General features: G+C 40.4%; 3 protein-coding genes and 1 long non-coding RNA gene across 14 annotated transcripts; all 4 read right to left on the bottom strand.

Annotated features, from left to right (window-relative positions):
• Positions 1–4,842: 4,842 nt before the first annotated feature.
• LOC127006535 (aftiphilin-like) lies at positions 4,843–42,859 on the bottom strand. Of its 6 annotated transcripts, XM_050876497.1 has the most exons (10): positions 42,811–42,859; positions 38,417–38,577; positions 34,060–34,149; positions 27,934–29,687; positions 27,471–27,713; positions 26,174–26,419; positions 21,484–21,550; positions 18,291–18,374; positions 10,525–10,685; positions 4,843–5,481 (listed from the first exon to the last, which is right to left on the bottom strand). In XM_050876497.1, the coding sequence occupies exons 2-10, from the start codon at positions 38,556–38,558 to the stop codon at positions 5,455–5,457; spliced, it is 2,814 nt and encodes a 937-aa protein (XP_050732454.1). In that variant the 5' UTR covers positions 38,559–38,577; positions 42,811–42,859; the 3' UTR covers positions 4,843–5,454. The 6 variants fall into 6 exon arrangements, with proteins under 6 accessions (XP_050732454.1, XP_050732450.1, XP_050732453.1 ...); XM_050876493.1 differs by lacking the exon at positions 4,843–5,481 and having other exon boundaries at positions 10,266–10,685; XM_050876496.1 differs by lacking the exon at positions 4,843–5,481 and having other exon boundaries at positions 10,266–10,685; positions 27,495–27,713.
• A 1,743-nt stretch (positions 42,860–44,602) lies between these two features.
• Positions 44,603–72,491, bottom strand: LOC127006532 (nascent polypeptide-associated complex subunit alpha, muscle-specific form-like). 3 transcript variants are annotated; one of them, XM_050876484.1, is made up of 11 exons: positions 71,890–72,491; positions 70,336–70,599; positions 69,271–69,414; positions 68,292–68,425; positions 67,168–67,395; positions 66,460–66,559; positions 65,892–66,219; positions 61,615–61,778; positions 61,037–61,284; positions 53,447–53,652; positions 44,603–53,202 (listed from the first exon to the last, which is right to left on the bottom strand). In XM_050876484.1, exons 2-11 carry the CDS (start codon positions 70,581–70,583, stop codon positions 49,618–49,620), a joined length of 5,385 nt encoding a protein of 1,794 aa, XP_050732441.1. In that variant the 5' UTR covers positions 70,584–70,599; positions 71,890–72,491; the 3' UTR covers positions 44,603–49,617. The 3 variants fall into 3 exon arrangements, with proteins under 3 accessions (XP_050732441.1, XP_050732444.1, XP_050732443.1); XM_050876487.1 differs by lacking the exon at positions 71,890–72,491 and adding an exon at positions 71,566–71,863; XM_050876486.1 differs by lacking the exon at positions 71,890–72,491 and adding an exon at positions 71,288–71,559.
• Positions 72,492–73,335: 844 nt separating this feature from the next.
• On the bottom strand, positions 73,336–84,903 carry LOC127006533 (motile sperm domain-containing protein 1-like). 4 transcript variants are annotated; one of them, XM_050876490.1, is made up of 5 exons: positions 84,747–84,903; positions 82,587–82,736; positions 81,857–82,020; positions 80,514–80,844; positions 73,336–74,488 (listed from the first exon to the last, which is right to left on the bottom strand). In XM_050876490.1, exons 2-5 carry the CDS (start codon positions 82,723–82,725, stop codon positions 74,454–74,456), a joined length of 669 nt encoding a protein of 222 aa, XP_050732447.1. In that variant the 5' UTR covers positions 82,726–82,736; positions 84,747–84,903; the 3' UTR covers positions 73,336–74,453. The 4 variants fall into 4 exon arrangements, with proteins under 4 accessions (XP_050732447.1, XP_050732446.1, XP_050732449.1 ...); XM_050876489.1 differs by lacking the exon at positions 84,747–84,903 and adding an exon at positions 84,293–84,716; XM_050876492.1 differs by lacking the exon at positions 84,747–84,903 and adding an exon at positions 84,366–84,716.
• Positions 84,904–86,909: 2,006 nt separating this feature from the next.
• LOC127006534 (uncharacterized) lies at positions 86,910–90,345 on the bottom strand. The gene is made up of 2 exons (XR_007759624.1): positions 89,147–90,345; positions 86,910–88,719 (listed from the first exon to the last, which is right to left on the bottom strand). It is a non-coding gene; the product is annotated as an uncharacterized LOC127006534 (long non-coding RNA).
• Positions 90,346–102,414: the final 12,069 nt, after the last annotated feature.

Genomic DNA, 102,414 nt, shown 5'->3' with positions numbered 1-102,414 from the left:
CTGGAGGGGCATGAGCTGGATACAAGGGTGTGTGATTCCATCTGCCCAAAATTGCAATTTTGCGAGAAATAAATACACACACACACACACACATAAAGGAGTAACACTGTGTTTGAATCATCCTCACGTGATACATCTATCTTCCTGAGATTTGACGAAAATTAGTTGCTTCTAAAATATGATTGTGATGATGGTAATAGTCTCTCAAATTTTCGTAGTAAAACCTGGTTTCTAAAGTGATTTTTATTAGCAAATTAGATAAAAATATTGCGACCGTAGGCATCCCTAATACATGACTTTAAATGGCGCACTCAGCTACACCTCAAACTTTAGATGCCCTATATCTCAAAACTTTTTTTTGCCAATTAGAAGGACATAACTCTGTTATGCCTCAACCGATTTGAGTGATCTTTTTTTTTTGTCACAAAAAGGAAACCTTTCTCTATTTTTTATGTGGAGTGAAATAAATATATTTAGTTTCACACATTTTTCATTGTTACTTTCCCCTCAAATTCACATTTTTTTTTTTTTTTTTTTTTTTTTAGTACTTGCAAGTAAAATATTATATAGAGAGATGCAGACTAGTAAGTGAAAAGGAATCCACAATAAATGTTCTACAATAGTTACTCCTTCAAAGAGACAATGAGCAAACCCTTCTCAAAGAACGGCTCAGTGGTATCCGCACGTAAAATGATGTTACAATTTTTGCGTACTTTTGTGCTATTATTTACGTGTTTACGTGTTTTACTCAGGCAGCAGGAATGATATTTCATTACAAAAGGATTGTTGCATAAATAACTAAAGTATGGATTGAATTTTGATGTTCTCAAACAAGGGTAAATTGGGCGACACTCCCTTAACTATGTGTTATATACGTGTGTGTATATATATATATATATATATATATATATATATATATATATATATATATATATATATATATATATATATATATATATATATATATATATATATATAAACAAGGTTGGGGGGGAGCATAAGGATTTCTTAGAAGTCAGAAAGGGGCATCATGTAAAAAAGTTTGAGAACCACTGTGTTTCACAGAATTTAGTCGTGGCATATCACTAACACTGCCCCCAACAACAGTTTACCAAAAACCAACATGGCCAACTAACTTCTGAATTTGAAAATGGGTCTAAAAAAGCCAACATGGCCACATTACTGTTAATAGAAGTCAATATAACATTTGAAAAATTGGGCGAATGTCTTGAAAGATGTCATGTTCTGGCCACCAGATGCTGACATATTGAAGTTGTAGGTAAATGAGTGGCCTCGTCACCTTAGATGGGCTGACAGGGCCGATGTTAGGCGTGGACCTTCTATGCTTCCCTGAATCTTTTAAGAAATGAATTTGCAGTTGTTTATACTTTGGTTCCTTTTAATTGCCCTCAGGTGGCAAAAAAATCAGGGACAGTCTAAATAATAAAAATTCTGGGGAAGCATACCCTCACACCCACCAAGAACTTACACGCTCGTCGATTGTGATTCTACAGAACTGGGCTGTCTCCTATGTCCTGAATGCCTAGCAATGACCCTGCACTTAGCATTGCTGTTTCTCTTCAGAAGCATGTAAATATTTTCAATGAAGCTCATTTAACTGCATAGTAAATAATTTGTTACTTAACACATATCCCTCTCATCAGACAAGGAAAAAATTCCAAAGAATATATTAATGAACTCCAAAATTGTTGATATCCTAATTCAGTACAGACATAGACATTTTTTTTGTTCAGATAAAATCACATTTGCTTGTAATGTGTGAATGAATCTTAATATTTAAGAAACTTAGACATCTACATTCTGTTTTCCATGCAAACACATTCTGGAATGTTCCATAAACTCAAACTACACCAAATCTCATCTGTATATCTTAATGATAAAGACACAACCATTAGCAAGCCCCCTCTAGAGCCACAGCATATGATAAAACAGTGTAACAAACATGGAGAACCATAGTTTGTGCAAGAGTCAATCATTCCACCACTTACTGAATACTAATTACCGTAGTACATCCTCCCTTCACTCCCCTCCGTTGGCAGCAAACATCTAAGACGAATCTTATAATATTCAGAATATGGTGAGGAGCAAATGCTATCTTATAATAAATACAATTCCAACTATTTATGTAATAATAATAAACTGGCATATTCTAAAAGCATTTATATAAAATTGGTATCAAGATGGAAATTTTGCTTTACTTGCTGAAAAGCTGAACTCATCCAATCCCCATTCATAGGCTATGCATTCAGCAACTACTGTGGCCCAAGCCATTAGAGGAAGGTGGCTAAATTGTCAGAACATACATGACTATCATATCCTGATCACAACTTAACTGGACTCAGCTTATCTAATTCTTTTTCCCTCTACTTTCCTATGATATCTTTTAAATTAGAATACACATTTTTTTTTAAACATGAATTTGTATGGTCTCTTCCCTATCCAGTACATTAAAATGTATTAGGAAATTGAAACTAGTAACACATCCCAGCTTATCAAACCAATATTCTCTTTTTGATATACAAAATCTCTCTGCTATTCAACAAGGTTGTGTTCTATAGAAAGGGGTTGAACAATGAAACTATTTTTTTCCATAGGATTATTGAGAAATAGGGACTTGGGTTTCTCATAACCTTGGTTAATGTATTCCATAAAAAGGGAAAAATATAAATTTTCTTAAATGCCTTTAGGAGGTTTGGTAGCTGCTTTGTCAGGGCTGGCCGCTTCTAAAAGGCACGTTCACTCGAACAATATTCATTGAGAGAGAGAGAGAGAGAGAGGGGGGGGGGGAGGGGGGTTCACCATCTGCATTCTCCCCTTCCTTTTCCCTTTTGAGTCAATATGCATGCATGTGTGTGTGTGTGTGTGTGTGTGTTTTAGTCTATATTTGCTTTGGTAATGCCTTAGGTAGAGTGAAGTTCATAAAACATTGTTAACACTTTCGCGGACACCCTCCCATCTGATTTTCTCATCCAAAAAGCACACCTAACTGGCTATTGGGAGGCCTGATTTTGGTACCTTGAGCGCGCGTTATAATTTTTTTCAATACTCACTTATCGAATCTTTTGCTTGGTTCGCTTTTATGAAACTACATACATTCCACTGTAAACTGTAAGCTCTTTCAAATGAAAAGAAAAAAAAATAATGTTTGTTTTATATTTTACCGAGATATCGTGAGTTGAAGTGATGCGATTGTGTTATATATTATGGTGAGCCATCTTCCACTGCTCCTCACTCGTCAGTCACTGCCATTGTCTGTTTGTTTACATACAGCCACGTGGTACCCACAACCGTTTTCCATTCGTAAGGACAACCGACAACTCGCTCCTGGTTGGGTATACGGGGAACCACGGTTGCCCATAGCCCCAATGGTTGGATGAAAACGGCCAGTGACACAGCCTTTTAAGGCGAGTGTCCGGGTAGCAGGCTATTATGAGTATGTTTTCAAAGGCTTAAGGTAAAATTCCTTATGGATCCTTAGTTATAAGTGGTTTCCCCCCCACCCACCCACTCAACAGATGTTTTGTTATTTGTAAAAAGTCATACTAAAACGTTAATATAAGAAAAACCAGCAAAGTTAGCATGCCTATCGATTTCTAGGAAAGTCTGGCAACCCTGGGTGAGTGTGAGAGCACGGGCTGATGGCTGGGAACAGTACACAATGAAATAAGTGCCTGTGTAGCTCTGAAAGGGAACTGATGCTGCCCGCCTTTCACTTGCCGATATTCGATACCGCTACACCGCACGGTATTTACCCACTGTATCCTGCTTTTTGCCTGCTGTCAGCCATGGGACGGGTGTCTAAAAAGATCAAGCAGAGCAGGGCTGTCTGGAAGAAGAGTATGGACGCAAAAAGACAGCGTGTTGAACCTGACACCACCATCGCCTCAGATGCTCCCGCAACTCTGATACCCCTCGCTTGACGAGATAATACCTTACCTTTAGGAAGGGCAGGGGGGGACTAGGAGCCTGACATGTTTAGAAATATATCTGATTGTATTATCAGATTGTAGATAATCATAAAAACACATTGTATACCTGAAAACACTTCCTAGTGTGTTATAATAACAGGCGCGAGATCGATCGATAAACTTTATTGGCCCATATCTCAAAATATAAGTTATTCCCCTTTTAAAATCTATTTTGGAGCCAATTTTAGCTTGATTTCAATGAAACAAAAACTAAAAGGCAGAGGAATGTTTTTTCATCCGATGTCCGTTGCTGTTTTTTTATATATGTGAGCTATCATTTTGTATTAATATTTTCTTGGTCAAAAAAAAAAAAGTGAAAAAAAAAGGTAACAAAAAATCGAACAACGGAGAAACAAATCACATCATAACGTGTCTTAGCTATAAAAAATGATGGTTGTGGGGCCAATAATAACGCCAGAATAACACTCATAAGTTTCGGAAGGAGCTGTTGGGGGCTAGAATGGGGCTGAATGTCTAAAATTGCTGTACATGTTGTCAATACTTCATAACATAAAAATCAGAGTGATTCATGCATATTTACCAGATATGGCAACACCATTCCTACCCGGACGCTGGCCTTAAGGCAGCGCGCATGACGCCGATGGTAGGTCAACGTGACCCGTACATGTCAAAGCAGCGCGGAAGTCGGGATGGTGAGAATTTAGGACTAAGAGCGAAACTCGGATAGTATATATATATATATATATATATATATATATATATATATATATATATATATATATATATATATATATATATATATATATATATATATATATATATATATATATATATATATATATATATATATATATATATATATATATATATATATATATATATATATATATATATATATATATATATATATATATGGTCATACCTCGGTTTACAAGTTTAATTTGTTCTGGAATTTCGCTTGCAAATCAAAACACTCACAAACCAAAACAAATTTCTCCATTGAAATTAATGGGAATCCCATTAATGCACCCCATATCCCAAAAAAATATTAACATAATAATCATTTTACATGTTATTTTATAGAAAATGAAAGTAATTTTACAAACAACAAACAATGATAGATACTTAATATTTATATAATATAGTATAATAATATAGCATAATATATAAATAATATAGTGCTGAAAACACAAAGATCGCACACTAGAGCACAACCGTATGCGGTCACGAGCGTTCGGTGCTACCTCTGCGAGTGTGGAAAGTGGACAAAGGCGGTGTCACACTGGGCATTTTCCTCCAACCGTTGGAGCAAGGAGCAACCACGGTTGCCTGTACGGCCAACTGGGAGCGAGTTGTTGGTTTGGGTAAACACTCCTGTCCTCCCATCTTTGAAGCCAGGATCGTATGCACAACGGCTTCCTCCTTCCAATTAACTGTAGCAGCAAATCCATAATTTGAGTGACAGTAGCACAAGGCAGAACAGCCCTTACTTTTGCAAACAGCGTCATGAAGAAAGGACCAAGAGGAGGACCTAAGAAGCGATACAAAGTGTTACAGGTCAAAAGAAGATGTGAATACAGGGTAACTAGTTTGTGTACGTTGTGGATATTGGCAACCGATCATGGTGGTGTGTGACGCATGTCATCTGGTGGTCAAGAATTACCCCCCTTTTTTGAGACTGTTTTCCATCTCCCTCCCATGATCCGACAGAGCCCTCTTTCTTGTCCATATGATTAAATGAACAAACACAATTTGTCATTTTGTCACTCATCAAGGACAACATGCGTTAATTTTCTGTATTTTGTGGCATATAACGTGCACCTTTTTCACTTAAAAAATGTCAAAGTTACCCCTGCACGGTATATGCCGAAGGTACAAATTTTGAATGTTTTTTTCTTCAGTCTGCCTTTTTCCGCTGTAATTTTGAAGTTTGCATGGGGTTTTATGGGTCAGCGTGACTCCTAGGCTGCCACACAAGTCCTCTGTGCCATTCTCAGAGTTTCCATGACCGTAACAATGGTAGGAGAGTTTTTCATATCTTTCTCTTCTGATTCTGTGCCCGAGTGTCCACAGCCACTTTGACTCCTCATAAGCCCCCCCTTGCTCCCAAAAGAGCTCTCAGTGTGTGTAATCGGTGGAGAGCTGAAACTGACTTTTTCAAACTTCAAAAGTGGTGTTACTGGTGAAGACAGTGACAACAGCATTGAACTCCAATCCCTCGTCTTATCAGGAAGGCTGAGCCCTGTTATTGTTGAACCTCAATGTGGTGGCCATCCTGTCGATCAATCTCATTACGGTGATGGTGGAAGTGATACTCAGGTCCCTGAGGATGCATCCCACCACCCTTCAGGGTTATCAAGTTAAGGATAATGAAGGGGGTTTGTAACGGGGTCAAGTGCATGGACAGCAAGCCATCATGAAGTCTTTTCAGATATACATCCTGGCAAACAACCAAAAAATTTCATCATTCTCATTTAACATTATTTCCTGCATATGAATGAGTGTGAGAAAATACCTACTTTCACCCACTTCAAAATTTACTTAAAGTTAATTGAAAAAGAAAAGTACAAACAGAGAGGTTGTGAACTATTTGGGTGAATGACTTATGTCAAATGAGACACGATGTTTCTGAGAATCTACTGTTCATTTCAGCGAAAAGGTTCACGACATGATTTTCCTGCTACATGATGTGCAACATATCCACTGAGCAGAATGGATCTGTAACTATAGTAGAATTGCACTTGCAATACATTACCCTTTCCCACTTTGATCATGATTAGTCAACTGCAGAATTCCCACACTTTAAACCCCTTCCTGGCAGCAGAGACGAAGCAAATAAAAAATCATCTGTATATAGATTCTGCAGCAAATAGTCCACACGTTTATATATAGTTTCCTCGCATATGACGCATTCCAGACTGATGGTCATATATAAACTCTGCTGCAAAATGAAAGATACATATGAATCTATAAACAAGTGTCTTTGTATAATTTTTGTCATAAATGAGTCATCATATGCATGATGCATATGTATATGTATGTGAAGGAGTCAATCACTCACACCCATTGCTACAGCAATGTCCAGGACTTGTAACCCGGTTGTGGTCTCCCTTCCTTCCTCCAGCTTTCTTCTGTTTGTTTTTTTACCACTTTCTGTGTGTAGCTAAGTATTCATTTCCTTTAGTCAAAGCTGTGTCCTCAGCCAGTAATGTACAGAAGATAACTTACAAATTCAGGAGATTCCTGGTTAACCCTTTCCATCCGTGACGCAGACGTCGGCGTCACAGCATGGAAAGGGTCAAGAGGAAATGGAAGAAGATTAATCCTCTTCTAAACCTCTCAATCCTCCTCTAAATTCCTCTTAATGCTCTTCCATTTCCTCTTAAGAGGTTTAGAAGAGGAGATTCCCAGACCAGGGGAAAGAAGTCTCTCCCAACGTAAAGAACGCTCTACATCATAAGATGAATTAAAAAGAAGGTGAGGGTAGACTGACAAGAAAGACATAATGGGAACTGGGTGACTCAGCAATTATATTTGATCCACTTGTGGCCAATAAAATGCAAGCTGCTGCTTCGGTCACAGCAACTTCTAGGCAAGAGGTAAAAACCTCTCATGGTTACATGGCCTTGGCTGCCCACCACTGAGATTATTCTTTTTTCTTCACTAGTCATAAAATTTAGATATTTCAAATCCTGTCCTATATCCAATAAATTTCACTGAAATGACATCTACTAGACCAGTATATATATATATATATATATATATATATATATATATATATATATATATATATATATATATATATATATATATATATATATATATATATATATATATATATACATACATACATACATACATACATACATACATACATACATACATACATATATATATATATATATATATATATATATATATATATATATATATATATATATATATATATATATATATATATATATATATATATATATACAGTAAACCCTTGGTACAATGGACCCGCTTTTAACACGTTTGGATATAATGGACAAGGTCAGAGGGTCAGAAATCCATGGGGACCAAATGAGAATAGTTTTTGAACCAACCGTACCCGCTAACTGCAATAGGATCTGCTAACCATCTCACACTCCTCCCTTTATCTAACCTCCCGTCCCTCGTTTACGCTTACTCTAGTCTTTTTCAGCCCACGTAATAAAATATTTTCCTCCTTGAGGTTCCCATTCAAATGAAAAACGTAATTACGCCACAAGAAAGTCTTATGCTTCAATTCAGGACATAAATGTAATGGAAAATAGCCAAGTGCTTGTGATTGTCAATATTGACACACACACACACACACACAAAAAAAAAAAATAAATAAATAAATAAATAAATAAATAAATAAAATAAAAAAAAATAAAAAAAAAAATAAATAAATAAATAAATAAATAAATAAATAAATAAAATAAATAAATAAATAAATAAATGAAAAATGAAGCACTGGTATCATACAAGTACTGTATTTCGCGGCATATAACGCGCACCCCGAACTTTAAGACAACAATTTTGGAAAAAAAAAGTTCTTAAAATGCTCAGAAATGTGTACGGATTAAGAACATTGACGATGTACAGTTTCCCGAAATTTATATATTTTTGGTGTAACCTGTACTGCTTGAATTGTCAAGTGTCCTTGAGTAAAGCAATGAAAATGGCAGCTGGGCTGATGTTGTGAGAAATACATCTCCATACATACTGATGATGCACAGCTTCTGATATCATACTAAGTATATTATTCCCACCATCACTCGTAGGTTATGACAGACAACTAGGTAAGACACAATTCACGTGGTTCTGGTGACACGCAGCATGCAGCTGTTTGTTGTATGGGTGTGGTTGTGTGGTTTGTAAATGATGCAAATGGCGGCCGGGCTGGTACTGCGCAAAATAACTCCTCGTACAAGACTCGTGATGTACAGTTTCTGATATCATATTTACCCCATTATTCTCACTAATATTAATAATTAATAATGAACACATGGATATTTTTTCCAATATGATTTTTGATGTAGCTTGTACTGCTCCTTAGTCAAACAATCTTATGCCACCTGTGACATCAAGATCAAGATCATACAAACGGTGCCCAACCGAAAAACGGGATAACAGCAAGGCATGGGCGATCCTCCACCGATTTCATTTTTGTATAGTAGTTATTTGATCGCCCTGTATTCTATGGTAACATATTACAAGACAACTATGGACTATGAAGGATCATAAACAATAATAAAGGTAAGTTTGCTGTTGTTATTGGATAAGACGAAGAACAGACCATTAAAATCACCCCAAAGAAGAAAAAAAAACATAAAAAATTTGTACATTCGGCGTATAACACGCTGGGCTAAGCTTTCAGGCATTTTTCATGTGAAAAAGGTGCGCGCTATACGCCGCGAAATACGGTACATACGTTACCAATTTATTAGTAAAATGATTCTTTCCAAATTTAGCACGTTTAAATGATTCAAAGTTGTTCAGATATTCTCTTCTATTATTTTGAGTCCTGGATTTTGAAACGGATGAATTTTGGGAACGCACAGGAACACATCTCAATATCTGGAATGGAATTAAATGGAAAAATTCACTTGGATTAACAAATTTCTCCTTTAATATGAGCAAATTTGGGGGAACGGACATCGCTCCTAAATTGGGGACTTGGTGTAGTACAAGTCTCATACTCAAGTCATTCCCATAACAATACCCCCCCCCCCCCACCCCACCCACAGGGCCCCACCAGCAACCTGCCAGCCTCAGTGCCTCGCAGTTCGTCGCCAAGTGTGCTGGGCAGCCATACAGATAACATGCAAACAACAGACACAATAAAAAACCTATTTACTTATGTTTATAAGGTTCGTCGGTATTATTATACGTATTTTTGAATTTTCGCCACTTCTAATGGACTTTCGGCATTAACGGACAAAGTTCTCTCCTATTAGTATATATATATATATATATATATATATATATATATATATATATATATATATATATATATATATATATATATATATATATATATATATATATATATATATATATATATATATATATATATATATATATATATATATATATATATATATATATATATATATATATATATATATATATATATATATATATATATATATATATATATATATATATATATATATATATATATATATATATATATATATATATATATATATATATATATATATATATATATATATATATATATATATATATATATATATATATATATATATATATATATATATATATATATGTGTAATGTGCTCTCTGAATATATTTGATTAAAAATAATAATGCTAAAAACAAAGCAGATTTTAGAATATTTTAAGGGAAAATTTGTAAACATGAAAACTTTCCACAAAATATTCCCACCGCCATTGAGCCTAGCATACCAAGGCTACACTGTAGATTCCTTCAACATCCTCAAACTGTCCCTCTGTCACTGCTCTCCTCGAATGGGAAACATGAGGACTCTGCTGCGCATGAAGGACAAGTCAGGGAGTTGAGTAACCACCTGCCTCACCTCAGGGGCCAGGGACTGCAGGGGCGTGGCAGGCGTGGGTACTTTACTCATCCCTCCACCCAGGATCTGCTGCACAAGGGGTGAGGGGGTTGGTGGACTCTTGACTACTCGCCCATTTGACGCTTTCTCTCCACCTTCACTGAGGAACTCCTGCTCAAGGCCTGGTGAAAGAGAGAACTCATCAATCAAAAGAAAGAATGAAAGCTTTTTAAAGTATGTATTATGTTTATATTATCAGCTGAAACTTACCAATAAATGGCTGATATAATTTTGAAATTTTAGAGTACCAAGAACACTCACATGCTATTATGTTTTGTACCAAGCCTCACAAGGTGTTGAATGTAGTACTACACATATCAAAACTAAAAAATAAGTTTATAAAATACAGACTAAAAATAAAAAGGAAATATTAGACAGACAAAACATATATAAAAGCTCAAACTATGAGTCGGTTTTAAAAAATTCCAGAGAAACATGATGGTACATATCGTCCTATGGCATGGTATGCTATATACAGTAAAACCACCTTAACTTAGCAAAGGTTATGTTGGGATTAGAGATAAGTTGGAACAGATTAAAAAAGTTATTTATTCTTTATTTTCATTTTTTTACAACTGCTGGACAAAAGTCAGTAAAATGACTCAAGTCAGCAAATGTACCATGTTTCATCCACTGGAGACTCAAACTCAACATGGTGGCATGCCACTGAGACACGAGAAAAATCAGAAAAAATAGTCTTTTGTTGGAGACCCACAGTCCCCTTTCAGACGATTCAACTTTTCGCCATCTGCCATGAACGGCAGGGTGCTATTGTGCATGTGACTTTTACCATGAGTGACATGATGTGATCTGAAGCCATTCGTTGCCCTCAGTTGACTCTGGGTGGTATAAATGAAGTGTAAGTGTACTGTCATGAGTTCGCTTTACGTTCCAGGAAATACCACACTACATGACCTGGACGCTACACTGTGTGTAGATGACGTGTGTCTGCTGATTTTTATTTCCTTATGTTAGTTGTGATAAAGAAATAGATTTGTGGAGGGAAATGGAAGAGAGGGAAGGGAAAGACACAGATATTTGGAAAAAGTGGAATGAGAGTAGAGGGACATTATAAGTTGGGTAAGGATAAGTTAGACAAGAAGAAAAAAGAAAAAGACCTTGGAGTGATGATCACAGAAAACTTGTCTCCAGAAAGACATGTGAATAAAATATCAGCTGAGACATACAACCTGCTGAGGAACACATACCTTGATGAAGACATGGTAAGGAAATTAATTGTGACCTTGATACGCCCTAGACTAGAATATGCATCAGTGGCTTGGTCGCCATCACTTAAGAAACACGTTAGAAAACTGGAAAGGATACAGAGAGCGGCAAGAAAAATGGCACCTAGTCTGAGCGACCTGCCTTATGAAGAAAGACTGCTGAGGCTGAACCTCCCTACATTTGAAATTAGAAGAGAAAGAGGAGATTTAATAGCGGTGTATAGGGTGATGAATGGTCTAGAGAAATTGGATAGAGATGACCTTTTGATAAGAGAAGAGAGAAACTTAAAGAGGAAATGGAAAACTGTTGAGAAAAGGAATTTGTAGAAGAGACATCAAAAAAACAACTTCCCACCAAGATGTATGGGGGTCTGGAATGGGCTGGAGAGGGAAGTGGTACAGGCTAAGTCAATAAGTGCATTTAAGGCCAAATTAGACGGAAGTAGTTGGAAAGATGGGACAGCATGAGCAAAGCTCCGTTCCTGTAAATCACAACTAGGTAAACACACACACACACACACACACACAAAAGCAGCATTTACATATCTAGACGAAGAAATGATAAAGAAACTAATAACATCGATGATACGTCCAAGACTGGAATAAGCAGCATTAGTGTGGTCACCAAGATTGAAGAAAGATATTAGAAAGTTGGAAAGAATACAGAGAGCAGTGACCAAACTACCAGAAACTCTGAGAGAACATACTTATGAAGAAAGACTGGAGAAATTGGGACTAACAACACTGGAAAGAAGAAGAGAGAGAAGGGACCCAATAGCATTATACAGGATACAAGAGGGATTGGAGAAATTGGACAGGGAAGATTTAGTGGTACGTGACAGGAGTGTGACAAGAGGGAATAGTAAAAAATTGAAGAAGAGCGACTGTAGGAATGTCAAGAAATACAGTTTTCCATACAGAAGCACAACAACATGGAACGGACTTGACGAGGAGACTGTGATTCATGAATTTAAAGCCAAACTGGATAATAAGCATTATGGAGACGGGACAGCATGAGCCTAGTACGGCTCTTTTCCTGTATTTCACAATTATAACTGGTGCAGCCAGAATATGGTGGTAGCGTGTGGCAGCCTTCATGTCAGCTGAGGCCTATGACTGTCACTTGTTTCTATAGATCAAATCTCACTTCAGGTATCTTTACTGCTTTGACCATCTAAGATTTATGAGCAGCAGTTATATTTTATGCCAGAGAGTGACTGACTGAGTCCAAGACTGAGCCACAATGTATTTACGATTAGTTTTGTAGCTGCAACAGCAGTCTCTTCTTCCAGCTCTTCCTGGGTCTGAATGCTAACTCACTGAGGCACATGGTTGTCTTATTCATGCCTCACAGTGCCTTGAGTTGTGTGCTAGAGAGAAAGGCAAGACTGGACATAGGGAGGGCAGCCTGTGATAGTCATGACCCAAGTATGCAGACAAAGTGATAAGTCCATGGGCAATCACCAGCTGCTGGGTTATCCTGCACCACATGCCACTCTCCACTTATATAAATTTCATACATCACCCATACATTATGCTGATTTTGTATTAGTTTTTAACATCTCAGTCTTCATGTAGATAATTTCCCTGACTTAACCGAGCCTTCAGCATACAGTGATAGGTTTGCAGATCCAAGTCCCCATGCAGATAATGTTAAGGTGGGAGTAATGCAAATGTGAACAACTGAACTTTTACTGGCACAAAGGTGATCACGAGTACCCTAACAGCTCTATATACTTGGATTACAACCCAATCCTGTATATATGTACAGTAGAGCCCCACTTAGCGCGAGATCAATAAGCGCGAACCGCAATTAGTGCGAGCCACCATCTACCAAGAAAAAAATTAATTAGCGTGAAAGCCTCAGTTAGCGCGAGCAGCCACCACGACTGAATTTTGAAAATTGCGCCAAGCCGCCATGATGCGCGGCACAAGCCGATATGACGTGCAGCACAAGCCGCCATGATGCGCAGCACAAGCCGCCATGATGCACGGCACAAGCTGCCATGATGCACGGCACAAGCCACCATGATGCGCAGCACTAGCTGCCATGATGCGCGGCACAAGTCGCCATGATGCGCGGCACAAGCCGCGAGAGCTCTTACTTTAGCAGATGACACCATGTTAATACAGGGCAAGTGCTTTGTTTACGTTGTGGATGTGGATACGGGCAACTAACCTTGGCCGTGTGTGACGCACACCTGGAAAATTTGGATTTGCCGGTTGTCCACGTGTGGTACTGCCTTAAGGCAGCGAGGCCGCTGACCGGGTGAGCGCTGGCGATGACGTCATCAGACTCCCAGCGAATCACAAGCGTGTTTTCAGAGCTCAGCCAATCGTAGTTTTTTTTTTTTTTTTTTAATGTGAGTGATTATTTTGAGTAATTATCAAACCCAAAAGTCAGACCCACGTGTGCACCAAATAATTTTTTTCATATTGGTTACTTTATTCAATTAGTGTGAATTCAGTTAGTGCGACCGCGTTCATCCACCTAATTCTCGCACTAAATGGGGCTCTACTGTACAGGGTAGGTGCTTTAAATTTTGGGTGGGAGGGAGGGGGAGGAGGCCAGTTCCATAAGTCAGCAAGGACTTTCGGGCATAGTATTAATCTCCCCCATTCCCGTTTTCTTCCCTTCCCTTTCCCTTGGCTGTGAACCGCAGTTTTAAGCATCCCCATGAGGTTGGGATTGATTAACACTACCTCGAGAGAGAGCGGATAGGGTTGAAAAAGTGCTGACTTCGCGGGGTGAGAGGCAGGACATCTTCGGCTTCCCCTTCCTATATTTCATGAATAAATAGTGTTCTATTTGTTATTATGGAAGGAAATATATTGAAAAGTATCAGAATATTTTTATGACTGATATTACATTGCAAAGTTAATATATTCTTTTTAGTTTGTAAAGACTGGTGTTTCCATTTGATTGTAAACATACAGTTATTCCTGAAGATTCCTTTATAACTGTCCCCAAAAATGGCAAAAGACGGCAGATTGATGACTAAATATGGCATTATTAAGGCAATACTTAACATATACCATAAAAAAGGGCATTTCTTGGTGACCACCTTGATTTAAGACGAAAATGCCATAAATGACATGACCTGGCAACCCCTCTGTGGCTGCCCCAGGTGTGTGACCAGTCATGGATACCAACCTGTCTCATAAATTAACTTGCCCACGTTACTTGTTATTTACCTGTAGATCAACTACGCTATTGTTTTGTTTTATAATATATAATGCATATGAATACAATGGTGTGTGAAAAATGCATTATTTACCGTATTTTGCGGCGTATAACGCGCTCCGGCGTATACCGCGCATCCTAAACTTTAAGACAACAATTTTGGAAAAAAATATTCAGTGCTTAACATGCTCAGAAATATTTACGGATAACAGCGCTAGGCTTTTCTCTGGTGCTCTCCTACATAATTCCTTTCTTTCTTCTCCCTCTCCGTCCCTATATTTTTCTTCTCATTTCTCTCTTCTTTTCCTTTCCCCTCCCTCCCAGTTTTTCTCTTAATCCCTTTTCCTCCCACTCACACCTTTTCTCTCTCCCTTTTACCTCACCTTTACCTGACCCTCCCTCTCTCTTCTTTTCCCGCCCCATTTCCTCCACTCATTTACCGTTTCCTCCTTTCACACACACCCTTATTTATAGCTTTATCTCTCACTATCATTCTCTTCCTCCCTTTCTCCTTTCCCATTAGATTATATGAACACACACACACACACACACACACACACACACACACACACACACACACACACAGAAAGGGGAAATGAGAAGGGTGTGGAGAGGGAGGGGCATAAGGGAGAGTCAGGTCATGTCCTGACCTAAGCCCTGACCTGACTCTCCCTTCTGCTCCCCACACCTTTCTCCTTTCTCCTTGTTTTCATACTCTCTATCTCTCCCTGTTTCCTCCACTCCTTTTCCTTGTTCTCCCTCCTTACATCCTCTCTCTCTCCTCCTCCCTTTCCCCTTCCTTGTATTTACCTAGTTGTGATATAAAGTAAGTGAGCTATGCTCATATGAGAATGGCACAAAGTTGTGTGGTAGTCAAGGAGTCACGCTGACCCATAAATCCCTACGCAAACTTCAAAATTATGGTGGAAAAAGAGACAAAAAAATCAAAATTTGTACCTTCGGCATATACCGCGCAGGGGTAACTTTCTGCCATTTTTAAATGAAAAAGGTGCACATTATATGCCGCAAAATACGGTATTTCGTTTTCTGTAATTATTGGTTTGAAAGTGCTGGCAACATTATTATGATGTGCAGATTGGTCTTGTCTAGCCTGCATATTTGTAGCGGGGACGGGAAGGAGACGGGGCGGCTTAAACATACCCCAGACCAGTGTATGGAGATGGGGACGGGAAGGGAAAGGGGAAGACTAATACTACGGTTGTTTGCCCCTATTGTGCCAACTCCAAGAGGTTTTACTGTATATATTCATATTACATGAGCACTAAGGCATTTGGTCATAGCCAAATATAACATAGTCCTGTCCCCACTTATTCGCGGGGGTCAAGGGACATGAACTCCAGCAAACAGAGGATTTCAGTGAATGTTTGGCGCGTCCCCAACAAAGGTTCTAAACCCACAAAAAATCCCTCAGTGCAATTTTATACACAAATTGTGCCTAATAAAGTATTTTTTGCACCTGAAAGCAGCATAGAATAGCAAAAATAGCATCACTCATCAGCTATATGCACATAATTATCAACTTACAACCAAATCAACTTACGACCGGCCTGCCAGTCCTGAACCCCGTCGTAACTCAAGGACTACCTGTACATGACTGATCACTTTTATATGATCATTAATTTTCCATAACAAAAATCTAAATATGAACCTCTAAAATCAGTTATATGATCTGTCTTTCTTTTGTCTCGTGATGATATTTACCTTACTAAAATCTTGCAGAGTACTTTACTTCTCTCTTTTTCCTGGCAAGTTATCTTTATCTTGTCTAGTAGTAATGGTATCTAATACTTTACACTACCTGAGTATTGCTTTAGGCACAGCAACTGTCATGACACTCAATGTCTTGGTGTTTGAGACTTTTGAAGAGCAATGAGCCTGCCAACAAATGGCTGCTGCTGTAGCAGTGATATGTAACAAATTTAGCAGCAAATTATAGAGCATTAGTTAAACTAAAGCGGTTAAGTAACCTAATAAAATTTACTCTTAAAACATAGGAAAGAGATATGTAGTAATTACACAGTTATCTTACAATCATCACCTTTGAGGCTGTCAACAAGTACACAAACTATATATATGTACAACAATACATGTATAACAACCCTTTAGATATTTTGGTGATGAAATGATTAGATTGAAGCTTTCTGATAATCATAATTGAGAGGCTATAAACATATCCCCTTTAAACCCATGCTGTAATGCTAATGGTATACTATATATTACCTTAAAAGAGAATTTTGAGGAACATAACCTAATCATATTGCGAGGGATGACTGTACTACATGCAGAAATCAATACACCAAACAAATAAGCAAACATTTTGTGGTTAGAGGCCTCATGTGACATGCAAATTAGATAAAGGCAACAGTATGTCCAAATCTTAAACATGTCCATGCTATTGAAAAAAAATTCAATAATCATACAGCAAGACCCCTCTGAGCAGATCTATAAGAGAATCAAGGGTGTCCTACTTATCCAATTTTATATTATCAGGCATTTCAGTGGAAAGTTTCCATGGAAAGTCTGGTGGCATATTTGTTTAATGGTAATGGTACTAAAGTATAGCATAGTACCTTCTGAGGTATGAGCTTTCAAATAGTTCTTGATACCTATTTTAGAGAAGGTGTATATTACACTAAAAGCAGAACCTATGTTGATATGAGCAAAAGCTCAATTTATAATGGTACAGATCTTGTAGGAAAACCTTGCAACCAACTATACTTCAATAGCTTGGTGCTCTTTGATGCATCAAAGGTAGTAAGCATAATGGAAAGAGGCATATGGGAAGCTACACAACCCCAATTATTATTTTCATTTCCTTGGGCTTGAACCCTTTGATGGTAAACATATTATGAAGTTAATTTTTCCAAAGTTGTCTGCGTGTACATTTAATAACTATCTTGAGTGGATGAATTCTTAAATAGGTCTGCTTGTCTTTTCAGCAGTCATAAGAAATGTGTTAACTTCTAATTGGTTAAGAAGTCTCCAGAGCAAAGAGAATGCTTAGAGGGATCTTTATATCACAATCATCCATTTTCTTCCCTTTCTGTGCTCATTTTTTTTTTTTTTTACTTTTGAAAGAATGACTGAAAATACACTTTTTAAGGAGGAAAAGCATGTACATTCAGCATATTTCAAGCAGGTGAATCTTATAAAAAGAAAAACAAATCAGGTAAACAGCAAAACAGGAAATAAATAAAAAAAACAATATATACCAAGAACCAGTTATCCTAAAGGAGCACACTGACATTTACATCATGCATCACCACCACCTGTGAAGCTTCAGCCACCTTACTCACTTGCGAGTAGAGCATTAGTCGCCCCTTTACCAATTTTAGTGTTCGCTAAGAGGAGATCCAAGCCAAATAAGGATGAGCTATAGGCTGAAAAGTCCAGAAAAAGATATGATTAAGAATCATGAGTGTGTGTGATCCACAGTGATCCTGAGTTTACCAGAGAACCCAGCCAGATGAGGGCTATTACACAGCGAAAAGGTCAGAGGGCACAACTACACTTACACTTTGAAACTACAGTGTTTACCCAGTGATGCAGAACTCCAGCATACTGCACAATACTGTGATTTCTAGATGTGCCAATGTGATTTATGCAGGAACTAGGCATTGATAACATTTTTACATCTACTGTATTGGTAAATGAAATTTACAAATATAATTAACCCTTTCCTTCTGTGTTGCAGATGTCGGCATCACAGTATGGAAAGGGTCAAGAGGAAATGGAAGAGGATTAATCCTCTTTTAAACCTCTCAATCCTCCTCTAAATTTCTCTTAATCCTCTTAAGAGGTTTAAAAGAGGATTAAGAGGTTTAGAAGAGGACTAACGGTGACGCCGTCGGACGCCCATCGGACGCCGACGTCGGCGTCGCCGGAGTGAAGGGGTTATCATATATATATATATATATATATATATATATATATATATATATATATATATATATATATATATATATATATATATATATATTGCATGTATTCTTTCTAATTACCATTGAAAATTGATTATTTTCCATGTATTGTGATTTATGCATGGTTATTAGATCTTAGATGGATTTTACTAATAGATCAATGGGGCATATGCAAGGAGGTGCATTGCCACACTATGACACCATCCATGAGGATCCCTCTGAGCAAGTCTCCAGGCAAGCTACCTTCCCATACCATGTAACTCATGTCATAATCCATGGATGTGCTCTACCCATGAGCTTTGTGGGCATCCTTTAGGAACTGAGACAACCCAGTTAGTAAAATTAACTCCTGAGTAGTATGTCACATTCCCACACAGCTAGTGTCGGCAATCACAGACTATTCAAGTAATAGGCATTGACTAAGTCAGCCTCATGAAGTACAGTCATACCTTGTTTTACGAGTTTAATTCGTTCCAGAATTTTGCTTGCACACCAAAACACTCGTAAACCAAAACGAATTTCCCCACTGAAATTAATGTAAATCCCATTAATGCGTCCCATATCCCCCCCAAAATTTATGTATAAATCATTTTACATGTTATTTTATACAGAATAAAGGTAATTTTATTAACAATTAACAATGTTTTTTATATTCATGGATTGTTCAGGCAAAAAGGAGGCGGTGGATGAGTTGTTAGTGTGTGGGCGCGGCGTCCTGGAAGACGTGAGTTTGCATTTCGCCCACTGTCACAAGCTGAGATTTTTCAGTCACAAACGAGTGGCCTGAGACTACCCACATGCTGTCCTCAAGACCACTATCAACCTGGACTCTGGATTCTCTCTCTAAAGAGAGGATCAAAGATGAGTTCCGGGGAGGCAGCATGAGCCAAGCAAGATGGCACCTCTTAAAACACTTGCCTGTGCCTTAACAGGCTGGGGTCAACCATCATGTCCCACCAAGAAAGCCTACTGGCACCATAGGCAGAAATGTAAAAAAAAAAAAATAAATAAATAATAATAATAATAATAATAATAATAATAATAATAATAATAATAATAATAATAATAATAATAATAAATAATAATTATAATAAAAAAAAAAAAAACACACACAAAAAAGATCCATATAATTAATTTTAAAAAGTGCAAAAATATAGTGAGAACCTGTGGCAGAATTTTTGAGTTACACAGGTGAAAGTACAGGTGGCCATCATTAACAGTTTTCACCCCTATGCAAAAGATATGTAGCGAGCAGGAAGCCTTGAGAGCGTATCTCCCATCCAGCAGCAATTGCACACAAGTTTGTGTATCTTTGGATCTCTAAGCATTTTAAGATGTGCCATATGTTCCTCCTTGTTCTATAAAAGGGTAAAGTTGGGGGTATATGCTATAGCTGCACTTGGCATTGTTGCTCATCTCTGTCTCGTTGGTCCTTGAGCCTGTGGTGGGTAAGAACCCATTACTCCATGACACACGGCCACTGTGATGTCTGGGCTAACACAATTTACCTTCCCCAGATTTCCCCAGGTATTTATTGACCAGCCCAAGAGGGAGGATAAACAGCTGGTTGAACTGCATGCCGGTTGCAGAAGATGAACAGGCTGAAGACTATTATAGAGTGAACAGGGCCTCAGGAAGGAGGCAGCACCTCTTTTGCAGTATATACTTTCACAATGATTTCAGGAACGTAACCCCATGAAAACTGAGGGATCACTCTAACACCTTCTGTGACTGAACTAAAGAAGGGAAGATGAGTAAAGAGTGCACAGCAACAGGGCAAGTGGCCATTAAACCAGTAGCAGTGACGGGTCAAATTTGTGGTACCGCGTACCAGCGACAGGCCAAATTTTTGGCTTGACATTAACCCCCCAAAATAGAGAATGCACCAACTGATTACAAATGCATTGTTATAATGATTTGTGTGAGTGATGATTTTTTCTCATTAATTCACTTAGAAGAGCCTTTAAGAAACATGATCACCGCAGCTACCAGGTTAAGAACAAAGGCTAGTAATACACTGGAGTTAGAGATAAATTAAGCCAATGTGCCTATTTTTGTTACGTGATGTTATATTTAGGGAGTGTGAGGAGGTCTTCACACAAACAATGGAGAGGAAAATGTGTTACTGTGAATGCCTCTTAAAATCCTTCAACATATAAGATTACATAAACAGAAAAGTCAGCCCTTTCTGTTGCTCCATATACTCTCAATCTCAAGCCTTGCCCAAAAACTAAGCCAGATAAATATTAGCAATACCTGTATGTGAAAACTTTTTCAACCCAAAACAATGAGTATTGTCAAAGCAGAAAATGGCCTATAAAAAAAAGAGAGAGAGAGAGAGAGAGAGAGAGAGAGAGAGAGAGAGAGAGAGAGAGAGAGAGAGAGAGAGAGAGAGAAAATAGTTTCAAAGCAGAGCCACACACCCACACTAAAAGAACAACCAAAACCTTCCTTTAAATGATCACTAAGCCCACAAGACAACCAACGACTTGACGGCAAAACACCCTTACGCTATAGTCCTGTCCCCCATTGCCTGCCTCCTGCTACCTCACCCAGCTTAGCCACTTACCCGGGCCCTCCAGTGGGTTGGTCAGGCCGCTAGATGTCCAATCAAATTTCGCTGGAGGAATCTGCTCCTGAAATTATAAAATCATGATTTAGCTAAAAATATTGCAATTTCTTTTACATGAATAAGATTAGTTAACAGTTTTGACATACATGCAGAAGCAGAATGTAGTTTCACTTAATATAAAAATGCAACATATGATTGCTTCCAATTATATCTTTTACAGAAATACACCTGTGGTAAGTAATAAAGCAAAAAAGTTTGAATAATCTTTAAATCCTTGACTTGGCTTTCCTAATAAATAAATTCCAGAGCATATATATAGTAAAATACTTTTTTTCAGAATTATGGATATGTTGATACATAAAAATATTAATAAAATAATCAGTTTCAATCAAGAAAATTACTCAAGTCAGCTATGGGATGTTTATTGGAGATTCAAACTCAGCCAGGGTGCAAGCAATTGTGGAAAAAAAAAAAAATAAAAAAAAAAAATAAAAAAAAAAAGCCTTTAACCCGTAAACTACGCCAGACATCTCAAGATGCTATGAGTTAGACTGCGCCAGACATCTTAAGATGACACATGTTCCAAGGTGAATATTTATATTTCCTGCGATGCCAAAGTATATTCAAATGAACCTCGTATGGCAACATCATCCCTCTTTCGCACCATGTAGTCACCATCATCATATTAGTTGCTTTTTAGCAGCCATGGAGAGTAGAATTATGTCATCTACTGATGCCAACCAGTCTCATATAGCTCCTGCGGTCGTGACCGAGGGGGGAGTATGGGAGGGGGTAAAAAGAAAGTATTGGTAAAGAGAAAGATTGTAGTAGACAAATTTGAAAGAGACAGTGATTCAGATTGCATTCAACCATCAGATTCAGCTGGTCTGAGGAAGCGTGGCAAGCGTGAGCATGCTTCTGGCGCTCAAGGTCACAGACACGCTGCCTCTCCAACAGTGTGGAAAGTTACTAGCTAGCCTAGTCACTCACTGATACCATTATCACTGTCCGATGATTCAGAGTGGCAGAAAGATGAGAAAAACGACAGTGGGGGTATAAGAGAAGACTCAGCTAATGAACTGAGTGAGGGAGGGGTGTCAGCTGGTGTGGGAGAGGAGGGGGAGGCAGAGGGAGAACAGAAGCCTCAGAGACGCGAGACAACGCATACTCCATTCATCTGGTCTGATGGATCAGATTTTGTGCCAGACATTCATAACTTTGACAAGAATATTGCTGGTGTGACTAATGACTGGCCTCTTGATAATGATGCACAAGAGGTTGCTTATCGAAATTGACAAAGTGATCTTTCCTGTGATATATTTTGTTTGTTGTAACTGGAATGAATAATTAGTGGCAAGAATGTTCAGACGTGACTGTGCCGTGTGTCATCTTCCCTCTGCCACCGTCCTATCTACCCCATCACTACCAGCGCTCCCAAGGTCGCCTCATATCTGCAACCTTTATCCCGCCATCATTGCCACATTAAGTTAATTATTATTATTTTTTTTTTTTTGCACTATTTGGTGCCCAACATGTCTCTCTTGGGTGTTGTAATACTAAAAATTGTTTTCCACCTGGTTATTGTTTTGCCATTTATTGCCCACCCAGGAGCTATTCCCGAATCTTAATTGTGCAGTTTATGGGTTAATAAGCGATGAGATGCATAATGAAAACCTAAAGGCCCCTTTCAGGAGCATAAATTTTTTGGTGTCTGCTGTGGATGTTTTGATGTGCACTCCAGGGAGTGCACCATTTTGCACCAGACATTTGCCGTGAATGGCAAGACACAACCTGAAACAGTCTCTTGTCATGTAAACCTATTTGATAAAGCCTAAAAAAGTCAGTTTCTCTATCTGTCCACTCGCAAACGTAAATGTGTCACCTGCAAATTGTTAGTTCATGATTGCGTGAAGATCAATCTTTTATTTTCAGTGATATTTTTTAGTGTTTGTGTATACAAAGACACCTTAAGCCCTTTTACATAAACCGCAACCATGCCAATTTGCATCGATAATATACCATACAAGCTCACGAAAGACAAGCTTGTATCAAAGTGTAGTCAGATCATATTCAAACAATTTATAGCCTTTCAAATACCTGTAATTCATCTCATTGCAGGTACATAAAATGACATATGGCTCTGCAAGTGTCTATTCATAAGGAATTTTGATAATCTGTTGCATGTAAATAACATGGGTAATATTCAAAATAGCCTAGTATCACATTAATCAGTTATTAAATACTATTTCATGTTATTTTCAATATCAATCATTATTTACAAGCAGTAAATGATGAAGATACCCTTTATTTGCACTGTCAGAGCCAGATGCCTTTTAATGTACCTGAAATGAGATGAATTATAGGCATTTGAAAAAACATGCTAAATCATTCAAGTATATGATATGACTATACTGTTTGATACAGGCTTGTATTTTTGTATGCTTGTATGGTATATTATCAATGCAAATTGGCAAGTTTGGGATTTATAAGGACTGAGGGTTTCATTGTAAACATAAACATTCAAATATATTGTTGAAAAATTAGCTTGAATATCTATCACAACAGTTGATTTTCATGTATTCACGAACTAGAAATGAGCAGGTGTCACATTTATCAAATTCCCACTTTGTTGAAGGACAGATAATATGAAACCAACAATACACACGAAAAAAAAAAAGAGAGAGATATATATATATATATATATATATATATATATATATATATATATATATATATATATATATATATATATATATATATATATATATATCCATATCACTGAGATATCCACTCAAGCACTCAGTCTCACTCGTGTGAGGAAGAAATGAGACACCATGAGCGACTGGCTAGTATTGGTACCGGTACCGGGCAGTCTGGTACCGGTGTGGTGTCATGAGATGTCCGGCTATAATAAGACATCCCAACCTGATCTGCGGATGCGCGGAACCCAATGTTTACAAACACAGTATTGATATTGTCGTTTGTCCCAGGCAAGATGGCGGCAAGACACCATGGCAGCTTTTTTGACATGCAAGGGGTGTAGGTTACCTCATTTATCACACTTACTGACATACAAGGGGTGTAGGTTACATCATTTATCACACTTACTGACATACAAGGGGTGTAGGTTACATCATTTATCACATTTACTGACATACAAGGGGTGTAGGTTACCTCATTTATCACATTTACTGACATACAAGGGTGTAGGTTACCTCATTTATCACATTTACTGACATACAAGGGTGTAGGTTACATCATTTATCACATTTACTGACATACAATGGGTGTAGGTTGTCTCATTTATCACATTTACTGACATACAAGGGGTGTAGGTTGTCTCATTTATTACATTTACTGACATATAAAGGGTGTAGGTCATCTAATTTATCACTTTAAAAAAGATAAAGAATAAACTTAGGTGGGACGTTTCATGATACGCAGTCAACAAAAGACACTGTACCGTGTCATAGCTCATCCACCCTATGTTTGTAAACAAAGTCCGCGCATGCGCAGATCAGGATGGGATGTCTTATTATAGCGGCTGTCTCATGACACCACACCGGTACCGTACCATATAGCTGGTACTGGTACCTGCCCACCCCTATTGTTGAGTAGCGTGGCAGCGTGGGTACTGTATTGTTTTTCAAGTGTTGCGTGGGAAGAACTGAGCTCAGCTGTGTGGCCGCGGCGCTGTGTGAGTCCAGTTGCATGAGACATCTGGTGGCCACTCCATAAAATACCGCGTATAAGTGAAAAAAATGTGTAAATTAAACATTTACTTGGATTTTGGAACCCGCATTATTTAAAAAACGCGTAAACCAAACTCGCGTAATTCGAGAGTTACCTGTACTATTCAAAAATCTGTATAAAATTAGTGCCCCCCCTAGAAACACTCCTGCCCAACAATTTCTTGTTTAAGGTAAGAAAATGCCTATTTATGTCTTTATAATAGGTTCATTTATGAATAAACAGAAAAGGATGGCCTTCATCTCCACTTTTGCAGCACTCTTGGAGCAGTGGCAGTTACTGCAGCAAGAATTTCTTTTTCACTACGCTTGATACAGCGAACACAGCTCTCATTCATGTGGTAGGCTCTCCCTACCACAACGTAACTCATCCCAAAACTTAACTTCTCCTAAATCTGAATTCTTCTGCAAGGTGAACACCTTTCTCGAATGCTTTGGGGTGCTTTCAGCAGGTGTTTTGGCTTGTCTCTTGGGGCCCATGCTCATGTTATGTGGTAATGGAGAAGCGTAGCTGAAGGTGTGCACACACACAGACTGAGGAAAAGCGCACAGGTGTCAATCTAGCAGAACAGTGTTCCTGAAGTTGTGCACACACACGGACTGAGGGGATGCGCATGGGTGGCAGTCTGGTAGAACAGTGTTGCTACTTGGTGCGACGTGCGGGAAATTTAAAAATCCTAAAAATTCTTCCATGAAAATCCGTATAAAACCGAAACCATACTATTGGAAACCGTACTACTTGAGGGATGACTGTATATATATATATATATATATATATATATATAAATATATATATATATATATATATATATATATATATATATATATATATATATATATATATATATATATATATATATATATATATATATATATATATATATATATATATATATATATATATATATAAATATATATATATAAACCTGAGAACTCACCTCTGAGCCTTTGTCTGCCCTATGAGTAGAGGAGGGATCATGTACAAACTTTTTCTTGTGCTGTCCATGTTTGATTGTCGCAGTAGCTGAAGTATCTGGAGGAAGCTCTTTGGTGGCTGCTGAAAGGGCCACTCCTGCAGACCCTCCTGTTCCCCCACCCTCAGTGGACTTGGCTGGGGTAAGTGGGGAGAAGCTGAGGGTCTGAGCAAAAAGTGGGACTGAGGAGCTCCACTTCTGCCCAAACAGCTGCAGAAATGACACAAAAATGGTGTTTATGCAAGTCTTTCATGAAAACAACAAGTTTCTTTTAACTGAACTTTTACATAGTGATCTGTACTTACTAATCAAGGTGAAACAAAAGTGAAGATAATCTTAATTTTCATTATGTCATTCTATGAAAACAATTTATGAAATCAAAAGATTCAAATTAACATATGAGACTTTAGTGTAATTAGTGTAATGTGTAATGTGAGATGGTATTTTAAAATTCTACAGTTCAAATAAAAGAATGTGGTTATGTCATGTATCAGTCAGAAAGAAATATAAATTGAAATTATAATTTCGTAAAACACTACCACTGAAAAATTAAAAATAATCTTGTACAAAATGCGTTTCTGAAAACAAAGTTCATACTATTAGCAGTAACAAAATAATTCAACAAGCATATGATGCTAAAGATACTGGGAAAATAGTATATGCACTATAAGCATCTCCAGGCACTTATCTCAGGCTTTCAATTTGTAGCAGGATACAACAGTCAGTCTGGCCTTAAGATGTGGGGGGAAGATGGTTAGGCTTTAGAGTATTCCGTAACTCACAAAAGCAAAAGACTAACTCACCACACCAATGGGTGATATTCCCTGATCCCAACAATGTTCAAATTGATAAAATATTAATAAAGAAGAAAACCAATATCACTAATTTGGAAGATGAATAGCATGTTTCAAATTTCCCAATTTTACATTACTTATATGATGTAGGGTACACAAGGGTTTACTGTATGCAATAACATACACCTGAGGAGTATGAATGAGCCGTCCTTCAGAGTCAACACCTAAGACGTTTTAGTTATTCTTTTTCTAGCTCTCAAAGATGTATCGAAGTTTCACCAACTTCCACTACATTCAGACTTGGTGTTAGTGACAAAAAGCAGGCAAAAAATTAAGAAAGTATAGTCAAAGATTTAGGAAGCCTTGCTCTTGTCACCATGAAAGCAGTGAATGCATGATAAGAGAGGAGAGGAAGAAAGCTGCATGTACAACCAAATAGAACAGTGGGTGTGGAGATGTGTGTTTACCGTGATCATGGCTGCCTTACTCACAATGTTGCGAGCGTCTACATTCACTGAGGAAAGGAAGTAGGTGTGAGCCTGTGTGCTGCTCCAGGAGAGTCTCAGGGCAGCACTAGACTCTAGGTTCTCCAGTTGTCGCCACACAAAGGCATCGCTCTCGATGGCCTGGTGCAGCAGAGGCACAGGGCAACTCTCCTCCTGAGGTGGCATGGGTGCACTAGGTATCCATTTAGCAACAAGACTCTCCAGCTGTTGAAGAACCAAAATAAAATTAAATAAGTAACAAATAGATGTTCCCAAACTTGTCCATGTATTTTTATATGCAGTTGCATTACCTTGGAATGAAATAAGCAAGAAAGATATATTAATTCAGTTAATTAGAGAAAACAAAAGGTGAGTTCATACAGATGAGTATTAACTCTTCCAGAAACTTTAAAAATACCTGTACAGGGCAACTAAATTTTCTGACCTTCTGAAGGACAAGACTTTTCTTCTCAACTCCATCATCTGAAGGAGGGAACTGTGCCTCCTCAACTACACCTCCAGTGGTGGACCCTTGGAGTTCCTCACTGCTCTTTGGGGCACTGAAGTCACCAAAGTCATCTTCAAAATCTTGTGGAACATTATCATCCACTTCCCTTTCCTTTGTGTGTCCCTCAAAGTCACCAAAATCACCAAACTCAGCTTTATCCTCAGTGTCTGCAGAGGCTGTGAAGTCACCAAAATCACCAAACTCAGCCTTCTCCTCAGTGTCTGCAGAGGCCGTAAAGTCACCAAAATCACCAAATTCAGCCTTGTCCTCAGTGTCTGCAGAGGCTGTGAAGTCACCAAAGTCATCAAACTCAGCTTTGTTCTCAGTGTTTTTGTCATTACCACTTCTTTCAGCACTGCCAACACCACCATCATTATTTTCTGCAAACCCAGAGCTGAAGTCACCAAAGTCTTCAAAACTACTGCTCTCGACCTGTTTTCTCAAATCAGCAAAGTCTAAGTCATCCTCATCACCACTGGCTTGGTTAAAGTCCCCAAAATTGGATTCCTCATCACTCCCACACACAACACCAAAATGCTCTGTGGCATCAGCATCATTGGAGGGTTCTACTTCCTGTTCACTTCCTTCCCCCATTCTGTCACTTCCCTCTACTGGCCATTCACTTTCCAACACTGCACTCTCAATACCACTGGGTGAGGGACTGATGTTCTCTAGTCTTGCAGTGTCTTCTGTTCTTGCTTCACCAATACCCCTATCTGACACACGAGTTGTTGATTCCCCAGAGCTTTCCCCAACATCCCTTGAAGAGGTAGCCATCCCATCTGCTGCCCCCCGCTCAGTCCTCTCATCAGACAGAGGAGATAGAGTTTCTTTGGGTGGGGAGGCAAAATTCTCTCCCAGATGCTCACAATCACTGACACCTTTTACCCCACTTCTTGCATCCCTGTCTGGTTTGCATACTAAATCCTCCTCCTCTGGACTAGTATCTTGCAATCTTTCAGCGTAACTAACTTGTTGAGCATCTGAAGATGCTATCTCTCCATTATCACTTTCCAGCACAGTGGCTTTGGCACCTGGCTGCAGATCATGAGAGTGAAGACTTGTGTCATTGAGGTGATGAGTGTCACTGCTTGGGTCAAAAGTGGCTTCATGTGAGGCAAAATCCCCAAAGTCAGCAGCATCATTTGGAGGGACGAAACTAGAAGGAAAGCCATCTTCCACTACTGTGCTCTCTGCTACACACTCTAAGGGTGGAGGAGAGCAATTTGTCCTATGTCTGACTGGATTACTCTCCTCACACTTGGAGTTTTCAGACTCCTGGGAAAGCAGTTGACTAGATATTTGACCATCAATCTTGTCCTGACTGATGGTGCCTGAAAAGCCATCCAAGCACTCCTTGGCACCTGATGTCTCAACACCAGCAACACCCCCTCCTTGGAAGTCTCCAAAGTCATCCACACCATTTTGTTCATTATCTGAATACTCCCTGTCTGCTCGCACATCACCACTGATTAGGTCCTCCCGGGAGCAAGGGTGCTCATCCCCCTGAGGCTGTGGGGAAAACTCATGGGGATGGTTTGAGCTATCCACTCCTGAGTCCTGGCTGATGCTGTCCTCCAGGGTTCCCTCCAGTCCCTCTGACAAGCCTTTGTCTATGGCAGATCCTAGACGTAGTCCCGGAAACTTGGATGGGCTGGACTCAGGTGTGGGTGGAAGCTTGTCCGATAGACCTACAATGTGGATAGAACATTGTAATGAGATTTTTTAGTTGAATAACTTGGGTTGTTACTTTAGTAATGAAATTTTTAGTTATATAACATGGGCTGTTACTTTAGTAATGAGATTTTTTGGTTGTTGTTTGGCTTCGATAGTGCTTTCATAAGTAACTCAAGAGTACCATATGTACAGCAGACCCTTTATTCCCTCGACTCAGATTTCCAGGATTTCAGATATCATGAATGAAATTTGGAGTAAAGTAAAATCCACTATAATAAAACCCCTTTAAGTCAGCTTTCCTGAGGTTGAATTTATGGATAAGTCAGCAATACAACATATATTTTTTTAACTGCAGAAAAAGTCAGGAAAATTACTCAACTTGGCAATGTGCCAACTGGAGATTTACTCACCATGGCAGCATGCCATTATGACACATACATGTCATAAAAAGTAGTCTTTAGTTGGCAATATGCCATCAATTGGACTCAAGTCACCTTCAGACAATGACTATAATCATTCATAACGTTGTGCATAACAGGGGCAGTATACATGTGTCCTAGTATTTATGACAACTCATTGATATCCTCCTAGACTTGCCTGCATCACTCACTATTGGAAGGAAGTCATAGGAGCTATTCACCAAAATGCTGAGGGAAACTCAAAAGGAGTGGGAATGTAGTTGTGAGAAGTTTGTGAGTGAGAGAAGCTGCTGTATTTAGCAGCAATAGCAAAATCATTAACGTTTGCACACAGGATGCACATGTGCATTAAAATGTCTTTATATGAAACATCACTTGACGAACATATATGTAAAAAAAAAAAAATAAATAAATAAATAAAAGTATATATATATATATATATATATATATATATATATATATATATATATAAATATATATATATATATATATATATATATATATATATATATATGTATAGTGTAAGTGCACCAATTTATGCTCAAAGAAGAGCATAAGTTTCAAACGAAAAATTAATTGGAAGCATACAATAAACTGACCAGGAGATAAAAGTGTCAGGATTTGCCCATAAGGCAGGCTACTTGCAAGCTGTCTCCTGTTGCCATACACATTGCACACATTTTCTGTGCAAGTTGTATTTGTGTAAAGTAAATTAGTGGTGTTGTGACACAGAATCTTGTTCCCATTTTCAGGGAATTTTTTTACAGATAAGAAACAAGACATGTCAAAAAGAAAGACGCAGTGAAATCAAGGCTGATAGTGAAAGTGATGTTGAATATACAGACAAGAGACAGTGAAAGAGAGGAACACTGGGACACAGGAGACAGTGATAGTGAGGAACCACGGAATACAGGCATACCGGTGCCACATCACCACAACCACCAATGCCACCTCCATGGCTACACTAATGCACAGGGTGACTCAGTCATTGAAGACAGCATGTTGATTTCAGTTTTCATTTATTTTCTTGTGATCTAACTGCCGTATCAGACTTGCAATACGGACTATCTATCATTATAAAGCTTATAAAAAGACAATTCAAATGAAGTGTAGCATGTTAAATCTTCATGGGAGAAGTTTTGAGCTATGATGCTGGGAACAAATTTTCTTTTACTTTAGGTTTATATTCAAAGCAAAAAATGCATGAAATTATTTTCATTAAGGAGTTTGTATGTAATTACTTTATAGATGATTTTTTTGTGTGAATCTAATGATGGTCGTGTCTACTTGTTAGTTTCTAAAGGAAAAAAATCTGCCTACTAAGCAAAGTTTTGCAAGGTAAAAGGTCTAATGGACAAAGTACTGGAAAAAAGTAAGGAAACTTACTTCTTATACAATATTAGTAAAATAAATAAATAAATAAATAAATAAATAAAATAAATAAAATGGAAATGTTTTTTATATATAATCATCTATCACAAGAGTTTATACAAGAGCATGTGGCCACATCTGCAATGTGATTGCTGCCGTGTATGGCTTGGCAGCCATCACACTTTGTCCCCATGATTCACAACAAACGACTTTACAAACTTCACTCTCAACCAACTTCCTGACACTGCAACTTGATATTATGAAAAACTGAGGCCATCATTCTCTCAGAGGCATTCTGCATTGCAATGGCATAGATTTCTAACATTATGGGATACATTCAAAGTTGCCAACCAGCAGATGTCACCGTCGACTACACCTTTGTGCTCGTGAAGCTTGAACTATTCTTTCAATTATCATAAATTACCTGTTTCTCTAGAACTTTTAACAATTACACTTCAATGCAGTAAGTGATACTATTGTTCATAAAAATGTAGTTGATCACTCTCATTATTTTATTTATTGGTAAATGAGACATAATTAATGATAATAGGAAACATCCACATTAAAAATCTTTCTTGCATGAAAGCACTGCAAAATTAAGCAGGTGGACTTTTTTAAAAGTTCAATTTATATTACAATACTTGCTGAATACCTGCTTTGGGTGTATCAGTCTCGCCTTTGACAAAATTTGAATTGAAGCGTAAATTAAGTACGTGGCATCTCAAAGACCGTCCTGTATCCAAGATTCACCAAGGCTCTGTTTTTAACTGTGACGCTTTGCTCAGACAATTGTTTTTTGAGACTTAAAGAAGATCCATTATCTTAAACATACCTAAGGTGTGAAGTAGCTTATTATATACGATCCATTGCCCCCTCCAGGCTGAGCAAAGCATCACAGTTTGTCATAGTGAGTCTTCGATACAGGACGGTCGTTGAGATGCCAGGTACTTAATTCACACTTCGATTAAAATTTTGTCAAAGGCAAGACTGATACACCCAAAGCAGATATTCAGGAAATATTATAATATAAATGGAATTTTTGAAAAAGTCCACTTCTGCTTGATTTTGCAGTGCTTCCATGCAAGAAAGATTTTAACCCCTTGACTGCAGATTTCCTAAAGACATCACCAAGCTGCAGGAGTGGAGCAAAGAGTGGCTGCTACAATTCAATGAAGAAAATTGTAAAGTCATGCACCTTGGGAGGGGAAATCCAACATAACAATACCACATGGAGGAAAACACTCCACTATCCACCACACCACCACAGAGACAGAGAGAGACCTGAGAGTATATGTTACCAGGCTACAGTGAAGGCGAAATCCATGCCAATCGCAGCGGACGGGTTAAGAAGGATGTTTCCAACTATCATTTAATTTGTCTCATATACCAACAAATAAATAAAATAGGAAAAATGATCAACTACATTCTTATTAACCCGTGTGCGTCGGGTGACGGGAATTCCCGCTCGGGCGGAAAGCGTCGGGTGGCGGGAGTTCCCGCCATCCGACGCCTGCAACAACCAAAAATAGCACCTCTTCCCAACATCATATCTATGCCGTGCTGCGACGTAGACACTTCAAATTTATTTAATCGTGGAGAGGAAGGATTGGCGATAAAAAACAATATAAATTATTATGTTTTCGTTTGAAATTGCCACACGGGGCATTGATGAAAGACACCTATTTTACAAAATCTATCAGCACCGCCCGCGCGGTGCGAGGACGACAATAGTCCTCTAGCCCGACGCTTATGGGTTAATAATAGTGTCACTTACTGTATTGAAGTGTAATTGTTAAAAGTCCCTGAGAAACACAGGTAATTTACAATAACTGAAAAAATACGTAGTTCAAGCTTCAGGGGAACAAAGACGTAGTCGGTGGTGACAGCTGGTAAGGATAAATATACCCCATTATAAACACATATACAAACATGAGAGTCAAGTAACATAATCCATCTATACTTTCTATCCTTTTTTAGTTTCAATTCCTCCTTCCTCAGTTACTTTTAAACATCAATCTTTAAGCCCAGTTACTGAATCTATCCACCTTTCTGATTATATTGGTATATTCACTTTACAATAATGAAGTCAATATAAGTGAGAAGAGTGGTAACAAATTGAGATTTGGGGTGAGTAAATCTATCTGAAGGAATGGAAGCCCAGCTAAGTACAGGAGAGGAAAACTCACTGCATTTTCTAAACTCACTGTAAAAAATATGTGCTTTCTATATTACTGTATAAGAGGAAATAGACAATCTCCTTTTCCATTTTTAATACTATCAAGTTTCTTTCTTCTTATGAAATAAGAAGCAATATCAAGCAAATGTGTTCATCTGCTGTGCATAGACGCAGAACTAACTAACACTCTAATAGCTCAAGCAATTCAACATGTCAAATTCACCAACACACTGCATAAGGTTACAGTTTAGCATACTGAAAAATCACTCATGTCCTGATGCAGTCTAGGTGTATATTTTTTGGCAAAAAAATTAATGAACTGATATTAGTAAGTACTACATCAAGGGCTGTTTACTACCATTTATGGACATGGCTTCCAAACCAAGGTATCAAAACTACCACACACTTGATAACAATTACCCAATGCCCTCTGCTGTGAACCTGTGGAAGGCAAGCGTAGAGAAGAGGCTTTGTCCGCAGTACAAGGAGCCCGCAGTCTGGCTTGAGCAACTTAAAGGAGAGTCAAATAAAATATAAGAATCACCTAACAACCAGCTACACATCTTTTTAAATGTGCACAGATTTATATGTACATAAACTACACTTACACAGTTCCATAAGTACATAACGTCATAAATCACGTACGTATATCTGGTAGTATACTGACCAATATTTAGAGAAACACATCCCAGTGGTGCTCCTTTCAGAACATCAATAGTACACTGCAATGGTGGCAAATCTTGCAATGAGGCATGATGAATAATGATAAATTATGAGTGAAGTGTGAGAAGGATTAACCATGTTTGAGTAGTCAGGGGGAAAAAAATTCTACTCTGACTCAACCTTAATAGATTTCTAAAACATCTTGGTCCTGTTTACCATTTGAGGTGTTGTAGGGATAATTTCTAGTTCTTTGCAGCAAATGTTCACACAAGACAAATCTGCTGGTTGGCCCCAGCACCTTCAATGTTTTTTTTGTTTTTTTTACAGTAAAGGAAGCAGCTCAAGGGCAAAATAGAAAAAAAGATCTGAAAGAAAAGAAGCCAGCTAATCACTGCCCCTATATAAAGAGTGTACATGAGTTGCCAAAAGAGAGGTCAATATCATGTGGAGAGCTGTCTTGATACTCCTTCTTGAAAGAGGTCAAGTCATGCAGGAAGAAATACAGACGAATGAAGATTGTTCCAGAGTTTACCAGTATAAGGGATGAAAGAATGAAGATGCTGGTTAACTCTTGCATAAGGGATTTGGACAGTATAGGGATGACCTTGAGTAGAAAGTTGAGTGCAGCCGGGCTACGGGAGGGGGGGGGAGGAATGCAGTTAGTAAGTTCAGAAGAGCAGTCAGCATGAAAATAGATAGAAGACAGAAAGAGATGCAACACTGCAGCAGAATTCAAGAGATAGATAGACGGATTTACCAAAATAAATAAATAAATAAATAAATAAATAAATAAATAAATAAATAAAAATTAAAAAAAATACAGTACCCTCTCGAGTTTCGCGCTTGCTTCATTCCGAAGGTATGTTGCAATTTGGTAATTTACAAGACAAAAATTCAAGTACATCATTAAGAGGAATTTTAGTAAAAAGGGAATTTACATCAAACATCACCATTTAACCTGAGAAAAGATTCAACTGATTAATCAGTTGATGGATCCTAGCATGAAGTACTTAGGATGGGGAAGGGGCCTGCATGAAGACTTGCAGAGGCCCTTGGGGAAGGCATAATAAGGTGAGTAAGGGGATGCCACCAACATCATGCCTCTATTGACTGATTTTGATTCTTCCTCAAAACACCTGACTCCTCAACTCCTGACTTCACAACCCAGGGAATGATGCATTTTTGGAACATCATCTCTCCTCCTCTAAACCTCACCTTCTCTTCCTTACCGAAACACAGGTTTCTGAGGCTACTGACAGCAATCTCTACTCTGTTCCCTCCTACTATCTATCCTATATTTCAATCCAAAGCTGGATGTTGCGCCTAAGACATCACTTGCTCTCGTGCCCACGACCTTGACTCTTCTGAATTTTCCACCATCTGGTTAAGACTTCACTGTCATTCTATTACTAAATACATCTGTGCTGTTTATCTCTCACCTAACTTTACCAACTATGTAAAATTCTTTGACTATTTGAATTCTAAAGTGGAGCACATCTTGACCCACTCTCCCTTCGCTGAAATCTCCATCCTAGGAGATTTCAATGTTCACCACCAGCTTTGGCTTTCATCCTCTTTCACTGACCATCCTGGTGAACAAGCCTACAACTTTGCTATCCTCAACGACCTAGAGCAGTTGGTCCAGCACCCTTCACGTATTCCCGACCGTCTTGGAGATCGGCCCAACATTCTAGACCTCTTCCTTGCCTCAAACCCTTCTGCTTATTCTGTCAAACTGATCTCTCCGTTGGGCTCCTCCGATCACAATCTTATTTCTGCATCCTGTCCTATCGCTCCTGTACACCCTCTTGCATTTTGCTTCAGCTCGGTGGGACGACCTGAGGATGTACTTTTCCGATTTCCCGTGGAATGATTATTGCTTCCAGGATAGAGACCCCTCTGTGTGTGCTCAGCGCATCACAGAGGTGATTGTCTCTGGAATGGAGGCATACATTCCTCGTTCTTTCTCTACTCCTCACGCAAAAAAGCCTTGGTTTAATCACGCTTGTTCTCGTGCTGTCAATGATAGAGAGGTAGCTCACAAAAGGTACCAGAGCCTTCAAACTAATGCTAATTATGAACACTTCTGCCCGAAATCGTGCCAAATCTATTCTCCGACTAACCAAAATTCTTTCATTAATAGAAAATGCCAAAACCTTGCTTTCTCTAACTCTTCCCGTGACCTCTGTCATCTAGCCAAAAATATCTCCTCCAACTTCACTTCTTCATCTTTCCCTCCACTCCTCACTCCTGACGGCAACACTGCCGTCTCATCTATCTCTAAGGCTGAACTCTTCTCTCAAACTTTTCTAAAATCTCCACTCTGGACGATTCTGGGCATATTCCTCCTACTCATCCCCCCTCTGACTCCTTTATGCCTGTTATACAGATTCTTCAAAATGATGTTTTCTATGCCCTCTCTGGCCTCAATCCTCAGAAGGCTTATGGACCTGATGGAGTGCCTCCTATTGTCCTTAAAAACTGTGCCTCTGTGCTGTCACCCTGCCTGGTCAAACTCTTTCGCCTCTGCCTGTCAACATCTACCTTTCCTTCTTGCTGGAAGTATGCCTTCATACAGCCTGTACCTAAGAAGGGTGACCGCTCCAATCCCTCAAACTACCGTCCTATTGCTTTACTTTCTTGTCTATCTAAAGCTTTTGAATCAATCCTTAACCGGAAGATTCAAAAGCACCTTTCCACTTCTGACCTTCTATCTGATCGCCAGTATGGGTTCCGCAAGGGGCGTTCTACTGGTGATCTCCTAGCCTTCTTAACTGACTCTTGGTCATCCTCTCTTAGCCGTTTCGGTGAAACTTTTGCTATTGCGCTGGACATATCAAAAGCTTTTGATAGGGTATGGCACAAATCTTTGCTTTCAAAACTACCCTCCTACGGTTTCTATCCTTCTCTCTGTACCTTTATCTCCAGTTTCCTTTCTGACCGTTCTATTTCTGCTGTGGTAGACGGTCACTGTTCTTCTCCTAAATCTATTAATAGTGGTGTCCCACAGGGTTCTGTCCTATCTCCCACTCTTTTTCTGTTGTTCATTGATGATCTTCTTTCCAAAACGAACTGTCCTATCCATTCCTACGCCGATGATTCCACTCTGCATTATTCAACTTCTTTTAATAGAAGACCCACCCTCAGGAACTTAACGACTCAAGGCTGGAGACTGCAGAACGCTTAACCTCAGACCTTACTATTATTTCCGATTGGGGCAAGAAGAACCTGGTGTCCTTCAACGCCTCAAAAACAGTTTCTCCACCTATCCACTCGACACAATCTTCCAAACAACTATCCCCTATTCTTTGACAACACCCAGCTATCACCTTCCTCAACACTAAACATTCTCGGTCTATCCTTAACTCAAAATCTCAACTGGAAACTTCATATCTCATCTCTTACTAAATCAGCTTCCTCGAGGCTGGGCGTTCTGTACCGTCTCCGCCAGTTCTTCTCCCCTGCACAGTTGCTGTCCATATACAGGGGCCTTGTCCGCCCTCGTATGGAGTATGCATCTCATGTGTGGGGGGGCTCCACTCACACAGCTCTTCTGGACAGAGTGGAGGCTAAGGCTCTTCGTCTCATCAGCTCTCCTCCTCATACTGTTAGTCTTCTACATCATAAATTCTGTCGCAATGTTGCATCTTTTTCTATCTTCTACTGATATTTTCATGACGACTGCTCTTCTGAACTTGCTAAATGCTTGCCTCCCCCACTCCCGCGGCCCCGCTACACTAGACTTTCTACTCTTGCTCACACCTGTAATGTCCAAATCCCTTAGGCAAGAGTTAGCCAGCATCTTCATTATTTTATCCCTTCTGCTGTTAAACTCTGGAACAGCCTTCCTTCATCTGTATTTCCTCCTGCCTACGACTTAAACTCTTTCAAGAGGAGGGTATCAGGACACCTCTCCTCCCGAAACTGACCTATCTTTTGGCCACCTCTTTGGATTCTTTTTAGGAGCAGTGAGTAGCGGGCTTTTTTTTTTTATTAATGTTTGCTTTTTGTGTGCCCTTGAACTGTCTCCTTTGCTGTAAAAAAATAAATAAAAAATAAAAATAATAAAAAAAAATCCCCCAGAGGCATACATAATTTGTTTGGCATCTCTTACCTGTGATGTCAAAGGAGGCATTGTGAGAGGAAAAATGGTCGAACTCATCATCCTCATCCACTCCTGGACAGGCCACAGATGGGAGAGAGTCCAGGGGTGGGGGGGAGGATGACAGTCTTGGGGGAATCATCTGAAAGGCCATGTCATTCTTCCAAGATCTGCTGTGAAAAAAAATATATATATATAATAATAAAATAATAATAATGATATACATAATAATAATAATTATAATAGTAACAATAATTAATAATAATAATAATAAAATGCAAATCAATCTGCAAAAATAATGTAAAAAATTATTTCATATTAGCATAAGCTTCTTTGTTTGTATTTTTATTCAAGTCCTTGTAAGGAAAGATGTCATTCTATACTGACAGTAAGAAATTCATGAGCTGAGATTCATCATTCAATTATTGTTCAAGCAATTAGGTACCTACAGAATATAATAGCAAATTTCACTCCCAGCCTCCCCAACCCTTTACAGCTGATTTGGTTTGATTGAGAAATCATGCAGGAAGTACAGTACTGTCTCTAAGTTTGCGATAAATAGGTCGATGTTGTGGGTCGCAAACGTTGAAATCACAAACTTTGAACCATTATTCTTATGGGGAAAATTGAAAACTGCCGACATCTCATCTGAAATGCCGGGCCGAAAGCCAGCGATAGAGAGAGCCGGAGCCCCCGCAGCCTAGCGCGTTCCACGGAAGGGCCAGAGACACGTCGGTATGAGCTCTTGGTACGAGTGGCGAGAGGGCTCGGCCGCCACCGCGAAATGCGAGCCGCAGCACACCGGGCCGTTGGCCCCACATTGCATGAGCGTGTCCCTACGGTGGATCCCCGCCACTGCCCCGCCGCGCCGGCTTTAGCGCGGACGACAGAGGGAGACAGGGAGCGAATGGAGAGCGCCACGCCGGGGCTTTGAGGGCCCAAACGACGTGGGGATAGAAGTATGGGTGGGACCCACAATGCACCGCGGATGACGTCACACATGTACACAAATGGTGCTGGGCGGGAAACTGGTTCACTTCACTGTGTTCTCACCGCAGCGGTGGCTGAGTCGACAGAGTGACGGCGCCGCGTTCAGGAGGACGCGAGTTCAATCCCCACCCAGTGCAACCAAGCTGTGATTTTTCAGCCGCCGCCGAGTGGCTTAAAACTACCCACATGCTGTCCAGAAGACCACCTATCAACCCGGACTCTAGATTCTAGGATTAAAGATGAGCTCCGGGAGGGCAGCATGAGCCAATGCAAGATGGCGCCACTATAAACACTAGCCTGCACCAGAACGGGCTGAGCCGACCATCAGGCCCCATCAGGAAGAAGCCTTGGGCCGACCATCAGGCCCCATCAGGAAGAAGCCTTGGGCCGACCATCAGGCCCCACTGGGAAGAAGCCTACTGGCGCAATAGGCCGCGACGTAAAAAAAAAAATAAATAAATAAATAAATAAATAAAAAGCGCGCTCAATGAAAATGGTGATTTGTGCTGTATATGGGTGTTACAGTGGCTCAACCTATATAATAAGGATAGCTTACTAAGCATTTGTTTTACCCACAATGCAACGAGTATACAATCTCACTCTCTCCATATAAAATATATAAGAAAACTATTACTTATTAATCTTGTCACTCATTCATAGTCAGATTTTGCACTTTTTTGATTGCTAAGGATATGTAATTAAATTAGACAGCTGTTGAGTTGGCAAATAGTATACAGTAATATAAATATCTGAGAAATATGTTATTAAAAAGGTACTAAGAAATATTGCTGTCTACCATATATCAATGCTTACGTTTTCTCAAGTTTCATTAACATTCATTTTCTACAACTTTGCAGGGGTAACTAATCCTGTCATCAAAAAAGCTAACATAGATATATATTAATTGAAGTATTACTGTTGGATCATAAAAATTATATCCAATGGTTAATATAAGTCATATACCAATTTACTGCGTAAACAGCTTCATTATGTGGGGGTGTTGTTGTTTGGCATGAGGGCATCCTGGCCAGACTGAGCCTCACTGCTGCCTCACACTAGTGACAATACACCACAGAAGCTAGTTCCTAAGTCAGTAATATCAAGAACACGCATGGATCATTACGATTTCGGACATAAAACAGTCCTACGTTAGTTTCTTCTCTATATTAAAGCAAATAATGGAGCAAGTATTTGTATTTTATAATTTTAAACGATTACATTCACGATGTATTACTACGCGAGGTGTATCGCGCAGCCAGTGCCACGTACGCAAGCTGTCTGCCAGTCTTCCTCGGGCCGCCCGCCATCATGGATGGACCGACACTCTCGATCACTCTCACTTAAAATATCATTCTACTTCACCTCGGTATGTGTTAACTGAGTATTTAACCTCTTTATTGGTGTGCAAGTAGTTTGACAAAAGGACTGATTACTATCCCAAAACCAAGTCGAATAGTGACACGGGCGTGTGACATCTGCGCTTTGTGAATAGCGGTCGCATGAAGCTTGTCACGTGTCAGAAACCAACCGGATAGTGTTCAACGCGCGCTACTCAGTTAAGTAAAATGGAGGCCAGGGTGATACGTAGCAATCGGTAGGTCACTCCCGGGTCAGTTGACAGCAGGAGCTGGATGCTGGATGACAGCTGTCACAAATCTGTTATTTTTGTACCCCAAAGTACTCGGTAAAAATGATCTAGCATCAACTTACCAGAAGTGGATGGGTTAACCGTCAGTATTGTACCATATGTAATTATAAAACATGACATTTACCGAATTACTCAACTACGGATTGGGGCGGCGGCGGTGGGCGGGTGGGGGATCTACTACGCTGACCATCCAATTACACGCCCAACACTCATTAACAGACCCACTGCAGCGACGGTTAGGTTATATTGGAATCGATTACATGAGTATACGTTAGGGACTTTCCTTGCTTTAGAGACTAGGGAATTTTCCCTATTTTGGGATTTTTGTGGGGACATTTTGAAAGCCCATTTTTCAGTGATTTGGCTTTCCACCACCAAAACCATGGTTCCCTACAGGGATCAATCGAGAGCATCATACATGTGAGTGGGGTCAAGGGAGCGAAGCCCCCCAGTTAGCTGCCAGGTCACAAAGTTCAGTTGGGGTACTTTAAGAGGGGGGGGTGCCCCCCCTGGTCAGCAGGGGGGGTCGAGGTTAGGTTATGTAAAGTTTGGTTAGAGTAGTTTAAATATGCTCACCCATCGTAAAGAACTGATTTCAAGTGCATCATACATGTGGGGGGTTAGCGACGGTACGCTTGGTTAGCGATGGTACGCTTGGTTAGCGACGGTACGCTTGGTTAGTGATGGTATGCTTGGTTAGTGATGGTACGCTTGGTTAGCGATGATACGCTTGGTTAGCGACGGTACGCTTGGTTAGCGATGGTACGCTTGGTTAGCGATTAGCCCACGCATGTGAGACCAGGTCCACCATGCGTAGTTATTTTTTTATAGCACACGCAGTCCAACGGCTGCCGTGCTGAGGGCTGGGTATAGCCCGGGCCTGTTCAGCCTGAGCCCTGGATGACCTTGAGTCATGGCTCGGGGCTGTTTTGGGGTGGTTAGCGATGGTACGCTTGGTTAGCAACAGTATGCTTGGTTAGCGATGGTACGCTTGGTTAGCGATTAGCCCACGCATATGAGAGTATACGTTAGGGATTTTCCTTACTTTCGAGAACAGGGAATTTTCCCTAATTGGGGATTTTTCTAGGGATATTTTGGAAGCCCATTTTTCAGTGATTTTGCCTTTCCCCCCAACAACCCCGGTTCCCCACAGGTCCCCAGGCTTGTGTTGGGGGGTAGGGGGGGGGCTGGAGTGGTGGAGGGGGAGAAGTAGTTGGTCCCTAGTTTTACCGAAATGAGTAATTTGCAACATAAACAGTGCTAAGAAATGTTAAAGAGCACAATGAAGTCCATCAGAAAACAATTTTGTCGACCACCTGAGTGAAGCTGGTGAAAGAATTTGAGTAATATTGTTGTTTGACTATCATTTCTCTGACTTTTCATGAATACTATACATTCAGTACACTTTTTTTCAATTACATAACATTGAAGCCGTGTTCAAGTGAGTAAAACATAAGTGACGTGACTCCTGTGCTTCGATACCCGTCCCTAAATATTATATTGCCCACCATAGACTTGCTATCACGCCGCCCCCCACACCAACACACACACACACAAGTTTTGCCGAGGTGAGTCACCGTGCAGGGTGGCACTCGTCCTACCTCGACACCCCAGCACACAGCCCCGCCTAGCTCGGCCTGCCCTGCACCTTCCCCTGCACCAGAGAAGCAAAGAACATTCGCCCTGGACTGGTGCAGGACTACACATGATGTGCAGATCAATGTCTGAGAAGGAAAACTCGGGTAAAAACGGTGAAATAGTCACTCACCCGCTGGCCCGTCCTCTGTTTACCCAACACAGCTGTTCCCCGACTGAGTCCAAACTGCTGCTGCACTTATTTCATATATAGAAGTTTTCCACTAGAGAGGACTATTTGTAGGTAATACGTAATATATCGAGTGTATATAACAAAAAAAAATCCGTAATTTATTTGTTTATAACGTCCATTACATTGCCTTGTATGCTAATGGTAATATATTTATGAATGATAACCAAATATATCAATACATAACTTGTTCATATATTTGATCATGTAATACGTAAGTTATTCTGCTATTTTTTTTTTTTTTTTTTTTGTCAGCAAAACAGGCGAATTTGTGTTGTGTCCGCAGCCCCCGCGGCCCGCGGCGGGAGGCTCGAGCGGCCAGAGGGGTGCCTTCTCTCTGGGCGTCTCTCTTCAAGTTGTTTGTCCATTTTTAGAGGTATTCACAAAATATACACTGTAAGGAATATATTGTAGCATGTTTTTATATTTGGCTGCGGAACAGGGGGCGATGTTTGTCAAAGTCATTGCGGGCCCGGCGGGAGTGTCCACAGCGTTGCGAGAAACCTTGTGAGGTGTTCATCAACCCTCCCAAGGCTTTGTGAGTTCTCCCGTCCCGCGAGGTCATGAGGGCAGGCAGTCAAGACTCAAGATAGGCAAGTGACAACACCGCGTCCGCAAGCCCAGAAAGTTTCTCCCAAGGAAAGACATTTTTGAGGAGTGCGATGACACGGCCGGAGTTCCAGAGGAGGTATAGAGCGGATCGCGCCGGCCTGATGTTCGTGACTGACCTGGTGCGACATGTCAGCGTGGGCGCGGTACTGAAAAATCAGTAGTGCGGTTGCGGTAGTCCGGTACTTTTTCCGGAGTAGTGCTGTCCCATTTTTTTCTTTCCCAGTGCGGTATGCGGTGTGCGGTACTGCGGTAGCGGTAGTCAAAATAAAAAATACTTCAGTGCCTATCCTGACTATCCAAACAAAGGAAATATGCTTAGAATAGTGCAATTGCTTTTAAAACTATGTAAAACCGAGTGAGAGTACCGTCATTTAATATGCACCAACGAGAGGCAACACCAACATATATAAGGTGGGTTGAAAAATAATCACTTTGCTAAACCACTTTTTGCATGTTTTCCATTATCTTACAATTGCCTAGGATTTTTTAAGCTCATTAAAAAAAAAATCGCACCACGGACGAGTCCGGGGTTGAAATGGCCGGCACCGCGCGGGTTAAAGAAGAACAATAACCCCATGCTTCACCTCACAGTGAAGGGCCACTCCATGTATTATTCCTCCAAGATAGCAAAAGCATTACTCTTTCTAATCATTTATATACTGCCTATTATTTTATATGAAATATTGATAGGTTTTGGAACTGTATGGGTTATTAGCCAGCTTTTAGATCAAAATATTTATTTCAAACTATAGACTAGTCCAGGATGAAATCTTAGTTCTGTAACCGTGGAAAGCACTTGAATGCATACAACAAATCCAAAATAAGTTGAAAGCAGATAATACAAACCAAAACTGCCCTGCAACTGCCATAGCCACAACTTCTGCCAATTTACAGCACTATATAGCTACTTTGCATGAATTGACTTTTGAAGTCTGTATAAAGTGTACCCATCATAGATTTTTAATGTTCAAGCAAAGATTGCATGATTAAGGAATGTGAGAAAATCATCATATGGTGATTGCATAACTGCAGTAAAGAGCCTCATCTAGACTTTGGACTTCCCCATGCAAAGCCTTGATGTAGAAGGGGTTTTCATGATAAAGGATAATCAATACACCATGTATGATCTATTTGATCCTTGTTTACTGTGTAAGTACCTCACAGACCATAAAAACTGAGTGCTGGTGGTAGGCCGGCCGGCCCATTGCACTGAGGGCAGGGGCCAGCCGCCGCCACCACCACATACAACTATGGCTGAACAGACACATAAAGCTGAGCTGTGAATGATGGTCAAGAGCATCCTGATGAACTGGTTCTACAATACATGGTACACCCCTGCCCACCATGAGGCCATAGGAGAGGTGCTGGGAGACTACTCTAGGAAGACAAAAAAAATGTACAAATGGTTTCTTTAGGGGCGAAAATAAATTTAATGGTTGACATAAGGACAATATTCTGAATTTAAAGCTTGCTCTTCCAAGTCCACAGATATACTACAGTATGAATAATATGCACTAAACATACAAATGTTACCTCAAACAAGATTTCCTCAGACCACAGCAATCAGACAGACAAAGCTCAATACTGAAACTGGAATCATAAAATTACAGTTTTCTACTAAAATTTAATACATGATTGTAACATGGATGACAACATGGAAAATATAAATGAGTTCCATTGCTGGGCTGAGTGCAATTCATATTGTTACCGCCTATCAAAAGGATGTAAAAAAATGATCCTCAAAATTATACAAATGTCTTAATTTGAACCTTGATAATCAAAAGATCCCAAGAAAATAGCCTCATCATACAAGATGAAAAACAATCACCTGTCAAAGCTTTTTTTTTATTTACACTTCCCATCTGAGCTCCCTATATTCTGTACCCAGATTATATTAATAAAAAAGATTAATAACATTAGTGCAATATGAGATCTTCAGGAATGCAAATAGAGGAAACATTACATTCTAGCTTAACTCCTTACCAAAATGTGAGCACCATCCTCCACATCATTCAAGTAGCCATTAAGTGAAAATGAAAAAACAAGTGTGTAAGTAAAAATCAAACAATGAACAATATTTCATAATAATTAACTGTGCTAATGTCTGAATTAGTGTAACAATTCCATACTGATATGAATACTTTTTTTGAGGCTTAAGTAAACTTCACTACTATCACCCATCACACTTGAAGAATATGCTGCCCCTCACACTACACTAAATGGGTACAGCTGCCACTATCCTTCACTGGCAGTCTCAGTTTGTGCTCAGCAATAACAAAGTGACTTGCACTTCACATGAATGTTAAGTAGATATTGAGTCAGTTTGAAATAATTCACAAAATAGTTACCATGAACACAGAAGACTTCATCTCTAGGAGGAAGAGGCTTGAATATATTTATAATGCCTATTGCTGAAAGCTAATATAAAGAAAGGGACAATATATATAAGCCAGCCACTTGAATATTCACAGAAAATAAATCTTATTGCTGTATATAAAAACAAACATTGACATAATTCTGTATATTTGTGGCAGACCTTTCATAATACTGTTCCTCTGCTGACTTATCAAGACTAACATAATGGGACTAACACAATTCTTTGATAAAAGTGCGTATGTGTTTTTTTGTTTTTGGTACATGCAAGAAAGATATTATAAGATTGTCAAAAATCTCTACAGCCAGTTCAACAGCAAGACACAAAACCATGTAGTATTAAACACTGACCAACTGTGACATAACTGAAAGGGCTTAAAAATATATAACAAACATATTGCAGATAAAAACTGTTAATAACAGAAACAAATAATTGCACAAGGCTTTGCAACATCAGTGACCTTGGAAAAAGACTAGTATCAGGTGCTTCAATGCTAAGTCAGCCAAACAATTCATTACATTCTACCAAGACATAGTAATGCATTTTAATACAGACAATTTCAAAACTAAATACTCATTTAAAAGTTATTGCTTTAATAATAAAAGCTGTCAAGGTAAAATACTGAAGTTTTGGCAACAGCATGAGCAGACAGACTCTCTTGCCTACACTGAGCAAGACTATGATGTATGTTCTCTAGGTGGCAGAGGGTCGGGAGGCAGCCAGCGGGCCACTGAGGAGTATAGCACTTGCTCGTACTTATAGTTGTGCTTTAAGGTAAGATCAATAATGTGTAAACAAATATATTAATGATTATTTGTGGATGCTACATAGTTGAAGGTGCAATATATTAAGTACACATGAAGGAGGGATAAAATGTAAAGTGATCTCTGAAGATATAAAACAACAGGCTATAATAATAAAATAAACCTATACAATTTATGCACATACAGATATATGGTAATAATTTCAATAATATCAAGACAGAAGGAAGCCTCAACAATTATAAAATGGTAAAATAAATAATAATAGTTGTACAGATCTCAAGCTATTTACAGGACCTCCTACGATAGTTAGCGTTCTTTAGCACCAGCAGTAAAAATCATAGGGGATGGAGAGCAGAATAAATACAAACTTCAAACTAAGTACACAGTTACCTAAGACATGTCTAAAAACCTTGTGCATCATGTAATAATGTGTGTAAGAAGCTTTTAGTTCAATTACTAAGGCAACCACTAAGAGGGAGATAAAAAGAGTAACAGAATAAGACACAGAAGCAGCTCAGCCTTCACGACCACTTAAGCTTGCATTTATGTTACTTTGTGTAAAGCTCACAAAATGTATGAGAGAAGATTCACATCACTCAAGAAACGGCCGACCCCTCAAACCTAACATGGAGAAAACTAAGTAAACCTGATACTGACTAAAACAATAGGATACATAACAGCTAACAATTGAGAAAAAAATAATTGTTCAGGTACTATAAGAATTAGTGTCATTCAAACAGAGAAAACTACTTTATCTGAAAAAGAGAAGAAAGAAGAACAGAGAAAACAGGTAGCAACTTCGCAAGAAAAAAAAATCTCATCTTAGCCCACCTTATTCACTGCCTGAATTTGGACGCAAAAAATTTTGCAAAGCCTAACTTCATAGGTACAAAATTGGCAATACTCATGTAAGAGGACTGTAATACCCTAGAACTGCTGGACACCAATTCCATAACATGTCACAACACTGAAGTTTTTGGCACACACACACACACACACTAAAGCTACGTGAACAGTGAAACCTTCAAGGGCAACCACCTTTCGTTGTCACTGGTATTACATATCTCAGCCTGGCAGGTTAAGAGTTTGCATTACACAAGTCAGTCATGAAGCTAAGTTAGTGATCTGGCAGTGTTAAATAGTGTGGCTTTTATGATGATTATGGAGATCATATGAAACATCCAATAATTTGCTAGGGCAAGATCATACAGGATGTCTTAAAGAATATAAATCAAAGGAAATTTTCACTATTAAACAAAACATTTAAATGCATGAGAAGGCCTACTTCAGGGCCACAGGTATTTGTTAACACTTTAACAGTACCAGTATTTGATTATATATAGCAAAATACTTCCTCTACAGTAGTATTAAAGTTTAGTGACCAGCTCGGAACATCATACACTGTGGTAAAAGGTTTCACTGTATACCTTACAAAATATATTAATAAATCATGGCTGAGCTAATCCTTTGCATTCATTACAAGATGAATCATATATTATCTGTCAATACAGAATGAGCATGATTATTGATTTTTATAAATTGTAAGACAAAATACATACTGGATTTGCATCTTATCCAAAAACAGGGCACTGAAGGCTCATTTTCAATAGAACAGATTAAGATCATCACTTCCTCTCATTCACAAGCCTCATCACTGTTGAAACTCAATCATGCTAACTCCTGAAAATTGTGTAATAAAGTGAATGGTATGATATCAAGAACATAAAGTGTATTTAAAAATCTGGATAACTTTCAAAGGCAAAAGGGGTCTCACAATTGCCACACATCAGTTCGCATCCACTCTCAGTGCTTTAACAAGAGAAGTAAATGGTGAGAGGCTACTTGCATGTGCAGCTAAAACAAGAGTCTGCCTCTGTGAGACTGTACTCTCAATGATGAGTCTTGTAACACCACTGAGAGGTAATATTATAACAACTGTGAGGTGCAATTGAGCTTGTATATCTACTTGACTGCATGATGCTCTGCAGACACTTTGCTACTGATTGAAACGCCACTGGTATCATTTGCACACCTACAAAGAAAAGGTAAATGAACTATACATGCTGACCTAGAATATGAACTACTGCCAGATATTCTGATGGAGGTAAACTAAGTCAGTTGAGTCAAATAATCTGACCCCTGACCAGATACAACCATACAGCAAGATAAATACAACTTGTCACTTTACATGTAATGAACACACAGTAAAGATCATAAAGCTTTCACCTGCTTCTCTTTGCAAAAAACAGGAACTTTGGTGACACATTCAGAGCAAATTTTTTGATGGGGAATTGTTTGCCCACCACACTCAAGGTAGCTGGTGGAGCTGCCACAGTCTTGTCAGACACACCATGGTTATCCTTGCTACTGCTACTCTCAGCCATACCTAATTGTAGAAAACAAGTGCTCCACTGCCTCATTTCCCCTACTTATACAAACATACAATCTGTTACAGGGTAAAAATTTCAATACCAAACCCAGCTTCCCACTCACTAGACAAATGTTTGATGTAATTAGGAAAAATAACCATAGAAATTGCTTTTCATATAAACCTGCAGCAGCTTGCTCACAAAGATATAAGATGTAGATAAAACTAAAGGGTACTGCCAGACAGTAGGGCAAAGAAAATGCCACCACTGACAAACCCACATCAATGACACCATTAATATTACTTAATCTATTGAGGAATTCTTTTCCTATCTAGAAGGGAACTAGTATAATATCAATATTTCACAGCCAACAACTACCAGAGTATTCCACTATTAGTAGCGTTGCCTAACTGAGATGGTCCACATGATTGCGATACGTGAAGATGTGACTAACATTAGGGTTATCAATTACCCATCTACAGTAGATATCGGCCTCTGATGGCGCATGACAAGTGAGCTCACCCATTCTAGTAGGAAGTGAGGGCTAGAGTGTCCTGAGCAACCATACCTACAAAACCGTGCCTGGTCCACTACTGCCTTCATTGCCCATTGTTACTACATGTGGGAGGCCTCAGACTGGTGTGATCTGCTCATGCTGCTCCAAGTTTTGGTTCTCTGGGCTGGATGAGGAATCTGAAGCCTGCTGAGCAGCTGGGCCAGGGATGTCTGGGGGTGGCACACACTCCACTGTCACCACACTCTCCACACTGCCACTACCTGTGTCCTGGCTCCCTGACCCACTGCTGCTACTCTGACTTCCAGCACTGCTGGCTCCCACAGCTGTTGCAATGATTGGGGAAGGGGGTGCCACTTGAGGAGGTTCACTTGGAGCCTGGGGGGACTCACTGGAGAGCAGGGGAGGGGGTGGGGGGGGTTCTGGGGTTTCCTCTACTTCAGCCATGGGGTTGACTGTGACAGTGACACCCCCAGCAGTGAATCCACCCTCATACCCTGAAGATATTGAATTGTCCATTTCAGAGTCAGCCTCCTTTTCTGGCTTGACTTCTGAGGGTTCTGCAGGCTCAGAAAGAGGGGGCGGAGGAGGCAGCTCCTCCCCACCAACACTTCCTTCCATTAGCATAACACTGGGCTCCTGGGGTGAGTCTGAGTCCTTTTCTGAGTTCCCATGAAGACTGCCAGGCTGGCCTGCAGTACTCCCTGAGGAGGAAGAGCCCATGTTGGCTAAGTTCAGCATCTCATCAAGCCCTTCTACATCAGAGGGAGGAACCAAAGGGGGCGGGGGGGTGTCATCACAAAGTGTGCTGGTGCGCGGCATGAAGGGGGCGGACTCCGGTAGGGGTGGGGGCAGGTCATTGGTAAAGACTGCATCATCCATGTCCATGACCATTGGTGGGGGAGGAGGCAGCTCCCCACACAAGCTGGATGGTCCTGAGAGGGGGGGAGGGGGCCCTGGATCCTGCATGCTGTATGGCACATGTTCAAGGCTAGCATCATTGACCTCATCCAGCAAGTATAGTGGGTTTACTGTCTCCTGGGGTTGATTTTGTGTGTCATCTGCTAGAAGGGGAGCAGGAAGGTCCTCAGAGCCTAAACTGCTGAATGCTATTGGGGAACCCTCACGCTCAGACCCAATCACCTCTGCCTGGACTGGTAGGGTCTCAGGCTCTTCTGACACTGTTGGGGCTGACTCTTCAAGATTCTCACTTGTAAGTGATGAAAACTGAACCCCTTCACTGGCCCTCAAGTTATTGAAGAGATCTGCATTCTGGGTAACCTGTTCACTTTCTAATGAAACTTCAGGTTTATCAGTATTCTCATCTGCTGCTGCTGATGGAACAGTAGCCACAGGGGAGGTAGCCTCCGACAAGGAGCTAGAATCAGAGGAGGCTGCTCCTTCTACTGCTGCTATTACTGAGACTTGAGTTGGGGCAATAGGATCCTCAGTGCTGGTCTTAACAGGTGAGGCAGCTTCACTATCTGGACTCGGGCTCTTAGTGAGTGAGGGAGTCTCATGCCCTGGAGAATATGGAGGGGAAGGTACTTTGGTTGGTGGGGGAATATCAATGTCAGGACTCTTGGGCTTGGACTCAGGGCTTTCCTTGGTAGTTATAGGAGGACCAACTGGGCTCTTTCTTTCAGGAGACAGGTCCATGTCAGGGCTGGGACTCTTCATCATGGGAGGCGTTTCCTTCTCCTCCTTAGGTGGAGAACCTGGTGGACTCTTACAGGCAGGAGGCAAGTCCATGTCAGGGCTGGGACTCTTCATCATTGGAGGACTTTCCTTCAAAGGAGTCTTCACAGTGGGTGATGCTACTGGACTCTTTCTGGAAGGTGGAACATCGATATCTGGACTTGGACTTCTCATCATAGGTGGAGATTCTTCCCCTGAGCTGTCATTAAGTCCAGATGCTGCCAAGGGACCTCCTACCCTAGGGCATACTGGGCTCTTGGCTAGAGACTGGAAACATACTGGACCCTTAGCTTGCCTTGGAGAACATATCGGACTTTTGGCTAGTGTGGACCCTGAAGGACTCTTATCCTGTTTAGGAGAGCTCGCTGGGCTCTGAGCTTCCTTAGGAGACTGGTCTGGACTCCTTACTGAAGGTGGAGGGCTACTTTGAGTTTTTAGTACTGGTGAAAAACTTGTTGGGGGTTTTGGTGAGGAAGGACTTTTATGACTTTTTCCTGGTGGAGAGCCTGTTGGACTTTTGACTGACTGGGAGGAGCCTGTTGGGCTTTTGACTGACTGGGGAGAGCCTGTTGGGCTTTTGACTGACTGGGGAGAGCCTGTTGGGCTTTTGACTGACTGGGGAGAGCCTGTTGGACTTTTGACTGACTGGGGAGAGCCTGTTGGACTTTTGACTGACTGGGGAGAGCCTTTGGGACTTTTCTTTGAAGAAGGAGAGTCTTTTGGGCTCTGACTTGGAGGAGATCCTTTAGGACTCTTTGCTGATGATGAAGGTGAGCCTTTGGGACTCTTCATCTCTGGTGACGTCCTGGGGCTCTTTTCATCTGGTGACCTCACATCAGAAGACTCCATCTGTCCCGTCATCTTGGTGAGGGGTAGTGTCATGTCCTTCTCTTCCTTAGACCCTATCCTCATCAAGACCTCTGTTCCCCCTAATGGTGGAAAGCTGTCAATGTTACTCTCCAGAACCCCAGATGGTTGAGTGGTTGTGGGATCCTCTGGGCTCTTGGTTTTTTTGTCAGAGCCTTTCTGAACAGTGGCATAGAGAGGAGCAGGTGCCTGCTGAACTGGGGCTGCATCTTGTGTTATTTTGTCATATGGTGGGAAATGCTGAGTGTCATAATCCCGCATGAATTCATAGGTACTTTCTGCCTCTTCTGCCTTTTTCACCACCTCATATCCAGGCTCTGACTCACCTTCACTTGACGTTCGACTAGTAAACTTCAGTTGCTCATAGTTAGGGTCATTTTCAGAGATAGTTCGTGGATGGTGGTGAACTGCTCCCTTCAGTTCCTCATACCCAGGGTCTCCAAACTCACTTCCTGGCTTTCCTTTTACCATCTCATAGCCAGGGTCTGTCCTGCCATGTGTCACAGTCTCATAACCAGGCTCATAGTCCTCCTGTATCTTTTCATGAGCAACTGTTTCGTAGCCAGGCTCAGAGGGTGCCTGCTTGGTTTCACCAGTGACAGTCTCGTAGCCAGGTTCATATTCACGGTGTTTAAGAGTTTCATAACCCGGTTCAGATTCTATATCTGAGGTGGGCTTCACTGTTTCATACCCAGGGTAGTTTTCCTCTGGTCTTTCCACACTGGCATATGCCGGCTCAGAGTTCTTCACTGTTTCATAGCCAGGGTCTGAGCCGGAATAGAAACTGGTTGGGGGCATCTGGGGTATGGTCTCATAGTTAGGGTTAGGCAAGGAGGGCTGGGGATGTTGTGCAGTGGTGCCCCAAACTCCTGTCTTTTCATAAGACTTTGCCCGACTGATGGAGGAGACAATCTCATGGTTACGGGTCTCAACAAGACTACGAGTCATGGATCCAAGATCAACCGACTGACGGGGAGTGGTTGGTGGAGAGGATGCATGTGTCCCCCAGCGGGTGGCTCCTCCTACATCCACTGAACCTCGACGGGAGGAAGACACACTGCCAGCATCACTCTCCCCACCAACACCACCACCACAGCTGTCTCCGCGTGCATGGCCTGGACGCTGCTTCTTCATCACCTGCCAATTGAAAGGTCATGAAGAATGAGAAAACATCTCACCACTAAGCCCACATTCCAAACTTGACTTGTTCTCAAAGTAACCCACTGCAAAGTAAGCTGGCACTTGTCAATCAAATTCAATTAAATTCAAAGTCATGAATATAAAACTTGAACACTGTAAAATACATTTAGTTAAGAGCAATAACAATGCATCCACATGACACTACACAGTACCATCTGTCATTTCCTCATCTTCCACTCACCTTGGCATACATCTCCTCTAGTGCCCTCTGAGTGGGTCTCTCCACCAGTGGTGCAACAGCGCGAGGCGGAGAGTGTGGGGGCTGAGGTGAGTGGCCAGAGTACATACTGGTGTCTCCTTGAGGCAGCGGTGGCAAGGGGGAGCGTGTGCCCCTCTTCTCAGCTCCTGGACTGCCCATCACCGTGCTGGCGGCGCTGCTGGACGAGGCTGTTGGGTGATGCACCAGTGAAATGTTTATGCCTTGTTGTCTTACCTGAATCCTTTTCCAATAATCTGCAATCAATGTGTTGCTTGACATATGAAGCTGACAGAAGCTACCCTTGCAACTGTCCTATGTGTGTGTACGTATGTGTGAATATATATATATATATATATATATATATATATATATATATATATATATATATATATATATATATATATATATATATATATATATATATATATAATATATATACAGTGAAGACTCAATACTCGAACGTCTTGGAAGTCGAACTTTTCGATACTCGAAAAAATATCTGGTACTCGAACGTCCGCACATGTGGTTGTAAACAAAGGCTCCTGGCCTCTCCCTCCCCGCCGCCGCCAGTTGTCCCGCCTCGGTCGTGAGAACAACAACATTCTCCTGCGTTCTGTCTGTGTTTTTTCGTTTAGAAACTTACAATGGCACCAAAGAGGCTCATTAGTGGTGAAAATAAGCCTAAAAGGAAGAATGTAGTGACGACCATTGAACGGAAAAAGGAGATTATTGATAAATACAAGAAAGGAGCAAGAATCACCGATCCTGCAGCTGAGTATTGTATGGTGAAATCTACAGTAGCCACCATACTGAAGAACAAGGAGGCCATTAAGGGAGCTGATGTGGCGATGGGTGTGAAAAAGCAACTTAAGCGACCTGCGGCAGTGGAAGAAATGGAAAAATTGTTGATGGTGTGGATAAACGAAAGGCAGATGGCTGGTGATTCTATGTCTGAGGGCATAATTTGTGCGAAGGCTAGGCAGTTCCATGGTGATCTTATTTGTAATACTACCTCTGACTCCAGTGAAGATTTTAAAGCTAGTAAGCGGTGGTTTGGGAATTTCAAGAAGAGAACTGGAATTCGTTCTGTTGTGAGGCATGGCGAGGCCGCAAATGCTGACAAGGTTGCCGCTGAGAAGTTTGTGCCTGAATTTAAGAAATTTGTGGATAAGGAGCGCTTAAGCCCACAACAGGTCTTTAATTGTGATGAGACAGGCCTGTTTTGGAAAAACTACCAAACAGGACCTATATAACAAAGGAAGAGAAGTGTTTGCCAGGACACAAGCCCATGAAAGACAGGCTAACCCTGCTTCTGTGTGCCAATGCTAGCGGCGACTGCAAAATTAAACCGCTGCTGGTGTACCATTCGGAAAACCCCAAGCCATTCAAGAAGAACGGTGTGCAAAAGAGCAAACTCAGTGTGATGTGGAGGGCAAACAAGAAAGCCTGGACAACCAGGCAGTTCTTCACGGAGTGGTTTGTGGAGGTGTTTGCACCTGCAGTGAAGACATACCTAATAGAGAAGAATCTACCACTCAAGGCCCTCCTGTTGATGGACAATGCCCCTGCACACCCTCCAGGCATGGAAGAAGAATTGGGTAAGGGGTATAAATTCATCAAAGTGATGTTCCTCCCCCCCAACACCACGCCACTGATCCAACCCATGGACCAGAATGTCATCGCCAGCTTTAAGAAGCTGTACACAAAAGCACTTTTTGAGAGGTGCTTTGAGGTGACTTCTGAAACAGAGCTCACTCTGAAGGAGTTTTGGAAGAATCACTTCAATATCCTCCACTGCCTAAGGCTTATAGATAAAGCCTGGGGTCAAGTTTCTGTGAGGTCCTTGCAGTCTGCCTGGAAAAATCTGTGGCTGACCTGTGTGACAGCCAAGGATTTTGAGGGATTCGAGCCTTCAGTCCAGGAGTCTGCTGTAGTGGAGGACATTGTGTCTCTGGGGAGAGCCATAGGCATTGAAGTGGACAGTGATGATGTGGAGGAGCTGGTGCAAGCACACTCTGAAGACCTCACCACTGACGAGCTGCGTCAACTTCACCAGGAACAGCTGCAGGAGGTAACTGAGGAGCTGTCTTCAGGGGAGGAGGAGGGGAACAGCAAGGAAAGAGTCTCCACTGCAGAGATCAAGAAATATTTGTGGCAGTGGATAGAGTTGGGAAACTTTTTGGAGAGGTGCCAGCCTGATACTGCTGCCATACACAGAAACATAAACCAGTGTGATGAAAATTTGATGCAGCATTTCAGAGACATTTTGAAAAAAAGGCAAAGGCAGATCACATTAGACAGATTCTTGTTGAAAAAGGAATCTAGTAAGAGTGCAAGTGTTAGTGAGCCACAGCCCTCCACTAGTGGGTTCACAGGAATCACACCAGGAGACGAGTTACCAGACGGTGACTCGTCCTCCGACGAATAACCTCCCTCCTCCTCCCCTCCTCTTCTACGTTATCCATCACCAGCCTTCACTTACGGTAAGTACAAATCAAAATTATAAAAAAATTTACATTGAAATTTTTGTAAACTTAAGGTTTTGCTAAGGTTAGAACGAATTACCTGATTTATAGGTATCAGTAGTTGAACTTTTTGATACTCGAACAGCCACTTGGAACGAATTAAGTTCGAGTATTGAGTCTACACTGTTTGTGTGTGTATATATATATATATATATATATATATATATATATATATATATATATATATATATATATATATATATATATATATATATATATATATATATATATATATATATATATATATATATATATATATATATATATTGGAAAGTTTCGTTTAGTTGGCGCAACATCTGTGGTCATATGCCAGAGAGAGACAGAAGGGGAAGGAATTATAGGAGAAGGGAACAGATCCCAGGAGATGGGATCCCCGATTAATACCTGGTACCCATGGAGGTATTAAGGGTGGAGAGGCCCACAGCCCTGAGCGCGCTGTACTGGTGAGTGAAGCCAGTTTTCGTAGTCTCAACTGTCAAATTGGCTGCCATATTGTTCAAGCCGAGAGGTACGAATACGAGGGTGGAGCACGCCTAACATGGAGGGCGCTTGCCCTTAGAGTTAGAGCACCGCATCCATGGAGTACCGTAATGTTTTTATTTTCTCTTCTTACTGTTTTCCAGCACTTTAACATGCAGGCGGATGAAATAAAATAATTTTGTAATTTATTACTGTAAATATACTGTAACAGGTAAGAAAGTACTGTACATGATATCCAAGAAGTGCAGTAATGTATTCATGATCACCAAGAAATGCAGTGAGGACAATTCATCACCAAGATGTGCGGTCTCCTTTACAAATACAAGTTAGAAAATTGTAAGCAGCAAGCATGTACTGCCAGTCTGCATGGTCTGGCCGGCCACTCCTCTCCAGCTTGAACAATATGGCCGACTGACAGTTTAGTGGCTTCAAACCGTGAGACTCCATGTCCCCCCCTGCTGGTTCCCATTCACTGCTGGGTGGACAGGGGCGTAGGGTATCGGAAAACCCGTCCAAATTTTTCCACTCTGCCCGGGAATCAAACCCGGGCTCTCTTGGTTGTGAGCCGAGTGTGCTAACCACTGCACCACGAAGCCCCCGAGAGCGCTCAGAGTGGAAAACAATGGGAATAGGGTCTCAAACTAGTATCACACTTGGCCTTTTTCCTCCAACCGCATTGGTTGTAGGCGCAACAGGCAACTAAAACTTTAAGCCGTTAACTGGCAATCAAGAATTACCCCAGAGCGAGCAAGAATTATAAAAATGGATAGGTTTGGTGGGGGGTAAACACAGGGAGGAGTTTAGATTCTTTAATTTCTAACGTTTCGGCTAAGAAGCCATCCTCAGAGAAACTGATACACTGGGTTGAAAACACATTATTTATATCAACATACAAAATTTCCTACTTAGCATCTGCATAGGGTATTGCCTACCTGACGATCCTTTTACCTGACCTGATAGCTAATCTGGCGGTATTATCCGCCCACCTGACGATCCTTTCCGTGTACCTGACCTGAGGGCTAATCTAGCGGCATTATCCGCCCACCTGACGAACCCTTCCCTAAGATTAGAGACCTCTCTTGTTGTTATAAGGGCCGCCTCTATAGTCTTTCTCATTCTTTTCTTTAATCCTCTCTTAATTTCTGCACACACTGAGCTATGTGAGTTTCTGAAGATGCCAAGCCCACCACTGCAACGCTTTTTATGACCCAAAGTGGGTAGCCCAGCTCGCCTATCTTGCCGACGTGTCGTTCAACATATTGAACGAACTCAATTTATCCATCCAAGGCGGTTATGCCTCTGTCCTGGAGGTCAGCGATAAAATCAAGCCCTTCAGGGGAAAAACTGAGATTTGGAGTATGTGGATCTTCGATGGGATCACCAACATGTTCCCACAACTCATGGAGTTTTTGGACACAAACAAACTATCAGTCGAGTTGGTAAGAAATCAGATCTGCTGTCATCTTACCGCACTGAGTGATCATTTCAATTCGTACTTCACTGATGTTGATACCGATGCCTGGGACTGGATTCGGGATCCTTTTATTGCCCATCCATCAGCACGTGGTCTCAGGGCAAAGGCAGAGGAAGAACTGCAGGAACTGCCATGCGATGGGAACCAGAGGATCCAATTCCGACAAAGTGCATATGTAGACTTTTGGCCTTCTGTTAAAAAGGAGTATCCTGAACTCTTTGCTGCAGCTTGGAAGGTTTTGCTTCCTTTTCCAACTACTTATCTCTGCGAGGCATCTTTCTCAGCTCTGACAGCAACTACATTCCTCGGATGCATGTGGAAGATCACCTGAGAGTATGCCTCTCGTCCATCCCTCCAAGGACAGAGAAGTTGTGTACTGGGAGACAGGCCCATCCTACGCATTAATATAATGAACAAAAGACATTTGATATTAATGAAAAAGAGGGAGAGGGAATTTCTGGATTTTTCATGCTATTTCCCATATATATATATATATATATATATATATATATATATATATATATATATATATATATATATATATATATATATATATATATATATATATATATATATATATATATATATATATATATATATATATATATATATATATATATATATATATATATATATATATATATATATATATATATATATATAGTACGCTTAAAACATGTGATGTAAATGTTTTATTGTATGTTTGTGTGTCTCCTTGTCTGGACCAGTGTATGTTGATACTTGTGAGCGTTGCAGATCTGAATTGTGAATGTTGCAGAGTGCGATTGTGAATGGTTGTGCAAGCTTGCAAGTGTGACCTTGATGCATCGTGCAGGTGGAGACACAGTATGATGACTCATATTATCGCGCAACTCGTATGTTGGAAGGGGAATGTGGCATGGAGTGGAGAGGGGAGTCGTGTTTGTGTCGTTGTCTTGAGAGTACGGTGTGAGAGTAGTCGTGCAGTAGTTTGTTCGTTCGTCGCACCTACGTCCTTGCTGGGGTGAAGGTGCGGACGTGGTGTTGTTGAGAGTTTGTTTAATGTTTTTTGTCTAATACATTGATCTATTCGTTACAAGCTATTTCGGCAATACGTATTAGAAAGCATATTCATTTTAACTGTTCTTATCAATTTTAAATGTGTTAATATAGTACATATGTAGTTACTTTTATTTATTTTTGATGTTTTATAACGTTTTAGTATAGAAAAAAAAATTTAATTGCATTATCCAGATCAATTTCGGATAATCCGCTTTCGGATAATCGGGTTTTTACTGTATACATATATATATATATATATATATATATATATATATATATATATATATATATATATATATATATAGATATAGATATATATATATATATATATATATATATATATGAGTGTGTGTGTGTGTGTTTACTGATATTCAAATGTTGATTTATTATGAAAAGAAAATGTTAGTGTATGTAACATTCCTTCATCAAGGAACATAAACTCCAAACACATTCTTCTGACCTTCGTAGATAAAACGCATCAACGTTATAAGTGCTGTTAAAAGTTAATTGGATAAAAAATGAGCTAATATTAAAGGAAGGTATGTTTCCTATGTCACAGAAAAATGAATTCAATGAAGTCAACAATAATCATTGCTTTCAGTCTTATCCCTCACTCTCAAACATGTGTAAAACAACACACACACACATACACAAAACTTTCTGGCCACCTGCACACCCAATGAAGCTACATGACAACAGCCCCAGCTGCCCTTCAACATCACCGTGCTAAACAGGGAAGACATCAGCCAGAACCAATCTACCCTGGAAAAAGTTCAAATATATACAAAGATTCTAGTTTGTGTTCCTTTCCCCTCCTTTGGTGATATGATACTTGACACTCCTCAAGCTAAGTAAAAGGCTACACTCTTTACATTCTGCCATCCACTGCTCGCATCTACTGGAGCAAACACCACAAATATGACCATGGCAGTTTCCCTAGAGATAAGGCAGATATGAACAAGTTTAATTTAAAATTGACAGAAAATACTTTAATCATCTAAACTACCTTTTCAAGCACCACTGTATTGCTGGCATTTTGATGAACTCAATCAGAAAAATTGTATTTACTAATGCTTATAGGCTGTTTTCAGCAAAACTAGGCCCACTGAAAATTATCTAATCTATTCTTGCTAAGCCTTCTCAAGACATGAAAATATTCTTTGACCCAAGAAAATAATGAGCTGTAAAGAGTTGCCAAAGGTGGGGAATAAATTAATCCACTCTGAATGACTGTAAGGCAAGTGAGTCTCATGTTTCCTCATAATTTTTCACCCCATGTAGCATCTGAACCTAAGCTGCTTGAAATGTTATATCAACAATCCAAGTTCTCTTCTTAAAAATTCAGAATGAGACAATATTTTAATACTGTATGGAAATAATAGTTCTGAAATGTTCCCTGTCTGGCTGTGTGGCACTTTGCATATTAAAGTGCTTCAAAGAATAAAACTGATAAATTAAACCTTTAAAAATAACTTTTCAAGAATTAGTTACAAGGCAATTGTATAACATGTGATACCTGCTTTATATACTGCAGAAACTTTGCTTTACATATTAATTTTCTATTTGATTCTGATGAACGCCATCTTATTTCAACTCCCTGTTATAAAGGAATGTTTCTTGCATCCAAACCAATGCAAACTCATGGAGTGCTGCCTCCAGCATGCCACACAGTAGTATGCAAAGGGGACTGAGTAAAGCAAGTTAGCCACTGGGTTCACAGATCAGAATAGCTTCAAACAGCAGTAGCAGCAGTAGCAATAGTAGCAGCAACAACAGTAGCAGGAACAATAAAACTCCTAGACACTATCATTTTACCTCCACATTCACTGTACATCAGCTATGGGAATCTGCACCATCCAGGATATGCAAAGAGAGAGACAGGAGGGATGACTGTGCCACTCTTCTCTTTACTTCACACTTTTTTGAGGATGCAGTTCAGTGAGTTTCTATCTTTCAGCATTCTGAGGGCTCTCTTATTAAAACACAAGGACACAAATAATGGCAATAATGGTAATATTATGGATAAGTAGAAACAAAATTTAAGATGCCCACCTTGTCTTGAGTGCACAACATGACGCAGACTGTCAACACTCGGAGGTGCCGGAGGAGGCTGTGACTCCCCACGGGCAGAAGAGGGAGTTGATGGGGCGTGTGGTGGGCTGGGCATCGGAGGAGGAGGTGGGGGAGGTGTTGATCTGGGCTCTATTTGTGCATAAGTCTCACTGCCTACCCCTCTATTGCCCTCATAAATGCAGGCATACATCTCATCAGCTGAGTCATCTGAGACAGTCATGTAGTACCTGTAAAGAATGTAAATCTGGTATTAGAAGTAGTGGTGGCACTTAAGTGTTCTTTTTATTTTTATAATTGCTTCCCATGCACATACACAGTGGCTTGATTCTGATAACTTCCACAGATGAGGTTCTTAGTCTTCTTATATTTTCCATTTGACTTTCAATGATAGGAAATGCAGACCTTCATGCTTCAAAGATGACACAGCATGAGTACAGGTTAAGCCAAAAAATACATATATACAAATAAGAAAATAACATTTACACATATACAACTTATAGATGAGAACAAAACAAAACAGTAACTCTAAACAGCATTACAAATCAGAGAGAAATTACCCTTCTCCTTCCCCTGCTTGAACTCCTGCTGTCTGAGGGGCATTGGATGCTTGTGTCTGTGCCTTTATTGCTGCCAAAGGCTCTCGGACACTGATGCTGGTGTAGCCTCTTGAGTCCTGGGAGTCCCCACTGAAGTTCTGTTGTGCTGAAATATCTATGCCAGCCTGGGAATAAATGGAGACATGATAAAGGGTTAGTTAAATTGCATTACATAAGGGCAAATATATTTCTTGGTGATTAGGAAAAGTTTTAATGGAAAGAAGCACTATTTGTATGTTTTAATGGAAAGAATCTTTATTTGTATGTTATATTTCAATATTTTTAAACATCCTGAAGTTTTCCATGCTAGTCTACTCAGGTAACCTCAAGACAAGAGTTCCTTGTTTCCATACACTCAACTACCAACCCTGCTGCCATACAAAGAAACAGTGAATCAACTAAACTCACCTCTTCAGGTTGCTTGAGAAAATAAAGAAATATACATAAATATAAGTACAAAAGATTATGAATTAGAACCCCATTATCTTATATATCACCAGCCTCATTTATCTAATTGCATATAAACCTCTTTCTAAACCAGTTATGTTGCTATATATGTAGTTTGGATGAATCAGCATCAATGCTTGGATTATTGTAATCAAATTGGTAGCTTCACTAACATCTTATATGGCTTATTGCATTTCTTTAAACTATATCACACACATTTATAAGCTAATATCAATCAGTCAGTGGGGGCATACGGCGGGGAGCGCGTCACCTCGCCCACTCTATGACGCCAAGCCCGGGGGTCCCTCCAGGCGAGTCTCCATGCAGGCCCCCTTCCCAACCCGAGTACCTCCCGGCAGGATCTATCGACTTGCTCAAGCCACAAACTCCGTGGGTGTCCCCTTGGCTTCCTCCACTCAGGATTGTCTCTTACAGAGACAACCCGATGAGCAGGATCAGCTTCAGGGTAATGTGCCACGTGCCCATATAGTCGGAGTTGGCGTTGATGGACTATGCAGGTAATATATGTTGAATCAGTCTCACGTAGTAGTTGCCGGTTTGACACAAAGTCATTCCAGCGATATCCCATGATTCTCCATAGACATTTATTACCAAAGGCATCAATCTGCCTCTCCAAGTCCCCATTTAGTGTCCATGTCTCACAACCATAGAGTAAGGCAGGGAGCACAAGGGACTTAAAGATCCGGATCTTTGTCCTTCTGCACGGGTATCGACAACACCATATACTCATGCTGAGCAAGTCCATAACACCGTGGGGCAGGCCAATCTGCCGTAAGACTTCCTGGCTAGACTCACCGATGTTATGAACTACGCTACCAAGATACGTGAAACTCTCTGAGATCTCAACGTCCTCGCCACATGCATGAACAGACTGTAATGTTTCATCTAGCAAGCCTCCAAACACCTGTACCTTGGTCTTGGCCCAGGAGACCTGGAGTCCCAAGGGCTTCGCCTCCTCATGCAGTGCCTTGAGAGCCATCACCAAGACCTCCAGTGACTCCGCCAGGATTACAACATCATCAGCAAAAATAAGGTCAGTGACCCTGGTATTTTTTTATTTTTTTATTTTTTTTTTTTTTTACGTTGTTGCCTATTGCGCCGGTAGGCATCTTCCCGGTGGGGCCTGATGGTCGGCCCAAGGCTTCTTCCAGGTGGGGCCTGATGGTCGGCCCAGCCCATTCTGGCGCAGGCGAGTGTTTATAGTGGCGCCATCTTGCATTGGCTCATGCTGCCCCCCGGAACTCGTACTTGATTCGCTTGGACGGCTTCCTCTAGAGTCCGGGTTGATGGGTGGTCTTCAGGACAGCATGTGGGTAGTTTTAAGCCACTCGGCGGTGACCGAAAAATCCGAGTGGTAGTGTGAGGATTCGAACCCGCGTCGTCCATCACGCGGCGAATGTGGGTCCAGTACGCTATCACTTCGGCCACCGCCTACCGCCAATGGATGCTCCGCAATGACTCTGATCCACAACTCTACCCAGTACCCAGTCCATACAAACGTTGAAAAGCATGGGGCAAGGACACAGCCCTGCCTCACTCCTGAATTAACAAGAAAGAAGCTGGACAAGCCCCCCCACACTTCACAGCACTCTCTGTCCCAGAATACAGGCCAGTTAGCAAACTAATAGTTCTCGCAGGAATCCCACAGAGTCGCAGAAGATCCCAGAGTGCCTCGTGATGCACTGAGTCAAACGCCTTCTTGAGATCGATATAAGCTGCAAGCATTACCTGTTGAAACTCATGTCAGCGCTCCACCAGTACACGAAGCGCTATGATGTGGTCAGTTGTTAACTTACCAGGTGTGAACCTAGACTGTTTAGGTCTCTGCAGCTTCAGCAGCCGGATGCGAATTTGCATCAGCAATAGGTGGGCAAGCACCTTGCCTGGCACACTGAGCAGTGTAATATCACATTAGTTCTTGCAGTCCTGGCAGTCCCATTTCCCTTTCCAGATAGGGACAACCAACCCCCTCTTCCAGTCAGGAGGAATGGAACCTGACTGCCATAATTTTTTGTGGGGGGAGGGGGTGCAACCCCCTCCCCCCAACCAGCCCAGATCAGGGGCTGGCCTGACTGCTCACCATAGGGCAGGGACGCAGGACCCCTGGGAGGATTAATCCCCCGGTTACCCAAAGAAAGAAGCATGAACAGGAGAGAGAAAGAGGGGAAAGACGGGTCAGGGAGGTTGAGGACACTCCATTTCTCATTCAGATAGACCAGCCCCTACCTAAACTAATAGGACATCAATTAAACTATAAAACATACCATCATACAAATGTATGGACACACACAAACACACACACACACACACACACACACAGTCATGTTAATCGGATATTTGGTAATACATATAATATGGTGAGAAATATAGGATTAGCATTCCACTACATGGATATAATGAAAAAGTTAATAACCACTATGATTAGACCAAAATTGGAATGTGCAGAGGCAGTGTGGTCTCCCCACAAGAAGAAACACATAAAGAAACTAGAAAGAATTCAAATGATGGCAACAAAAATGGTTCCAGAACTGGAGGGATTGACATATGAAGAAAGATTAAAGGAAATGGACCTACCAACACTAGAACAAAGAGAAAAGGGAGACCTAATACAAATTAATAAATTATTGAACAAAATGGAAGAAGTAGATAATGAGGAGTTACTACTAAGAGAAGGAATAAACAACAGGAACATAAGAGGACACAGTAAAAAACTGAGGAAAGGAAGATGCTTCAGAGACATAAAGAAATATAGCTTCCCGCAAAGAAATATAGAGGTTTGGAACAAACTAAGTGAGGATGTAGTATCGGCGAAGAGTGTGCAAAGCTTTAAGGAAAAGTTGGAGAAATACAGATACAGAGACGGGACCACGTGAGCATAAGCCTAGGCCCTGTAAAACTACAACTAGGTAAATACACACACACACACACACACACACAAACACATACAAACACACACACACACACACAGTTGAGTGTTGGTCCAGGACAATCTGTCACCAGAAAAACACATTAACAAGATGGTTGGAGAAACTTACAAGCTGTTGATGGATATAAGAATAGCGTTTCACTACATGGACGGAGATAATGAAAAAACTGATAGTAGCTATGATTCATCCAAGATTAGAATATGCAGCAGTAATATGGTCCCCACACAAAAAGAAGCACATACACAAGATTGAAAAAATCCAGAGAACAGCCACCAAGGCAGTCCCTAGCCTGGCAGACTTAATGTACCAAGAAAGATTGGAAAAGTTGGGGCTACCATCCCTAAAAGAAAGAAGAGAGGTGATATGATTGCAGTTTTCAGGGTGATGAAGGGCATAGGTAAAATCGATAAAGAGGATCTGTTTGTATGGGATGGGAGAGCAATTAGAGGACACGAAAGGTAGCTGAGAAAGACAAGATGCTTGAAATATGTAATGAAAAACAGCTTCCCCAATAGATGCATCAACCAGTGAAACAGCCTAGACAAAGAAGTTGTTCAATCCAGAAACATAAATGAGTTTAAAGCAAAGTTTGACCAATTGAGACTCAGAGACAGGATCACACGAGCGTAGCTCACTTCCTGTAATCACAACTAGGTAAATAAACACACACACACACACACACACACACACACACACACACACACACACACACACACACACACACATACAAACACAGTAAGAACAAGAACAGTAACATCTCCACACCTCAGGAGCCCCAAGGTTCAAGTTAGGTGTTGATGCCGGCATCAACGCCCCAGCCAAACCTTGCCACCCAGTACTCACATGGTGGAGGGGAGGTGTCATGTAAGGCATCTCCTCATTGGCTGGTGTCCTCCCTGAGATAGCCAAGGCTGCCTGGATCTCAGTGGAAGATGACTGGTTGGGGGCTGGAGACGTGGGTGAAGGGGTGCTGCCTGATGTCACAGGCCGGGCACTGAGATGGGGTGACCTTGGTGAGGCTGGTCCCTTCCCAGAGGAGGCCGAGGTGACAGATGTAGCCATCATGTGGTCAGGTGCGGCAGCTCCTTGGGTGCTTTCCTCCTCAAGGTCAAATCTCTTCTCAGGTACCGGAGGAGCCGGCTCATACCCGCCCTCTGAGCTCCATCCAGGACTGTGAAGGGAGTAAGGGCGGGAAGAGGGATTAATAGATCTTGTATTTATTCAGAGGTTAATTTTTCATTCTTAATTTCCTCTTTCTTAATCTTTCATTCCTGTTCTATTTATTTGTTCATTAGTCTGCTTCCATTCAGTTGCTTGACATTTTGTAATGATTAAGCTATTGCTGAGTCTGTCCATTCCACTGTGTCGTTTGCGTGTCCTCCACTTCCCCATAGCAGTCACTTGTACATACCTCTTTTCTTTGGTAATGGCTTTAGGGTCATCATAGTTGTCAGTATCCGTTTCTGGGTCTTCAGAATCATCACGGATTACCTTAGCATATGGATGATCCTCTGAAAATTGTGAGGTTAAGGTAATATTAAATTGATTTAATATTTCAGTTTGTGCAAGTTAAAAGTTATAGATTTTTCAAGGAAGAATAATTGCTTGATGCATTTTTCTGTATGTCTGCTGCATCATATACTCAGCTATGAACATTTGAGTTACATGAAATACATGAAAAATTATGTTTGGTGTCATTGAAAATATCTAAAAATTATCACTCAGCAATTTTGAAAAAAATATTAATAATACATTACCTTAATGAAATATTATGAACTTAAGACCTATAGAACCAAGGCCTAGACCGTAGACTAAAAGAATGTGCATTAAACCCTCCATTTAATTTACTAACATATTCATGAGTCTTAAAATAAAAATGCAATTTCCCTAAAAACACCTTTCAACTTGTAAGAGTGGAGGTGAGGCAGCCCAGCCTCCCCTTGGAAGTAACCTGAGTAAGGTCTGGCTGGGGTGGGATGGCTCACTCAGGGAGCCGGAGCACCACAGCTAAACAACACTAAAGGGGATAGTCTCAGAGGAGAGGTGTAGAAGTAGCACTTTCTCCAGGAATGGAAGGGGGGGGAGGGGAAGGAACAACACAAAGACTTCACACACTCACTCTTTGGTAGTTTCACATGAGCGTATGGATGATTCTTCTTTACTTTGGCATAAGGGTGAGCTGCTGCCCCCTCAACTCCCCCAGCCTCCAAATGTGGAGCAGGGGGTGTGGGGTCAGTGGGGGAGGTGAGGGTGGGGTCCCTGATAATGGCAGCCCGACCGTCAGGCCCAATGGCACCTGCTGGGAGCACCTGGACCCCTCCAATGACCTTGCCTATACCACTGCCACCTGGTGAATGCCACAATAATGACTATGAGTATAATATCCGTTTCTTACCTACAAGAATATCATCAACAATATTTATTTTTACATCTAGACCAAGTTGCACTTATATAACTAAAAAGAGCATTGCATTATTAATAATAACCAACACCCCACCATTCAATCAATATTCTAACTCCACTTCACGAATACCATATGCACTTGACTACCACAACCTTACTACCCCTTATACTTCCCACTGACACCCTATTACTCATTCCACATCCTCCTAGGGCCCTGTGATAATACCCATCCACCTCTCCTCATCCACCTCAAGTGCTGTGCTCCATGTTCACTACCAATTACTTATTCTATGTTACCCACAAACAATGTACTCTATTCACCTATCCACATCACTCTCACACACCCTTTACTCACCATCTACACCCAATATACACATCTACTGATTCCTCCACATTGTTTATCAACTCAGTACTTGCTATTTACCCCTCATGCATCTCTACATCCATCCCAGGCTCTCTACTTATCCAAGTCTATTCATACCCAACCCACCATGCAGAACATAATTCACAGTATCTTATACTCATCATCCACATACCTATCTAAACCACACATTCGCTCCACATCCTTCCAAGTACACAATCCTCAAGTCAAGTCCATACAACATGCTCACTCCACATCCCTTCCAATCTATCCATAGCACACACTCACTCCATACCCCTACCATTTTAACCTCCACTCACTTGTCCATTCACACACTCACTCCACATCCTTCCAAGTCACTGTACTTATAGTCCACAAGCCTATCCATTCCTCATACTACTTCACACTTCTCCCAGCCCTTATATCTCAGCCTCCACTTTCCTATTCATCCACACAGTCCTTCCAGTTTCTGTACTCACCATCCACATCCCCAACAGCAGCATACAGGTCAGAGGAGTGCTGGGACTGGGTGCGCTCCACATTACACTCCGGGCCTGCTGGATCTGGCTGGGCACTAAGGGGAATGGCTGGGAGTTCCCTCTTCAGTGTGCACCTGTATGGCAAGGTGTTGGAAGGGAGGGTTACCTGGCCATCTAACAGAGGGTCTGTTCATTAATCCATATGCACACTTAATTCCTACTCTTATAAATGATAATACTCTAAGATATTGTGCTGATGAAAACAAATACTGGCAAAATAAAGACCATTAAAAATTTATTTTTATTAGGATGATAGGTCAGTTTAATGTTAATTTTGCAGGTTTTTTTTCTTTACCTGATATAAGTATTAATTGGAAGGGTGCATATGAAATTGGCAAGACAAACAGACACTAAGGACTAGGAGAATGATGCAATGATAGGTGGAAAAATGAAAGGGAATACGGTATCTATTGATGAAAAACTTGAAAATGTGAGTTTGGAGGTCTGCTTAGAGCCAAAAGACCAGAAAATAGGTGAGGAAAAAAGGTTAATGAAAATGATGGAAGTTGGAGAAAGGAAAAGCTAAAGAAAGTAGGACAAATGGAAAACACAGAACTTACGATACAGAAAGAGATTAAATTAAAGCTGAGTCTCAATATATCAAATTGTTTCCTCTGGAAACTGTACATACTCAAGAAATTATAAAAAGGACTATAAGAAACTACAAGATAATAAATATAAATAGAAGTTGCTAAACATGTAACTACTCAAATATAAATAACTGTTGAATTTGTAAAACTTTTTCCTGGAAACTACCCAGGCAATGAAAAAAAAAAAAAACAAGAGCTAAGAAAAAACAAGATACATATAAAGAAAATGCTGTTGAACAAAGAACTACTTCAATGATTATAAAGGGCTTGTCATTTATATAATGGTGATGCCTCTGTCTGTCCAGGAAGTACTCCAAGAGGCTACTCACCTACTAGAGGCTTGGGAGGCATCATCACTCCCTTTAAGGATGTTGGACCCATTGATGCGTGGAAAACTGCCCAGCCCATTTTCGCCACCATCATGGCAAACCTTGACTGTCGTGATCCCTTGGTCCAGGTCATAGTCATCATATCTGGCCAGAAGAAATAGAATTCCAGGCGGTAAAGTAGTGTGAATTGGATGTGGGTCTGAGGGCTATGAGGTTTAGGCAGATGACTCAAAACTTTGTCTGGTAAAATAATGTGTGGTAGGTAATGGTTGTGGGGTCTAAGGATCAATATAACTGCTTCACATATGGTCAGGAGAAAAGAAAATCCTGAGAAGAAGAGAGGTCTGTGAGTTAATAACTGTAGGTCTCAGGTTTAAAGGTTGTTGGCTCTAGAATCATAGGATTGGGGTGAGCTGTGATGGAGCTCCTGTGTGGCCACTTTTTCTGAGTGATCTTCCAGTAGCTCCCCTTGAATTCATGCAGTTTTTTTCCATTTTTTAAACTTTAAAAACTAACTTTTCTGTGAATAATAAAAAGGGGTGATATGGGTTTCTGTATTGCATTTGCCATGTTACTGTACTCTAAATGCTAAAATATTATGATGAACTTCCCTTGAGTTATATATATATATATATATATATATATATATATATATATATATATATATATATATATATATATATATATATATATATATATATATATATATATATATATATATATATATATATATATATATATATATATATATATATATATATATATATATATATATATATATATATATATATATATATATATATATATATATATATATATATATATATATATATATATATATATATATATATATATATATATATATATATATATATATATATATATATATATATATATATATATATATATATATATATATATATATATATATATATATATATATATATATATATATATATATATATATATATATATATATATATATATATATTCAACAAGTGCTTCATGCTTTTATTGCCATACTAAGGAGACAAAGAGAACCAAACGTTGGAGTGCTCTACTCACCCGTCTTCTTTCCTGGCACACACACAGAATGCCAGAAAAAGGAAGAGCACCAGTGTGAACCCGACGGTGATGAGCACCGCCCACGCCTGCACCACGTCCAGGGCCACAGTGAGGGTGGCCCCATCCAGTGGCCTGCCCCCAGCCTCTTCTCCCAGCACATCAAGGAAGTTGTGGCCAGCGGCAGAGTGAGCGGGGGTGTAGGCCCCCCCAAGGGCCCACACTGGCCCCCGCGGTCCCACGCCCACCATCACCTGCCGTTCTCACCTGTGCACCACCACAGATCACCAGCGTTAAAGTCTCACTAAGAGAACAGTTACAATGAGTCCTCGCTTGATATTACTCCTTATGTTGGTCTAAATCATATTTTCTAAAAATTCTCCAAATCTGACCTCCAAAAGTCCATCCTTTTTTTGAAAATGGATACACTTTAGTTGGGGTGCAATTTGGCAGTAATTCAAAGGAAATAACATTCAGGAAACATAATATTGAGGACTCACTATAACTGTGAGGCACTGCCCTTGGTAAAGGCACCATAGCCTGACCTCACATCCTTGAGCTTCTCAACAAATTTCTTGAATCTTAATTTAATTACTTCTATTTCTAGTATGCATATTACTATGTTACACTGATATCTACTTCTCAGCACAATAAGCCTTTACTTTTCTATCAACTTGGCTCTATTGAAAATTATCAACCAATCTAAGTACTTTTCACACTTAATACTGGTATGCAATCTTACATGGCATGTATCACTTTCACTTGGTAACTACACTGGGCACATCTCTATGGTATGGGTATTCTCAATACTTAAGCTTAACTCACATTTGAAACTAATCACACTACTTGGGATGTATAAAACAAAAGAATGGCCTACATCAAACACTCTCAACACTGCATATGATTCTAAATAAAATTTGCAATGCACTTATACTCAAAATAATAGTGAATTCACCTCATACAAGTTTCATCCACTCAGTCCAAGTCATGAAAAATAATTCACTATCCATTTCAGTAACAAAGTTTGTGTATTTCAATTCAATTCAACAACTTTATTACAGACCATATAAACAAAAAGAGCGAGAAAAAAAAAGAGACAAAACACAAGAAAAAGCACATATCACCAAGACACAGCCATCAGCCAAGACTATGTTTATACTGTCTAGAGTGAAATCAGCCACTGGTTCCATATATGTCAACTAGGAAATCCTCTTAAAATGCCATAAAGCACACGGAGAGGGCGCAGAGGGAGGCCAGAGAGAGCCCTGCCCCCAGAATCCACGAGAGGAGCCAGCGGGAGCCATGTGTACAAGCGGCCTTTTGTCCCCTCCACTGCCAGCCGCGGATCAATACCTGCTCACCCCTCACTGCCTTAAAGAGCCACATTTCCTACCCCTCAAAATGCACATGATTACCAGCGCCTCGCGAAATGCCGGGCCACGCGCCTTCCCCCGCCCTCACTACTGCCTGAACAAGGAAATAAAAGCCCCCACAAGTAGTAGGAAGAAGACGAACAGGCCGCTAAAACTATGTCTTAAGAAAAGAAGATAGACTCACCCTTCATCGTCATTTCAACAGGTTATAGTCCACTGGCTAAACAACGGCACCGTGTCCAAAGCACTCCCGGATACTATTTCCACCACTTAGCACCGAGGCTCACTAAAAAGGAGTCCTGCTCGATCACTGGCACAGGAAGTCCGTCAGAGGAGATTAATTTGCCCCTCCGCCGGCGACCTCATCTCCAATAGATTTCCTCCGTGCCCAGGCTTCCGCTATGGCCCTGGCACTTGTCTCTCAGGATTTTCGGTGCCTAGAGGGAGTAATGCCGCCGAACTGGGTCATATTTGCGGTCAACTTTCCCTGTGGAGGCTCGCCATGTTTGTTATGGTACGAGGACGCGTCTGCCCCTGTGGCCGCCGCCCTCCCGCCCTCCACCGCCCTTCGTCCGTCTCAAAACTCTTCGTCTTTAGTACTCTGTCTGGGGCTCTTATACGCCCGATAGCAAGAATCTCCGTGTGCTTCGGTGGCGTCACTTAGGTCCATGGATATTCTGAGTGGCTTGGTGCTGGTGAAAGTGTGAATGAATTTGAGAAAGAGGGGAAAATAGGGTTTAGATGTGGATGGTGAGCAGGGCGGGGTGGGAGGTGGCGAGGTGAGTGGCGCGCCCCACCCCTCGCTGGCGCGGGGAGAAAACGGGAACCAATCAATAGTCGATGTCACTCGCGGGTTTTAAATCAAGATAGTTTGCATGTGTACCTGCCTTCAAGAGAACTGTCTTCTGGCTTCTCTTTACTGAAATTCACCTTCAGGGACTGGCTAATAAAATACTGTGGTTTAAAGTGTCCCAGCGGCTACCAGAGGCGGGGGATTACCTGTCATTCCGATACATCCACCTGTTCCCTAAGTAACACGATCATGGGAACACGGGTGTTTAATAACTGACATGCAGCAGGAATTACAGCCATTCATACAGCAGGCCAGTGCGACATTAAAATACATTACACCTGGAGCAAAAATCTACATCTGCAAAATTAAGTCTACTAAAATGAAAGGGTTGTCCACACGTCTGTTTTTATTTTCCCTCGTCTACATTTTTTATATGTAATATTGATGACTCCATCATATATCCTTGTTTCACTACATCTTGGTCTTTATTAGTAAGTACTAAAATTTGGGTGTGTTCCATTTTCTCATTTGGCAGCTGGAGCATGCTCCAAGTAACCCTCTGAAGTTGCCATCTCAAGACCGGGCTGCCTGCCACGGCTCATTACACTTGAATTTCAATGCTTGAAATCGTGATTATTTTGCTTATCTTTCTACGGTAATCTTGTAAGCATCCAATTAAATAGTCACTTACTCGCTCAAGGAGGGGCTGGAAGAGGCTCAATACTAGCAGCTAGCCGCATACACACACACTAAATTATTTATTTTCATTAGTGTTATTTCCAAAACTTGCTTGCGCCTGGTGAACTTACTATTGGGATATACAAAACTATTAAGGTATACATTTAATCATTTAATATTTCATGATGAGTTGCTTGGTATAAAATAAAATAGCTACATTAAGGTCTCAAAACACCACAATTACAAGGTAGCTACTACTTCATCACAAAGCCATACAAAAGATAAAATCAAATTTATATATATTCATGTGTGTATAAATCTTATGTTACAGTTCAGTAATGTCATTGTAAGTCAGGGGAAGGTGGTGATGGTGGCAAAGCACTGTAAACAATTACCACTATTGCATAATACATATTGGTTGCATATAGTCACAGCTGCAATTTGCATACTGACTTGAGCATGCCCTAAGAGCCCCCACCTTGGTTTTAACTCCCCCCCCCTCCCCCCCCCATGAGCTGGTGTGGAGGCCTGCAGGGGGAGGCTCATGATGAACAAAAGTCCACACTGTTATTGTGTAAACTAGGAGGTAATGCAAGCCAGTTTCTGACCCCCCTGTAAGACACTGCCAGGGGGTGACATCCTTTAAACTCTCCTGGAAGACCCTGCCAGGTGATGGGTTCTGAATACTCTGGGAACACTCAGGTTTCTGAATATCATGAGGTGGGGACATCCTTGCTATCTGCATTGATCATTATCAGATAATATAACTAGAACATGAGGAGCTACATGCCGCCCTTCCTGAATTCATTATTAAGGGAATTTTTACTATACACTAAGCCAACGTCACAGTACATCACATTACACGGCCAATGAGAGCAGTGAGCAAAAGAAGCCTCCATCTTGCGTGCGGACACAAGCACACAAACACAGACACACACATTCTAACAAACCAGCATACATAACTAGACAATACCAAACACTCTGCAGTCCCTTGATTGCAGCACTAAATGCCAAATACAAAACTTTCCCAATTTATATCTTACATTAAAATAGATGTAGAAAATGCTAAAAGCTAATCTTATGACAAAGAGATTTTATAATATATAGAAAATAGTACATTATTTCATACTATTATATAAAGGAAATTGCATCAGTTGAAATTAATTATATGTACTTAATGTCCTCTTGTAAAGTTCCCTTGTCTCTTTGTATGTGAAGGCGGTGGGTTTGATGCCACTGACATGCTTGTACTTCCCCATCTCACCCCCATCCCCATCTTACGCAGGCCTCAGGATAGCATAGGTCAGTAGTCCTGCCAAAGAAAGAAAGCAGTATTAGGATTTAGCATTATTCTAATTAATTCTAACTACGAATGAAGCTACAACTAACTTTAATGCTGTTTGGAGAGGTTTGGTATAGTAGATTTAATCAGTGGACTGCACAATTAACAATTATTATTAACTTTTTTTATTATGAACCTGAAGATATACATGCAGGGAATCATCTGGTGTAATTTTTTTTTCTATGAGTGGGAGAGGCAGCTGGGAGCGGGCAGGGTGTGGGCTGAGGGAGGGATAATTTCTGTTCGGTGGTAAACAATTTACTGGTACTCATGGATGAAGGGAAGTGTGGTGTTCTGATTTTGTTAGACTTGAGAGCTGCATTTGACATGGTGGAGCACAGTTTATTGCTTCAGGATTGTAAAATTCTTGGAATTGTGGGTTGTGCGCTGGATTATTTGAGAAGCTACCTTGAGAATAGAACTTATTGTGTGCAAATAGGTAAATCTTTCTCTGCTCATAAAAGTTTGCAAAGAGGAGTCCCTCAAGGAAGTGTACTAGATCCAATCTTATTCTGTGTGTATACTGTTGGTCTTTCACATTTGCTAAGAAAGCATGGAGTTGACTTTAAATTGTATGCTGATGCTACACAGTTCTATCTGTCGCTGAGTGACGTAGAAAACACTGAAGATAAGCTGAGCAGAATTATGGACGATGTTGGGAAATGGATAAATTCTAAGCAATTGAAGCTGAATGAAGATAAAACTGAATGCTTGTTTGTGGGGAAGAACAAGGATCTCAGGAGACTAGATATTTCCACTCTTCGGATTAAGGATGACACTATGACTGTAAAAAAGTCAGTCAAAGATTTAGGTGTGATACTTAACTGCACTCTATCATTCAAAGACCAGATCAATCAAGTGGTGAGAACAGCAGGCTACCATCTAAGAAATATTTAATTTGTCAAGAAATACTTGTATGATAAGACCATGAAGATGCTTATATATAATCATGTAACTAGTAAGCTGGATTATTGTAACTCACTTTATTATGGCCTTCCTAAATATCTGCTTAAGAAATTACAACTTGTCATGAACAGAGCTGCAAAGCTAATAAAGGGTCTGCTGCCATGTGAGAGAATAACACCTGCACTTATAGACTTGCATTGGCTACCCATTAAGGCATGAATAGTCTACAAAATATGTCTTGACTTATCAAGCAACGCGACTTGGTAAACCTGGATATATGAGAAATTTACTACAGGATTTTCGTTTGGACACTGCCATGTCACTGAGACACAGTGCAGAACAATATAGACTCCATGAGCCCAGGGTCAACCTGGAACTGGGTTTCAGAGCATTTGAGATGAGTGCCCCACGGCTCTATAATGAGTTATCCGGGGATGTTAAAAATAGTGTCAGTCTGGCAATCTTCAAGAAGGTGCTGAAGACTCACTTATTCACTAAATCCTACAACTTCACAAACATGAGGATTGAGGACAACTTTAGGTGCTAATATTACTGTTATAATGTTGGCGGCCTTGTGGAGTGCTGCTACGGCGGCGGACTGGGGCCTGAAACCTCATCAACGGTAAACGGTATATATATATTATATATACATATATATATACATATATATATGTGTACCGATGTATCGGTATCGGTGGTATCAGCACATTTTCAGAGTATCGGTATTGGTATCGGTATCGGCTGATTTTCTGCCGATACTACTGATACTTGAAGGAGTTTTGTACGTCGCATGTCACTCATTGCAAATAATTTTGTTCAATAGAAATTGGATTTTCTAAATTGTTGAAAAAATATCAGAAAAGTGTAATTATCTAGTATCATGATACTACATAGTTTGGAATTTCCCGCGATTTAATTTTCATCACTTTAAACGATAAGATTCATATTACTTTGAATACAAGTATATAATACTTAGTATACAGTATAGCCTTTGGTACCTTGGACGCGTACAATACAGGTTTAGTACTAGTAGCTTCGGCACGGGATTGGCGGAGCCCCTCCACTCGCCTCATTTGTCTGGCTCAGTCAGTCAGACGGTTGCCCCGCAATGGGGCATGCTGACCTAAGTTTATTAATAACAAACCTGATAAAAAGAAATCCATGACTATGGACACCTTTTTTCAGGCCAGCACTGATTACTTTTTTTTCTTCCCTTCTATGGTAAAACAACGAGTAGTGGGTCTTTTTTTCCCATAACATTTGATATTGCCCTTTAGCTGCTGGAACTGTTGTATAAAAAAAATCAGTGCACAGGTATCGGTATCGGTCAAATATTGGAGTATATATATATATATATATATATATATATATATATATATATATACATATACATATAGATATATATATATATATATATATATATATATATATATATATATATATATATATATATATATATATATATATATATATATATATATATATATATATATATATATATATATATATATATATATATATATATATATATATATATATATATATATATATATATATATATATATATATATATATATATATATATATATATATATATATATATATATATATATATATATATATATATATATATATATATATATATATATATATATATATATATATTTTACATCTCAGCCTATAGCGTGGTGTAGGCTTTCTTCAGGGGCCTAGCTGGTGGTCGGCCTAAGCCTGTCATGGCAACTTTTTTTATGGTGGCGCCAGTTATGCTTGGCTCATGCTGCCCCCCGGAACTCATTCTTGATTCACTGGATGGTTTCTTCTAGAGTCTAGGTTGATGGGTGGTCTTCAGGACAGCATGTGGGTAGTCTCAGGCCACTCGGCAGTGACTGAAAAATCCCAGGTGGTAGCGTGGGGATTTGAATCGACTTGTCCATGGCGTGATGAACGCTGGCCTAGCATGCTAACCACTTAGCCACCGCCTATTTATTACAGATTTATGTAGATTTTCACATCCTGTAAACGTTCATGGTAAAGGGTTGTCAGATGATTACGTATTCACTATTGTTGCCAATATGTTAGCCTTTTATATTACCAGGTTGTATAGTAACTGCGGGTAAGTGTTATGTTTTGTGTTAAGGGCACGAACTGCTTCTCTCATCAGGTCTGGTGTACCGTTGCCTGCTTTCTCCGGTTGATTGAAGTTGACGAGATAACACAATAACCCTTTAATTTAAGTGATGTGGATTATGTTTGGCCAAGCGGAGCCGTAAAGTTCACTTTGCTCACTTAGTTCACTTCTCTCTCTTTCTCTCTGGTGTATTAAAACTGTGATTAGTTTTAACTATATTTACAGTTTTACACAATAGTTACAAAGTTTATGTGAACTGTCGCCCGCACACCCTGAAGAGTGATGTGCTCGTCTTCGCTGCCCACTGTGATCTGCCTCCTTCAGTCCGCGGTGGAGGTAAAAGTGCGCGTAGATAATTCACCGGAAGTGTTTATCTTCCAGTGTTGAGTCTTGCTGATTCCACCGTCAGCTCAGCACAGTTCCCACGGCAAATAAGCACGCAGTAAGCACGCCATAAGCACACACTAGCACCTACGTGTTCCCTAACATCCTGTGGTGTACTAACTCAGCGGGTTGTTGCAACATTAGCCTGAAGATGGTTGTACAAAGTTAGAGCCCGCTTAACAAGGCAAAACATGGGGATGACAATGATGATAAAAATAGCCACAGGAACAACAATAGCAGGGTAATGTACATATGGGGCAAGGTAAACTGGTAGAGAGTCATGGACAGCTGATTCCAATTCCGAGAAATTTTAAAAGGTTAGCTCGGAAAGGCTATTTGTTACATACTTCATCCTAGAAAAGGTGATTCACTAAACTGTCAATAGGATAGATTGGAATTGCATTTGTGGCTGTAAATCCATGATAGACCTTCTCCGGAAAGGACGTCAAATTGACAGAATGTAGGGAACAAGCCACCCGTACTGCCAGGTGACCTGCAACCTCTCTATAAGTTGATCCTTCAGGACAGACCACTGTCACAAAAAATGGTAGTGTGAAAAAGAAGTAGTGAAATCCGGAGAACCTCCTGTGGAAAAGTGGTTTAGGGACGACGTGACGATAGGGGCAAGTCTCTAGAGCTTTAGAAGCATCTGACTGGGTCAGCACCACCTCGGATACCACCTGTCAACAGTAGGAAGGCAAAGAGTGATGCTGAGGAAAAATAGAGATTGTGATACTGTTTTGCAGGTCCCCAGGTCTGACATCTGACCCGATGCATAAAGCGACAAATCATTACGAATTAATACCACTGTGGCAGGTAAGTCAGCACAATCACTGAGTCATTGACAGAGAAAGGGAAAGGTTCCAGCTGATAAGCCTCAAATTCATCCTTTGACTTGAAGGGAACATGAATCACTATAGCTTCCGATGTCAGGAATGACTCCAGCAAGGGATAGTAGTGATGTATGGCATGCATATCAAACAAAGGTGTTAGTTGGTGTTCCTCTTCTCCTATTTTTAAAGCCCTGTGTAAATCTCTGACAGGGAAAAGAGAAGAAGTAACCCTACCACAATCTGCATCCACTACATTCTGAATTACTAGTGCATTAGTATGGAGGACAGAGTTGACCGCACTCTTCAAAGCAGGCAAGGCTTGTTGAACACGTGCCATTTCTTAGATACTGAAATTGGGAGGCATAGGGGGATAAGATGAAAAGTTCCCTTGGATTAGTTTATCCAGACTGTAGCAAAATCTTTTTGATGTGCTTGAAGTTGAGCACAGCCTGAGCTGTGGCTCACATACCATGGGTTAAGGACAGCCCATCTAGTTTGGACTAGAGAGCCTACAGTGGGAGATGCAACACTGCTTCTGCCAGGAGGGGAGGTGGTGGCTGAGTGGTTTGGGTGTGGGCCCTGCGTTCATCGTGTCATGGACGACGCGGGTTTGAATCCTCCGCTACCACCTGGGATTTTTCAGTCATCGCCGAGTGGCATAAGACTACCCACATGCTGTCCTGAAGACCCCCTATCATCCCAGACCATAGAAGAACTGTAAAGTGACTCAAGAATGAGCTCTGGGTGGCAGCATGAGCCAAGAAAAGATGGTACCACTCTAAACACTTGCCTGCGCCACAACGGGCTAGGGCCGACCATCAGGTCGTAACAAGAGCGCCTACCGGTGCCACAGGCGAAAACGTAAAAAAAAAAAATAATAATAATTAAAAAAGTGGCCTGTGATTTGCTGGTGCTCATGAGTGCCAGTGTGTGGAGAATCAGTCTTGCTACCTAGTAAATAAGGGTGACTACTAGCAGTTTAGGCATTTTTTGTGAAATATGGAGTTCAATGTTAGGCTACAGCAATAGAACATAAAGTGGCTTCACATTTCATATTCCTCATGAGCCAACAAGATGGGAATGGGACACAAAATGCCAAGGGAAAACTGATGACCCAACAATAACTCCCAGATATGTACGATATGATTTGGGTTTTTCTTGAGGGATAAAATAATTTGTCTACCCTACATAAGATTAGATCATAAATTGATGGAAGTGTCAAACTACACGTTTGTGAAGGTAACCTGTCATGTATCACTGATATCTGAATTATGGTAAAGATAGCACTTTTTTTGTCATGTGTCACATGTTTCACATCAGAAGAAAAGTGCATGATTTACATTGGACAAGCAACATTTGTATAAATCAGTACTTGTGTGGGTATAGGCAGAGATCCTATAAAGGATGACACATGGTGTGACCTACTTTTAAGTAGAGATCCTGTAGGATGTGATAATTTCAAATTCTGTAAACTGGCTTATGAGATGCATAATATATAATAATAATGTATAATTAAAGGAAAGGTATAGTTAATCTGTTCTGTGAAATCTGGCAATTAAATTGCCATTGATGAGTCTGGCTACACAATTGTCATCCCCATTGTCTACATTGTGGCAGGTTGTCGCATTTCTCCCTCTAAAGGCTCTCTAATTTGAACATCTTATATAAATCTATAAAAATACTTAGTTACTCTTATTAGGTGGCAATCCTGTTTACTTCAGTTCTGACAATAAACACTTACCTAGGACATAGGAGATAACAATTTTGATGTTGGTGCTAAGGTGCAGGTAAGGGGGCAACCTGGCAGACGCATCCTCCCCTTCGGTGGGTAAAAGGAGGCCCAGCAGGCAAAGAACAGCTGCACCCACTAGGAGGAGACTGGGACCATTGTACACAGTGCCAGGTCCAAATGGCTGCTGCTGGGGACCAATGATTCCCTGGGGGTAACGTAAGGCCCCTGCCCCAGCCGGTGAGTGGCCCCGGACGGACTCAAAATGGTCAGTGTCACTCCCACTTTGTGGATTTGGGACGCCAGTCTGCAGGGTCGCAAGAATGTCCTTCTTTCCAATGATCTGCAAGGAGAATTGTCATTGCTTCTGATAAGAAATAATAATTGTTTAGGATTCCAGTTACTGCATCAATTTCAATAAACACAAAAATAATCTATCTATCTTTCTATATCTCTGATGCCTTGCTCCCTCACGGAACTTTCATCCAGGGGGTGGCCGCGGCAGACGTGTCTCTTATCTCTCCCTTTTCTAGCACTCCCTCTCAGCACATTCAATCCTGCTACTTCCAACTCTCTCACTCCAATACTCACTCACCCTATTGATCCACTTCACAGGTGGTCTTCTCCTGACACCCCCTCCCTCAATCCTTCCCTCATACACTCTCTTCACAAATTCAATCTTCCCCATTCACATCACGTGTCCAAACCATTTCAATGTGCCACGCTTCACTCACTCCACCATTCCACACTCCACTCCTTTCGCTGTCGCACCCATACCAAACCGCTCATACACGCTTTCATTACTTTCTCCATCCCATCCTGACACACCACATGCACCTCTTAATAACTCATTTCCACTGCACGTATTCTCAGTTGCTGTGCTGCATTCCATGTCCACGTCTCTGATGCATATGACAGAGTTGGCAGGATAATACTATTCCTTATTCCCCTCTTTACCTCCATGCTCACACTTCTTCCTTTCATAACTCTCTCCAGTGCACCCACCACCTGTCTGCCCTTCACTGCTCTTTCCTTCACCTCACCTTCCATGCTGCCATGCTTACATAAAAAAAGTCCCTAAATATTTCAACTAAGTCACCTTCTCCATTCTCTCCTCTCCTAACCTTATCCTACACTTCGTTGTACCCTTTGCTCTAACTCTGTACGTACAGCTTTGCAAAATCAATGACCTGTTCTCTCGCCCTCTCAAATACCATAACCTTACTCTTTCCAGCATTCACTCTCAGCTTTCTCCTCTTACACACCCTGTCAAACTCACCCGCATGTATTAATCATCCTGGGTTGAGCTAAGGGCAGACAAGGCTTACTAAGAAGAAATATAAATACATGCATACCTGATTAACTCCCTCCTCAGAGATTGCAATGCGTATGGTGTCTCTCTCCCGAGCCTCGTTGAGTGAGAGGTTTGTTCTTGTCACGATGATATCCACCGAACATTTTGAGTATACCACACCATTAGGAGGCTCGATGTCAAAGCATAATGGATTGTTGCATAACACTGTAAGAAACTCATCACATTAGGCAAATTCTATCATCGTTTTAACACGTCCTATAGTCAAACCATTTCAAAGAGTCCGTTTGGGTGTTCGATTCCATGGGTCCTTTCCTCCCCTCTGCTCTGCCACAGTCCCAACACCTATCCCTTCCTGTCATATGTTACCTATAGGTAACATATGAGAGGGAAAAACAGGTGTTGGATCTGTGTGGCAGAGCAGAGGGGAGGAAAGGACCATCGGAATTGAATGCCCAAACGGACTACTTGAAATAGTTTGACTATATATAGTGTATCTAGTGTATGAAATGAGAGAAAAAGCTACAGAAAGATTAAACAAATTTGCTAAACAAATTTACACTAAATATAATCAGATAAATTGATTGAAATGGCTTCAGAAATAATTTCGCTTCCTATTCACTAATTTAATTAAATCAAGTGAAATTCACATGAAGTCAAAACTCAAAGCAAATAGCACATGATTCAATAAAAGATGAAAAGTCCTATAGTCACTGACCATAATTTGTGGACATAAAATCACAAGCTGACAGCTTTGCCATCAAAATACTTACCGTTGAAGTTGATGCGGAAGTCATATGGGTTGTAAAGAGTCAGAATCTGTTTGTGTGTATTGGAGTCACCAACGTAAAAGGTCAATGACTGGGGAAAGACGAAGACTGGAATTCGTCTTTCCAGCCCACTTGGTTGCATCACCGCATTACCTGGTAAAACATTAAAAATAAATACACCAATCTACCGTTGCTTGGGGCATCAATGTCGATTTATTTGTGGGGTGGTGTGAGGGTTTTGACAGGATGACAGGGACAAAGCAGAAATTCTGGCCCAGAGGGATGGTGGGAGATTGCTGTCAGTGGCCAATCTGAGGGAGGGAGGGGCCTGGAGGCTGCTGGGAAAGGAACAGCAACAGAGCTGGGAGCTAAAGGAGCAGTCGAGTGTGCCAGGGAGCTGCTTGTGACAGCCCAATGAAAACTAAATTGCTTATTCTCATTCCTCTGCCACTCACACAGACAGATGATGTTCTAGTTCTAGACCAGACTAATGATACAGAATGGTATGTATAGCTGGTGAGATAAATGCATGAAAAAACAGCCATCAGTAACGGGCTGTCTTCCATGAAGCAAACAAGCTTTGTTTAGAGCCAGAACAATACATTAATTTTCAAGGTTGACTCTGCTCTATATAATGGGAGATTACTGTGCACTAATTTGGCTCTATTCCTCCACATTCCAACACTTAGTCAAATGGAAGCTTGAAAACTTTTTTTTTCTTGTCATGTTATTTCCCACTGAGATTCTTCTCCTCCTTGGTCTCATTCAAATATAAATGCCCTTGCTCTTTGTGAATTACCCTTCAATTCAGTCCAGTTTATGCTCCCTGTAATTTTTATTTAAAAAATATATTTATCTTTGATATATTTTGTTGCTACATAGTCACTTTAATGTTTAAAAGTTAATACTGTGTCCTTTACAGTTGTGTGTGTTGGACCATGCTCCATTCTTTGGCATAACTAGCACTTCTGGGGGTTGTGGTCTTTCCAGGTGAGTTGTGAAATGCTGGAAAACCTTTAGTTCCGAGACTATAAGAGACCTTTGAGAATGCTGAAGCCAGTGTCCCTAGGCCTTCAAGGTGCCTGGAGACATATTTTGCCAAGTGCCATAATGAATGTTTACATCATGCAATGACATTTTATTTGTCTACAACTTCGATTACCTTGAATCCTAATTGTGTAGCTAAGGAATGTGTATTTTAATAGTGCCCATGACCTGTATGGGCCCTGTCACTCCTACTACGGCTGGAAGGTGGCCATGAGATGTCTTACTGGAGTACTTCACCTCTTGCGGGACATCCTCCTCCCTGCACATGACACAAATGACTAAAAGGGTCATCATTGTTAACCAGGTGAGTAATTTACGGGGTGATGTCTTTGACTAAATCACTGTGGGTGCAGCACTACTACAAACTAATAATCTGCCTCACAAACACCAAGGGTCTTGATATTACAACCTAAATATGTATCTTTTAAAACCCCAAACCCATACAGTTTCTGTAAATAGTATATGGAAAATCTATATTCTCAAAAAATTGCATTCTGATAATATATTTGCTATGGTTTATTTGAGCCACTCATATAATTGACCCCAATGTGTAGAAAGCATATGACAATCAGCAAGAAGAAGTCATGTCTTAGTGACCATGGAGTTGAAAAAAAAAAAAAAAATGCCCAAATAATCACTTTGTCTGAGCACTTGATACACACCAAGCCTGCTGCAGCACATTCAGTCCAGCTTACGGACCACGCTGAAAAAAAGTGACTGAGAACAAAGCAGCACCTGTGGACGGGCAGCTGCGAGGAGACAAAAGGAGGGTATACCCCAGCAAGGCACATAGGCAGACGGGATGAATTTGATCGCCCTTGAGTGGCTGCCGTTAGCTGCGTCTCAACATCTACGTCGTCTCGCTAACAGCTCTGGGGGCACTCTTGGCACACTCCCCGTACCACGACGCCACACCCCGGGGCTCGGCACACCCTCGAAAATATATTACGACACAGAAGGCTTGAGAAATAATGAACAAGATGTCCCCTCAGAACACAGAGCGTATTCACAGATCGGTGTGTTCTTCATGAATGTATGATGTAGTGGCATTACTGGCCTCCACAACACTCGCCCCTCACGCCCAGCTTGCTTAGTGGTCCCTGTGTGCGGCCCTACCTCCAGCGTGTGTCAGGTAAAGCAGTGGGTGGGTTCAGACAGCTCCTCTCCCGAGCCACAAAGGATTGTTTTGAGAAACAGCTGGGCTGGAGGTGACGTCACGGATGCGTCACAGGTTACGTCACCACCAACCTCGAGGCCAACGCATGATTGTGACGTTCCACAATATGTCAGTATCGATAAATAATAATAAGTGTTAAATAATTAGTATATAATAATGATAATGATAAAAATGAATAAACAACCAATGGAAAAGTTTCCCGCCGAACAGAGTTGATGCGTATAGTAGTAGTTTGCTTAGTGACAGTCACGTCTTCGGCGGCCTCCCCTCAGACAGCCTGGCAGGAAGCATTGGACTGCTGCTTAATTTTCAATACTCGCACGTGCAACAGAGGTTGGTGCGATGCTGGACCCTGGCTAGTAGCTGTGTGTGTGAATAAGCTCTTCACAAAGTTATTGGAAAATCCACTCATATTGCGTGAGCGTGTCCAACAAGTATATATAACTTACCTTGCTTTTTTCCTCTTTGTGACCAAATGTCTGGCTTCGCTGCTGCCATAGTTCGAGTATTCCCAGAAGACAGGTGCATGCTGTTGTCGTTGGTTAGTTCAAAGATGCCACGACACACGAAAAAACTCGTTACAAGCCCAGCAATTAAATAATTAAGTCATCGAAGAGAGTAACTTGGACTGGCCTCTAAGATTTTAGAAGATTGTTAATTATATGTTCCGCATAAAAGTACACTGTAAAGTTAAACAAAAGAACTATCAATAGCAGACGCATTTTTCTTTTATGTTTGCATGCGAGTGTACAAAATGAGTCTCTCACAGAACAACAACACGCGCACAGATGTAGAAAAAAAGCGTATGACCTATGACCTCGACGCACGGGCCACGGTGTACGTTAGACACTGCCCTCTCGATCTCGAGGCCATGACCTTTTATTGGCTCGGCAGCAGCTGTGGGAAGGTGTGCGTGTTTCCGGGGTGTGTCGGGGGACCTCGGCAGCAGCACCCCAGGGACATGTCACGTGGCTCTAGGTGTGTGTGTGTGTGTGTGTGTGTGTAATAAAAGGTCTGAAAATAATAAGGAAGACACTGATCATAGTGAGACAGAACTGAAATAGCATACAAATACAAATAAATAAATAAAAGGAAAAAAATAAAAAGAAAAAAGAAAAGAATAAAAGTATATTATATCAGTGACTGGGGTGTTATAGAAAGGTAATTCAGAAAATAATATATATATATATATATATATATATATATATATATATATATATATATATATATATATATATATATATATATATATATATATATATATATATAATTGAAATAAAAGATGATGTAGATTGGGCTATTAAAAAGTGAAAATTCAAAAGCAGAACATAAGAACGTAGGGAGACTGCAAGAGGCCGACTGGCCTACACAAGGCATATCGAGATCCCTCCCCCCCCCTCCACTACCACCTGTCAACCTAGTCCATGTTGCTATGCAAGTCTACTCTTAAGAGTAGATTGGATAGCTACATGGACGAGGACGACAGGTGGCAGTGAGGTGTGGGTGCAGTAAGGTGACAGCGTGCCTAGTACCGCCGGTATAACGAGGATCAAGCCTCTACCTGTAACCCCTGTAACTACAACCTCACCCATCGTGAGTAGTGGGGGGGATTCTGGAGCTGCCCTGTGTAGGCCACCCGGCCTCTTGCAGTTTCCCTATGTTCTTATGTTGAGGTGTTACGCACGGCATGACTATGGATGACGCTGTGCTAACTCATGGCTCACACAGTCATCTTCGTGGCGATAACCGATGGCATGAGGCGCTGCGTTGTTACTTAAGACTTGAAGCAGTTATGTAATGCGCAAGTCTGTATGACACAGAAGGCTGATTGGGGTGTAGGGGCGTAGTAATCAATAATATTAGATTTATCGCATACCTTTTCATAATCATCTGTAACTCCACTTGCTGCATTCATATATTAATGGTGTATATTTATTAATTGTCTACATTCATCGTTTTTTTCTATCAATAACTCTTGTCCTCTTCATCTTATCTCTTTATATCATAATACTTTCCCAGCCATTGACCATCGAAGCCACACATAATAATTTAATGAAGATAAAAGGAAATTGTAGTAAGGATAGTCAAGAGTGCCATGGAACTAAAATTCTTCTCTTGTGTATTTCCAAATGCTACAGTCATACAGAATAATATAAAGTGTATACATGGATTATACCATACGCCGCAAGTGTATATATAGGATATAGATAGATCTATCATCTGAAGCAGCCATCCTTGCTATGTGCCTTAGATACAGGGCGTTGGGGAGTAATGATTTCTTGTTTTCTTGGACGATTCAAAAGCTTGAGACAGCGATGGGGTGCTTTGTAGACCGCGGCCTCGTTGTGGTGTGGCCTTGGGGCAGGTGGTGGCGTTACAAACCTCCTCTTCTTCCTTATCTTATCTCGTATACGGGGAATGTAGGTGGACGAGGGTGGAGAAAAGTAGGTGGGCAGGTGAGACGGGTGGAAGAGTAATTAGGTGTAGGGGTGGGACTTTGAAGGGAGGGAAACCACGTGGGTGCGTCAGGGGTTGAATTTAAGAGAACATTGTGGGAGGAGAGGAAGGGGAAGTTGCGATATGGTGAAGAAAATGGATGGGAGAGGAGGGTGGGGAGTGGTTTTGGCATAGTTTGAGAGAGAGAGAGAGAGAGAGAGAGAGAGAGAGAGAGAGAGAGAGAGAGAGAGAGAGAGAGAGAGAGAGAGAGAGAGAGAGAGAGAGAGAGAGAGAGAGAGAGAGAGACGTAAATATAATAATGAAGATGGTGTTTGAGACGAGTAGTGTATTGCAGACGTATTACGTAGCATATGTTATTTGTAAAAACCTAAAGATAATTCGATAGTAAGCATGTACGGTAATGATATAGGAAACATGAACAGTGAAATTATATTACTGTTGATAACAAAAGAGGCTATGGGAAATTCACATAACGTTACAGGAGATAACAAACAAAGAAAGAAAAAGAGGAAAATACTTGAGATTGTAATGGCAAAGATATAAAATGACGATGTAGGAAGAAAAGAATATTTAGAAGTTTGGTAGTAGATAGAATGTGAGACTGAAGATTAGTATACATAAATAGCTTCTTAATAACATCTTATGTTCTTATGTTCTTCTGTGTGTGTGTCAGTGGTGGGTATTCGTGATAGAGACGAAAGAATATGTGAAAGAAATGAAGAAAAAATAGAAGTAGGAAGAGCCAGCCAGAGAGATTGAAATATAATCTTCCAAATATGTGAAAAACGAGGAAGACATAGATTAGGGTGATGATACTTGTGATGAGTGTCTAGGAAGTGAATTCAAGCCAGCCCCTCAATCCAGCAAGCCCAGCCTCACGTGTTTTTCTTTTTATTCATTCTCGCTGCCTATATATGTGTGTGTGTCGTGGAAAGCAAAGAAACAAACACAGAACAAGAAAATAAAAAGAAATTCAGCCTAACAAAGATTTCGCCAGCCCAATAAATCTTTGTCTCGGCGTTTCTTCCCATAGAAAACGAAAAAAAACCCACTGTTGAAAGCTGATTAAATAAAATAATAAAAGGAGTGATAGTTAAAAAGGTTCCAGCCTCTAAATTAAACTGAGAAAAATAAAAGGACATGAAAAGAAAATGAAGAAGTAACGTTAAGCCATCAAAATGAGGGAGGAAGGGAGGAGGGGAGGAGGGTAAGAAGGGCAGGGAAGGGCAAGAAGACAGGTGGTGGAAGGGAGGTAAAAGTTAGGGGTTGGGAGGATGAAGGAGTGGAGGGGATTAAAGGAGAGGAGGGGATTAAACGATGAAGGAGGAGCAAACGGGTGGAGGAAGTGAAGGAGGAGCAGAAGGGATGATGGGCAGGGTGAGAGGGTGAGGGGCAGGAGGGATAAGTCAGGTGACGGAGGATCAATCATCACACCTGTACGCTACCAAACGGTCCCTGCAAGGCAAAAAGGGTTTATTATTATTATTATTATTATTATTATTATTATTATTATTATTACTATTATTATTATTTTTGTTATTTTTTGTTATTTTTGTTAATATTATTATTAGTGTTATGTAGTGTTGTCTTATTATTATTATTATTATTATTATTATTATTATTATTATTATTATTATTATTATTATTATTATTATTATTATTATTATTATTATTATTATTATTATTATTATTATTATTATTATTATTATTATTATTATTATTATTATTATTATTATTATTATTATTATTATTATTATTATTATTACTATTATTATTATTATTATTATTATTATTATTATTATTATTATTGCTGTAATATTTATGTTGATTATGGTGTCTCTCTCTCTCTCTCTCTCTCTCTCTCTCTCTCTCTCTCTCTCACCTGGCGTAGGTTTGGTTGGAGGATGTTGCTCAGTCTCTTGAGGGCGGTGTCACGTGACCTGTCGAGTAACGCCGCCGCCCGCTCGTACTGAGGGGAGGTGGCAGGAGGTCAGGTCGGGTCAGGTCAAAGGTCACTGTAGGGGAAATGGGGAAGAAGAAGAAAAAAGGGAAAACAGAAAAAACCCAGGATGGAAATAAAAGAAAGAAAAGGACTAATTGTGGAATAGGGGAATGAAAAGGAAAGTGGGGAACAAAAAGTAGAGAAGAATGAGGGTTAAGGGAAGGAGAATGGAAGAGGAAAGGAAGACGAGGAAAGATAAGGGAAAGAAAGAGGGGAAAGGATGATAAGTGGATAAAGGAAGAATGAGAAGGGAAAAGGGAAAGAGGGAGATAGCTGTTCCATGGAAAATAAGAGGAGGCAGAGGGGTAGGATAAGGTGTGAGCAGGGAAATAATATGAATGTGATAAGGAGGGAAAGGACGAAGAAGAAGAAAGACTCGGGAGAGAGGGGGATAATAGTTATAAAAGTTAATATGGAAAGAAAGGGAAAGGAGTGAGAGAGGGTATGAGGAAAGATGGATATGAAGGGAAAAAGTTAAGGGAAGGGAAAGGGAAGAGAAAGAATTAGGTGTAAGGGGAAAAGGAAGAAGAATGGGATAGGAAGGGAAAGGGAGAAGGATATCAGAGAAAAAAAATAGAGACAAAGGTTACTGGGAGAGGAAGATACAAAGGGAGGGTTAGAATTACATATGGGAGGAATAATTAGGAAAACGACGAAAAAAAAAAATATTGGGAAAGTAAATAGAGAGAAAGAGAAGCGGATAGGTACGAAATAAAAGTACGGAAATTTGTAACAGGAAATGGAGAAATTAGGAAAGCTACAAAAAAGGAGGAAAGGAGGAGGAATAGGAGGGAGGACTACTTAACGGGATGAGGAGAAATGAAATCAAAAGGACTAAGGAGAGAAGGACGAGGAGGACGAGGGAGAAGAAGAAAAGAGGGAAAGGAAAGCTCGTCATATACAACAGTATGTATATTTCATTGTTTTACACATTACAAATCTTTCTACACAGTGAGCAAGGCTTCAAAAATCATTATCATTGCAGGCCAAGAGCTACTTTATACACAGAGACAGTACTAATCTTAGCGTTACACTGGGATTGACAATCTATGGCTTCTCATCCGTGATATACCATACCCTTTGGCAGTCCTGTAGGGGAGAGACAGAGAGATAGACAAATACATTAGTTTCTCGTCGAAAGAACTATAAGCGTATCGTTTTATATATATATATATATATATATATATATATATATATATATATATATATATATATATATATATATATATTTCAGTATAAAACAAATTTTTATAGATATTACGACAAAGTGACTGTGCGACATGTTCTTTACTTTTATGTTATCATTATCATCATGAAGGATTATTATAAGAAAATGCAGAGGTTAAGCACAACAACGAAGAGAAAAAAGAGCAGTGAGAGGAAAAGGCGAGATGGAATTCGTGATGTTAGAACCCAATATATAGCAACCGATGCAATATGCAAACTGTTTGCCCTTAGTCTATATTCTATAGGCTGAGGGCTTGTTTACATTTCAAGTCTAGAAACAGTGACCGGATGCCCCAAAAAAAAAAAAAAAAAAAAAGGATGAGGTACGTTAAATAAAAAAGCGGAAACCACAGGGAAGGAGTAAGAAACATGCAAGAAGACGGGAAGTAACAATCGGTCAGCTACACCAATGCAGTGTGACAATGGTTGATTTAACCTTTAAATCTACAAACAGAGAACGGAAACAGGGAAAACAGAGAATGGTACTGAAGGGAGGAACAATAACACATTAAAGATAAAATAATACTAAAGAGAGAGAGAGAGAGAGAGAGAGAGAGAGAGAGAGAGAGAGAGAGAGAGAGAGAGAGAGAGAGAGAGAGAATAACACAATATATAAAAAAAAAACAGACAATTCATCGAAAAAGCAGAATGAGAATAGAAAAAAAAATGGAAGCAGGGAAGACAAACGATAAAGCGGAAACGAAGAAAAATAATATAGCACACAAACATACGTGAGCAACAACAACAAAAAAACAGCCTATCATTTTTTTCCCATCCCTCCAGTCAAGCCAAGACGCGAGAGAACCACCAGCAGCCAAGGCGTCGCGTTAAACAGGAGCCCCGGGGGAAAGCCTCATAATCCTCGACGCCACATTTTCGATTAAACTTTTTGGGGGAAAAGACAACGAGCGGAATGACCAAGAGGAAAGTCGAGCAGAAGAAGGATGAATAGTTTTGAATACCGCCCACCCAGCACTCTGCGACCCCTTAAGCAATGCACGGCCAAGTTAATAATAGCTTTTTGGCAGGAAGGAGCAACGAGCAGAATGACCGAGAGGAAAGACGAGGAGAAGGATGAACAGTTTTTGAATGCCGCCCACCCAGCTTCCCGTGACCCCTTCCACCCAGTGCACGCCGAAGTTACGATAGCTTCCGTAAATGACGCCCGGTGAGAGCATGGATAAAGAACTTGCGTGGTGTGGGTGGGTGGTGAGCGTGAGCCAGGTCAGTGGAAAGGAAATTTTATTGAAGTGTATAATCTATATCTATCTATAATAGAAGCATGCATACGCCATAGCTGCACGTGGCTTCGGAGTTCGTCTTCGACGCATTAACCCTTAGTCTATGGTGGGTGTGGTAGGCAGGAACCCGTTAACGCAGGACACTGGCAGAGCCTTCAGCATTGGACCAGTGTGCCGTCTGGGTTGCCACAGTTTACCTTTCCGCAGTTGTCGACTTAGTGTGGTCCCTTATGTAAATTTTCGAGATTGGTCTGCCTAAATTGAGTTCAGGGTGGTTTTGGCATCTTTAAGTCTCGAATGTTGAGAAAATCATAGGGTTCAGTGTTTTCAACCCCCCTAATTTTAATCTTAAGTCTCATTTCGGGGCAAATCCAATATGGCCACCATCACATGGCGGGTAGGAAATCTGCTATCTCCACAACTTCTTTGTCGATATTAATAATCTTGGTGTCTTTTATAGGGTTTTCGATGATGCTGAGTTGATTGGCAACATTTTCAAGGCAATTCGAAGTCAAGGTCACCTGATTCAATTAAGGTCACGGTCATTTTTTTTGGCCTGAAATGACTGAAAATTTTCTTTATTTTCTTTCTGAATTGACTAACTTGACACGTTTGTGTAATGAATAGATCCCTGGGTCTATGGTTCATTTATAGAACATTCCTATCAATTTTAGATAAGAAATAACCCACAATATTTAAAAAAAGGAGTTGAATATCACATTATGATGTCTGCAGCCAGCATGATGATAAAGTTTCTCATGATTCTCAATGAGCTGCCCACAGGACCAGTTAGCATGCAATGTGTTGAACTGAAAAAAGCTCTGCATGACCGAAGCCCAGACATGGTTAAGGACTTAAGGTCTTCCAAGATGTAGAGAGCTACTGTGTGGAGCACACTGAGGAGGCTAAGAAGAATTATTCTGGCGGAATTGCTCACTTCCTTGACGTGTACCTTGAGCAAGTTGAAAGTCTACTAGCACTCCTTAGTGCAAGCCGTCAGGGAGACTGAGAGGCCTGGCTTGCAGCACTTGACAATGAGATCAAGTACTTCTTTGCTGCAGACTTACTCAGTTATGCACGGCTGATGCCACTTCATCTAGCCCCAGTTGAATGAGCTCGAGAAAGAAGACCCTCTCACATTGGATTACCTCAAGGCTGGCAACTTTGCAATTAGAAAGTCAGAGATCCCATTTACTAGCCTCTTTGATGATCAAAACCTCGAGCAGAAAATCAAAGATCTTAAGGGTCTCGGTGGTTTTGTTGGTTTGACTCAAGATGAGGCATCCCTTGATCGACTGGTCACTGCGACATCTTATCTGACTCGTATTGTCAAGAACTTTCTAGAAAGTTTCCCTTCAGGTACATCCAGTGCACCCTGTACAGAACACTACCAGCTGTTAGAAAATGCTGGTGTAAGGCTACATGAAAATGCACTGAAACTGCGAGATTGCATGGAATTGCACTGCCAAGGAAACCCCTATGCTACGGGCACAGCTTTGAAGAGCATTGTTTCTTCAGCTCTAATCCCTGAAGACTCAAAAATAGACATTCTAACATACCCAGAAAATGGTCAAACAACATATGAACTCTTTGTAGAGGAGCGTTACCTTTCAAAGCCAATAAAATCAATGTGGGATCCTATGACTAAACTCAAACTAAAAAACCTTTTCAAATTGGATTGGTAAAACTCGAGTCAAGGTTGGGGAAAAGGTCATCAAACTCCGTGAGGAGCGCCAGCTACTGGGAAGATGCCTTGTCATCCAGAAATCCCGCCCAGAGCTCGTCCCCAGGCTTGAAGAGATGATAGGAGATTATGAGATGGCAGTCATTCCTCGCTCTCTCTTTGCTGTTGATGAGTCACTTCTCCTTCCTGCAGACAAGTCGAGCTTACTTCATCAAATTGAAGTCCTGAAACCTTCACAGTTCCTGCATTAGCTGATCACACTCCAATTTCCAGATCAGAAAATCAGATGATGACTTCCACATCAAATGATCAAGAATCAACTGCGATGACCAATAAGATCCATAAACAACTACCACGTGTCCTCATTGTGAATGGCATGGCCATCGTCCAAAGCATCAAGAAGACTCCTGCCATGACTACAATTAGGCATCTCAAAGGTGCCTTTGTGAAGAGAATTGCATGCATGATGAATGACTACACAGAGGGGAGAGTTATATTTGACCGATACCTTAAAGGAAGTCTGAAAGAGAAGACAAGGGCTAAGAGGGACAGATCATGTAATGTTGTGGGGATTGTTTATCAGGTTCATAATAGTATATCAATCAGCACGATGTCACTCAAGGAGTTGCTCTCATCAAATGAAACAAAGCAAAGACTCACACAGCATCTCGCTGAGGCCCTCTTGGAATCTTTCCATGGAAAGCAGCAGAAGCTTGTTGTGGTCTACAATAACATTGCCAAAGTCAACATCCCACACACCATACCCAACGAGGTTCGAGAACATAACCATGAGGAGGTAGACACTCTCATTCCACTACATGTAACAGATGCCTTCAAGGACTGCATATGGTGTGGTCTGTGTATGGTCACCCGGTACTGACGTGTTCGTCCTGCTTATAGATGTAGCTGCCAATGGATATTTAGGGGTTGGGACTCAGCTTCAGTTCATCACAGGAAAAGGTGCTAATCACCGCATAATTAACATTATGGAGCGTGTGTGTCTGCTTGGGACACGCAAATCACAAGGGCTCTTAGAACTTTACAATTTTTCAGGAGCAGATTGGGGTGGAAAATTTGTTGACATTTCAAAGAGAACTTGGGTTGGTTCTTGATGATGACGACCCAATCATCGATTCATTCGTTCGTCTTGGAAAAGGTCCTCTGTCATCCACTCATCTTGTTGATGGGGAGCTTCCCGCAGAAATCAGAAGTGTGGAAAAGTTTGTGTGTCAAATAAAATCCCTCATCTCTGCTGGGAACTCTTCAGTACTAAGAACCTAGAACGGCAAATGTTGCCCCCAACGCGGGCTGCCCTTCTCCCCCGGTTGATGGGAACTAACTACATTTGCACACGTGACAAAAGTTACACAACAGCTACACCTGGTCTACCTCGTCTCGAGGACAATGGTTGGTCATATGAAGAAGGTGTGTTCTTACCAGTGAAGTGCTTGTCTTGTCCAGCTCCTAGTGCAGTCATTGAACTAGTTAAATGTGATTGTAAGAGGGCATGTAAAGGAAACTGTTCATGTGAAAAAAATGGTCTTGTGTGCACACCGTTGTGAAAATGTTACTCAAGATGGTGTAGCAATGGTTGTGACTACGATGAAGAAATTGATGATGATGATGATGATAATTGAATTTGCTTTTATTTTTCACTTTGATAAATTTATGGCTACTTTTTAATGACACTTTACAATTATTGCATGGTATCATGGATTGTTTTAATTTCACATGATTCATAAAATTGTAATCCCCATTGTCAAGAAAACTGTGTATTTTCCTTTCTCATAGTGTTGTCTCTTCATTAAAATTTGATAATTCTCCTGCAAGTATGTTATCTCCATCATGGAGAGTAGGTTTTTGTTTACCATTTATTTGTCATTTTTTGTTATGTTTTTTTTGTTTTGTCTTTTTGTCTGTCAGCAGGATTAGGCAAAAACTAATGGACGGATTATGATGAAATTTTCACTAGTGGTAGGTCTCTGCCCATCCTCGAAAAAATAAAATTTGCAGTGGATTGGACGCATGGCTCATGTGTAACTTTTTTTTTTTGTAATATAGGTCTTGGCCCGATGAATAATATATATTTCCTTGGGGGAGATTTGCGCTTTCTGAGTGCTTTCAGTTATATTTTTTTATCAAGATGCATAATCCTTATTACAAAGTCAAGTCAATTCAGGACTCAAATTGACCTTAACCGTAATCGAATCAGATGACCTTGACTTCGAATTGCCTTGAAAATGTTGCCAATCAACTCAACATCATCGAAAACCCTATAAAAGACACCAAGATTATCAGTATCGACCAAGGAGTTGTGGAGATAGCAGATTTCCTACCTGGGATGGTGGCCATATTGGATTTGCCCCGAAACGATACTTGGGGGCTCGAAAACACTAAACCCTATGATTTTCTCGCCATTCAAGACTTAAAGATGCCAAAACCACCTGAACTCAATTTAGTCAGACCAACACTAACACTATAACTAGACGGCACTACTCTAACTAGCGTATATTTTTTTATATTATTTTTTATTTTTTTTGTTTTATTGTGTGTTTGTTATTTTTTGTTTAGTTGTTTGCCTAATATTTATCATAATTATTACTATTATCATTATTATTACAATTATCATTATCATTGTTATTATTATTATTATTATTATTATTATTATTATTATTATTATTATTATTATTATTATTATTATTATTATTATTATTATTATTATTATTATTATTATTATTATTATTATTATCATTATTATTATTATTATTATTGTTGTTGTTGTAAACCAATCTTTACTCCGGGGAGGGCATCTTTTTTAAATGTATCGTCAGAAGGATTATAATTATTTTTATTGACATCAAAACAGGACTATCAATGCTCTTCTATTTTTCTTAAAATGTATATTGTAGAAAATATGTGAACCGATTTTACTGTTAACTTGTATCTTCGAAATTACACACACACACACACACACACACACACACACACACACACACACACAGAGAGAGAGAGAGAGAGAGAGAGAGAGAGAGAGAGAGAGAGAGAGAGAGAGAGAGAGAGAGAGAGAGAGAGAGAGAGAGAGAGAGAGAGAGAGAGAGAGAGAGAGAGAGAGAGAGAGAGTAATTAATCCTCCTCCATCTAACATCTCGTCCCAGTCTTCATTAGTTCCCCAAGAAACACGCGATAAGGGAAGCGACGAAAACCAACCACATCTCATTTTTGGAAAGCCTTCTTATCTATTCACTCGTACATTTTCCACTTTTTTTTATTTCTATTTTAGCGGAGTCCGTGACACATAAGCCAGGAGATTAGAGCTGAAGGCGAACAAAGGGGAGGCAGGGGGGGGGGAGATAAGAGGGAGGGGGTACGGAGAAGGTGGAGGACAAGACACATGTTGCTCTGATAAAAAGAAAAAAGGTATGAGTTAAAGTTATTTATAAGCACAGGAAGCAGTTCAAGGCAAAAAAAAAAAAAAGCATGGGAAAGGTGTCGTGATATTCTTTTCTTGAGGCCGTTCAAGTCATATAGGAAAGATAAAACACATACGAAAGAAGGCTGCTCCAGCGTTTACCAGTGAAAATGATGAAAGAATAAGCATGTTGGTAAAACTCTTGCAAAAGTTATCTTGACAGTATAGGGATGAGTTAGAGTAGAAAACTGTGTGCAGCGGGTCGCGAAGAGTGGTGGAGGCAAGCAGTTAGTAAGATTAGAAAAAAATGTGTTTCGCAAGCAAATATCGATAGAAAATAGGGAAGGAAGAAAGGAAGAGGTAGAGGACAGTCTGTATAAGAGGAGGGAAGCTTATGAGAAGTAAAGCCTTTGATTTTACTGTCCAAAAAGAGCTATGTGAGGGTAACACCCCCACACAAGAGATAGGATGCAAATTCCATACAAGGGCGGACAATACTCTCGTAAAGGTAGTCATCATCTGTTAAAAGAACCGGGGGAGACTGGAAACGATACGGAACGCCTGGCCTCAAGGAAACCGTACCCGTGATCAGAAAGGAGGCTGGAAGTTGATAGATGCTTAAGAAATTCCGTGTGACTTGTTCCAAAAGACTAAAAAGACGAGAAAGGAAAGCCATAGGACGGTAGTTTGAACAGTTAGAGCGGTCACCCTTCTTAGGCACAGACTGTATGTTAGCTTCAAGCTGGAAAGAAATGTGGACGTTGAAAGGCAGAGACGAAAATGTTTGACGAGACAGGGTATCAGTGAGGGAACACAGTTTTAAAGGAAAATAGGAAAAAACTCCTTCGGTTCCATAAGCTCTCTGATGATTCAGGCCAGAAAAAGGCACAGAAAACATAACTGTTATGAATTTTAACATCAGGCATAGTAAAGTCGACAAAAAAAAAGAATTTTAACATCAGGCATAGTAAAGTCGGCAGGTAGATGAGTGATAACTATTTGTACTCTCTCTCTCTCTCTCTCTCTCTCTCTCTCTCTCTCTCTCTCGCTTCTTGTGCACCCACGTCCAAGGAGAAAAAGCTGCATGCAGTAGAATTATTATATTCCGATCGCTCGTAAAATAAATATTGTGACGCTGAGGCAAATGCATAGAAAATAAATAATAAGTGGTTGATTGTCATTAATGACTTCTTTTTGGTTTTAAATGTTGATTGCTTTTTCATTAGTCATAATGATAAGTCTTCATTTATGAAGAGAAATCTATTTGGTCAGTACAGTAATATTTTTTGCTTTCATTATTTATCACGTTAGTTTATGTGCACTATTTTTTTTTTTTTTTTTTTTTTTTACGTTGTTGCCTATTGCGCCGGTAGGCATCTTCCCGGTGGGGCCTGATGGTCGGCCCAAGGCTTCTTCCAGGTGGGGCCTGATGGTCGGCCCAGCCCGTTCTGGCGCAGGCGAGTGTTTATAGTGGCGCCATCTTGCATTGGCTCATGCTGCCCCCCGGAACTCGTACTTGATTCGCTTGGACGGCTTCCTCTAGAGTCCGGGTTGATGGGTGGTCTTCAGGACAGCATGTGGGTAGTTTTAACTTTTAAGCCACTCGGCGGTGACCGAAAAATCCGAGTGGTAGTGTGAGGATTCAAACCCGTGTCGTCCATCACGCGGCGAATGTGGGTCCAGTACGCTATCACTTCGGCCACCGCCTACCCTATCTCTCAATAATACACCGCAGCATACATTTACGTATTTCTGTTTTTAGTGACGTTGTTTATACGCTTTAGCCATGAAAATTACTCTTAGCCACAACCATTCGAAGGGTTTACAGCACCCACTTCGAGCTTATGCCACTCAACTTTACATTTTTACATAGGAGTGTGGTGTCAGACCCGCCTGATGGGTGAGCCTCCCAAAAACTCAATCAGCGAGTGGCGTAACTCTTTGGCTGACTCGGTTATGGAGTGGCTCTCCCACCTCGCTTGTCGCGGGTTCGATCCCCGGCGCCGACAAAACCTTTCCTTGTCTGTCAGAGAAACTGTAATAGTACAGTGAAAAAATCCCGTAATGAACATCACTAGGTGCCGGGGATCGAACCTGTGCCTTCTGAGTAGAAATCAGGGCAGCATACCGACTACGCCACCGATGATCTAAAAGGTTCTCGTGGTGCGATGCGGTAATCTTTTAGCTCATTGGTGGCGTGGTTGATATGCTGCCCTGACTTCTGCTCAGAAGGCATGGGTTCGATCCCCCGGCACTTAGTGGTGTTCATTACGGGCTTTCCCTGTCTGGATTAATATCTCGTGTGTTTCGTTACACGCTGTGGTCGTGTGTGAGTATAGTAAAGAGGAAATTCCGGCGTTTCAGGAGAAGGAGGAAAAAAATGGAAGAAAATAAAGGAGGAAAGAGAAAGAATAAAAGGTGATATAAAACGATCAGGCACAATAACTAAAAAAGCATAACCATTGCAATGATTGCAGCCACTCACGCTCTACGACAATCAGGCAGTCAGGTCACACGATGATTTTCAGAACGTGCGGCGTTAACCACTCAGACCATGTGATCATTCAACCCACGATGGTGCAAGACTTTCTAAGACCACTCAGTACCTATGACAGCCAAAAAACATCAGACGGAGAGCGGTGGATAATGTTAGGAAAGATCTTTTTGTCATGCAGTAAACTAGTAATGGATGAAGATAATGATGACGAAGATATATATAATATATATATATATATATATATATATATATATATATATATATATATATATATATATATATATATATATATATATATATATATATATATATATATATATATATATATATATATATATATATATATATATATATATATATATATATATATATATATATATATATATATATATATATATATATATATATATATATATATATATATATATATATATATATATATATATATATATATATATATATATATATACATACATATATATATATATATATATATATATATATATATATATATATATATATATATATATATATATATATATATATATGATGTGGGCAACATAAATATTTGAAGGAAAAGAAAACGATTGTATTCAAATGTTCGTGAAAGGAACAACTTGTAGATGAAAAGGAAACCAGCTCCTAGAATAAAAACAGAAAACTGTTAGAGAAAGAATGAAAAAAATACAAATAAGAGGAAAAACCGTTGAAGAAAGAAGGGAACACAACCACCCATAATTAAAGGAAAAACTGTAAGAGAAAGAAGTAAAAGAAAACTAGTGAAGAAATAAAGGAGCACAGCCACCCATAAGAAGAACTGTTCAAGAAACCAGGAATCACAACCATCTATAAGAAGAAGAAAAGATGTTGCAGAGAAAAGGGAACACAACCACCCATTAGAAACACACAACAAAGATGAGCCGGTGCAAAGGCCTCCAAACATCACTGACCTGAGCCACATTGACCAGTGTGAAAGCATACGACAAAGAGCTAGTTTAGGGATTACTCACCAGGGGATGCGTCTGAGGTGCGGAGAGTGGCAGAGGCATGGAGGAGGAGGAGGGAGACACCGGGACAAACCATGAACAACAGTACAGTAGAATCGAATCCAACAACAACTGGATTCGAATCAGTGTTGAATAAAATGTGAAAATCAATCTATTTATAATGGAATGATTACTTCTACATTCCAAAGGAGTTGAAGTTTAAATGACTACGTATTCAATCATTTACTTATTCATCTTATAACGTATTCTAAAGACACCTAATAAGCTAAGAAAAGGCAAAATTGGGGGCATTCACTAATAAGTTAACGTTAGTCAGTGATTATTACGTATGATATATTAACTTACCCGACACATCTGTAAGCATTAAAAGAAAAAGTCATGTGATATCATTGCCTATTTTAACCTAGTATTCATTTTTTTTCATTTAAATTTAACAAGGCATTATCTTTTGCCTCTAAAATATGAACGGTGAAGCAATACTGTTACGACTAAAGGCTCAAAGCAGTGTTTACAGACTGCCTTCCATACTTACTGTCTAATTCCGTGACAGTGAAGGGAAGAGGAGGGAAGGAAAAGTAATATTAGCAACAATAATTCATAGTGCTTCCTGCTGTATCTGTTATTATGTTTGAGTAGTACATTTGATTGTCATTAACTTTTTGATTAATTGGTCACCATTATTGAGACTAGAAAGATGATGATGATAATGATGATGATGATAATAATGTGATGATGAGAGGGAGGAGGAGGAGGAGGAGGAGGAGGAGGAGGAGAAAGAAGAGTAAAAACAGGAGAAAGGAAAGGAGGAAGGAGAATGAGTAAATATAGAATAAAAAAAGAAGAGATAAGAATGTGATTACATGATAGGAGGTGGAGGACTAGGACAGTGAGGAGGAGGAGGAGGAGGAGGAGGAGGACGAGGAAGAGGAGGAGGAGGAAATAAATGTCAGTCAAGGCAATGAACTACTAAGAAAATGGGAACGCGCGTCTTTTTGATGATAAAGAAAATGGAGAGTCGTTGAAAGTAAAGGTGGTGATAAGAGTGATAACAGATGCAACGGTGAAGGAGAGGGCAGGCAACGGAGGAGGAGGAGGAGGAGGAGGAGGAGGAGAAAAGGAAGGAAGGAAGAAAGTAAGTAAGTAAGGAAGGAAGGAGAAAAGAACTAATGAAGGAAGGAAGAAGGAAATAAAGAAGGAAGGAAGAAAGGATGGAGAGAAGGAAGGAAGGAAGGAGAAAAGAACTAATGAAGGAAGGAAAAAAGGAAAGAAAGAAGGAAGGAAGAAAGTAAGGACGGACGGAAGGAAGGAAGGAAGGAAGGAGAAAAGAAGTAATGAAGGAAGGAAGAAGGAAAGAATGAAGGAAGGAAGAAAGGATGGAGAGAAGGAAGAAAGGAAGGAGAAAAGAAGTAATGAAGGAAGGAAGAAGGAAAGAAAGAAGGAAGGAAGAAAGGATGGAGAGAAGGAAGGAAGGAAGTAAGGATAAAAGAACTAATGAAGGAAGGAAGAAGGAAAGAAAAGGAAGGAAGAAAGGATGGAGAGAAGGAAGAAAGGAAGGAAGGAAGAAAAAAGAAAGAAAGGAAAGAATGAAGGGAGGAAGAAAGGAAGAAAGAATGAAGGAGGAGAGAGAAAAAGGAAGGAAGGAAGGAAGGAAGGATAAAAGAACTAATGAAGGAAGGAAAAAGGAAAGAAAGAAGGAAGGAAGAAAGGATGGAGAGAAGGAAGAAAGGAAGGAAAGAAGAAAAAAAGAAAGGAAGGAATGAAGGGAGGAAGAAAGGGAGAAAGAATGAAGGAAGAAAGGGAAAAAGGAAGGAAAAAGGAAGAAAGGAAGGAAGAAGAGAAGAAAGGAGGGAAACAAGAAAGGAAGAAATAAAGAAATAAATGAGGAAGAAAGTGAGGAATGAAGGTAGATATTAATAAAGGTGAAACTAAGGAGAGAATCGTGGATGAAGAAAAAAAATAGGAGTAAAAAAAAGGAGGAGCAGGAGGAAACGTAAGAAAAAGCCATAAAAAAAGAAGAAGAAAAATGAGTGAAGAGAGGATTAAAAAAAAAAGAAAGGATGATAATATAGTCACAGGAGAGGAT

The sequence above is a fragment of the Eriocheir sinensis genome, chromosome 33 (genome assembly GCF_024679095.1).
Source record: "Eriocheir sinensis breed Jianghai 21 chromosome 33, ASM2467909v1, whole genome shotgun sequence".
NCBI lineage: Eukaryota > Metazoa > Arthropoda > Malacostraca > Decapoda > Varunidae > Eriocheir > Eriocheir sinensis.
Note: the sequence above shows the minus strand (reverse complement) of the source record. Positions and strands in the feature narration are given on the sequence as shown.

What these genes read in the sequence shown, in the direction of transcription:
- LOC127006535 (XM_050876493.1), bottom strand. Translation starts at nt 38,558, where the DNA reads ATGGCCTTTCAGATGATTCCCCCAAGACTGTCATCCTCCCCCCCACCC. An exon ending in TGCCTCCTTTGACATCACAG is followed by an intron (nt 34,150 to 38,416) that starts GTAAGAGATGCC and finishes CTCTCCTTTAAG; the next exon opens with TTGCTCAAGCCAGACTGCGG. An exon ending in TTCACAGCAGAGGGCATTGG is followed by an intron (nt 29,688 to 34,059) that starts GTAATTGTTATC and finishes TCCACATTGTAG; the next exon opens with GTCTATCGGACAAGCTTCCA.
- LOC127006532 (XM_050876484.1), bottom strand. Translation starts at nt 70,583, where the DNA reads ATGGTGGGCGTGGGACCGCGGGGGCCAGTGTGGGCCCTTGGGGGGGCC. An exon ending in TGTGCCAGGAAAGAAGACGG is followed by an intron (nt 69,415 to 70,335) that starts GTGAGTAGAGCA and finishes TCTTCTGGCCAG; the next exon opens with ATATGATGACTATGACCTGG. An exon ending in TGCTGTTGGGGATGTGGATG is followed by an intron (nt 67,396 to 68,291) that starts GTGAGTACAGAA and finishes GGCATTCACCAG; the next exon opens with GTGGCAGTGGTATAGGCAAG.
- LOC127006533 (XM_050876489.1), bottom strand. An exon ending in CTTCCGCATCAACTTCAACG is followed by an intron (nt 82,021 to 82,586) that starts GTAAGTATTTTG and finishes AGTTTCTTACAG; the next exon opens with TGTTATGCAACAATCCATTA. An exon ending in CTGAGGAGGGAGTTAATCAG is followed by an intron (nt 80,845 to 81,856) that starts GTATGCATGTAT and finishes TTCTCCTTGCAG; the next exon opens with ATCATTGGAAAGAAGGACAT.